Raw genomic sequence first — 144,179 nt, forward strand, 5'->3', positions numbered from 1 at the left:
AGGGTCACATCTAGCTAGCCATCAAACTGCAATGGAAAATAGTACTTCTAGGACAAAAGTGAAAAAGGAACTGAGAGAAAGTGTTTATAATACAATTATAGGTGAACATATTTAAAATACAAACTATAAAAAATTTATAGAAAAAAATTTTAAAAATACCTTCAACAAAAGAGTCATCAAAGTAAAAGAAGAAAACCATAGAAATTAAAATTCTGATAAGTGTATTTTAAAAATTCAAAAATATTAAAGTCAAAGTTGAAAAAATTTCCCCTCCCCTCCCCTGCAAAAAAAAAAAAAACACTGAAAAAGAATTTAGAAATGTTAGAAGTTAAATCACTAGTCTAAGTTCAACATCCAGTGAACACAAATCCTTGTAAAAGAGAACATAAAATAGAGAAAAGGAAGTTACCGAACACATAAGTAAAATTTTTCCAAGCTGAAAAATACGTGTTTTCCTCTTGAAAGCACTGGAATATTCAGTAAAATTATTTAAGAAGTAATAAGTCAAGTAATACTATTGATGAACTTCAGAATGCTATTGGAAAAGAGAAAAAGTATCTTTTATTTGTAGAAATAGAACTAGAATGGCAAAATGTAAACAAGAAAAAAATGTTTGGAATGAAATTTAATATCTCTAAATGAAATGGCAATAAAATATATAATAACTTATATGATCTCTAATATATCAATCAATGTCAGGTCAGATAGTTATACCTCAGGTTATTGAAAATATGTTCAGGTATAATTTAAAAAAAATTAAATAATTTTGAATTTCAGATATCCCAAGGGAACAAAGTCTGAGACTCTGAATTTTGCATATAGCAAGTTTGTAGAAGAATGCTCCAAGGAGCAACACCTGCAAGGAGTGAGGTAAGAAGGGTTGAATCTAAGGGAAAGTTGAACTATCATCATGAAGTTGTAACAGGAGCCTCAGACTCTTCACTGACATCAGTAATTGGAATGGCTCTTCAGTGCTGCTTCAATTGAAGCAAGGGTGTGAGGCCATCGCTAGTCTCCTCTCCCCAGAAAATCATCCTCCTCTATTACCTATTGAGACTGCTGACACCTGAGTTACCTGGTTTACCAACTAGGATTTATATACCTTCCTCCCTGGAGTGTCAGAACCCCTGTTATACTGTTCTCACACTGATATGGTTGTGACAGTCCATTTATTGCAAGACCAGGCAGAAGAATAAGAGACACCCCAGGAAGATGATTTGGGTTGCCCTTTGTTTACTTTTTTTTTCTTCTATGTTGTAACCACACCATACTACTGCTTCCAGCATGGTAACTCTGTATTGACTATCTGTGAGGGGTTAAGGCAACTTCTCCCAACTTATTTAGTGTGATAACCACAATAGGAAACAGAATAGAAATCAAGGAAACATGTGTTGTTTTACAAGCTAGAAAACTCTATGCCATCTTTGGACAGGCACAGTGAATTATATTCAGCACCAGAGGGTACAAATAAATAGGGAAGTTCAAAATTATTGCATACATCAATTTCAATATCTGCATCTCAATTTCAGGGTCCTACTATTTCCCATCCTTTTCTTATAGTAGATGGTTGATAATTGAATTTTCTCAGGAAATCTGAAACTTATATTAAGTTGTAGGCCTGACTCTCAGCGTGTTCTATCTCTGACTGCAGAAGATGGGAGCTTTTATACATTGCAAAGGAGAAATTGTTAGCTCCAATGCTTATTTTTAAATTGGTGATTTTCCTAATTTTTAGTACAATGCATCCATGTCCCAGCAAAATACAGTTAATTTCAATAATACTTTTAGTTATCAATTTCTCCACATATTATAGTTGCTAAGATAATGCCTAGAATTAGCACACTGTTACCAAGTCCAGAAAAAAAAAGGACTAGGAAAATAATATTTTCACTGGCTCAATACAGGTCTTGGGAACCATTTCATTTGTTAGAAATAAAAACAAAATAATAAATGGGGATGGAGGTAGTTGTTATGGATGTTATTTGTGTAATTGACAACACTAAACTTAGGAATTAAAAATAGCTTATTTAGTATACTGATAATTGACCTCTACTATTATAGAGATCAATCTGTTGGAATAGTTTTAAAAGTAAGACCTAATGTATTTCCCATAATAAACAATCATAAAGTAAAGTAAAAAATTAAAGGATACAAAGAAGTAAATTATCATTAGAAGAAGCTACCAGAGGGAGGAAAAATGAATTAAGTGCATAAAAACAAAAATTAAGAATAATTTGAAAGAAATTATGAAATATTTCAAATTATACTGCTCATAAATAATTAATAAAAATATGACTATTAGTATATTCAAAATTTCAAAACCATGAATAAGACATACATTCTATAAATAAAATATGATATTGAAATAAACAAACTTTGTAGATAGTAAAATATGAGGGGTACTTTATTCTGTTCCATTGGTCTCTGTGTGTTTTTATTCAACACTGCCGCAGTCTGGCTGGGCACAATTCAGGAGCCACTTGTCAAAAGAAACTAACTTTATTTTTAGAACCACACAATCCAAACAAAACAGCTCCTCAGGAAAAAACCCTCAGAGCCCAACTGCCACCACCAGCTTCCCACAAGCCACACTCCCCAACCCAGCCTCCTCCTCCCACAATCCTCCTGCTCTTGAGGCCGATTGGCTGGGTCGCATGGGCGGAGCCAAAAAAGTTCCCCAATGAGCAGCTCCGTGGTCTGAAAGGGCAAGGAAACAGCCCAATGAGCATCACCGCAGAGGAGCCAATCAGCTAGATGTTGCTGGGGCCGCTGTGAGCCAATCATCAGCTGGCAGTCTGAAAGTTTGCTGGGGCCCCTTCGGCTGTGGCTCTCAACACAACACCATACTCTTTCGATTACTATGGCTTTGTAGTATATTTTAAAGTCATGTGGTGTGTGGTGCCTTTAATTTATTTTTTTGCTCAAGATTCCTTTGGTTATTTCAGATATTTTGTGCTTCTATATGAATTTTCTGATTTTGTTTTCCAATTCTATAAACATAGGAAGTCATTCCATTTTGTGTGTGTATATCTCTGTTTGTGTATACATATGTACATGCATTCTTTCCATTTTTTTTCATCATAGTTTTGTTTTTGTATTTTTTATTGTATTGATCTTTGGTCTTTCACATTCTTGGTAAAATTTATTCCTAGATTTTTAATTTAATTTCACTTTATAGCTACTGCAAGTGGGATTTCTTTCATGATTTCTTCCTTAGTAATATCCTTATTGTGGTATAAACTACTTCAACTAATTCTCAGCAAAGGCTCCAAAACCACGTTGGAGAATGGATAGCCTCTTCAATAAGTGGTTCAGGGAAAACTGAATTTCCACACGCGGAAGATTGAAACTTGATCTCTACCTCTCTCCCTGTAAAAAAATCAACTCAAAATGGTTCAAGTCCTAAATATAAGACTGAAACATGAAGCTACTAATTAGGAAACATTAAACCAAAAAAAAAAAAAAAAAAAAAACTTTTGGGTAATAATGAGTTTTTTTGGATAAGACTCAATGGCATAGAGAAAAAAAGCAAGAATCAACAAATGACATATCAAATTAAAAAGCTTTACACAGCAAAGGAAACAATCTATGAAGTGAAGAAACAACCTACATAATGGGAAAAATATTTTCAAACTGTTCATCTGACAAAGGATAAATTTAGAGAATATATAAGAAACTTAAAAACTCAATTACAAAATGCTAAAAATCCAAATGAATAAAGGATATAAATAAACATTTCTCAAAAGAAGAAATTCAAATGGGCGGTAAATTAATAAAATTAATGCTTACTATCATTATCTGTCAGGGAAATGCAAATTAAAACCACAGTGAGATATCATCTCACCTAATCAGAATTGCTATTGTCTGAAAGACAAAAATAGAAAACACTGGTGAGGCTCCACAAAAAAGGTAAGTCTTCTATACTGTTGGTAGGAGTTACGTAAGTACAGACACTATGAAAAACAGTATGAAGGTTCCTCAGAGAATTAAAAATGTATTGTTACTACATACTATTATAGACCAATAGGATAATTACATAATAATAGTAGTTATTAAAATCACTGTCATACTTCATTCCCTGAACAATAAAATTGGATAGAAATGCAAAAGTGAAGAAATTATGATGGAAATAGGGTGAACTGAATCTAAATTGTACTGTATATAAAAACACATGGTATACAGCTAAAATGTACTTAGAGGAAAGTACACTTAACAGCCTTAAAATGAATGTACTAGCCTGCCAGAAACATATATATATATATAATTATGTTTTCAATTCAAAAATTTCAGAAAGAGAAAATAAAAAGTTAAATTTTAGAATTCAAAGAAAGGAAATAAGAGAAGTAAGACCAGAAGATAATGGGATTCATAGTGGAGAAATCAATAAAGAATAAAACAATTAAAGATGTTTCCTTGAGAAAACAAAGATTATTCCTTGAAATAAACAACCTAAGTAGAAAAAATATCTTTCAAAATTGATCAAGGAAAATAATAGGACATCAATAAAAATACTAGTGAGGAAATGTGGTCAAAAAATCATATGATAAAGATTAAAAGAGGAAAGATCCATCATAGCATGTGATCGTGTGAATATTAAGCTGTATTATATTAAAAATAAATGAAGAGAAACAATATCTCCACTGAGTTCTCAGTCATAAAATAATCTTTGGTATCATGTGAAGTTATGAATTCTGTATTTTAAAAGTTGTTCCAAAATTCTTCAGACTAAACTCGAACAACTGGTGAGAAATAGGGAAATTGCATTTAATAAGAGCCAAGGAAAAATGATAAAAGACTATTTAGAGAGTGTTTAAGCCTAAATATTTTAAGGATTATTATGTGAAAGATGGGGTTTTATGAATTTTAAATCCTAAAAGTTGAGTTAGTTAAAAAAAAATGAATGGGAATCTGAGGATGGCATATTTGAGCTCAATATTAGAAGGCATAGAGGTAAAAGGAATGGAGATCAGCAATTGTACACAGAATGAAACAGTCTGCTTTACTAAGAGTATTTACATCCCATCACTGAATATGTTAATTGCAGAAGCCCAGAGCCTGTTTGCAAAGCATTACTGTACTGGTAGGACACAAACGCAATCTGAATAGTATTTGAGGGTTTTTCCTAGCTGATGGTTCTATGATTTATTTAGCAGGACTGGATTATTCTCATTAAATCAACTTGAAAAACAAATTTTATTTTTCAAATCTCACATTATTGCTTTGAATGCAGGAAATCTGGGTAATCTACTTGCTTTCACAGCAGCATTTCTTAATTCCATTTCCAAACATTCCCACAATGTTGGCGGTTGGCATCTTTAAATCTAGAGAATTTCAGGTCTCAAAACAACTTTGGACCCCCATTCCTAAAAGCAAAACCAAATGCCAGACCAAAAGTTCAGGTACTAAACTGGTTGATTTAATATGGTATATGGAGCTACTTTAGTAAGACACCAAAGCTACCAATTTATCAAAATCTAATAAATCCAAGATTTGTAGATTAAATAGATGGATTAGAATGAAGACAGTTTTTCCAATTCAGGCCCTTGACTGAAACAAAGAGCCCATTTCTCTGGGTAGTGCAGGTACAGGTTGATGCTGCAGCCTGTCACTGATGATATCTTTGTTTGTGGCGGGTGACTGCTGCCTTCACATTTACCAGTGGGTGGTTAGAGAAAGATGTGCAAAATGCTCTTTGCTTCCCCACCATTTTAAAAACAATTATAGTGGGGGCGCCTGGGATGGAGTTTCCAGGACACCATTTCACGGATCGTTGCTCCAGTCCCACTTACTGGTACAAGAACAGTGTTCTTGTTTTCTATTCCTCCTCACTGTGGGAATCCAGTTTTTGTGCCAAATATGGACAATTCTTGCTCTGAGCACCAGGGATACCCAGAATGTTCTAATTTACTGTGGTTGCTGGCCTCCACAAGATAGTAAACCACACTTGAATTGTTAAGATCGTTGTACTAAGTTTCTTTTCTTTTTTCTTTATCCCCCACCCCATAAAAAAAAAAAAATGAGCCAGGAAGAAAAAGAAATAGAAGGCAAATAATTTAGTATGCTTTTCAAAACCAATAACTCTTTATCATACCTCTGTATTTCTATGAGAGCAAAATTCCTGTGAAAGAAATTTTGTGACTATTCAGTCCAACATGGTAGGCACTAATATGTGGGTACTGAGATTTTGAAATGTGACCACTGCAATTGAAGATCAAATTTTTAGTTGAAATGAGATGTGCTATAAGTGTAAAATATAAAGTAGATTGTGAAAACTTAGTAAGAAAAAAATGTAATATTTCTCATTATTATTAAATTTTGGATTGATTATGTGTTAAAATTTTAGATATATTAGGACAAAAATCTTATTATCAAAATAATTTTTTCTGTTCCTTTTTACTTTTTATTATAACTTCTAGAAAATTTAAAATTACATATGTGGTTCATTACTGTTGGAGAGTGCTGGTCTGTAAACTGCCACTCCCCCCCCCTCTATATATATACCCCCATTTTTATTACCTCTCTCCCCTCCCACCTTTGGAAAAACATTTTAAAGCACATGGTTATCATAAGCATATCAATACTATAATAATAGTATAATAAATTAGGAAAACAAAAAGCCAAAAGGGAAACAAAACAACCAAACAGCTAATATAACATAGTCACTGTAATGGCACATAAAGTTTAAGGATTGAAATTCTGAGCCACCACAGAACTTTGAGAAGTAGGAAGAACTATAAAACTCATTCATCGATTTAATCATTTGATATTAGTTATTGCACCATTACTAAATGTTAGGATGAGAAATTGCTGAATAAGTACTACATGACAGCTTGTATTCAACTCTTAAGGATCCCATTTAGTATAATTTTCTTCTTTGGCTGTAGTCTCCAGCTGCCTGCAGACCCTTCTATCAAGTCCTCCAACTTGCTTTTGTTAGTAAATAAATTTTGCTCCACAATTTCTTTCAATTTGACAATATTCTCTAATGGGAAGGTTCTGGAACTGGGGTGATTTGGGAGGTATGGATGGAAGTATGTTCCATGGCAGAAAGTGCCTTGTAGATAGCAGGTGCAATGATGCTTTATGTTCTGAGCTTGTGGATTTTGCCTTAAATCAGCAAGCCCCAGTGGTTCCCCTGCAAAGTCCCATGCCTACCAATAACTGTAACATGTTTTCAACAATTGAAAAAATTTGATTTAACCAATGACTGCATAATAACAATAGTTCTAGAGCACAGCATATGGATTTATACTGCTTTGATTTATATTTCACTTCTTCCTCCACCTCTGAAAACTTGGAAGACTTCTTTAGCCTGTGTGTACCTCAGTTTTTCACTCCTAAAGTAGGAATCATAAGAGAACCCATATTGCATGATTGTTGTAAGAACTGATGAGACAGTGCCTAATAAAGTGCTCAGAAAAATACCTGGCACTTGTAAGGTAGTCGATAAATAGTCACCATTACTATTGTTATTCTCTTGCCTGTTTATCGATTTCAGGAGCACTAAAAGTAGAAATGGAACCAACTGTTTAGTAGCAGTGGCACAAAGGGACCAAATCCCTAGGCCCACTTGGCATTGAGTTAAGTGCTACAAAAACAGCAATGAAAAAGACAGCCTCATTTCTGTCTCACAAGGCAGATGGCTACTGGGAGCTACATAGAAAGGGGTTAACAGAGGAGAGTCCTCTGAACTCAGGACTGATGAGCACAACTTAGTCAAGTTCAGTGCTGGCAGTGAAAAAGTGGCAGTGAGTGAGTGCTCTAGAGAAAATAAATAATTCCTTTGAAGAACCACAAGTGAGAACACAAGGTATATGAGAAACCAAAGAGAAGATGAATATAGAGGGGGCAATTGTGCTTTATCATGGAAAACAACAAAGCACAAAAAACACTGGGCAAACAGATCAGCAGTGTTTACCATGTTTGATGCCCAGCATCGACACATGATGTGAGAAATAGACAGTATCATATTCTGGTGGTAAACTGTTATAGAGTTTTTATGGAAAGGAATTTGTTAATATTTATCAAAATCTAAAACATATAATTAGATTCAAGAAGTTAACTCTTAGAAATTTGTGGTTAGAAGGAACTGATTTTGAGAGGATCTGGAAGAGACTCTGCCCAAAAAAAGGTCCATTAGGCTGCAGCAGAAGCCTGTTGAGAAGCTGGAGCAATCCTGGTGATGGTGCAGGTGTGTGGCAGGAAAGACCTTGTGGGAAGAGGAGAGAGGAGAGAGGGGCACATGGGAGCCAGCTGGGCATTTTCTTGTCAAGCTGAGGAACTTCCATTTTATTCCAAGTGGAACACGAATGCTAACACAAGATTTCAAACCGTGTAAAGATCATTTTGATTTTACCTTTTTTTAAAGATCACTTTGCACACATATAGGAAATCAATTGCGAGCAGTGGGATGGAACCAGGTAAGTGTAAATAAATAATTCTGGAATTCTTTTGTAAAAACCTAAATACAACAGAACTTGTTTAGTTGTAAGCAACAAAAATCCACTTAGATTAATGCAAAGGAAAAGTGATTTTTGAAAGGGCAAAGAAGATGCTCACAACCTGTCCAAAAAGGCCTTAGAGCCAGGAATTTAAATTCAAAATCAGTTCCTTCTAACTGCAAATTTCTAAGAGTGCACTTCTTAATACAAAAATGCCCAGCTGGCTCTGCCCCTCTCTCCTCTTCCTGTCACACACCTGCACCATCACCAAGGTTGCACCAGCTTCTCAACAGGCTCCATTGGCTCCTGCCGCAGCTAGCTACAGTGTCTTTTGCATTGTGTCTTCCAAAGTCGTGGGAACATCTCTCTGCATTGTTTTCTGGCATTTTGGAGGGTTGTCCCTGATTTTTTTTTTTTTTGCATCCTCTTCATTCTTCTCTTTTTTTATCTCTATTTGTTAGGTGCACGACAGGCTGAACTAAGTTGTCTGTAGAGCAGGCTGAATGAATGTTAGCTGCAGGGCAACCAACGCACTCAAACCCCCTCTGTCGGGTCCTTTATCACCTGTTGGCTTGAAATCTGAACACTCAACCCCACTCAAGGCTGAACACTCGACCCCCACCCGTCTGGTGCAAGGGAAACTCACATCTAGCCCCTGCCCCATCTGCCTAAAGGCGATGATGCCACTACTGTATGATCCGATCACTGTACACCAACAAGGCAGCTTGCAGACCCAGAGACCCCATTAGATTCGGGCTATAAAAAACTTCCTCTTGCCGGGCCCCTCTCTCTTGCTCTTGCTCTCTCTTTTTCTTCTCTTGTTTTCTCTCTCCCTCTCACTCTCTCCTTTCCTCCCCCCCCCCTCTCTCTCTCTCTCTCTCTCTCTCTCTCTCTCTCTCTCTCTCTCTCTCTCTCCTCTCCTCTCCTCTCCTCTCCTCTCCTCTCCTCTCCTTCCCTCTTTCTTCTCTCTTTCCCGGTTTTTCTTTCTCTCTCTTTTTCTCCTCTTTTGCACTGCTGCAATAAAGATCTCTTGGTCGCTCCAAGTGTTGTGGTCACTTACTTTTCACTATTCATCTATATTTATCTGTCTGTCTCTCTCCCCTTGATTGTCCTATAACTAATTCACTGAGTGGTCAGGAAGGTGGGAGACTAGGAACAATACCAGGCACATTATTTGCCAGGCCCATACAAGAGAAAAATGCAGAAATCCTTGCTCAAAAAAATTTAAAAAATTAACACAACTGTGGTAGAGCATTAACTCAAATTTGGGGCTTTTACAAATGCAGGATCCTGGGAGACTGCACAGACATAGAACTTGAGGTTGGAGCAGATGAGCAACTTCCCTTTTGTGAAATAGCTTGACAATCAGAATCACTGATTCTTATCTTATTCCACTGGGTCTTATTCCAGAGGCCTTCTACAAACAAAAAGAGGTTTGAAATGTTTAAATTAATTGTTGCTCTTTATCATCTCTCAGTTCTCAACCTGATCCACAAAAATCGCCTCTTACTGAAAATGAGTTTCATCTTAAATCATCAAACCACATAGTAAGAACAGAGACTTGAAACAAAGCTTCAAGGCAAACCAAAACCAAAACAAAACAAAACACTCCTAAGCGCTCGACAACATATGTGTTTTAAAATTGCAACTTTTTTTTTTAATTGCAACTTGTTTTGAAGTTATTTTTTAATTGATTATTTTAGTTGTTCATGAAGTGGAATCCATTTTGATAAAATTATACATGCATATTTATATCTTATTCTAATTAGGACCCCTATCTTGTGGATATACACAATGGTTGGATTCACTTAGGTTTTTTTTTATACATGTACATAAAAATATTATATCAGATTTATTCCACTGTCTTTCCTAATCTTATCCTGCCCCCTTGCCTTCATTTGTCTAATCCACTGACCTTCTCTTCTCCACCCCTCACCATTGTGGTTTGCTTCCACATATTAACAAAAACAATAGAAATTGAAACTTCTAAGTTTTATTTCATATATACTCTGATTAGAATACATCAGAAATTTGTCAGCTTTCCTGTAAGCATTTCTGAACAGCAGAACTTAAGCCAAGAAAACAACTAAAACAACATCTGTACAGGGTGCTGAATAAAAAGGTAATAATTATCTGTAATGGTAAAGAAGTTATTCATTTAACACAAATGGTAAAAGGGCTTGGATCCTGAAATCTGGCTGATGAGTTCATCTTGTGATTGTGCAAGCCCTTGGGTGGTTGTGTGTGACATCAAGTGTTGGAAGAAACATTGTTGCATAATTTTAGTAACAAGGAATCTCATTTAAGCTAATTATTAGCAATAAAACCTCTCAGTTTTCCCTTCATCTTGAACCTTTAAGGATTCTGTGAGTTAAAGAAAAAATAATTTTGTATGTTTCATAAGATTCATTTATTCATCCTAAGGCAAGTGTTGGTAAGCTGAGTTCTTATTGAATCACACTAAATACTAAATTGTAATATAAACTGGACAAAAGATAATATTTCAGAGTGTTGGAGATCAGAATATAGAAATATAGATTAGATTAGATTTCCAAATGGAAAATTTTGCATGAAATGACTAAAATATATGGAATAATTATTAAATGTGTGTACCAATTAAAAATGAACTTGATTAAGAAAGAATAAGGGCAGTTATCTTTTCCAGGAATCTTATACCTGATATTGCCAGATTAGAGTGAGCTCTTTGGACCTTGAAGTTACCACATATGAATATTTTCTTCAGCAAATATTTTTCTTTTGCCTAGCTGATTGCCAATAGAAACATCTGCCTGGAGGACTTACTTTAGCCAAATTTCTTCTTTCTTTTCTTTTTATTTTTTGAAAAATCTTGAAAAAAAAGAGTTTTGGCCTTCTTTCTCCTGATTAGTTTCCAAAATAACAGTGGGAAATGAAATTATAATCAGCTCTTATTCAGTTCCTGCTAAATCCATCAAGGAAAGACTATGTAGAGAAGGAACTGGATTCAATTGTTGGGTTTCCTTGAACCTTCCTAACTGTTTATTTCTAAAGGAAGTTTCTTGCTCTACAAAGTGAGTTTGCTAACTTGAATTTTGTTTTGCATCCATAATATTTCCCTTAATTCAATCTTGTGACACTGTATAACTAAATACATGTTTTAAACTAATTTTTTTAAACTTTTATTTTTTAGTTTTTTTAGGTGGACACAATATCTTTATTTTTTATTTTTATATGCTGTTGAGGATCGAACCCAGTGCCCTGCACATGACAGGCAAGCGCATTACCGCTTGAGCCACATCCCAGCCCAACAATACATTTTTTTTTTACATCAAATTCCATAAGGTAGACACACCGAAGTGTGTCTTTTTCTCCTCCACAGTGTCTCTTATGTAAACCTACATCCCAGGTGTTTATCTGACTGATCCCAATGTGTCAAGGCTCAATATCTTGGAATAGGGTTATTTAGTTTAGGGAAAGAACTATCTAACTTTTACATGACAACAAGGCAGCTCAAAATATGGAGGAAAAGCATTGGGTGATATTTTAAGTTTCCTTTGACTGCTAATAACTTTTAATAGCATCCTGTTGATAGCCTAAAAATTTCATTTGCTTTTCCTTTTTCCCCTATTTTCCTACAATGAGTAAAAATAACAAATGAAGTTTAACTCAAGAATAACTCACGTAGCTGGGTGCAGTGATGCATGCCAATAATCCCAGTGGCATGGGAGGTTGAGACAGGAGGATCATGAGTTCAAAGCCAGCCTCAGCAATGGCGAATCACTAAGCAACTCTGTGAGACCCTGTCTCTAAATAAAATACAGAATAGAACTGGAAATGTGGCTCAGTAGTCAAGTACGCTTGAGTTCAATCCCCAGTACCCCCCCAAAAAAAATAAAAATAAAAAAATAACTCACATATGATTACCATAGACTAATCAATGTTGCCTTATACCAAACCCACCAATATGGTAGAGATTTGCCTGGATTATTTTGAAATCCCAAACCAGGTCACAGGGATGTCAGGGATGGACAGCAATGCCTTTTATCAATCCCTGGAATCATCAATACATAGGTGTGATGCCAGCCCACAAGGTTTGGGCTAAACTAGAGGAAAGTCAAAGAAATAGATTTTTTCTTCATATTAGTTTCCCTGATTTCAAGCTCTGGAAACTTCAAAGAAAATGATGGAAAGCACAAAACCATGTAAAATGGAAGGATGAGAAACTGTATCCAGACTTCCACACTCTGAAATCAGCAAGTTATCACCTGGATGGAAACTTTCTTAAAAAGAGTACTGTTGTCCATTGTGTTTCTCCCTCTCCCCAAATTTTCCTGCTGGCTTCCAATAACAACTGTATTTCTAACACTTTTGAGAAGCTCAAAAAGCCTATAAGGAATTATTTCAAGACTCTTGTGGCTTTACATGATTCCTGTTAGAGTCATACACATAAACATTACAAGAATAAATGGGTCAGGGCTTCCAGGAAGTCTCCACAGAGAATTTAAGGATAAGTCAGGTTGTAGTAAAGGAGGAAGTGTTTTATTACAAAATGAAAATACACACTTGTGAGAGTCCAGTATAGGACTATTCAAAATCTTAGCAGCCCCACAGCTAGCAGATTTGTGGGTTACTTTGGTTAGGGCAGATGATATTCACAAGCAGGGGTTAATTATGGATGAGGGCCCCTGGAATTGGGAGGTCCCTTCATGGAACCCCAGCTCAGCTTCATTAGCATCTCATCATGTAGGTAAGAGGTATGTGAGTACATGTGGTTATTAGCCTCGATAAGCAAGAAGGTAAAATAGAGGTCAGACTGCTTCTCCATGCACCTGCACAAGAAACCAGTCAAGAGTTGGCTTGAAAGTGTGGTCATTCTGTGGCAGATAGATTATCATTTTGTCTCGTCAATGATTTGACTAGGCTCTGTGGTGGAACAAGAGGCTTGATCAAGCCTGATGCTAGCAGAATCCACACCCGCTTCTCCATAACTACAGCTGGGCAAAGGCATGATGCTAAAAAATTCCTGTGGTTAAGCAGCTGCCTGTCAAGTAAGACCAGCTCACACTGTCTACCAAGCAAGACTGTCTGCCCACATAGACTTCTCCTGCTCCCTGACTAAAAAGCATCAGTTAAAATCTCTTATATAAGCTTACTTGGCAAAAGTTGGCTTATATCAAAGACTTTGTGCTTGAAGCCTCAGTGTGGACTTCTCCTCATCCTTTCAGACCACCATACTTTCCACTCCTCAAATCTAAATCCTAAGAGGCAGGTCAGGTTTCAAAGTTCCAAGGCAAACGATGAATGATGTCAGTGAAGCAGAGATGAAAAAGAGAAAGAACTCATGAGGTTAATCCATGAAATCCATTTACTATATGGACTTAGAAAATAGAAATTATGTAAGACAGGGTAGGACTCAGACTTAGGTTCTTTGAGACACTTCAACATGTCCACCTGATTTGTGGCCCAACCACAGTCTGAACCATAACATGGAGCAACTTGTCCTTTCTAGGCTGTGTGGAAAAACTAGAAAAAGAGGCAAGCATATGAGCAACTAGATAGAAAGGGGCTACAGTGTTCATTCTTCAACATATACCACTATTAAAGATTGGTAAGGGATAGATATAGGGTTAATACTCTCTAAAAATTTATTTAACCATCAAGATGACAAATAAACTGAAAAAATATATATATTCTGACAAGCAAAATGTCTCGATGTGAAGTGTTTTGAGCTTTAATTATCTTTCACAGTATATTTGGAAGGGATCATTATGTCCAAAATGCCTTAATTAGCCATGAGACAGACTGGTTAAAAAAATGGACCCAATTTTCCAGTTCCCCTGTATCTACATATTTTGATATATTATTAGTAATCTTTTAAGAGATGGGAACTTCTTTACTCCCTCTTAAATCTGGGCTGGCTATGTGACATCCTTTGACAAATAGAGGTGTGAAAATTGTGGCACTCTAGTGCCAAGCTTAGGCATTGGCAGGACAATCAAGCGTCTACTCATTCTCTTAAACTCTGCCACCTTCATGGAAATGAACCTAAGCTAGCCTGCTTATGTATGAAGGACCAAACACACTGACAAGAGCTAAGTCATTCCAAGTGAAAACATGAGATCAGTTTATCACTGACCTACTGTTGACCAGTGATAAATGAATTCTGCTGAAATCAGTCAAGCCACGCCCAGATTAAATGGGTATCCTAGATGACCCATAGACTTGAGAGCAAAAAAATATATATATTTACAGTTATATGGCATGATTGTTGTAGTTATTATTCAGGTAGTGCTCTTGTGGCAAAATGTCTGATACAACCAGCCTGATTGTTGTCTACAAGACAAAGAAAAGCAGAATTGCATTTAATACACCTTAAACCAACAGTTCTGACTGGACCTTTGGAAAATGATCAAATTTGGAATGTTTTTGGGGCAGCCAACATATATACTGCTGTTTCACACATTTTTTTTTTAATTTTTGCACAATGAATCCCTGGACATAGGCAGGGGTACTATTCTTTTTGCTTGTAATACTTTTCTCATTTTTCTTTGCATAGTGGAAATCATTCCTTAAGATTCTGGGCAAGGTCAGCTATTCCAAGAAATTGATCCTGAACTAACAAGTTGAGTTAAATCTTCCCTTTCTAAGTTTCCTGGGCACTTCTCTCTCCTATGTCTTAAAAGCATGTAGTAAGTAGAATCACTGTGTCTACTTCTTTTTTCTCCCCTTCTTCTTCAGCCCACTTCAATCTGGATTCCACAATCAACACTCCTTGGAATTGATTCTTACAAGGATCTCTAATTATGAACGAGTCAACAATTTAAGGAACGTTTACGAGTTCTTAACTTACTTGACTGCTCTGCCTACTTAAAAACAACTGAAATATGTTAGCTTCTTGAAAAAGCTCCACACCCCTTTTTCCAGTGGTACTCATATCAATTGTAGCATGGATTTATTTCTATAAATTTTTATGAACCTCTCATTCACCATGGATCACTAAACTGTTAGAGTCAGTGAGAGCAGAGACCTTGTTCTTTTTTTTTTTTTTTTTTTTTTCTAATCAGTACATACACAAGGCTTAATGTAGTGAGGGTCTGGAGCAAAGTGTGTACTCAGGAAATATCTCTGCATGCATGAATACAGGCATTGCTTACTACATTATGAAAAACATGTTTTTCTACATTGATCTTACCTGCTTTCAGATAACAAGGGAGATGGATTATTTTGTACTTTGTTGGCCCAGCCTGGAGCTTGACTTCTAGTAAGAATAACAGCTAAATTTTATCATGTTTAGTATATTTTTGTATGATTTTAAGATTCTTCCATGCATGATGTAATTTCATTTTCTAACAACCTATGAAATATAGAATATTTTTTTCATTTTACAGATGAGGAAAATGAGGCACAAGAAACTTCACAAATATCTGTTAACAGGAACTGTATGCTCTAGCAGCAGACATAAAAATAAAGACAAATCAATAGCTACTAATATGAGCCTAGATATTTCTCAAAGAGATGACAAACACCACTCCTGCCCATCTCTAATTATATACTGGTATGTAGTCTCTTCTTTCAACTAATTCAGGTTTGTAGACCATCTGTGTTCTTGGACCTTCTACCTGGACTCACAAGAATGCTCGACTACCCTTTGCTTTCCCATCTGCTTCATCTTAGTCAAACTACCTGTTTGTCAAGCTAGTTTACTCTTCTGATTGATTTCTTCTGCTCTATCACTTTAAAATCTGTTCATTCAACATCTATACCCTAAACTACTGGTATAATTCACAGCATACAAAAATATTCATTAATGCATAAATCACTTCTTAATTACTTATAGAAGACTTTTATGAATATCAAAAATAAAAAGAAATTTTTCCTGTATATACATTATAGTTTACACTTTGCTACACGTGAATGTAAAAACAACAGTCCAAACAATACTATAAATGTTTAACTACATAATTGTCCTTCAGATTCCATGGGAATGGTACAAGGGTCCCTCAAGGATACCAAAATCCATAAATGTCAAATCTCTTATATTAAATAGTGTCATATGGTATAGATGTCGCTCAGTGGTAGAGCACTTGCCTGACATGTGTAAGAAACTGGGTTTGATCCACATACAATAGTGCCATATTTTCTTACAACTTATGCACATGCTTCCACATATTTTAAACCACCTCTAGATTACTAATAATAACTATTGCAATGTAAATATTATCTAAAGTATAGTTACTCTGTATTGTTAGGAATAATGAAAAAATTAGTTCTGTACATGTTCAGTACACGAGCAAGCTTTTTCCCAAATATTTTAATCTGTAGTGGCTTGAATCCACAGGTGAAGTATCCGAAGATATGGAGAGCTGACTGTATGTATAGTTTTGTCATGGTTTTAGTGTTTGCATGCATGAGATTTAATTTTGGGACTTAAAACTCCAGAAATGTGGTCAATCAACTTTGAACCATAGCCTATATTTTAAAATGAGTAAACAGAAATTCATTGACTACTTATTTGACCTGAATGATGATGATGATGATAAAATTATAACTTAGTAAATTGTCCTGCCCAGGGATTACCACAAGATAGAAGAGGGAGACTATCAAATGTGATATCATAAATTACAGAGTTGGAAACACACCAAGATCTTGTGGGAATAATCCTACTTCTATAGTATGTGCCGCTTTTAGAAAGCCTCTTGATCAATATGAGTTTTTGCTCTATTCTGTGTCTCCTGATTCAATATCAGAGTCTATTTAAAATTCCCTCCATCATGTTCACATCACGAAGGAAATTGCAGACCTCAGGAACCAATTAAAGCTTAACTCACCTCCTCCTGACCATCCCTCAGCAGCTGTTCCCAGAGAAAGCTGGAGAGAGCTCAAAGAAAAGCTGCCTTGGACCAGACTCACCTGGAACTCATGGACTCTGTCTAAGAGTCTGCACTGCCAGGGGCCCTGGCGTCTGTCTCTGAGTTGTGATTTCATTTAGCCTGAGTGCAGTGTTCTGTGCCGGGTGCTAAGGGGAATTTAAAGCATCGATTAGACATGGTTTGTACTCTCAGGAATCTCACAATTTAATGGAGGAAATAAGATAAACACACAGTCAATTAAGAGAAAGTAGATACACATGTACACATAAAAATATTGATTTAAGTTTAGGAAAGAAGAGGACAAGGATTTAGATGCTAATCAGGAAAGTCTTGCAGATCAGCCTGCGTGTGAGTCTAAGTGGAAGAAAAATTCTCTATGCCAAAAGGAAAGAGACATCCAGAGATGGTTTGTTTCTCCCTCTCTCCTTTCCTTCCTCTATTTTCTATTTGTCCATTCGTCCTTACCTCCCTTTCTATCTTCCTCCAGGTCCAGGAGAAAACATTCTCTTCTCAGAGACTGTAAATCACATCTGTAATGACTGACCACATGGGTCACTAGGTGAGGCCAAGGAGATTTATTTATTTATTTATTTATTTAATTTTTTGGCTTGGTGTTCTTATAATCTGGAATTAGACCATTAAGAATGTACTGTTCTCTTTGTCCTTAGCTCTTTACTTGTCAAGAGAGATTGTGCAAAATAGTTTTTATCTTTCATTAAAAACATCATGCTGGTATTTTGACAGAAATGTTTCCATTGTCTATTTCTCAGAAGGAATATATATATAATTCATCTAGGGAGAAATCAAACAGTATTTACTCTCCTGAAGCTTGTATTTTTCCAGAATTTATGGTTAGTACCAACCAGGTTAGGTTTGGGGTTTAGGATGATGTGTAGAAACTGGCCATCTAGGCTCTGTAGGACCACTGTAGTACCCTGAAGAAGGAATCCTGGGGAACACCACCCATAGAGGGCTGCCCAGTCCTCTGCTACATCCCTACACTTCTCTTCTCTTGTTGGAATAACATTATTCTATAGAACAACTACCACAATAAAAACCCATCCCTTTGATCAAACAATGCAATTGATGTCCTTGGGCATCTAACCAATGACTTTCTCTCTTAGTTTCCAACATTTCTGGAGTTAAATTTTTCTCCCTCTCTTTCATTTTTTTTTTTTTCAATCTAATCAAAGTCTTTTTTTTTTCTTTCCCCCCTTGGTGGGGAGAGCTGGGGGGAAAGACACAGATGGTATCGTTTGCAAAAGGAAAGCTGAGAAATTACACATATATCTTTCAGCTTTGTGGCAAATCTGATGCCAAGATTCTTGCTTGGAGTGTGTAGTGCGATGCAGGCACAGAGGCGTACCAGAAAGGGTGAGGCCAGCCGTGGAGGGCAGTGTAATAAATTTCTGTGGGCTGATCCAACGGCAGAACATGTGAGCTATTACACTTTGGCAGCTATTTTATTTTTCCCTTATGGAGTTTTAGACCTGTCTTGTACACTGAGATAGGTTTCATCTGGTTAGAACTTGTGTCGTATTTAAACTTCCTTTAGATCTATGGAGTTGGAGAAGGAAAAAAAAAAAATCAAAATAAACCTAGCATAGCCCATAACACACTGAAATGATGTTGGGGGTGGGAGAGGGGCAGTAATTGTGCCCAGATAATGTTGTCATACTTTGTAAAGCCTTTAATGCTGGAATTTATTTATTAATGATGCATGGGTTATTACCCACCATCTGTCTTGTGTTAGCAGTGGGCTGTTTCAGATTATGGTAATGTGTTTCTGATTTGAGTTGTGTTGAAAGCCAGAACAAGGCATCTCATGTGCAGTCCTCTTTGAGGCCTGCTGTTTTCAATTCCTCTTCACAGAAAGGGCTTTTATTTGATTTGTTATGGGGATTTTTTCTTCTGTTGCCAAAACAGCTGCAAGCCTGGAAGGGAATAAGACACAGAGCCACATCAAACTTGTTAGCTTGTAAAAAAAAAAAAAAAAAATGGAATGTTCCAGGAACCAGGAAAAAAAAAAAAAAAAGGATGTGGGAGTAGATGTAAAGTGGAAAGGGAGAGAGAGAGAGAAAGAGAAAGCTTTATGGCCTATTTGATTGACTTGATTGACTTTCATATGAAAAGAGCATGAAGATATAATGTGCTATTTATGTATTATAGATTAGATTACGATGCATTTAATTGATTATGCCCATTCACACCAAGTGGAGTGATTTTCTTTGGAAAAAAATTTATAGCCTTTATGCCAGTAGAAGCAATAAATAAAAGTCTCCAGTGAGGGGTTAGCACCCTCCTCCAGGCATCAAAGCAAACACCCCAATTTTTTAAGCTTGATTTTTTTTTTTAATGTAGTGAACAGATTTGGATCTACTTATAAATGAAAAAGGCAATAAAAGGAAGTAGGTAACTGGCAAGCATCCCTTGACTGCTGTGAATATTTACCCTAATCAGAGATCTTTGTCTCTGATTCTCACTCTCTGAGGACTATGGGTCACCAAACAACTTCTGGGCCACTGCTAACCCCATGCCGTGCTGATGGAAATGTTCTGTGACTCCCTGTTCAATATGGTGTCCACAAGCTGCATCCAGTCATTGGATACTTGACATGTGCCTATAGACTAAATACATTTTTAATTTTATTTAAATTTAAATTTAAATAGTCTCATGTGGTTAATGGTCACTGCTTTGGAGAGCGTAATTCTAGAATTGGCTAATAAAGTAAAGAAGCTGCTTCTTCTCTGTTATTATGTAAAACCTATGGGTACAGCTTACTGTTAACCTGAAAAATTTATTCAAAATATTTTTCTCTTATGTATTATTAAGAGTTAGTAGCACTAAGGCTTCCTCTCAAAAGGCTACTGACAAGTTATTTCTTAAATCGGGTTCACAAATGCTTCCTTCTATATCAAAATATGAATTTGTGAGAACACTTAGCATTTCTTGTGACAAATAACTATGAAAAAATGTAGCCAGAGATCTTAAATAATCAAAAATCTAACATAAATGATATTTAAGAACTTGTTTTAAATTTATTGACTGCAATTCTCTTAATTCATATTAAATGCAGGCCAATTGCTTTCAGAATAGGGTATGTTCCCAGAAATGCCAGACTATGTGAAACAGATTTTGTATACACAAAGACTACACTGTTCAAATTTTAATTAATCAAGTTTTTAGAAATTATATTTGTTAAGACCTATAATAATATTTTGGAGTATTGTTTTGTTGTCATAGGACTGCTTTTCCATAGCTTTTCTATTGGTAGAGAAGAGGCCATATGGAGATGATGAGATAGAGAGATGCAACAAGGACAAGATACATGGTCACCACTTCCTGACGTCTTTGCCACCTGAACACACATTTAGATCCCACTTTCCAGTCACCCTTGCAATTTATAGGACCACATAATTCAACTATAGCCAGTGGAATATCAGTGGAAATATTCCATATCCATACCTGACACTAGTTTATTTTCTGCATAATTACCCTCCTTCTTTTATCAGATGAAGAAAATTCAGCACAGAACAGGAGGCCACAGAAGATGATCATAAGTTGAAACGAGCTAGAACCCTGAATGATACAATGGAACAGAGCCATCTCTCCCAACTAAGAAAAATTAGACGAGTTGAAAGAAAAAAATGAACTTTTGTGCTTAAAGTCACTGAGATTTAGAGGACGATTTTATAAATTAACATCCTCCAAGATGACATCTTGGAAAAGGAATAGACAGAACCTGTCAAATTCTGCCTTGTACAATCTGTGTGTTGAATGCTCTGTCCTTAGCTTTGTGGTTTAGAACCTTACTTCCAACAGTACCTTTTATCTAGATTTGGAGAGAAGAACTTAGATTATCCAAGTAAATAAGATGTTATACACAAAATGCAGGGTCAATTTATTTTAATATGTTTAAATAAATACTTATTTTAATATTTTAACATCTTTTAAATAAAAATATAAAATTTCAATGCAGATTAAACTTTTAGCTAAGACTTCTTTTCATGTGGTAAGTCAAAGTGCCAACTCAAACATAGCATCCTCTCCTTTGACATAAAAATGGCCATAGTTTTGTTCCTGGAGCATTTGAAAACTTCTTTCTAGTTCTTTGTATTATCCTCCTCTTAAATACTTTCACTCATTGCAGTTCTGCCCTTAAACTCCCCTTCTCTCTGAATGTTCTTTCCTTTATTATTAACCATCCACTCATATTTAATTACTGACCAGATGATAGGATAGGCTTATTATTTTGAATGCTCCAAAACATCCTGCCCTATTTCTATATACTGAGGCTGTGGCCTTGTCCTGTCTTGTTTCTCACTGACATGAACTCCTGGTACATTGTACTCTCAGCTCAAATCTTGTGTCTATGATTCTTTCTTATCTAGAGTGATGACAGGGATTCAAACTAAACATCAGAAGGTTGCTGAGCAGACATTATGGACTGAATGTTTAATATCCTGATAAAATTAATATGTTGAAGTCCTACCCCCCAGTGTGATAGGATTGGCAGATGGCAACATTAGGATATTATTAGGCCTTCATGATGGAATTAGTGCCCTTATAAGAAGAGTCACCAGAGAACTTGCTATTGTGCTTTCTTCCCATGCCACACTGGCAAAGAGGTTATGTAAGGATATGGCTAGATGACAATCACCTCTAAGCTAGAAGAAGAAACCTCCCAATGGAACCTATCTTGCTGGTTCTTGATCTTGAACTTGTTGGCCTCCAAACTGCAACAAAATCTCTGGTTGTTAAGCTACTCAGTTTATGGTACTTTATCATGTCAGTCAGAATAAATTAATACAGCTGGTGATTAAAACAGGAAATGATTGTTTTAACATCTTACTGGTGATTATTTATAGGTTAAATATGTGCTGCATGCCACCCAGATTGATGAAGTTCTGTTGACCATCAGAGACTTCTCATTTTATAATACTGTAGACACATTAAATTTGGTTTGAGTATTTCCCTTTATTCTAGAAATTTCCTATAAATATTTTTAACTTTTACATATGTTGATACACTTTATTAAATTTCAGCTTGCACAACATACTTTTATCTTATTCTGATAGCACAGGTGAGATATTGATTTGAACTACAAATGTTTTAGTTGCTATTATCTCCAAGATAGTATGGGGAGATACTATCATCACATCCATAGGTTAATAAGATAGCCTTAATAGATATTTCAATTTGGAAGATTCTTCATTAAATCATAAAATAGATCTCAAGGTTATTTGGATTCCAAAAGTCAACTGTAATTGTTAAAATGTAAGGTGATATACCTGCATATAACTAAATCAATAAATCAAGCACATCTGAGAATGAGGCTCCAGACCCCATACAGAAGCACAGCATTATATTAACCAATGAAATGATCTGGAAAAATTTAGAGGGGAGCCATTTGTTATACTGATACATTCATGTTACCAAAATGTGTTATGATCACGAAAGAGCAGTTTGTTGGAATAAAAACTAAATTTAAAGATCAAACATTTAAAGTCTGGAAAGACCAACTAGTTAAAATTTTTTAAACTTATTTCTGTGTATCAAATGATAATACCCACTGAACAGATGGAGGCAGGAAACTTTAAGCATCTATGGAAAAGCAATATAGAGCAGGAGGCTGGAGTCAAGTTATCTCTAAAAGGATATTGGCATATCAGTAGCATAGAAGAATATATTCTGCTTCCAATTTAGTGACATTTTTACATTTACAGAATAAATTACTGAAAAGTACCTTCTATTACTTTGATGATCAAATTATTATGGAATACATATTTAGACAACACTTTTTATCATTTTAAAGCTTCTTTTTTTAATATTATCAAAATGCTAAAAAGCCTGCAAAATCCCATAATTAACTAAATATAGAAAGGAGACAGAAATAAGCTTCATGAATTTTAAGTTAGAAAAATGTCAAAATATAAACCCCAAAGGAAATGTTCCCATAAGGACAATTTTATCCACATCAGAATCATTTGTTTTACTTATTGAAATGATGAACATAGAGTTAAAGAAAGAATTCAGGCCGATTAATGTTTCACAGCACCAGAAGATATGGAAAAAGTATGGGCTCTGCGGCCTTGCCAGGTAGTGGTGAGCCATGCTGGCCGGTGCACTGTCTGCCCTTTCTTCCCCCTGGACTCCTTGTTTCATGGGGATGTTGATTCCTGCAGATTTTATCCTGGGTATACGTAGTGTTTGATTCCATCTGGATCCAACCAGTGGAGGACCTGGGGGGAAGGCTGGAAAGCATGAGCTGGGAGCCAGCTATCCTCTCTCCCTCACATTCTTCACCTTTCACAGCTCTGGTTGCAACCATGGCTTTCCCATAGTCTATCTCCCACATGCCAAAACCTGTCACAGTCTCATTTATCTCTGGAATTCTCCAGCCCTAGGTGGTCTCTAAATAATTTTCCTCTTTACCCCTATAACAAGGAGTAGGATCAACTTTTTCCTTGTTCAGGCTCTGGGTTTTTCCTCACTCCTTGTGTGTCTCCATAGAGAGTTCATCACTGAATTAAATTCCCTCTATTTTAAAACATGATTAAGCCTGATTGCACCTTGCCTGACGCATAAACTATATTTTATTAAAGATGTAGGAGTTTTGTCCTGCTTATTATCTACCCTAAAGAGACAGATAAATGACCTACAATGGATATGCAAGGAGGCATAATAAATCACCAAGTAATTTTTCAGTTTTTAAAGAGTTCACACACTCAATTCAATCAACTGAATCCTTAGATTACATATAGATGGTATTTACTATTCCTTAATATAATAAAATTCACTAGAAAATCCAACAGATCCATCATTAATTTCCTTCAAGACAATTCAAAACTTAAACATTTTAAAAGGATTTTGTTTTAATATTCTATACCCTGAAAACCATGTAGACAGTTTAGGCCATTGACAGGTATAAATTTTGTAATAAGAGGTATGTGTAATCCCCAATTGTATCCATCACAGGATACAATTGGAGATTAGTGAATCACTTCATTATTAAATATACCACTTCCAAAACAAGGTAAGTAAAAGAAAATACAATAAAAATGGGTTGACATTTGATACATAGATCATACATGAGGATTTTTTTTTTGTAATATCATAGTACCTTTAGTTTACATACATCCCCAGAGAGTGGCATTGTAGAATTAATGAAAGCAATTGATCAACATTAATGAAATATCTATCAATAATGCTTTCCTGTGAATATTTTGGTAAAAGCCAAGCACATATATTTCATATAAACACTTCTAATTTTATTACTATTACCATCTTCTTTGGTAGATATGTCAAGAAAACCAAGTATGTCTAATCCAGTTTTTACTGTTTGTAATATCACCTGTTTGCTTATTATCTGAAGTACTGTTAATACCAATGATTTTCTAAGGTATTTAAATTATTTTGCTAAAGACATAGCCAAATCATTCCCACAATTAATGCAATTTCTTGTCTTAAGGTCTTCAACAGTGGCTGCTGATCAGATGAAACATAAAATATCATCAACCCTGGAATGCCAAGCAACTCTCATTCATTGCTCATGGTAATATAAAATGGTGCAGCTACTTAAGAAGAGTTTGACAGTTTTGTACAAACCAAAACATACTCTTACTATAGGATCCAACAATTGAGCTTGCTCATGTTTACCAAAATTAGTTGAAAACTATTCCTCCATGAAAACCTGCATGCATGTAATAATAACAGCTTTATTCACAATTGCCAAAACTTGAAAGCAACCAAGATGTCCTTCAGTAGATGAATGAGTAAATAAACCGTGGTGCATTCAAACAATGGGATATTATTCAGAACTAAAAAGAAATCAGCTGAATAGACACACAGGAATTTTAAATGCATGCCACTAAATCAAAGAAGCCTGTCTAAAAGGCTACATACTGTATGATTCCAATTACACGACTTTCTGGAAAAGGCAAGACTATGCAAACAGTAAAATAAAGAGTGGTTGCCAGGGATTTGGGGGCAGGGAGAAATGAATAAGGAATGCCTTTTTGGAGCAGTGGAGCACAAGGAACCTTTAGGCAGAAAAATATATAATGCTTTGCTGGATACATATCATTATACACTTTTCTAATCCATACAATATACAACACTGGAGTGAACCCAAATGTAAATCATGCACTTGAAGTGACAATGATGTATCGATATTCATTCAGCAATTATAACAAATATACCAGTCCAGGACAAAACTTCAATTGACTATCTTACTCAGTTACCCAAAGCCCACTGATCTCTCTCACTGTTATCAAACTGGGTCATGTAGTAAGGAATCTAAAATCCTTAATTCTGATTTGGTCAACTCTATAAAATAACCTCTTAGAACTATAAATTTAATTAATATTAATGTCATGGGGATTTGCAAACCTACACCTGGGTGGTTCATAACTGCTGTCTGGATTTGCAATACACAAGCATTGCTGCTGGCCTGTGGGAATGAGGAATTCAACTAATGATCAAATACATCCTACAATTCCAAATTGCAGCTCAAAGCAGTTTTCATACTCTGCCATCGACTGGAATTACAGATTTGGTTATTTAGGACTGAATGTAGCCTTGGCTAAATTTGAAAGTATCTGACACATAGTAGGTGCTAATAAGTTTTTAAAGAATCAGTGACTTAGCTCTCTACCCACAATTTTCCTTCTCTCACAAATTTCTTACCCTTTTTTCATAATTTATTCTTGCACAATTTTTGCTTTACTATGTCACTGAATAATTATCTATATTTGTGTTTCCTAACAAACCAATATCCTTTTTCAAAAACTATTAATTGCTGTTCTTGAATTTTCCTTGAAATTTCACAACGAGTTAAACTTCATAAATCTAAAAAGTAAATAAATAAAATCAATGATATTTTAAAGACAAAAACTTAATTTGTATTTGGAAGCTAAAAACATTGGCTTTTTTTCTGTTTGGTTCACATGACATCAAAGTGAGCATTTGTTTTAATTATTTGCCACAAAAATTCCTTGCCTGGGTTGTGTATAGCATGGATCTAACTGGCTTGTAAACCAAACATGCTTTGCTTTTTTTCACAAGTCATAAATAGAGTAAAACCAAATATAACACATGCTATATAGCGGCATCTCAAAATCCTGTAGATCACAGAATACATTAACATGTTAAATACCTTTTTTTTTTTAAATTCTATGAGATTCTCCACCTTTGAATTCTGCTATGCCTCATCAAACCCATGGCAATTTCACAGCAAACTGAAGAGCAAGTCTTGGTGTCATGGTAACTAGTTGATAGTCCTGCACTGATATATGTTCAAAGGTTCCATCTTAATTTAATTATGAAAATTTCATATACTTCATTTCTAGTGATTGTTCCAGCTTCAAATAATAGCATGTAGATAAAGGTTCTATAATTAAAGAAAAAACATAGAAAATGACTTTTCTCTGATTTTGTTTAAAAAACAAATATGCAACCTCTAGTTGATGTTTTATTTTGCTTTCCAGAATTTTTCAATGAGTTGTTTTAAAAAGCTAAGACTTTTAAAAGAGACATTTTGGCTTCAATTGACTTTAAAATTAATACCAAGATTTTTCAGGAAAGTATTTTATAATTTGTTTGCTCAGCACAGACGTGGTTGGCTCTCTAAGAATGAAGCAGTTTCTCCCAAACACAAAACTGTTGTCCAGAAACCAACTCAAGGAAATGAGCAACTATGAGCACAGGAGCTGAGAGCATCCAGGAGACACTCACATGAGTGACCTTTATCATTCATGCCAGAGAGAGTATCTTTAGAGCCTACCTCTACTCATTTAATTTTACTTCTTCTGATTTAAAATAATTTGATAATCATATAGCATCTTCTAAGAATACTCTTTGTATTTTCCACTTAACACATTTTATTGAGTGTGTATTATGTACTTACCACTATTCTAGCAGATGGGCCAATGTAATCTGGGAGATGAACCAATCATCATTGGACCAATCAGAAAAATAATCCTATTAACATGTGGTATTCATATTAGAGATATAGTAAATAAAGATACTCTATTCATGTATATTTGTAATCTATATATGTATCTGTGTGAGTGTGTGTGTGTGTGTGTGTGTGTGTGTGTGTGTGTGTGTGATGTAAATAAATACAGAGGAGCATAATACAACCTGGTAGAGCAGATAAGGAGGGTTAAAGTAGGAGATTTGCTCTTTTAAAAGAGAAATTAGGACTTTAGTCTTCCTCATGAATGTTACATGTGAACTGAAACCTAAGAAAATGAGAGAGCAAATCTTGAGAACCTTGGGGGAAGTTCATGACTGCATCCCAAGTTGAGTGAACAGAAAGAGAAAATGCACTGAACTAAATGTGCTTGGAGTGTCTGAAGAGATTTAAGGAGGCCTGAGTGACAAGATAAGGCTGATTGAAGAAGAGAGAAATAGAAAGTTATGTCAGAGAGGCAGTGAAGGTTGAGTCTGTATAAGGTCTTGCAGGCCTGTGTTTTTGCTCTGCAGCCATTGGAGAAATTCAGCGGAAGAGAGACATGAACAGAGTGAGGTTTTTGTTTTTGTTTTCTATTAAATTATTTATTTATTCAAATTTGTTATGCATAATGGCAGAATGCAATTCATTTCATATTACACATAGAGCACAATTTTTCAAGTCACTGATTGTACACAAAGTATTTTCACACCATTTGTGTCTTCACACATGTACTTAGGGTAATGATGTCTAACTCATTCCACCATCATTTCAACCCCATACCCCCTCCCTTCCCCTCCCTCCCCTTTACTCTATCTAAAGTTCCTCCATGTCCCCCATTCCCCCATCCCAAAGCCATTATAAGTCAGCATCCTTATATCAAGGAAAACATTTGGCCTTTGGTTTTTGGGGATTGGCTTATTTCACTTAGCATTATATTCTTCAACTCCATCAATTTACCTGCAAATTCCATGATTTTATTCTCTTTTAATACTGAGTAATGTTCCATTGTGTATATATACCAAAGTTTCCCTATCCTTTCATCTATTGAAGGGCATCTGGGTTGGTTCCACAATTTAGCTATTGTGAATTGTGCTGCTATAAACATTGATATGGCTGTGTCACTGTAGTATGTTGATTTTAAGTCCTTTGGGTATAGACTGAGGAGTGGGATAGCTAGGTCAAATGGTGGTTCCATTCCCAGTTTTCCAAGGAATCTCCATATTGCCTTCAATATTGGTTGTACCAATTTGCAGTCCCACCAGCAATGTATGAGTGTACATTTTCCCCCACATCATCACCAACACTTATTGTTGTTTGTATTCTTATTAGCTCCTATTCTGACTGGAGTGAGATGAAATTTTAGAGTAGTTTTGATTTGCATTTCTCTAGTTGCTAGAGATGTTGAACATTTTTTCATATGTTTGTTGATTGATTATATATCCTCTTCTGAGAAGTGTCTGCTCAGTTCCTTGGCCCATTTATTGATTGGGTTATTATTATTATTATTTTGATGTTAACATTTTGAGTGCTTTGTATATCCTAGAGATTATGCTCTATCTGATGTGCTAGTGGTAAAGATTTGATCCCATTCTGTAGGCTCTCTATTTACCTCACTGATTGTTTCTTTCGCTGAGAAGAAGCTTTTTAGTTTGAATCCATCCCATTTATTGATTCTAAGTTTTAATTCTTGTGCTATAGGAGTCCTATTAAGGAAGTTGGGGCCTAATCCCACATGATGGAGATTTGGGCCTACTTTTTCTTCCATTAGGCACAAGGTCTCTGGTTTAATTCCTAGGTCCTTGATCTACTTTGAGGATTTCACATTTTCAAAGAACAATAAAGGAAAAGCCAACCAGAGTGAGGTTTTGAAGGAGTCAAACTGGCTGAAACATTGAGGACCAGCTGAAGAGAAGTAGCGGGAAGATCAAGTAGGAGGCTGCTGCAATCACCCAAGTGAGACACCTGTGGATTAGACCAAGGTACTTGAAGGAGAGATGGTGAGAAATGGCTGGACCCTAGAGTTAAAAATGTCAGAATTGGCTAATGGCCTCAATATGAGGAGAGGGAGAGGGAGAGGGAGAGGGAGAGGGAGAGGGAGAGGGAGAGGGAGAGGGAGAGGGAGAGGGAGAGGGAGAGAAGTAAGAATAATGCCAAGTTTTCTAGCAAGTTTTTAGTGCCAAGTGCTATTGGTTGGGGTGTAGATAGACCATTGGGTTTAGCAATGTGAGCTCCATTAAGAATACTGACAATATATATTTTGGAATGTAGGAAGAATACAAGCCTAATTTGAAGGGACTTCATAGATTTTATTTCATATATACATGACTGTGACTGCATATACATTCATGGATAAGTAAAGTATATGGGAGGCACATCAAATGTTCAGAAAGTTGATATTACTATTTGGCTAAACATTAAATAAAGGCTATGTGCTCTGTACTGAAGAGAAAAATCCTAAAAGACAATAATTTGGAAACTTTTTTGCTATAAAAATATTTATGTGAAAATGAATCACAATTCTCACAATTTTTATAAATAACTATTTGTATTTTTAGAAAAAATATTTACTTTTTTTGGTTATACATGACAGTAGAATGTATTTTGACATGATGTGGAATTACATTGGTAGTGTACTCATATATATGAACATAGGAAAGTTATGTCCTATTCATTCTACTGTTTTTCCTATTCCCATCCCCCTTCCCTCCAATCCCTATCTCCCCTTCTACTCCCCCCACCACCTGTTATGAATCAGCATCCACATTTCATAAAGAATATTCAGCCTTTGGGTTTTGGGGATTGGCATTTTTTTTCCTTAGTATGATAGATAGTCTGGAGTTCCATAATTTCATTCTTCTTTCAGGCTGAGTAATATTCCTTTGTCTGTATATTGTTGAGAGCCACGGCCAGGTCAAGATGGTGCCTGGCATTTTGCCAGAAGGAGAGGTCCTGCTGCCTCCGGTGCCCGCTATTTCTGAGCTCTCGCTGAGTTCCTAGAGAGTTCTCCTAGAGTTAGCATGGGTGGAGTTCTCGGGTTGAGTTCCAGGTGAGTGCCAATTCGGGTGCAGCTCTTGGGGAGTTCCTGGAGAGTTCGCGTGGGCGGTGTGCAGCGTGGGTTCTAAAAATAAAGTTCGGCCCTGCTTGAATCTCCAAGTGGCTCGCGATTTGTGCCCAGCCAGACTTCAGCAGTATATACCACATTTCCTTTTTCCATTCATCTGTTGAAGGGCATCGAGGTTAGTCACATGGATTAGTTATTGTGAATTGAGCTGCTATGAAAATTGATGTGGCTACATCACTGAACTATGCTGATTTTAAGTCCTTTGGGTATAAAATGAGGAAAGGGATAGCTGGGTCAAATGGTTGTTCCACTCCAAGTTTTCTAAGAAATTTCCATACTGCTTTCTAGATTGGCTGCACCAGTTTGGAGTCCCACCAACAATGTGTGAGTGTACCCTTTTCCCCACATCCTTGCCAACACTTATTGTTACTTGTTTTCTTGATAATTGCCATTCTAAATGGAGTGAGATGGAATATCAGTGTAGTTTTGATTTGCATTTCTCTAATTACAAGTGATGTTGAGCACTTTTTCATATATTTGTTGATTATTCATATTTCTTGTTCTCTGAAGTTTCTGATCATTTCCTCAGCCCACTTATTGATTGGGATATTTATTTGTGTGTGTATAAAGTTTTTTGAGTTCTTTATATATCCTTGAGATTAATGTTTTATCTGAGGCAGGTGGCAAAGATTTTCTCCAAATCTGTATGCTCTCTCTTCACATTCTTGATTGTTTCCTTTGCTGTGAAGAAGCTTTTTATTTTTATATCATTCTATTAATTGATTCTTGATTTTACTTCTTATGCTTTTGGAGTCTTATTGAGGAATTTGGTTCCTGAGCCAACATGATGAAAAGTTGTGCCTACTTTTTCTTCTAGTAAGTGCAGTGTCTCTGGTCTAATGCCTATGTCCTTGGTCCACTTTGAGTTTAGTTTTTTTTTTTTTTTTTTTTTGCAGGATGAGTGATAGGGATCTCCTTTCATTTTATTACATATGAATTTCCAATTTTTCCAGCATATCCTCTTGTTGAAGATGGTATCTTTCCTCCAATGTATGTTTATGGTATCTTTGCCTAGTATGAGAGAACTTTATTTATGTGGGTTTGTTTGTGTGTCTTCAATTGCTCACTATTTTTCTTCAGGTCTGTTTTGGTGCCAATGCCATGCCATTTTTGCTACTATAGCTCTGTAGTGTAATTTAAGGTCTGGTTTTATGATGCCTCCTGCTTCACTTTTCTTGCTGAGGATTGCTTTGGCTATTCTGGGCTGTCATTCTAACGTCAAAAAGAAAATTAAGTTAACCTCTGTGTTATTTTAATAAAAACTAATATTTCAGAAGTCAGTAAGTACAGAAGTTGACTAAGTACCTCTGTGGCACTGTTATAATTTGTTTAAAATGGCAACTTGATTTTTATTATATATTTAATGTATTATTGTAAGCTATTTTGTTTTTTCCTACTGCTAAAGAGTAAAGCAGAGAAGTACTTAATATTTCAGCTAAAAGTGAACTCCCAAGGTGAATAACTAATATTTTATAGTATGGAATAAACTATAATGAATTTATATTATAACATAGCTGTTCAAAACACAGAAATATAAATCACTGATATAGCAATAGCTCTTGAAACAACTCTCTCTCTATCTCTCTCTTTCACACACACACACACACACACACACACACACAATTATATTAACACAGTATGATGAAGACATACACTCTAAATCTGATTGTTGCATACCTCAGCATCACCAGTGTTTTCAATGAACTCTCGAGTTCCTTTACTGTAATGAGTGTTTTTCATCTTCTATTCTAGAAATAGATTATGGTCAAGGAGACACGCGCACACGCGCGCGCGCACACACACACACACACACACACACACATACACACACACACATATACAGGAGACCTAATGTTTGGATGATGGGACCACTATTTAGTTTTAAATATGTATGTCTTCATGCATTCAAATATTTGACATTTCACCTGGTACATCATAGCTTTTAGTGATCCTGTGTTTCCTTCCCATTTACTTCCAGCTAAAAGACACATGTATAAAACTTCCAGGTGCTCTTTTTGAAATTAGAGTTTATAGAACCATCTTTATAAGAATGAAAACATACACTCTGATGCTGCTGAAAGGACAAAAACAGGTAGAAAAAAATCACAAAATCACATGATTCATCTGAAGCAATATGGAATTTTAGAGAAAAAAGCGGGGAGGTAGTCAAGGCACCAAGAAGAACTGCTGGAGCTGAAAAGTGAAAAGGTCACTAGAGTTTGTATTTCACATCTCTAGCCTTTCAAGTAGATCAAAGGTGCTTGTCTGTGTGCGACTGATTCATGGGGCTGCCAGATGACCACATATGGCAGGCGGCCTCCGTTTTATGAGTCCGCCCTACCTGCTGTTCTCCTTAGGGGTTCTGACTTCCTATTTACCCTGCCTGTCTTACATGGCTGCTCAGGGCTGCATGGGGAGAAAAAGAAAACTTTGATTTTGGATTTTCAAGGGATGCTGCAAATTTTTAATGATCCAATTGGAAAATTGATGATTTTCTTTTGTTGTATTCACTAGGTTTACATAGTCATTTTAAGAAAATATTTTCTATAAAACCATTTGTAGGGTCTCAAGAAACCCTGAATTGGAAAGACCTTGGCCTGATACCCAGCCAGGCATCTCTATTGGTCTCAATCTTACTTTCTAACAGGGCAAACTATTAGTATAGTTTTAAATTGTTTTCAGTTTGGAGAGATTGAAGGAGGGAAAGGAAAGCAATACAGAATGAAAAGACTTGGAGAAAACGAAGAAACAGGAACGTCTGTAATGGTCTTGATGCATAGAATTTGAATTGCAAAGCATTTTTTACTCATCCGACCTTATGAAATTAGTTCACAATTTTAGCACCTCAAATTTTATGTCATTGAAAATAAATATACACTAGGCAATCAGCTTTGATGTTGCTTTACTACATTTTTTTTCAAAATGATACCATTCAATCTTTTTGTTTTTCAAGCAAATTATTTTCCATGTATCATATAGGATTTAAAACTATTTAAAAATCGTAATTTCATTAAATGTTTGATTTTTGGTGCTATATTTATTTTAAAGTAGTTTTAAATTTGTTGATGAAATATTTAATGTTAACACTTTTAATTAGAATATTTTGTTGTATCTTGAGACTTGAGTATTTTGTCTTAGCACTTCAAGGCATCCCAGAATGCTAAAACCCACTGTCTATTTGGCATTGTAACAAATACTGAAAATGAGCAACTCTTTGAGCATTTTTTTTCTTATTATAAGCCTTCTTGTAATTTTATTTAATTTCCTATGCATTTTTAAGTCTTTTGAATTAACTTGCATTTTATGATGCTGTTGTTGTAGAAAAGCTAATGACTGCTCTGTAGTTTAGGATCATAGCAATCATTAGACTTATCTCATGGAAATTCATCCTGTCTTCCACTATTCATTCCCAGTTATGACCAACCTACTTAAAAGCAGATTTACACCAAATGACTCTCCACCCAGACTCACAACATAGACTGCGATGAAGACTTACATGATGAGTGTGGTGGTAGGCTTCCATAGTTACTGGGCCACTTGTAAAATTGAGCAAGTTTTCTGTGAATAGAATGTACTAAAGAGTAATGTTGAACACATGTGCCATATCTCAAGAATACACAATACAGTGTCTTGACTCCTCATCATTAGAAATATGCATGATAAATAGACATTGAATGATTTAAGTCAATGGCATAGAAATAATCTTTAGGAAACCAAGTAAAATAAATTGAAAATGTTGACATCAGGGGATTAAAAAGAAAGTGAGGGAGTACAAAATACAGACAAGTAAGTGAATAAAACATAAAAGAATGCTAAAATGTAGCAGAAAAAAAAGAAATACTGTATCCTGGAAAATTCTGGTACAGAATAGAGAATATTAAGACTTGCTGAAATGATGATACTTTTAGGCTAATGATAACTCTTCTGGACAATAAGTAAAAATAAATACAGATTTTAAACTGAGGAGGGGAAGAGTTTTTTTTAACCTGGGTGGTCTCTAATTGCTCTATGGTAATATTCAAGGACAAAATATTATTTTACAATATGGCTATAACATTTTGAAAAAAGATAGTTTGATCTAATAGTCTTAAACTGAACCAAATTCTTTAAGACAAGAGACATATTGGGAAATAAAATACTTAGAATAATTTTTATAAAAATCCTTTTCACAAAATCTAGATAATTAAGTGGTAAAGAGTTCAGAAATAATGAAAATTTAGTAGATTAGGGTAAAGTCAAAAATAGTTATAATTACAAAATAAAATGCAATATTTTAAGCTTTAAAACAGTTAAGAAACACAACATAACTAACAACAATTTGGAGTTGGTGAATATGGTGAGGATCCTGGAAAAATATTGATGGTTCATTTGCATCTCCATTAATAAATACAAGTTTGTACTGTATTACAGGTTGACTACCAGTGCACACCTGTAATCCAAGTGACTCAAGAGACTCAGGTAAGAGGATGAGGATCATAAAATCAAAGCCAACATCAGGATAAGTTGAGGAGTTTCCTTGCAAGTCTTGATCTCAAAATTTTAAAAAATAATAATAAAATGGATGGGGTTGTAGCTCAATAGTAAAGTACCCCTTGGTTAAATCCTCTGGATGGGTACAGGGGGATGAGTAAATAAATGCATATATAAAAGTTTGGGACTGGGAATGTAGCTCAATGGTAGGGTGTTAACTTGCATGCCTCTGGCTCTGTGTTTGATCCTCAGCACCTCAATGAAAATGTTTTCAATGGTATAAAGACATATGTTAGAATCTATCCCCTAAAACAAGGGCTAAAACTTTTCTGGAGCTCATGGTTCAAAACAAAATACCATTTAGTAGTCCATAAGACAAGCCTCATTGAATTTCAAAAACTTCTAGTTTTCATCAGTTATTTCAGGACAGTTAGTATTTTATCATAGACCAATAAACTAGACATAAACAACAAAAACGGGGCACACACACACACACATACGTACACAAACACAAAGCAAATTAAACTATTTGGACAATCCATAATTTTATTAAATCATTGTTGAGTGAAAAATGATAACCTAAATCTTTGAATGTCAGAATACCTAGAAATTAGGATCACTGGAACTGCCAGAACTATGAGATATGTTTGATGCAGTGCTTGGAGAAAAACTTGTAAGTATAGATACAAGAGAAAGAATTTAAGTAATAAAACCAAGTTAAAAAGTTAAGAGTGGAACAACTAAATACAACTTGGAAAGTAAATAGGAGAATTTAATGAAGACAGAATGAATTAATGCAATGAATAGCAGAAAAAAAATATGGAATTAACAAACTCCATAAGCTGGTCACATAGAGGAATGGTAAAATGCATAAACTATTTGTAGCCAGGCAAGTATATAAATGGAATAAAGTACAAATGTATAAATACAAAATGTTAATTGAGAAGTAATATAAATAAAAGGAATTTAGGGTAAGGAAAAGAAAATCATTTGCTTTGAGTTTATAAACATTAACTTAAAAACCTAAATGAGTAAGTTTTTTATAAAAATGTTTTTACTTAAATGGACCCCAGAGAAAATAGAAAACACTAACTAACAAAAATTACCCTGAGAGAACTTAAAATAATATCCAGGAGCTGTATCCAAAACAATAGAACAAAGCCCATATGGGCAACTCTTTCCACTGAAACTTAATAAGAACAGCAAGAGTCGATGGAATTTGGTCCACAACCTGCCTCTTCCTCCTTTATTCTCTAAATCATCATGATGAGAACTCCACTGGAGGTTGTCACAACCAAGATGACATGACTTCCTTTCCCCTTGGCTCCCAATCAAGGATCACAGTATCACCCTGAGAGGGATAGGCCATCAGCATTTCTCATTCTATCCACCTACATGTTGCAAAAGCTAAATTGCACACGAGTGAGGCTGAGGTTTGGACCTCCCTTCTTTCTACTTATAGGTTACGGGTTCTATTCCAGGATATCAAAATAGTGAGACCCAGATCATTCTTGTCCCAGTTTGCTCTTAGAATGGAGATACTATGCAAAGGCTATTTGACAAGACCAGAGGTTATCAATCCCTTCCTGTACCTGGCAAAGCAATGTGTCACTCCAAGAAAAAATAGACCACTGTCCCTGACCTTAGCTCTGAAGATGCAGCCCTGAGATTTTGCCTAGGGAGAGGAAGACCATAAGAATAAAACTGTGAAATATTCCCAGAGGAACTGACATTATCTGCATCAAAGCATGAGAAAGTTTAAATCAGTAGACATTTTGGTCGGGAGAAATTAAAAGGAGGTTAATGACTCCCTGAAAGCCACAACATGATAAGGGGCATTTCTAAAAACAAACAAACAAAAACCAGTGTTAACATCAGACTGCATTGCACCTAAGATCTCAAACTGCTCTCACATCATTTCTATTCAACATTGCCCTGGAGATTCTGGCCAGGACAATTAAGGTAAAAATAAAATAAAAATCATCCAGAGAGAAAAGGAAGTAGTAAAACTATGTCTATTTGCTGATGATATGATCATGTATGTACAAATTATTTAGAAATCATTAGAAATAATATATGAGTTCATAAGATTATAGTATACAAAATCAGTAGGTACAATCAATAGTTTCTAAGTGCTAATAACAAAAATAAGAAAAAGAAACTAAGAAAAATCACTTTATAATAGCATCAAAAGCACAAAATACTGGTATACATTGAACAAAAATAATATAGTATCTACATTATGAAAACTACATAATATCATTGGAAGAAATTAAATACTTAAATATGAAAAGCTATCCAATGTTCATGGATCAAATATATTAAAGTGACAATAATCTCAAATTGACCTACATTTTCAAGACTATCTATCAAAATCTCAGTGGGCTTCTACATAGACATTGTCAAGCTGATCCTAAAATCTCTTTAGAAATTCAAGGGTCCCAGAATAGGTAAACAATCTAGAACAGATTAAAAAGAGCAAATGTGCCAGACATATACTTCCTAGTTTCAAACTTTACTACAAAGCTGAAGCAATAAAGACATTTTAGAACTGGCTTGAGGACAGACATATAATCCACAGAACAGAATTGAGAATCCTTATGCAAACTTATACATCTATGATCAAGCAATGTTTTGAAAAGGGAGCCAAAGTTATTTAATGAAAAAAAAGTAGTCTTTTCAACAAATGGTACTGGGAAAACTATATTTCCACATGCAAAACAAATTAAATTGGCCCTACTTACAACATGTGTGAAAGTTTAATCAAAATAGATCAAAAACTTTTTTTATGAAAGATAAAATCTACACAATTTTAGGAAAAAAACCCTACAGAAATATACCACTGTAACTTAGATAACACCATAGGCACTAGGAAAAAAAAGAAGAAAAGATAAATTAACTAGACTTTAGAATGATAGATTAGAAAAGATAGATTAACTGGTCAAAGCTAAAATTCTTATTTCTAATAGCACTTTCAAGAAAGTAAATTGACAATTCATAAGAATATAAGAAAATACTTGTAAATTACATAAGAGGGGAACTTATATACTAAGGGACTTAAAAATTTCTTACATCTTAATAAAAAGATGTACAACCCAATTTACAAATGGAAAAAGCATCTGAATAGAAATTTCTCCACTGAAGATATACGAATGACCAATCAGTTCACGAAAAAATGCTTAATAGTGTGAACCATTAAGAAACTTCAAAACAAAACCACAATGAAGTATTTAACATCCACCAAGGTGATTACACTCAAAGAGGCAGGTAATAACTAGAGTTGACAAGAATACAGAGAAATCAGAAGCCTCATGATCTGTTGATATGAATGTAAAATGATGCTGCTGCTTTTTTAGAAGTTCTAAAAGTTTTTCAAATGCTTAAACATAAAGTATCATATGATCCAGAAATTACACTCCTGGATATAAACTCATGAGCAATCTAAACAAAAATTCATACCAAAAATGTGTACAAGAATACTCATAAATGTTTTATTCATGAAACCCAGTGAATAAAATGAATCAACCCAAATGTTCATAGACTAAAGAGTGGGTAAATAAAATGTAGTATATCCATATAATGAAATGTTCAATAATAAAAAGAAATGGACTACTGATCCTTGCTACAACATGGATGAACCTTGAACACACTGTTTTTACTGAAACAAGGCAGTAGAAAGATTATATATCATATAAGCCCTACTACATAAAAGATCCAGAATAGAAAAATTTGGAAGAACAGAAAGTGAATTAGAGGTTTCCTAGGACTGGAGTTATTGGGGAAAATGTGGATAAGTGCTATTTAGTTGGGGTGAGGAAAATGTTTTGAAATTTACTGTGGCAAACACACTAAGAACCGCCATATAAGTGGGTGAATTTTTCCGTATGTGATTTAAGTTAATAAAACATTCACACACACAAAAAAAAAGTTACAGAGATTTGGAAGATCTTTTTGGATCGCCCTCTCCAAAGTGCATGTGAATAAAAACTTTTTTGTACTTCCTGGTCTCCTCAAAAAAAAAAAAAAAAATCACAGATTGCATGTTCAAGGTAAAATGGTACCTTTTTGTACTGTTTTAACTTTTTAAAATTTTTTATGGTCATTTAAATCAATAAAAATAACTGTTATAAAAGGAAGACAGGGGAAAAGCCTATTGATGTTAGCAAGATCTGATGTTGACAAAGCTTCATGGGGACACAGCATAAAAGTAGGTACAGACCATCAACTCAAAGAACAGTATGAAACTCTAACCTCTGCTGTCAAATTAACAAGTGGGGTGAACCCCCTCACGATTTGGGAGAACCTAATTTTTTTTCTCATTTATAATCAGTAGGAGTAGTTCCACAACTACAATAATATGCTCATTTCTACTTTTGTGTGGTGGCACCTTGATTGGAGGTCAGAAAAAGTAAATTCTAGGCCTAACAGAAAATAATGTGTAGTGTGATAGCTTATTTTTATTAGACTCCTTGATGCTAATTTTTTTCCATGTTCAATTTGTGTCACCTACCATTTTATAAAGAAAAAATGCTTCCCTTTCTAAGAATCAAAACCAAATTATTTTTAGGAATTACTTTCATACAGAGAAAAAAAAACTTGAGAAGATGTCAAACATTTCCCCTGATCACCTGTGTGACCTTTAACATGTCATTTAACCATTCTGGTGTGTGTATTGTTTATTTCTATGAAGAATGATGACAGGTAAGATGTCCTCCAAAGTTCCATTCAGAGAGACATTGCTCTGCTATTGAGATTGTGTCCTCTTATTTAAAGAATACCTGCTGGTTCCTAATCAAATAGCATAACATTTGATCCCATCTGCTTGAGTTGTAAGCACATGGCTTGCAACATCACTGCTGTTCACGTTGCAAATCTACAAACTAATTACTTCTGTTTCTCAAATCAGTCCTTCAACTTTCCTCAGTTGACTCTTTTCCTCTTTAGAAAATTCAGATGTGTTGAAATATAGTTTACATATGGTAAAAATTCATTTGTTCTTTTCAAATCTACAGTTCTATGAGTTTTTAATAAATGTAGTCAGTCATGTACCCATCACCACAATTGAGCTACATATAGAACATACCCACGACCTCTAACAGTTCCCTCCTGCTCTTTGAGGGCAAAACACTCCCCTAACCCCACCAAGGCATGGCAGCAAACTCCTGTAATCCCAGACACTCAGGAGGCCAAGGCAGAAGAATACCAAGTTCAAGACAAGTGTCAGGAACTTAATGAGACCTGTTCTCAAAATTCTAAACAAATAAAAAAGACTGGGACACTGCCATATCAATGTTAACTGCAGCACAATTCACAATAGCTAAATTCTGGAACCAACCTAGATGCCCTTCAGTAGATGAGTGGATAGGGAAACTTTGGTACATATAAACAATGGAACATTATTCAGCATTAAAAGAGAATAAAATCATGGCATTTGCTGGTAAATGGATGGAGCTGAAGAATATAATGCTAAGTGAAGTAAGTCAATCCCCCCAAAACAAAGGCCAAATGTTCTGTTTGATATGAGGATGCTGACTCATAATGGGTATGGGGGGTGGGGAGCATGGGAGGACTGGAGGAACTTTAGGTAGGGCCAAGAGTAGGGAGTGGAAGGGAGGAGTCAATGGGACAGGAATGATAGTGGAATGAGTTAGACATCATTTCCTTAGGGTACATGTATGAAGGCAAAGGGTGTGAAAATACTTTGTGTACAATCAGTGACTTGAAAACTTGTGCTCTATATGTGTAATATGATATGAATTGCATTCTGCCATCGTGTATAACAAATTAGAATAAATAAATAATTTAATTTAGAAAAAGGGACTGGGAATGTAACTCAGTAGTAGAACGTAGCTCAGCACCCCTGGGTTCAATCTACAGTAAATAAACAAACAAATAAATCGCGCTCCACTCAGTTCCCTGGCAACTACTGATCTGATTTCTATTCCTACGATTTTGTCTTCTCCAGAATGCCCCCAAAGTGGAATTGTATCCTACGTAGGCCTTTGTTGTCTAGCAACTTCTACAAAGCCCAGTGCTTTTGAGGTACATCCACACTGCCCCCCATTTCAGCAGTTCAGTCCTACTTATACTGAGTGGTGGTTAGTGGTTATTTGGGTGTTTCCAGTTTGCGGTATTACAATCAAAGCTGCTCTAACATCTGTGTATTTGTGTGTTTGTCTTGGGAATGTATGGTTTTATTCCTTTTATACAGGAGTGGGACTGCTGAGCTGTATAGTGATGTATGTTTAAGTTTACATGAAATTGTCAGATGTTTTCTAAAATATGTGTCTCATTTTTTCCATTCTCACCAGATATGCATAAGAGTTGTAATGATTCCCCATCCACACTGCTCTGTGGGCTTGTCTACCCCAGCCTGGTCACTGGAGGAGATCTGCAGTGATTCACTCTGGTTTCAAGTTGCATTTTCCTAAAGACATTAAACACATATTTATGTATTAGTTATTCATCCATAAATCTTCATGGTGAAACATTCATTCAGGTCTTTTTTCCATTTATTTTATTGAGTTTCTTATTATTGAGTTACCAGTTCTTCATATATGCTGATAGAAATCTTTTATAAGTGGAAGTGAATATTTTACTAAATATTTTCTCACAGTTTATGAACTATACCTTTACCCTTAAAGGTAGCAGTTATAAATTTAATGAATTCCAATTTCTGCTCTGCAGTTTTTTGGGGTTTTTTGTTTGTTTGTTTGTTGTTTGTTTGTTTGTTTTTTAGCTTTTACCTTTGGCCCATTTTGAGTTGATTTGTGAATAATGGTATTTTATAGGTTAAGGTTCTTTATTTACATTGGGATGTTTCATTTTTACAGCAGAACATGATGAAACAGCTATGCTTTCTATATTTAATTACTTTAACAGATTTATAAAAAATTAATTCACCATATTTATGTAGCTTTCCTACTAGACTGTTTGATTTACTCCACTGATCTAAACATTTTTCCCAACAAATGCCATTTATCTTGATCAGTACAGCTTTTGTTAAAATCTTGAGATTAGATAGTGTAAGTCATTCAGAAGAGGTCATTTGCTCTATCTTTTTCTTCTTCATATAAATTTAGTCATATCTTGTTAATTTCCACTAAAAAGCCTGCTTGGTTGGAATTACATTGATCAGTTAGGAGGAAATTTATTACATAATGAAGACTTTCAATTAATTATCACAATATATTGCCCAGTTTCTTAGTTTCACTTTAATTTCCCATATCAATGTTTTCCACTTTTGCATACAGATATGTTTGTGTATATAAATCTAATGCTTTAATGCATGCAATGTCAATTTGATGACATTTTATAGGTAAATTTCATGTGAATTTCCAATGGTTCATTTCTACTATCTAGAAATACATTTGAATCTTGTACTGTATGATGTTGCTAAACATTCTATTTAGTTCTTGTAATTAATTGTAGATTTGGGGGATTATCTCTACAGAGGATTGTATTATGTAAACAAATACTTTTTATTCTTCTTTCAATATTGATGCCATTTTTTTTTTCTTACCTGATTACATTGGTTAAGAACTCTAAGACATGGTAGGCCCACCAGCTGAAACCCAGAGGAGAGCTGATGTTACAGCTTGGTCTACAAACATTATGGAGTGCAATCTGCTTCATTCAAAGTCTACTGACTTATATATTAATTTCATCTAAAACATACATTTTGTGTAATATGGCATAGTCAAGTTGACACATAAAATTAACCTTCACACAACATCTAATATATGATCATATGCAGTCTTACTTTCTATTTCAGCCCCTGTAAGATGATGACATTCATCAATTACTGAATGTTGAACCAACATGGTATTCCTAGAATAAACTATACTTGGTCAGTATATAGTAGCTTTCTTTTACATCTCTAAATTTTATGTGCTATCATTTTAAAAGACTTTATATCTGTGTTTTGCATTCATTTCCTCTAGCTGTTGCAATAAGTTTCCACAAACTTGGTAGTTTACAACATTTTTATCTTGTGGTTTGAAGGTCAGAAGTCCAAAATAGGTCTCACTGGGCTAAAATGAATGTATTATCAGGGCTGTGTTCATTCCAGAGGCACCAAGGGAGGTTCTGATTCCATGTTCTTCCCACATATGTGCATGTTCTCCATCTTTTTAACAAGATATTACTCTCTGATCATTCTAACATGGGTTATTTTCAGTTCTCATTCTATTGACTTTCTTGCTTGACTATGGGTTTTTTTCTTGCTATTTTTTGTGCTTTAAAGTTTTTAAAAACCTGAATTATGGAAATTGTACCTTGAGGAAAAAAATAGACTCTGAGATGAATAATGTTTATTCCTGTTAGTGGATATGGCTGTTCTGTCAGACGACTAATGTGAAGGAGTTATGAGACTCTAGTAGTTGAGCTAGGTAAGGTAGGCATGGTTTTTGTGTGGCCACCATTACACTTGGTGAACTTCCAATTCTTTCAGGGTTTGCTCCATATCCTAGTACTTCATGTGGGACCTGGTCTCCACCTGGGTTTTTCACAGACTTCTGGCTGGCTCGATCCATATTTTCAGGTACTTTTATACAACTATGTAGCAGAGTAATCTCTTTCCACGTTCTTCTATAAATGTTAGCAAACTTCTGTACAATGGAAATAATTTGGCTTTTTTTTTTTTTTGGCTATATATGGTCTCTGTTCCATAATCTTCTTTGTTTTTTTATTTTATAATCCTTTAAAAATATAAAAGACATTTGCAAACCATGACATTGCAAAAACAATCTTCTGGGTGGAACAGGCCCACATGCTGTTGTCTGCTCACCTCTTCTCTTATTCTATCCCCATGAGTGGACCTGTTTACTGCCTGTAATCAGTAGTTGGCCCACAATATAGCTACATGGGTTCTCTGCTTTAGCTAAAAAATCAGGCAGATTCTTGAGCCTTAATACCCAAGGAAAGAAAATTTTATCTTATTTATTTCTGAAGATTCTGGAGAAGAATGAGTTGTCATTCCTTCTCTTGGCATCAGAAGAAAGCTTTGTATTATTTCAGTACTATTGGCCCAAATAAGCTTCCATTTCCTCTTTTGGAAGCAGAAGATCTTTTGATTTCTGAGGGTGAGAAGTAGGCTTTCTACTCCTCCCTGAGTGCAGACATGTTTTGTTTCTTCTCTTCCCATAATGGTTCTGGGATCCGAGTATTTAACCCTTTCCTCAGAAGCACAAAGTCTTATAAGATGACATGTCTAAGACACATATAAGATGACAATTCTGGAAGATACCTCTAATCCCACACAGACAATCCCTTTCTAGACACTGAAATCACAGAGGGGTTTCTGATCAGTCTCTGCCTCTGCCTCTAATACTTCTTGAAAGCACTTGGTAGAAGCCCTTGAAGTAGAGAGTTTGGAGCACTAGCCCACATTTGGTCTTTAAAAGGTCATAAACATTGTACGTGATTTCTTCTCACCTGATTCTACAACATCCACCTCCTCCTCCTCCACTGTTCTTCCAAAGGTGAAGCATGTCATGCTTCTCACCCTCCTAAGAAGAATGTATCCCTCTTTGGAATTCAGCTGTCTTTGCTGTGTTATTACCTCAGGTCTCTGAAGGGTTCAAAAACAGTTATGACTGCTTAGACCATGTGGCATTCTCTCACTCTTAGGGTAGGAAGATTACTCCTGCAGCTTTCTACATGCCAGCAGGAGCATTCACACTACTTATTCCCTTCCCCTGGGAAGATTGACTCAATAAATATTTAGTGATGCATTTGTAATTCAAACACTCGGAGTGTGTCCTATTCTTTTAAAATACTCTGTTTCATTTTCTATTGTTCTACTGTATATGGACTTTAGGCACCTTGACTATGGTTTTTTAAATACCCATTATCACATACATCCAGGGAGAACAACAAATAACTAAATTTGAATATTTTTAAAAATGCCTTAATTCTATTTGTTTTATGACTAAACAGCTACTGTGGGAAAACATATGACCTGGTAAACTTGTTAAATACAGGTGCAAATATTTTGTTAATTTTATACATACAGATCAGAGCAGAACTATTATTGAATATTCCAGTATGTTAATTAATAGTTTATTATAATTATTAATATTATTAATTTTAAAGATTGAGTATCCTTAATCCAAAAACTTTAAATTCATGCTGATCCAAAATTTTAAAATTTTCAAACTCTTTTTTCACTTGACACCACAAATAAAAAATTCCATACCTGACCTCATGTGACAGGTCACAATCAAAACATGGGCAGATTAAAAATATTATGTAGAATTTCTTCAGGTTGTGTGCATAAGGTGTAATGAAACATAAACAAACATCATACTTTGACTTAGGTCCTGCCCCCAAGATACATTATGTACATGCAATTGTTCTAAAAACCCCCAAATCCCCAATCCAAAATCCTTCTGACCTCAAGCAGTACAGACAAGGAAAGGAATACCCAATGTATATTTCTCAGTCCTTGCATGAACATGTGTTTATTTTCTATTACATGTGCTGCTCCATACTCTAAAGGAGGAATTGAAATTTTCAGTCCACGGGTCAGATCTGGTCCACAACTCATTTTTATGTTTTCCCAGCCAAGAATGCTTTTCACATTTTTAAATGGTTGTGAAAAGTAGAATTTTGAGACAAAGACTACATGTGCTTCCCCCAGGGGAAAAAAAAAAGAACAGAAACAAAAAATTATTATCAGAGCCTTTACAGACAATGTTTCCTGCTCCCCATGTTTATAGGATAAAACAGAGGTAACACATTTCTGTGCACAGGCCCTTTCACTGTGTTTATTTTTTTATTTTTTTTTTCACTTTACTTTTTATTTTTATTTTATTTATATACAACAGCAGAATGCATTACAATTCTTATTACATATATAGAGCACAATTTTTCATATTTCTAGTTGTACACAAAGTATATTCACACCAATTCATGTCTTCATACATATACTTTGGATAATAATGATCACGTTCCACCACCAAAGGTTTCCATATGAGATTATCATTAGAAAGTTTCTTGGTCTGTTTGTCTATATTCTTTTTTGTTTGTTTGTTTGTTTGTTTTTTCTTTTTTTATTGGTTGTTCAAAACATTACAAAGCTCTTGACATATTTCATACATTAGATTCAAGTGGGTTTTACCCCAAATGCCATACACAGAAACAAGTAAAACATGAATTATAAAATAACATGCCATGTAAAAATACCAAATTACATTTTATAAAAGAAAAAAAAAAGGAGGAAATAACTATTTTCAGTCAAGGCATCCAAGAAGCCTCTGGTGGAGATGGTGTTTTAATAGGACAATATTAATAGAATTAATATATGTAGGAAACTATATAAATCAAATAAGTTCAAAAACAAGAAAATTGGCTTTATAACTTATGGACTGGAAAAATCATGTGATCTATTTATCTTTCAAATCTCAGTCATTAGCCTTGCCCCAAAAGGATTCATTTCCAAATAAGATTTATTTATTTTCAATATTTTTAGAATTTGACTTGGTAAATAACCTCTCAGACATCTGTACTTTTGCTCAGGAAACTGACTAAAAAATAGCTGAAATTTAGCCTGTAGGCATTCTCCATGGATGGTACCAATGGGCATGGCACTGAAGGACCATTCTTGCTTTGGGGGATGTGGAACTTGGATGGTGGACTCTCACTTACCTAATACATAAAAGAAGCGTGATGTACAAACCCACAGCATTAATTTTACTGTTAAACTGGGGAAGTGTCATTTTTGGTCATGCTGCTCTGTTATTGATGTCTTTGCAAGTTTTGTTGTATATATGCACAAGAACAAGCAGAATGTACATACCATGTCAGCTATCTTTTGCTTTCTCATGAGAGTCCAAAGTGTGCTGAATGAAAAAACTAGCATTTCTGAGATAATTAGAAACTCAGCATGCCATTTACATCATGAACAGGGAATGCTGCTGTGACAAGACCAGACTTTGCTCATGTCATTGGCCCTCAAGGCTAATTCTTTTCTGTCCAAGTAAGTTACAAGATGGAAAACAACATAATTCTCATTGTCAACTCATTTAAGCTTTTCTTTTCTTTTATAGATTAGTGTATTGGCCCATAAAACACTGTTTTTGCTTTGAATACACACTCACTGGTTCTTCCTGACACAACTAAATACTTGATAAAATGTTTTATGTACTGAGGATGACTTTCACGACCTTAAAAGTTCCTAGCATGCACTTTAGCTGTTATTTATATTCATCTCTGTTTCTTTAAAGACCCTCATCCTCTATTTTCAAGGGTTTTAGAAATTATCTCCACGCTAAAAAACAGAAGTGTTGAAGTTCAGGACAAATTGATCTGGGCTCAGCAAAGCTTTGGAGTAAGTAAGCTGCCCTCTGCTGGATCATTAATGTGATGCTAGCAGCTACATAGAAAACAGATGACTTCCTCAAAGTATGTCAGATGACCCACGGGAATTTTTGAACCTTATACACAGCTTCACGGAACTGAGCATTGCTGAGTCTCCCAATGTTCACACCATTCCCTGAGGGCTGAACCTCTCCCAGTTTTGACATCTCATATTTATCTTCAGTCTAGTCACAACTAGGTTGTGTACAAGTAGAAATCCTTGGATCTTACTCTTTTTCTTATTCCAATGACATGGATTGGATGGGACACTTGCTCCCATCATTTCTACTCTTTTTGATTATAGAATCCTGCTCTGGAAGTAAAAAAAAAAAAAAAAAAAAAAAACAATTCTTAGAGGTCTTTTGAATGTCACCATTAAAAATACCTTGCTTCTCCAGGTGACGTGGATACCCCTTATTAACTAGGAAAGTTCACAACAATCAGGAAGGACATAAATATTTCAATCCATGATACAAATAGATTTGCATGAACACAATAACCTGTAGCTATAATTTTCACCACAGTAAGGGCCGTAATATCACAAAAATACCAAAAATGTTAATTTTATAACATCATCCTTGGTTTATTTTTTCAATCATACTTTGAGATGAACAGATGAAATATTATCTTAAATCATAAAGAACTAATTAGAGACTTTGAAACCTGTGAATATATATAAGATTATAAATTAAAAAATGAAAAATCTGAAGAAATTGAGAGTTGTCCCAGAAAATATATTCCAGAGAGTCACAGTATGACATTTGATAAAATTAAAACACTGCCATATGAATAGCATCAGCAAAATACAGTATATTTTGATCCTTATTTAAAATATGGGTCTTTGCTATGAAGAAAATAACAGACATAAAAACCTAACATATACTTCACTAGAAAATCTTGAGACAAAATAGTCTCTTTTTGTACCAGCATTTAAAACCTAATTAGTACAGTTTGAAGAATAATTATTAGAATTTTTCCAAAGAAAGATAAGTAAAAGGCTTTGCTGGAAGAAATTCAATAAAAATACAAATAGGCAAATAAAATATCTTTCAAAGTAAACTTGAAGGTCATTTTCAAAAATAGTTTAAAAGATAAAGCTCATGTAACATGAAAATAGTTGATAGAGCCCATGCTATAGGCATGGTTAAATCTATTTTGGATCAAAAAAACTCAGCCAAGCTGAAAAATAAAAAAATAAAAAGGTGCCCATATCAAATTTTGGGAGTGGTAACCTGCATCAAGGACATTGCTCATTTTGAATGACCCAGCAGCCTCTGCATCATTTACCAGGAATACTCGCCTCAAACAATATGCCTCCTGGTTTTTTCAATGTGCTCAATGGGGTGGCAAAAATGGAAAATTTTACTTTAAAAAGTCTAGTTATTTGAATAACTTTCTTTTAACAATAAGAAGTGACTTTGAAAACCTACTGCACAGATGAATTCTAGTTCAATATGGAACTCTGCGACCCAGATGTGCAGTGGAACACCACAGCGCTGTAACTCTGCTTCCGTGATTATTTTCTCTGAGAAGATGATAATTCAGATATCTAACAAGGAGTCAGTCTTTGGATGAGTTCATACCTTTTTGCCCTGATTGATAAAGGAATGCTTAATAAAATTGGCTTAGTCAGTATATACTTTTTAGAGGCTAAATAATGTCAATCAATAATTGCAAAAAAGAAACTCTTAAGGTTGTCACTGCATATGACAAGACCTTTGCAATTAAAATGAATGCTGAGAGTTGAAATTGAGGAATTGCTTTGGGGGGATGATGAGATATTTGAGTATTTTCAACTCAATTAAAAGTAATGATGTTTACAATGTCTTTGTTAAAGATAATAACAGCATCATTCACCATTTTCATCGTTCACTGAAAAGAGGTCTTTGATGAGTATATGCTAGTGACAGTAAAAAAAAGGAAAGTGTCCTGTTGATCAGCTGTATCACATGACTCAAAACCAAAAATAATTTGTAAAATTTCCAAACAAAAATGTATGTGTATACACTATTTTGAACTTTCTCTTTGCTGAAATTCTTGGCATTTTTATTCAGTAATTATTATAACAGAATTCATAAATAACTGAGAAGAATAGTCAGAACTGGTTTCCTGTCCCTCTTGCTTAATATATAATATATATATTATATATTATATATATGGATATATGTGTAAATATCTGTCTATACACAGACATATACGTGTGTGTGTTTGTGTGTGTGTGTGTGTATTGGCAGAATGAATTTTTTAGGCATAGAAACTTCCTTATTTCTGTTCATTTTATTTTTAAAATTCATAAACGTGGTGCAATAGTATCTTATCCAACATCAAAGAAGTACAGAAAACAATTTCTCCAACGTGTAAGCAATGGCATTTAAACATATAAATAATTTATGCTAAACCAAGCACAAATATATTATTAAGCAGAACACAAAATTTGAAAGAATCATTAAGATAAAATATGAGGGCTATTATCTTCAGTGAGTCATCCAGAACACTGAGGACATATTTCCCTTATTTTAAGGCTATGTCACAGAAAAACCTGAGGAGTTTGGCATTATTTAGCCATCTGTGAAATGTGTGTTTTCCATGGATTTCCGCTGAGCTAACCACAGAAGTGACCAATACACTCTGAGTCAGTCTCCCCTGTGATCCGTGGTTTTCAAATGAGATGTTGACGTTTAGAAAAATCAATATTAGTTTTAAATGAAAGTTAGAAGTCAAAAGTTAATGAATAAAAAAAACAACATTGTGAATGTAGCCCAGTTTTGCTCAAAGCCTAAATGTCAGATACAGTTTTGGCAGGAAATGATAATTCAGTGATTACTAAATGAATGAGTTGGCCAAGTTGCTTAACCTGTCTGTGCATCTACTTCCTCAATCTTAGATAGGGATGATGTAATCGCCAGGCTATGATTGATTAAGTGTCCCCCAAAGGCGCATGTATTAAAGGCTTTGTCCCTACCCCATGGCACTATTGGGAGGTGGGAGCACCTTAAAGTGGGACCTGAGAGAAAGTCTTTAGGATATTAGGGATATGCCCTCAAAGGTGATTGTGAACCCTGGTCTCTTTCTCTTTTGTTTCTAAACAGGAGATGAACAGGTTACCTCTGCCATGTGCTTCTGCCATGATGGACTAACTAACCACAGAACCAAAAGGAATGGCACTAACCAACCAAGTACCAAAACCTCCAAAACTGAGAGCCAAAATAAACCTTTGCACTTTTTAAATTGATTATCTCAGGCATTTTTTTTTACAGTGATAGAACGTTTACTAACACATACCTATTGAAGGTTTTGGGGGGGATTAAATTAGGTCATGAATGTAAACTATTTAGTATAATGATTGTTCAATAAAAGATGTATTTTAAAAATGTCACTTGGGAAAAAAAACCCAACATTTTAGGATGAAATAATACAGATCTAAGGATTCAAATTAGTCAATTTGTCACTTGTCTATACCAAGATGCCCTTTATAGGCAGCTGTGTTCATGGATGTAAAGCCTGGAGGTGAGAAAGTAGCACACTATTGATTGACTAGGAATGCCAATAAGGATAGTAGGAGGAAGTGCTTCCCATATTTGAGTCCTCTCAACTGAGGTGAGCTTAAAAAATCGGGGGCTAATAGGAAATCTGAGATTAGTAAAGAAAAATGAGATTCAAAGGTCACATTAAATTATGAAGAGCCTTGAGCTTGAGGCTAAAGAGGTAACCAAAACATGAAGTGTGTAATAAACATTAAATTAGGAATTATCAGGAAAATGTATCTACAAAAATGACTGTCTATGGAAAGTTCAGAATCACCAGAAGCAGGGGCTGCCACCACTCAGAGGCTTTTCACATCTTTCCGCCATGTGACAGAAGGACAGTTTGGGCCAATATAAATGATCAGCAATAGACCAGACCATGGGAAATATTGCTTGAAGGATCTTGAGAAAAGTCTACAAGGCACAAAATTCATGATTGGAGTAGTGTGAAATATGTCCTGTCAGAACTAGTTAAAAGCATGAGGACTCTTTATTCCTGATAAATGGGGAATTGTTACTTTAAGGACTTCATTGTATGTATTAGGGATTTGACAACCACTCAAAGGAGGTAATATATTTAAATAAATTTAGAGACATTACTGTCAATAAGAAGAGAATATTTTGATAAAAACCTTATAATGATCTACAAAAAATAGATTCCAGGATTTTTTTCTCTGGCATCAATACAATGGGCAGCCATCTTCCGGAGATGGTGTATTAGTTAGTTAGGGTGGCCCTAACAAAATCCCAGAGTCTGGATAACTGAAAAAACAGAAATGCATTTTCTCACATTTCTGGAGGCCAAGTCCAAGGTCAAGCATCAGCATGTTTGGTTTCTTCTGAGGCCTCTGTGATTGGTAGATGTCTTGTCTCCCAACTGTGTGTCACATGACATTTTTTTCTCGGCAAGCATTCCAGAGAATGCTTTGTGTGTCCAAATTTCTTCTTCTCATGAGGGTACCAGATGAATGGGATTAAGGTCCACCCTCATGGCCTCATTTTAACTTATCACCTCTTTATCGGCCCTATTTCCAAATATAGTCCCATCCTGAGGTACTATAAAATCAAGTCTTCAACATATAACTTTTGTGGGCACACAATTTAGCTCATAACTTTACCACTGGTAATCATTGGTCACCAAAGCTGTCTTGTGTTATTTCTGCCCTGTCGCCAACACACAAGCACATAGCCCACATTTTCAAAATCATCTTCCCAGACCATCTAATTGCTTCATTTTACGGATTTCAAATTTAGATGGCTATAACTACACTTTAGTTTCTTAACATAATTTCTTTTTTAAAAAGTGTTTGTGGTAAGTAGATACAAATTTGTACCCGTATAAGAAATGTGACATTCCAATTCTGAAAGCAAAAGCATAATTTTGGTTAGGTTTCAAAATTACTGAATGGGTCCCATTTCTACTTTGGAGGGACTAAGTTGGGACCCATTGCTTTAGTTATCCTTTCTAAAAGGGAATGTCTAGTGAAGCTCTTTCCCACTGGCCATTGACAGCACTTTGAGTTGGCCTTTGGAACATAGCTGGTCCGCCCAGCAGAAGGTTGACAGACAATGTTGTGGACAAGTTTGGCTATGCAAGGGCTTATTCTTCCTCTTTTTTATACAAACACTGTAGTCTTTGATGGATAATTTTCCCCCTAGAGCTAGCAGTTCAATGGAATTATATACCAAGATATTCTTTCTTCCTTCTGAAGAGGTAAGTACTTCAACAAAACTGAGCTTATAAGATATATTCTCTCTCTCTCTCTCTCTCTCTCTCTCTCTCTCTCTCTCTCTCATTTGCATCTTAATCAAAGTTAAGTAAATATTGACAACATTCTAACTCTTTCACCCAAAAACTTATTGCCAGAAACCAAGAACCTAGGCTGTTTTGATGCTAGCTTTTCTCAAGCTTGGTTTTGTAATCCTTTCACTCAGATCTGAGAGCACCACCAGGACCTAACAGGAAAGTCCTTTTTTATTCAAGGTATCCAGAGTTAAAGTTTGTTACTTTTGTGTGTGGCAGGGAATCCTGTTAACGCCACCATATTGGTAGGACTTCAGACAATGATCATCTCTCTGTGGGATTCTTATATTACTGCCTCTATCAATAACCTCACCATCAATATGCCAACTGAGAATGGAAATCCCACTACTAACCTGAAAAAAATTTGAGAATGAGACGTTAAGAGAAAAGAGAGATTTTAACTAAATGCCATTCTGCAAGTGAGAATCAGCTGACCATTTTATAACTGCCGTCTTCAGATGTGAGGACATACCTAATTTATGAGAAAAATCTACTTCATCCATGTTTGTATGTAGATGTACTTTTAATCTGTTTGGAGCTGTTTGGCTCTTATGTTAGTCAGCTTTTCATCACTGTGACCAAATACCTGAGCAGAGCAACTCAGAGGAAGAAAAGTGGATTTGGGCACACAATTCCAAAAGTTGACTATGATGGTGCAACTTCAATGCTCTGGACCCAAGCTGAGGCAGCACATCCTTGCAGAAGGACATGGTGGAGGACTACTGCTACATTCATGGCAGCCAGGAACCTGAGAAAGGGAAATGGGGAAGGGACCCCAGGAAGGTTAACCCTTCCACGAAATGCCCCAACCCATCACTCTGCTCAAACTAGGACAGACTGATCAAGTTTCAGCTTTAACAACCCATTCATTTCACCTCTGAAAAGTCCTGCATTAGGCGGGCTAATGTAGACACCCCAGACCCAAACCATAACAGTCCTCATAGAAAGTTCTAGGTCAACAGTTCTCAAAGTGGTCGTTCCAAGATCTGCAGCATCAACATTCCTTGGGAACTTGTTTAAAAAACAAAATTTGGGGTCCTACTGCCAGACCTACTCTCTCCAGAAAATCTCAGATGGGTCAGAAATCTGTTTTCATAAGCATTCTGGATCCTTCTGAGGCTCACTGAAGTTTAACTGCCTTTGGGCTGGGTAAAGACATGGGCTGGAATGGAATCTTTCATCTCAGTAGCTATCTTGACTATTATTTTTTTTTAATAATATACGAAATCCTCAAGGGCATACTTCAGGGGTCCTGTCCTATTTGGTACAAAACCTTCCCTCTCTTTCTATCCCTGGTCCTTCTTTATCAGTTACCATAAAAGAAAGAGAAATGGTCATTAAAGAAATGCAGGAGGTCTGAAAATCAAGTGGTCTGCAACCTCATTTCTGACAATTTGATTGTTTTACTTGCCCCAGAGGCACAACTTCTCACACATTTGGCTCTTCTCTTTAAAAGGTACCCCAACTAATCATTTTCTTGTGCTTCAATACACTGCTCTCCCAAGTATTCTTTTTAGATTGAGTGAAAATTAAACCTAATGCGCATAGTTCCATAATGACATTTCTTTTAATGAGACCCATCTTCTAATGGAAAGGACTGTCCTACTAAATTAAAAGTGGGGAAATATATAAGAAATATAATCCAGTGCATGAAACCAAAAAATCTAATTTATTCATTCATTTCACTAGACAATGTGATGAAGCATAACAGGAACATGATAAAATGAAGTTGCGTTCCTCCTCCTCCTGCCATTTCTCCTTTCCTACTTAGAAAAGGTCAGCGTGAGAAAAACATGACCTTAAAATCTACTTCCCAGTAAAGCAAAACCAGCGAAAGCAAATATTTTCCATGTCCCAGTAATCTGAAAATCTAATTGTGATTTTTTAAACCCTCTTCATTATATGAAATCTTTTTTGTATTTCCAATGTCTTTAACATTTAAAAAAATTATTTTTAGCAAGTCTGGGATGAATTCCAAATAACTTTAAAATTGCTATCAGAATAGTACTTTGGTTATAGGTTAAAAAAACCAACTCCATAATCTGCAGTGTTTTATGAGGTTATTAATTTGAATTATGGAATTCTAATTGCCTAGGAGCTTGTCCATAAACCACTGCTCTCCTCCAGCGGCATGGAAAAGAACACAAAGTATTCCCACCAGGAAGCTTGGAAGCTTGTCAGAACCTACAAATGTTTCTCAAACTTCATGGTTTCTTTCAGAGCTTTGGCTATTTTGCAAAACCTCTGATCAAAAGGTAACCATGACCTCAGACATAGGAGAGAGAGAGAGAGAGAGAGTGTGTGTGTATTTGTGCCTTTGTGCGTTTAGCTTTTTCTTGGCACACTTTCGCATATTGAAATTCTGGCATTGTAAGAGGCCAGAACCACGTCAACTCCTCCAAAACCTGAGATGTATTTGTTTTATGAAGATAACTAAATAATTGGAGATTATTCAATATGTGTGTTTGTGTGTGTGTGTGTTTATTTGTATGTCTGTAAGGGTATAGGTACATACAAGTATGTATTTTGTATGTGTATGAATATTCTTTAAAAAATTAATTCCAGCCATACAAAGATGAAAATCAGACCAAATTCATTTCAGACCTTGGTAATTAATACGCTGAGGTTACAAATCCTGTTTTTAACAAAAGTATATATTTCTCTATATATTTCTATATAGGACATCAGCTTAAAATTTTTTTTTATCTTTTTATATTTTTCTAAACATCTGTTTTCTTGAGATGTCAAGATCCAGATAAAAGCTCTTCCTTCCACTCATTTCATCATGAGATCTACCTAGATGTAATTTGGGCTATGTACCTACAATCTGTAGGTTAATTTTGTTTTTGTTTTAGTGGTGCTAGGGATCAAACGCAGGGGTCTTTATGTCTGCTAGGCAAACACTCTGCCTCTGAACTATACTGCCAGCCCAGAAAAAATCATTTTGATATTTTTCCCAATAAACAACTTGAAGTACAACTTACAAGTCACCCAAAATAAATATGTTAGTGAGGTAATACTATAAAATATTAATGATAGGTTTGAAATGCCTGTAGGGACAGAGGAAACTTGTCCATAGCTAAAGCCAAAATTTTTTTTTAAAAGATGGAGAAAGAAAACAATTTGAAATGAAACAGTTTTTAAAAACCACTTGCATGGACACCCTTCCTTCAGTAGTTTATAACCAGAATCTATTTCCTGGTGACATCTTTGTAGTACATTGTAAATAATAATTAACACATCTATACTACACTTCCTGGGTGGTTAAAATGAAACAGATATAGGGATCCAGGTGGCTCATGAAATTTCAAGGATGGGCACTTGAACCACATGATAAATTAGACCAATGATGTGTTGTAAAGAAAGGTATCTTTATTCAGGCCTCACACCAGTTCTACTACTCTAACCCACAGCTTCTAGATGTTGAGACCAGTCATTCAGCTGTAGTGTTTCTTAATTGACTTTATTTGTTTTTGGTGTTGCAGTAGGTTTCCTCCAATGAGTAGGTGGCTCAGTGAGAATCCCAAAAGAAAACAGCTTCTAAAAGAGCTTTTGGTACTTAGAGGTTTTGGAAAAATGATGAGAAGAAGCATTTTCCTGGAGTAAATATTATTCCTTGGAACAAATCAAGATATTGACTCTAATAACAAGTAAAAAGTTAACAAAAATTCTGTTCTGCAGCAACTGGGATAACTTCTGAGAAATTACTTTCTAGTGACATTGAAACAGTAAATATTCAACCTGATTTATAGCTGTTTTTTCTTTTGACTGAAAATGTGCAATGTATGTGGCTTGAATACATGTTCTTGTCTCAAATGTTCTACCACACACATTTCCACCAACTGTGAAGGCAAACACATTTTGACTAATGTTATTGCTTATGAAAATTTTCCCTCTGACTTGAAATCCTAACTCTGTGTTTTCTTTTGAACACTCACATTTATAAATGGGCAGTTGTTAAATCACTTGCTATTTCTCTTAAAGTTACCATAATAAGGGGGATAAAGTCAGAAATCTGGCTTTTTGGATACCACAAATTTTCCATTTTCTATTTGAGAACAGCACTTAGAAAGAAAAGAATCCTTGAGAGTGGGAAATTTTTAAGAATGATTCTTACTTGCCAAGACCTCTCATTAACATTTCTCCAATGAGGGTGTTTCAAGTTGTCTGCTCTTATATTTTAAAACCCTTGGCAAATTGCATGTTCTTTTAGCTGGGTGTGGGAATTCGCACAAGCAGAATAAAAGTACACCAGCCTATGCTTCTGGTGTTATAGTTGTAATCTGTCTAGAACACTTCCTTAGAAGTAAGATATCATTCTCAAGAATCATTTTTATATATGGTATTTAGGACCATTTTATATGGAATGTGAAGTGTTATTGTGAAAAACTCCCACTCCAGATGTGGAAGATGAATCCCAGAGGAGGTGAGCAAATCTGTCTTTGACCCAGGCTTAGAGCCCATGTTAAACTGGTCTCTGTTCCAAGTGTAGTTTCAAAAAGCTTTGTAGACACCAGTGTCAGAAGGTAGGTATCCAGACACTTCTGGTGTCTCAGCTGATGGTGCTGGATGCCCTCATGGGGGGCCTGGGATTGGCTCCAGGAGCCCTGTAACAATAGCATTTTAACGAGACATTTCCCCCAAACAACAAGGCAAACTGTTATAAGGGAACAAAGCATAAGAGGGGTGGGCTGTGTGAGGCAACCTGCAGTTTCAATTCTGACTGGGTCACATATCGATTATATGACCCTTGGAGTGTTTCTAAGTATCACACATTTTATGAGTAGAATACTTGTGCTGGTTAATATGCTATGTCTCTCAGCTTTAATTCAACCCTCTACATTCTGCTTTGTATGGCTGGAGCTGGGACTCGGCCAATTACATTTCTCCAGTGCCAGCTGGCTTCTTGTTAGGTTATTCAAAAGGGGTTGGGGGAGGGTTAGGCTTCCTTCTTGCATTTTGCATGCAATTCTCATTGACTCTTCCCAGCCCTGACTCTTCTTCCAGAAGCAACAGTTGGGCTCAATTTTTAGCTCCTGTTGGTACTCACAGAGAGAGGCTTTCATGGTCCCTGCAGAGGTAGCAGCAGCAGACAGTCAGGGACTCTTGCTGAGAAGTCTAATTCCCACCTTCCCAGCACCCATCCTTTGAGCTTCGATGTTCTGATATTTATAACAGCTTTCCTTTATTTCTTCAGCCTTAGGCAGAGCAGCTGTTTCCTGAATCAATTCCATGTTCTCTCTCTCTCTCTCTCTCTCTCTCTCTCTTATTTTCTCTCATTCATCAAGCCAACACCTGTGTACCAATAGCCTGTACTAAATTCTTTCTGCGGCATTACCGAGGGTGGCTTCTGTTTCCCCTGATTCTTGACTGATACAATGGAAGATAGAACCACTAACTTGTATAAATGAGACATTGCATGCCAAATACCTGTTACAAGGTACTGTGGTTTGAATATATTCCCAAGAATTTATGTGATGGAAAATTAGTCTTCAAAGCAGCAGTATTGAAAGGTAGTGGGACCTTTAAGAGGGCACTGCCTTCATGAATGCAGTAATGACAATCTAAATGACATTCTAATGGGACTTGATTAATTAGCAAGACAGAGAAGAGGGGGAGAAAGAGATTATAAAGCAAGGCTGCCCCTCTTATTTTTTTCTTCCACATGCACTTACTTGCAGTTCTACTTTTCTGCAGTGTTTTGACATGGCATGGAACAGCTGCCTGATTTTGGACTTCCTACTCCAGATCCATGAACTAAATATGCTTTTTTAATATAAATTATTCAGTCTCAAGTATTATGTTATAGTAACAGAAAATGGACTAAGAAGTGAAGCTTGCCACATATTATAAATTAAATATATCTCTCCTGCCTTCATTCCTACAAACTTTCTCATTGGCAAAACTCCACCTTCCACCAATATAATACATTGTATACTTTTTGGGTTTAAATATAAGGTATCTGAATTGAGAGGAATTCAACTCAAACTCTCGGTTAGTTTCTATAAGGTATGGAGTGATACAGGAAATATGTGACTACAAGCTCTCTGCTCCTTTTGGGGGGGAGAATTTGTGAAATTTCACAGATAGAGTCATTTTTGCAATCAGAACAGTTTCTATTCCTTGTCTCTCAATTTTAGTGGCCACACTGATAGTACCATGAAATATCATCAAAATACTATGCAATTTTTTTCTTTCATAATCTATTTTCAATAAACATTGGTAAACTCTTCTAATCCATAACAAATGAACTCTGTCCTTGTTATCAAAGTCAAAATTCTTTATTCTTTCATCCCCCTTTAATATAATTTCATACTACTCAAAATTATTATCATGCCCATATCATTATTCATACCATATCTACCTTTTATCTCACACTTTTGTTCTTGCTCTTTTCTAAATCTACCAAGACATCTGAGATGACAGTTTCCTAGCCCACCAAGATATTTCTCATTAATTCTTAGTATGTTTATTGTAACTTCTTGCAATGCACAAGTTAATTGTTCTTTGACTAGAAATTTTACCAGCTCATTTAAGTAAAAAAAAAAATATGGCATAGACCATATAATTTATATCATGACTTATGAGTGCCCTTAGGGTATGAAATAAGTGCTTGAAATAAATATTTGCTAACTGACCAACTAAGATAAACTATTTCTCAATGTTAAGGGCCATAAAGGTTTTAGAATGTTTTCTAATTGAAAATTCTGTAGGGGTAATTAATGTTTTACACAATACTGAATCAATACATCATATTTTTCTTTTTTGCATCTTTGATAACTAACTGTCCCCTCCATTTAAAATATTTAAAACATTTGTGAAATAACCATAATCCTAATGAAAAGAGCTCAATTTTTGAATGGAAAAATTGAAATGCTTGATCTTGTACTGTTTTATTTATGAAATGGATAGTGTAGTACAAGCCTGCACAATTCCCCCTACTCAGAAACTAAATTTATGAAATGAAGAGTCAATCTCTTTGTTTTTTATTTCTCAGTCATTGTGATGATAGGCTGAGTGGATAACATAAGTTATTGCCTGAAAGCAACTAGTGAATCTACATATGGTTACTCACTTTGAAATATGTGCAGCTAAGAGTAGCTGTGAGTAGGAACCACCTGACCAGAAATGAACCAACGCCAAATTTAAAAAGACCTTAATTGACCCATGAATTCTCTTAAACAGTTATTTTATATTATTATCTTTCCCTTTCCAATGACCCTCTAAGTGTCTGAACAACATGAAAGTAAAAAAATAAATAAATAAAGGAATAAATGAAAACATAAGTCTGCATTCAGTTTGGCTTTGAAGGCAGCTGGAATGTGGTAAAGATTTTTAAATTCTGGGTTGTCCATCCCTAGAGTATGTAGTCATGGTCCATTATTCCTAATCCTTGTGTGGTTTATAAAATCAGAGAATTATAATGGTGGAGACTTGAAAGACAAATATTTGTTGTAAGCCAGAAGGAAAAAATGAGATTCAAACAGTAGCAGTACTTTCTGAAGAGACACATTCCCCCCCCCAACAATGTAATTTTAGACCACTTTTCTTAGAATCAAGTTTCCTATCAATTCTTTTAATTTCTTCTCCACAACATGTGTACAAAACTTTCAAAGAAAAGACATCCCTTACAAAGTGATGAAGAGTCCAGTAGGTAAAAATATACATAGGCAAACAACAAACAATCCAGAGAGAATACTTGCTATAGTCATCATTGTAACCAAGTATCAGCAAGAATGTTTCTAAAGTCAACAAAAATGAAGCAGGCAGATGCAGGATGAACTTTCTAGGTTGAGAACTTAAAATATATATATATATATATATATATATATATATGTATATGTATGTATTGAAAGGTACTGGGACCTTTAAGAGGGCACTGCCTTCATGAATGCAGTAAGTAATGTGATGTATTATATATACTATATACATATTTTTACATATATATATATATATATATATATATATATACATATATATATATATATATATATATATATATATATATATTACTATAGTTTATTTCCAAAGACTTTTCATTGATCAACAATGATTTATTTAAAAGCTGGAAAACATCAGTTTGTGAAATTGTATGTGAAAGATTTGGTCAATCTTCTGAGCTGTAAATCACATGTATGACAAACAACTGCGTTGAAATTTCAAGATATTTGGGTGCTATTAGAAATTTATAATATTATAAATGTAAATTACTTTCAAAATTTGTCTAGTATGAGTCCTCTGATTCTTTGAAAATTAGAAAAAAAAAAAAAGTAAAGCATCCTGATAGCACTCTCATTTTTAGAGTTCTTTCTCACTGAAGAGATGGTTCACTTTCAAGTAAGGATAATTTTATTGCTCCCCATCATCATGTAAACCAAATCTAACCATTCTAATTACTCTGTCTCATATGAATTAGTTTTCTATTATAATGTGTTCCACAAGTGAAGTGGATTAAAGTAACATCAATTTCTGGTCTTATGGTTCTGAAGTTCAGAAGTCAAAATGGTTCTGGGAAACTGTCAAGATGTCAGCAGGAAAGGGCTCCCTCTGGAGGCTCTGGAAAATATTCAGTTTCCTTGCTTTTTCTAGCTTCTGGAGGTTTCCCACTGTCTTTGGCTCATGCAATCCCTTCTACCATCTTTGAAGAAAGGTTGAGTCTGATACCACTTTAGCTGAAATCTTCCAGGTGTATTTCCTTTTGATTCTTGCACATCCTTCTTCCACTTCCTGAGATACTGTGCTTACAATAGGTACACCTCAGGAATCCAGGATAATGTCCCCACCTCAGGTCTACAAAATCCCTTTCTTAGGTTGTGTGACATATTCACAGGTTCCAGGGATTATATTTTACTCTTAACTTCTTGGAGAATTTCTGGGGATATATTCATTTAATCCAGCATCAGATACAGAAGCACACAATTTGTCTAATCCAAATGCTTGAACATATTCTCAGTTTCCTAACACTTTTAAAGCTAACTTCATGTTGCTTTCCATAGTAAAAGAGACTTCACATGTGTGAGCAAGATGGGAGTATTATCCAGGTGGACAAGTGTAAGTATATTGCAAATAAAGAGGGAGGGGCAAAATAGGGAGAAGGAGATGTGATGGCAGAAGCAAAGGTCAGAGCTGTAGGACTTCTTGTTTTGAAGTTGGTAGGGGACCATGAGCCTAGAAATGTAGAAAGCCTCTAGTAGAAAGCCAGAAAGAGCATGGAACTGGGCTCTCCTTTAGAATCTTCAGAAATAAATGCAACCCTTACAATACCTTAATTTTAGTTCCATAAGGCTCATTTCAGACTTTGAATTCCAGAACTGTAAAATAATGTTATTGTTGTTTTATGTTCACTAAGGTCATAGAAATTGTTCCAGTAGAATTGGAAGCCAATATAATGAGTGAACTGTACTTTTAATAAATTGCATTTTAACATAGTTCTGACACTTTCCCATTGTTATTATACTGAAAGGCTTGCTCTTCTATTTCTTCATCCACCAAGCTGCCATATTTTTCCTGAAATGAGATTTAAAAAAATAAGAAAGAAAGAAAGAAAGAAAGAAAGGAAGAAAAAGGAATAGAACATCAATATAGAGTGCTTACAGAAACCATGGATATAACTAGTTTGAAAACATTGTTCCTTTCCTATTAGTGATAACAAGATGCAGGCTATAGCCAGGACTTCTATCACTCCTCAAGAATTGTCCAAACCAATAATCTTTTTAGCCATGAAAACCATCTGCTGAATTTCACTGGGTACAGTAGAAAAATCAATGATTTTTTGTTTGTTTGTTTGTTTGTTGTTGTTTTTTTGCAAAAAGGTACAGCAGCACATGGTAGGAAACTCACATAACTAAGATTGCATTAATTCCACCAAAAAAAAAACTAATCACATGATATCATTGCATGAAACATGGTAGTTACTAAGATTACATACACTTTTCAGAACAAATCAAATAGCTACATTTCATGATAAAGGATATTTAATTTGAAGCCAAGATCTTAGTACAACTTCTATCATGATAACTGCTGGATGAAGTTGCAGAACTTCCACACTGTTAAGTGTTAAAGGAGAAAATCAGAAGTCACTAAGGACAAAATGTTATTTAAATCTGCAAGGGGCCTAAAATAATTCATAGCTCTGTATCTTACCTATCAACTATCTCTAAGAGTATTGGTCCTTTATATATTCACGTACATTTTATCTTCTTTTTACAGTTAAGGAGGTCCAGCTAATTCAATAGATTTTTCCTAGATAAGAGAGATATAAGGAAGAGCTATTATGTGAATATTTAACTATGTGTGTGTGTGTGTATGTATGTGTGTATACACATATATATATAAAATACACACACACACACACACATATATGTGCATATAAATATGCATATAAATATGTACACATTTTGAGTATCCCTAACTTTCTCATGGCATCACAAACTATGAGTTGATGTTTAGGATCCAACCATTTGACTGTTATTCCACAGTGTTCTTCCCAACATATATATTTATCAGTTTGACATATATTTTGAATTATATTTCTCTTTTCTTTAACAGTCAACATATTTCTAATCTATGTTAAGAATCTCCCAAAGTCATGAAATGATACATCCAATGATACATCCAATTATCCACCCATTTTATTTTGCTAACATATATGGCAGGAACAATTTTTATCTCTACCTTTGGAATTCTTCCAAAGCTAAAGTTCATGCTTGCGTAAGTTGTACCCTGCATAGAACCAGGATACTGTTTTCCTCACAGACATCATATATTGGTATACTATTTCTTGTCACAATGTTCAGATGATAATTCAGTGTTTTAAAGAATGGAGAAGTCTTATGTGGCAGAGGAGGCACATTGGACAGTGGGTTCTACTTAAAATTCGATATGAAAAATTTAGAGCAGCCAAAGTTATGCCCTCAAATCTGATGGAATAACCAAGGCCAAACTTATTTTTCTGAGCAAACACTATAAGGCTGGTATAAATATATGTACCAATTTGTTTCAGGCATTAAAAGAAAGAACAAAACAATGAGCCCTGATGTAAAGGAAACAAGCTGGTCACATGGTCATCCCAGTTTTCGCCTTAGTTTCTGAATAATAAACATGGGAAGAAGGAGCCCAACTAGAGCCTCAAAGCCTTTCTGAGTTGAGGATAAAGAAACCAGAGATTGAAAAGGCTGAGGCTGCACATCAGAGTTCCAGAAAGAGGGGAGGCATGAAGAGAGAAAGCTCTAAAAATATGGCAATTTTCGGCAATTTTGTTGAGAACTAGTCAGTGCCTGCCTCGAGGCTGGCAGAAGATGACTAAGGATTTTCAACCTGAACAGTTCTCAACATTGCCAAAGTTGAAAGATGCATGAGTCATATCACAGAGAGTCCCTGGTGACAATTCATGGGACTGAGTGAAGCCTCTTCTAGGCCAAGCACAACAGAGCTTAAAATGAGGCCTTCAGGAGATCAAACTGATGTGCAAGTAACTCAAATTGCCTGCTAGAGGAAAGTACTGCACTTTTTAAAAGAAAACAATGCAACCACTCATAATTCCATTAAAAAATAAATAAATTAAATAAAATAAAATAAACATGCCAAGAAAAAATAAGTGAAGCACAATTAGTAGTAAGTCAGTCAATAGAACCAAAATTGAAAGTGAGAGAGATCATGAAATAACAACACACCAATTTTGTTAGAGTTTATGAAACTATGTTGAACTATTTAAAAGTGAATATATAAACTATGAAGTGATAAAAGCAAGAGCAAAACTCCAAAAGAATATCTATAGCAAACTATGCTTCATGTATGAAAGAATAAGATTTACACACGATCTTAAAAGAAATTTAGAAAAAATGATCTAGAAATGACATTTTTTATTTATAGAAGAAGTACATGAGAATGAGCTAAAAAGAACAGGAGAGTGGGAACATGATAGTAAAGGGAAGACTGCGCTTCCCTGGGTCTGTTTTGAGATCACAAACACTTAGATCTGTTATAATGTTTAGCATAACTCCCCAACAAAGACATATTAAAATCAACAAGAATGTGGGGATAGAAAATGGAATACAAGGAGTAACAAATGAATTTAAGTGTATCTTAAGTGATAATTGCAACCACACTGATAGAATCATGGCAGAAAAGAGATAAATACTGTAACTTAAAAACAAACTCTGAGACTGGTGTTGTGGCTCAGAGGTACAGCACTCAACTAGCATGGGTGAGGAACTGGGTTCAATTCTCAGCACCACATAAAATAAAGATATTGTGTCCATCTATAACAAAAAAATAAATATTAAAAAAACTGTAGCAGAATAAAAAGAAAAAACTACAAATATTATGATATAGTTTTTAAGTGTGCTTTCAAAAAGATATGAATTTCCAAATATGAAATTACCTTTTAGTAAGTATTTCATAATACTTGAGATAATGAGAATTAGCTTTTTTTTAAGAGAGAGAGAAGAGAGAGAATTTTTAATATTTCTTTTTCAGTTTTTGGTGTACACAACATCTTTATTTTACTTTTATGTGGTGCTGAGGATCGAATTCAGCACCCCGCGCATGCCAGGAGACTGTGTTACCACTTGAGCCACATTCCCAGCCCATGAAAATCAGCTTTATTTACAGGAAAAGAACATGGAGTTACAAACAAGAGAAAGGTAAATATAGAAGATATAGTATGTCTTGCAGTATTGCATTGGAATCAAAGGCATTAGTATGGAATCTTTGTTCTTAGAATATATACAAATGGACAAATGTAGAAATATAGCTGCGTATAAGCATGTGTGTTTTAGTCAGTTTTTTCACTGCTGCAACTGAAACATCCGACCAGCACAACTATAGAGGAGGAAAGGTTAATTTCAGAAGGCTGGCTCCATTCCTCAGGGCTCAAGGTGAGGCAGGACATCATGGTGGAAGAGTGTGGCAGAGGAAAGCAGCTTACATGGTTATCAGGAAGCAGAAAAAGAAGCTTCACTCTCCAGATACAAAATATATACCCCATAGCCACGCCTCCAATGAACCACTTCCTCCAGCCACACCCCACCTGCCTCCAGTTACCACTAAGTCAAACTTATCAGGAATTAATTCACTGATTATGTTAAGATTCTCACAACCCAATCATTTCTCCTCTGAAACTTCTTGCATTGTCTCACACGTGAGCTTTTGGGGGACATCTCATATCCAAACAGTATATGTGTGTGTGTGTGTGTGTGTGTGTGTGTGTGTGTGTTTGTGTGTGTGTGTGTGTGTGTGTGTGTATTTTCTACTTCTTCTAGCAATAATGCTTAAAATAATGATACCACAGTAATCATGAGAACACCATTTGAAGAAACCCAGACTCTGGAGAAATGTTGGACATCAAGATGGGACAGGAAAAATACAAGATGAGTTTGGAATATTTTGTTTTGACAGAAAGCAAGGAAATGCCCACAAAATAATGAAGATATCTGGAAAGAACAAGGAACCCAACTTGAAGAAACTCCTATAGCCAAATTTGGGGAAATTAGAGCAATAGAATAAATATTAACAGTGAGAGATTATAATCTACTTAAGATAATAAATATTCATAAATTCATATTGATAAAACAAATAATTGAAAATAATAAACCAAAGGGGGAGAAAGAGCAGATCTTTCTTACAATAAAATTTATCAAATATGGAAAACATGAAGAAACAATGAAACTTATCATTTTGCAAACAACACCTAATAATCTTTGCAAAGAAGAGCCTTTGAGAGATGCTAAAATTGAAGTGAAGGTATATTGGGAAACAAAATGTTTATATAGTGTCAAAGTATCTCCCCATAAGATAATTATAAAATACTAACTTTGTAGCAAAGATGACCTTAACCAAGTTATCAAAGTTAACATCATTAGTAGTAAGATAATCAACATCAAGTAACTTCTATAATGCATGGAGTAGGGGATAATATCATTTCTGTGGTATTCTGAGTCCAAATAGGTAACTTCAACCTAATTATGAAAAAACATCAGATTAGCAAATTGTGGTAGGGTATTACAAAAAATAACTGGCAGAATTCTTCAAACATATTTGAGGAAATCTAAGAACACAAGGAGATATGTAACTGAATTTAATGAAAAATCTGGATTCTATTATGGATCAGAGATGTATATCAGAATGTGTGAAATATCCAAATAATTTCATCATAAAATATTTCAGAATACCTTATGTGTCAGAAAAACATTAAACAACTAAGGAAATAATCTAAAGAAAGAGAAAATTTTAAAACTTTTTCATTAAAAATTTAATAAAATATGTAGGATGCAGGCTAAGCTCTTCTTAAAGGTAAATTTATAGATTATGGAGATAATCAATAGATTATACATAACTGTAAACCATCAACAGAGTCACAAATCAATACTTTTAAAACCATTAATGAATTTGAAAATGTCCAGTTAAAATTATCATGAGAAGATAGGGAAGCTGTAAATTTCAGATTTTATTGATTAAATATAAAATATTGTCGTGAGCCATCCCTAGGCTGTGTGTGGTCTGTCACACATCTCAGCCTGATTCAATAGGGAAAGCTGGTGGTGTCTGGGAACTTCCAGTGGACATTCCCTCTGTAGAAGACTGCCCAGACACAGTGTGAGCCCTACTCAAGCTCTGCCAGGTCCCACATGGCACAGGAGATGGGGTGACCTTCTGCAGCAGCACAGCCCTACTGCGATGGGTGTGACCTGCAAAGGTGCCAATCAACTTGCTGACTGCAAAACATCACAAAGCAAGACTCTGATCTTGAAACCTTATCCCTGCCTTTGATATACCCCCTTAAATAAACCACGGGAGCTGTTTTCCAATTGTCTAGCTCCAGCTTCTTTGTGGACTGGACCTATCAGGGGCTCCATCTTTAAAACTATCTCTTCTGACTCTTTGTCTTTTGTTTTTCACTAATTATTCTAAACTTTAAATTTTGGGGAGGCTTATACCTCTGAGCAGGCAAGAATTCCCTGGCAAGGTGTTGGCCACCCCATGATAAAATATAACTAGAGAACTATAAGATTTTAATATGATCATGAAAACATTAGACCAATATATTTGGTAAATTAGGTGGCGTGCCAAATTCTTAGTAAAATTCTTATTACTCAAACTGACTCCAAAGGAAATAGAAAATAAAATCCTATGTCTATTAAAGAAATTAAAATATTATTTAAAAAAAACTTCCTACAAAAATTCCAGGCCATATGATTTCTTTGATGAATTTTATCATACATATACGTAAATAATAATATAAATCTTGATCAAATTCTTTAAGGAAAATAGAAGTTAAAAGAACCTTTTCAGTCTAATTTTTATGAGTAATGTCTTGATTCCAAACTGTGACAAAGAAAGACATTATAAGTAACAAAACTACAGACCATTTCTTCATATATTTGTTGACTGATTGTATATCTTCTTCTGAGAAGTGTCTGTTTAGTTCCTTAGCCCATTTACTGATTGGGTTATTTATTTTTTGGTGTTAAGTTTTTTGAGTTCTTTATATATCCTGGAAATTAGTGCTTTATCTGATGTGTGTATAATAAAGATGCTCTCCTACTTTATGAGTTCCTTTTTAACATTATTGATTGTTTCCTTTGCTGAAAAGCTTTTTAGTTTTTTAGTTTATTCTTGATTTTAATTCTTGTACTATAGGGTCTGGTTGAGAAGTCAGGTCCTAATCTGACATGATGAAGATTTGGGCCTACATTTTCTTCCATTAGGCGCAGGGTCTCTGGTCTAATTCCTAGGCTCTTGATCCACTTTGAGTTGATTTTTGTGCAGGGTGAGAGATGGTGCTTTAATTTCATTTTGCTGCATATGAATTTCCAGTTTTCCTAGGACCATTTGTTGAAGAGGCTCTCTTTTTCCCAATGTATGTTTTCTAAATCTTTGTCTAGAGAGATTACTGTATTTATGTGGGTTTGTCTGTGTCTTCTATTCAGTGCCATTGGGCTACATGTCTGTTTGGGTGCCAATACCATGCCATTTTTGTTACTATATACATGAAAAATTGTTCAATTTCTCTAGTAATTAGAGAAATGCAAATCAAAGTGATCAAAAATTTTATCTCACTCCAGTCAGAAATGTCAATTATCAAGAATACAAGGGATAATAAGTTTTGGTGAAAATGTAGGGGGGAAACGTATACCCACAAATTGCAGGTGGCACTGAAAATTGGTGAAACCACTCTGGAAGGGAGTATGGAGATTCCTTGGAAAACTTGGAATGGAACCACCATTTGACCCAACTATCCCACTTTTTTGTTTATACCCAAAGGACTTAAAATAAGCATACTGTAGTGATGCAGCCATATCAATGTATATAGCAGCTGAATTCGCAATAGCTATAGTATGGAACCAAACTAGATGCCTTTCAATAGAAGAATAGATAAAGAAACTGTAGTATATATCCACAATGGACTATTACTCAACATTAAAAAAGAATAAAATTATGGCATTTGCAGGTAAATGGATGGAGTTAGAGAATATCATGTTAAGCAAAGAAAGCCAATCCCCAAAAACAAAGGCCAAATGTTCTCTCTCTGTTAAGTGGATGTTGATCCATAATTGGGGGGGGGGGAGTCATGGGAAGTATGGAGTAACTTTGATAGGAAAAGAGGGAGGGGAGGGAAAGAGGGAGCATGAGGGCAGGAAAGATGATGGAATGAGATGGACATGATTACCCTAGGTACACGTGTGACTGCTCATATGGTATGACTCTACATCATGTACAACCAGAGAAATGAAAAGTTGTACTACAATTGTGTACAATGAATCAAAATGCATTCTGCTAATTATGATAAATACATAAATGTTAAAAACATTAAAAAAAACTACAGACCAATATGCCTCATAAACATAGACTCAATTTGCCTTAAAATACAGTAACAAATTGAACCAAACAATTCAGAGAATGGATAATAAACCAAGAACAAGTCAAATTTTCAACCATATTGCAACATTGATTTATCATTTGAAAAATCAATTAAGTTAATTAATTGATTTTATTTGTGTGGGTGGATATATCTGGCAAAACTCATCAAACTGTGAACTTAAACAGAACCATTTGTTTCATTTAAATTACTGTTCCACAAAATTGAGCCATGTAACTGAACAATTAAAAAGAAAAGAAAAGAAAACAAAACAAAAAGCAAGTGTTTTCTAGAGAAAATGTCAGTGCTTGGGCTATAACTACGGGGAGCCTGTTGGTTCCACCAACCTTGCTTTCAAACAGGCCTGGTCGTTCTGAAAGATTTTTTACCTCCACATGTGCAATGAATGCTTGGGCCCCAATCACTTCTGCCATTTGAGTGGTGGAAGTGGGTAGAACATACAACATAAAATAAAGGTGTACAGAGTTTCAGACGTACTTTCTTTTCCTGATGAATGCCCAGAGTCCAGCAGAAACAAATACACAAACAAGCAAACAAAATTTAAATGAGCCCCAAGCAGGTTCCTGTATGATTTTGTCATTAACTAAATGGGATATTTGACCAGTGAAATTTATTTTGTCTATGTCTTCCCCTAATAGGATAAACTTTTAGATTGTGGGATAGGACTGATCTTATTTGTTTTCCCTATTTATTCCAGATGTTGTTTGAAATACATTAGGAAAATTCTAATTAGGCCATAGAGCTTCCAAAAGGAGTTCCTTGGCAGCCTCACTCTCATCTCTGTGTGGTACCTGTGGTTGGCACTGTTTTCTCATTAGCACTTTCTAGCTTGATTAATTAATGTATGAAGGAAAAATCTGATCTTTCTTTACAGTGGATTTCTACCAAGTTATTTTGTGGGAAATATAACTATGTAAAGAAGGTATGGATTGCTAAAGTTCATACAACTTTAATAATCTAAAATTATGTTTCATTTCCCAATTTTTCCCCAGAGCAATAGTGCACTGAGAATACATTACTAGTAGTATTTGAAGTTATCAATTTGCATATCTGAGGAACAGATTCATTACTGATTGTTATATTTTGATCTCAAAGAGCTCCTGAGTGAGAAGGGGTCCAGGGAAGTTTCCTGAGATGCTCAAAATATAAAAGTGTACAATGATACCAGGTTCAATATAGTCTTGTTTAGAATCTAAATTTAAAAATTGGTAATAACATTATTTTGATTATAACATGTATCTGCTTAGAATCTTTGAAAAATGCCTAGGAGTATTTGCTTTTTTAAAGGAGACAAAAGGGTTGTAGCTCAGTGGTAGAAGCCATGCTTAGCATCACAAGGACCTGAGCTCAGAACCAAAAATAAAGCAATTTTTTTAATAAAAAAAAAGAAAATATACAGTAAATGTGTTAAACCATCCAAAGGTAGACTGGTGTATCCTTTCAGCCTTAAAAGCAAATATTAATATATTAAAAAATGAACACTATTTGTCATATCATTACATAAATGTTTGTAGATATAAATGTCAATGAAGTTTCACCTCTTGCTTTTCCAACCAATATTCAATGTGGTCATTTTCCTATGTTAATAAAGAATATCTGAAAATATACTTCTAGTCATTGCATGATAGAGTCTCTGATCATAAAATTTTTCATGTTCTTTTAAGTAATGATTTTAGGTATGTAATTTTTTCTGATATTTTGCTGCTATATACTAATTAATGTGTTATGAATCTACTAGTAGTTAAGTTTGTATCTATTCATCTAATAGTTTTCCCACAACAAAGTTTAAGAGTTGATTACACATTTTTCATACCACTCACATGGACTGCAGAAGCAAGCAGGGATGTCCATACTCATATCAAATAAAACAGACTTCAAGCCAAAGTTAATCAAAAGGGATAAAGATGGACATTGTATACTGCTCAAGGAAACCATACGCCAACAAGACATAACAATCATTAATATATATGCCCCAAACAATGGTACAGCTATGTTCATCAAACAAACTCATCTCAAGTTCAAGAGTCAAATTGACCACAACACAATAATCTTGGGTGACTTTAACACACCTCTCTCACTACTGAATAGATCTTCCAAACAAAAGCTGAATAAAGAAAATATAGAGCTCAGTAACACAATTAATAACTTAGACTTAATGGACATATATAGAATATTTCAACCAGCATCAAGTGGATACACTTTCTTCTCAGCGGCACATGGATCCTTCTCTAAAATAGACCATATACTATGCCACAAAGCAACTCTTAACAAATACAAAAAAAGTAGAAATACTACCATGCATCTTATCAGCTCATAATGGAATTAAATGGAAATCAATGACAAAATAAAAAATAAAATTTTCTGCATCACATGGAGACTGAACAATATACTACTGGATGAACAATGAGTTACAGAAGACATCAAGGAGGAGATTGAAAAATTCTTAGAGGTAAATGAGAACACAGACACAACATATCAAAATCTCTGGGACACTATGAAAGCAGTACTAAGAGGAAAATTCAAGGCATGGAGTTCATTCCTAAAAAAAAAAAAAAAAAAAAAAAAAAAAAAAAGCCAACAAATAAATGACCTCACACTACATCTCAAAGCTCTAGAAAAAGAAGAACAAATCAGCAGCAAAAGCAGTAGAAGGCAAGAAATAATTAAAATTAAAGCTGAAATCAATGAAATAGAAACAATTGAAAAAATTGACAAAACTAAAAGTTGGTTCCTTGAAAAACTAAGTAAAATTGACAGACCCTTAGCTCTAATGAAGAGAAGGAGAGAGAGAACTCAAATTACCACCATACGTGATGAAAAAGGCAACATCACAACAGACACTACAGAAATATAGAAGATAATTAGAAATTACTTTGAAACCTTATACTCCAATAAAATAGAAGAGATTAAAGGCATCAATAAATTCCAAAAGTCATATAATCTGCCCAGATTGAGTCAGGAAATATACACAACTTAAACAGACCAGTATCAAGTGAGGAAATAGAAGAAGCCATCAAAAGATTACCAACCAAGAAAAGCCCAGGACCAAATGGATACACAGCCATGTTCTACAAGACCTTTAAAGAAGAACTAATACCAATACTCTTCAATTTATTTCAGGAAATAGAAAAAGAAGGAGCACTTCCAAACTCATTCTATGAGGCCAATATCACCCTGATTCCAAAACCAAAGACACTTCAAAGAAAGAAAACTTCAGACCAATATCTCTAATGAACTTAATTGCAATAATTCTCAATAAAATTCTGGCAAATCAAATGCAAAAACATATCAAAAAGATTGTGCACCATGATCAAATGGGATTCATCCCATGGGTGTAATGTTTGTTCAACATACAAAAATCAATAAATGTAATTTATCACATCAGTAGACATAAAGATAAGAATCATATGTGCTGGGAGCCATTAGCCAAGCAGATATGACAATTTCCTTGCCAGCGTGCCCCATGTTGCTTAGTGGAAGGACTCATGGAAATAGGACATTTTGCAGTGACATTGCATGTAAGGTGACCTTGCTCAAGGACCGGGGTGGATCTGGGTTTAGGGCTTTCCTGGCTTAGGACAATCTGGGTTTAGGGCGTTCCCGGATTAGGAAGGTTATTCCTGCTGGGAATAGGGCGTATCCTGCTACCTGAGTTCCTCTTGAGTTCTCACGGGATTCAGACAGTATTTTGGGGAGACAGAAGCCCAGTGGAGGTGTGGATTTGGGCAGAGAACGTGGATTTCCCCAGAACGTGTTTGTAGAGGGCCGGTGTGAGATCGGGAATAAAGAATTGCTGTTTGAATCTACAAAGCTGTGAGTGGCTCATGATTTTGTGCCCAGCCAGACTGCGGCATCTGGTGGCTTATACACGAAATGCCTGAAGCTTGGGGGTAAGTGAAATTTCTCGCCCCTGAGGGAAGGCGAGAGAATGGGTGACCATTTCAAAAAAAAATGTGTTCTTCTTTTGATTTATTTTGTTTTTGTTTCAAGCTGCCTATCCCTAGAAATTTCTCAGGCAAACTGGAAAAAATGGTTGACTAAAGGTTTGAAGTTTGTCGGCCCTGAGGAAGAGAAAATTGATACAACGATTTTTTATTCCGTTTTTGTTTCATTCAGTTTCGGTTTTGTTTTGTGTTATCTTATTGGGTTGCATTATCCTTATAGTAGATTAGAAATTAGTAAAAAACAAACCGAAAAGATGTTAAGTAAACTGTTAGAGGTTCAGACCATGGAGAAAGACATTTTAGATCAAGCAAAAGAGAAGGTCTCTCGAGCTACTCAGACAGAGGAAGAAAATTTAAAGGAAAAGGGGTTGTTAGGAAAAAGGCCACAACACGAGGCTGTTACTAACTCCGTTTTATCACAAGAGGGCGTAATTCAACCAACAGCCCCACCGATAGAGACAGCTGAGTGGCCCTCAAACCCCGTAGTTGATAAATGGGATCCTGAGACAGGACCTCAAAGATTAGCATGCCCTGTACTTGAACAGCTAGGAGGGTAGCTAATTCACCATGCTTTAGATTTCAAAACAGTGAAGCAGTTAAAGGAGGCTGTAACAACCTATGGTCCCCAAGCTCCCTTCACGGTAAGCATGGTAGAGTTCATTACTAACTTGGACATGACGCCAGCAGATTGGGCTAGCATGTGTAAATCTGTGCTAAATGGAGGACAATATTTGTTATGGAAGGTTGCCAATGAGGAATTTTGCGCGGAGACATCTGCGCCTCTGCAAGAGCAGTACTAACTCCAGAGATGGGAGTTCAAATCATTCCCACAGGCGAAATGCAGCAGCCGGTTACCCTCAAAGAAATCTAGAAATGTTGTTGGGAAAAGGACCTTATGAGGGTCAGTGGCAACAAATTGAATATGATCCTGCTATATATGCACAAATTGCTGCAGACGCAGTTAGGGCATGGAAGACTTTACAAGGACATGGAGATTTACAAGGTCAGCTATTTAAGGTAATACAAAGAGCTAATGAACCTTACGCTGATTTTGTAGATAGGCTAATTCAAACGGCTGCCAAAATTTGGGGGAATACAGAACAAGCAATGCCATTAATAAAACAACTGGCTTATGACCAAGCAAATCGTTGCTCCAGAGAGGTTATTAGACCTTGGAGACATGAAGATTTAAACACATATATTAAATTATGTAGAGATATTAATGAACAAGGGCAAGTCTTGGCAGCTACAGTACAACAGGCTTTAGAGGCCAGGCCAAAAACATGCTACAATTGTGAACAAACAGGACATTTTAAAAAGAGTTGCTGCATAGGAGGAGGGTTTAACAAAACTAGGTATCAAAGAAATAGAATACCGGGTATTTGCCCACGATGCCATAGAGGGAGACATTGGGCTAATGAATGCTGTTCTCAAACCACCATAGACGGTACTCCCTTATCAAAAAATGGACAAGGACCAGGTATTTATCCACGATATTGTGGAGAAAGGCATCAGGCTCCATTGCCAAAAAACGGAAAGGGGGCCCAATGCTCCGGGGCCCACAACCACAAATATACGGGGCAGTGGAGGAACCCAGCAACACCATCAGAGTAGTGCCCAGGACACATTGTCCATTAAATCCCTCATCAGACAAACCCGAGGGAGTGCAGAGTTGGACATCTGCGCCTCTGCAAGAGCAGTACTAACTCCAGAGATGGGAATTCAAATCATTCCCACAGGAGTAAAAGGACCTCTTCCCCAAGGAACAGTAGGCTTATTATTGGGACATAGTTCATCTACATTAAAAGGACTTATGATAAGTCCAGGGGTAATTGATCCCGATTATGTAGGTGAAATAAAAATTATAGCTAGTCCTAGATCAATTAGGTTTGACGCTAACAAATAACATCAATCCTAATGCGCCCACTACTAGGGCTAGACAAGGTTTTAGGAAAGAAAAAAGATTAGGAAAACAAGGACAAGGTATAGCAGTACCAATTCAAATAGATCAAGGAACAGACAGACATGGGTTGGACAAGTAGCCCATGATCTGGTCAAACAACAATTAGCGGAAGGACATATACAACCTTCCATATCTCCCATAATACTCCCATTTTTGTCATCAAAAAGAAATCTGGGAAATGGAGATTATTGCAAGATTTAAGCGCCATTAATAATGAGATGGTTATTATGGGACCTGCTCAATCAGGGATTCCTCAATTGTCTGCTTTGCCAAAAACCTGGCATGTTTTAGCTATAGATATTAAAGATTTTTTTTTTTTCAATTCCAATCCATCCCGAGGATAGTCCACATTTTGCATTTACTATCCCTGCATTAAATCATGAAGGTCCTGATCAGAGATATGAATGGAAAGTACTCCCTCAAGGGATGGCTAACAGTCCAACTATGTGTCAAATATATGTTAACAAAGCAATCCAGCCACTTAGAAATCAAAATCCTGAACTACAAATATTTCACTATATGGATGATGTATTATTGGCACATAAAGATAAAAACATATTGCTGGAATGTTATGCCACACTTACAAACTTATTAAAAAATTATAATCTAGAGATAGCAATAGATAAAGTAGAATTAAATTTTCCAATTATCCTCAACCATGTTCCGTCCACCAAAAATTCAAATATGAGTAGATCAACTCAAATCACTTAACGACTTTCAAAAGTTATTGGGAGACATAAATTGGATAAGGTCTTATCTAGGTATATCAACAGGAGAGTTGGGACCTTTATTTGATATTCTAAAAGGTCCATCAGATCCAAATTCACCCCGCATGTTAACTCCTAAAGCAAGAAAGGCATTAAAAATTATTGAAACATATATGGAAAATATACATTTGGATAGAATTGATATAAGTTTGCCTTTATTATTTATTGTACTACCAACAAAAAATATTCCTACAGGAGTATTTTGGCAAGAAGGTCCATTATTGTGGATACATTTATCTTATTCTCCTAACACTATTCTTACTAGGTATCCTGAGGCTGTAGGACAATTAATACTCAAAGGAATAAAAGTAGCGAAGGGAGTGTTTGGAATTTCTCCCAATAAAATTATTACTCCATATACTATGGATCAAATTGATGAGTTAGCTAATGAGTTAAATACTTGGGCAATAATCATGTGTAAATCAAATGTACATTTGATACATTTATAATGTTACATTTGATAATCACTTACCATCTAATCCTTTGCTGTCTTTTTGGTCTAAGCATCCTGTAGTTTTTCCAAAAATGACAAGAAAAACCCCTATCATGAATGCTCCAAATATATTCACTGATGGGTCAAATAATGGAACAGCAGCAGTAGTTACCCCTGATCAAACTTTTACATTTTTAGTACCCAAACAATCAGCTCAAAAGGTAGAGCTTAATGCAGTTTTTCAAGCGTTTTTGATGTTTAAAGATTCTGTATTTAATTTATTTTCTGATAGTCAGCATGTAGTTAATGCTATAGTATCTCTTGAAGATGCTGGTAGGATTTCCCCTTCTTCTACTGTTTTCTCTTTGTTTTCCACTATACAAAGTCTAATCTGGGACAGAAAAGATCCATTCTTTATAGGACATATTAGGGCACATACAGGATTGCCTGGAGCCCTTAGTTTGGGCAATGATTTAGATAAAACTACACATGACATACATATTTTCTCTACACTAGAAGAAGCTACGAATTTTCATAAAAGATTCCATGTTAATGCTAATACTTTACAAAAGCATTTTAAAATAACTAAGGAACAAGCCAGACATATAATAAAACAATGTCAAAATTGTGTGACCTTTTTACCACAAGTTAATCTTGGAGTCAATCCTAGAGGACTGATACCTAACCATATTTGGCAGATGGACGTCACACACTTGCCAGAATTTGGAAAATAAAATATTTACATGTTACAGTTGATACTTCTTCTGGATTTTTGATGGGCTCCCTTCATGCCAGAGAAAAAACTAAAGATGTTATAGCTCCTTGCTTACAAAATTTTGCCACTGTGGGCATTCCTAAACAGTTAAAAACTGATAACTGTCCTGGCTATACCTCTACCTCTTTTAAACAATTTTGCTCATCATTTGGTATTACTCATATAACAGGAATCCCATACAATCCACAGGGACAAGGCATAGTTGAAAGAGCTCATCAAACTATTAAAACGTACTTATTAAAGCAAAAAGAGGGAATTGGAAGGGGGTATCTATCCCCCAAAGATAAACTTAAAATAATGCTTTTTACTCTAAATTTTTTAAATTTGGATTCATCAGGACTTAGTGATGTGGAAAGGCATATGTATCCAAAAAATGTACATAAGCCTAAAGTACTTTGGAAAGATATTCTAACAGGACAATGGAAAGGTCCTGACCCAGTGATTGTCTGGAGTCGGGGCTCTGTTTGTGTGTTTCCACAGGGAGAACAGCAGCCGATTTGGATTCCAGAGAGATTAACTAAAGCAAAAAAAGAAGATGATTTGACTCAAATCCATAACAGCTGATATCCAGAGCTCCAGCTTGGCTATTCTTACATCTGCGACAGTGATTAACCAGGGTGCTTTTTTCAATATCTATTTTATTATTGCATTTTTCCACATCATAAGGTTCTATTTTTATTTTTGAGCTCATACAAACCTAGGTTAATGTTTTTCTGATCAGTTTTATTTTTTGACTGGAGTTTTTAAACATTGCAATAGAGATTTCACCTAGGTAAAGCTACAAGGCAAGGCCTTTATTATTGTCTTATGTGTTGTACGTTTGTGTGCACATTTGTGTTTTGTGTTGTATGTCTGTGTGTGCATATGTCCATATATCATATATGAAGAGCACTCATGAAAAAATGGATCTGAATTATTTTTTTTTCTATTCACGTGATTTAAATGGCTTAATTTAAATCAGGTAAGCAGCTGTTAAGGATTGTTTTTTAAGGAGGTTAACAGATCTGTTTGTTTACTTTCACCTTTCCTTTTCATTATATTTAAGAATTCTTTTCAGGATAATGTCTCTTTAGCATCATTGCCAGAATTCCTATCTTCATCTCAGTGCCGGTGAAGACAAACATAAAACCAAACTACAGCTTCTATGATAGCTATCACAGTAAACTGTATAAACTGATGCATCAATGAATATAACTCAACAAGTAATGCTCAATCAAGGAGTCAACTTACTTTGGGAGGAAACGGACTTTGGGAGGAGACAGACATATTGATAGATTCCTCCGCTTTGAACTGCTTGCAGAACTTGCCTGGACTATGTAACTATCATTTGGTGCAGCGAATTGTGGTAATGCTGGCATATCTTTGCTGATGGTGTCACCAGTGATGCAATTTTTCCAAAGGAGCCGTCAATTGGCTTGGTGTCGTGGCATTTCTGTATCCTCCTCCCTTCTGCTAGTGATGGTCTAAAATTTGGGGGCCAATGGCTATATGCTGGACGTGTAGTCAGTGATGGGTATGATCCAGTTGCAGTGGTATCAACCTAAGACAGGAGGCTGACGCCTAGAGGTCAGTTTATCCGATGACGGGTAAGAACCATATGTTGAATTGGACAACCTACCAGGCACGGTCCTTAAGCCACATTACTTGTTGTTTAATTAATCAAAAGGGGGGAGATGCTGGGAGCCATTAGCCAAGTAGGTATGACAATTTACTTGCCTGCGTACCCATGTTGCTTAGTGGAAGGACTCGTGGAAATAGGACATTTTGCAGTGACATTGCATGTAAGGTGACCTTGCTCAAGGACCTGGGTAGATCCGGGTTTAGGGCTTTCCCGGTTTAGGAAGGTTATTCCTGCTGGGAATAGAGCGTATCCTGGTGCCTGAGTTCCTCTTGAGTTCTCACGGGATTCAGACAGTATTTTTGGGAGACAGAAGCCCAGTGGAGGTGTGGATTTGGGCAGAGAACGTGGATTTCCCCAGAACGTGTTTGTAGAGGGCCGGTGTGAGATCGGGAATAAAGAATTGCTGTTTGAATCTACAAAGCTGTGAGTGGCTCGTGATTTTGTGCCCAGCCAGACTGTGGCAATATGATCATCTCAATAGACACAGAAAAAGAATTTGACAAAATACAGCACCACTTTATGTTCAAACACGAGAAAAACTAGAGATAAAAGGAACATATCTCAACATTGTAAAGGCTATCTATGCTAAGCCTCAGGCCAACATCATTCTAAATGGGGTAAAATTGAAGGCATTCCCTCTAAAATCTGGAACAAGACAGGGATGCCCTCTTTCACCACTTCTATTCAACATAGTTCTTTTTTTTTTTTTAAAGAAAGAGTGAGAGAGAGGAGAGAGAGAATTTTAATATTTATTTTTTAGTATTTGGCGGACACAACATCTTTGTCTGTAGGTGGTGCTGAGGATCGAACCCGGGCCGCACGCATGCCGGGCGAGCGCGCTACCACTTGAGCCACATCCCCAGCCCTCAACATAGTTCTTGAAACACTGGCCAGAGAAATTAGACAGATGAAATAAACTAAAGGGATATGTATAGGAAAAGAAGAACTTAAATTAGGTCTACTTGCTGGCGATATGATTCTATACCTAGAAGATCCAAAAAAGTCCACCAGAAAACTTCTAGAACTAGTAAATTAATTCAGCAAAGTAGCAGGATATAAAATAAACACCCATAAACCAAAGGCTTTTCTGTATATCAATGACAAATCCTCTGAGAAGAAAATGAAGAACACTACCCAATCACAATATCCTCAAAAATAAATAAATAAATAACATACTATGGAATCAAATTAACAAAAGAGGTGAAAGATCTATACAATGAAAAGTACAGAACCCTAAAAGGAGAAAACAAAAAAGACCTTAGAAGATGGAAGGATATACCTTGCTCTTGTATAGACAGAATTAATATTATCAAAATGACCATATACTAGCAAAAGCACTATACAGGTTTAGTGCAATTCCAATCAAAATCCCAATGTCATTCCTCATAGAAATAAAAAAAAAAAAACAATCATGAAATTCATCTGGAAAAATAAGAGACCCAGAATAGCTAAAGCAATCTTAAGCAGGAAGAGTAAAGCAGGTGGTATCACTATACCAGTCCTTAAACTATACTACAGAGCAATAATAATAAAAACAGCATAAATAAAACCAAAAACAGGCTGGTAGACTAATGGTACAGAATAGAGGACACAGAGACTAACCCACAAAATTACAATTATCTTATATTAGACAAAGGTGTCAAAAACATGCACTGGAGAAAAGATAGCATTTTCAACAAATGGTGCTGGGAAAACTGGAGATTCATATGCAACAAAATGAAATTAAACCCCTATCTCTCACCATGCACAAAACTTAACTCAAAATGGTTCAAGGATCTAGGAATTAAACCAGAGACTCTCTGTCTAATAGAAGAAAAAGTAGGCCTTAATCTTCATCATGTGGGATTAGGTATCAATTTCCTTAATAATACTCCTATAGCAAAAGAATTAAAACCAAGAATCAATAAACGGGATGGAATCAAATTAAAAAGTTTCTTCTCAGCAAAAGAAACAATCTGTGAGGTGAATAGAGAACATACATCCTGGGAGCAAATTTTTACCCCTCACACATCAGATAGAGCACTAATCTCTAGGGTATATAAAGAACTCAAAAAGCTAAACACTGAAAAAACAAATAACCCAATCAACAAATGGACCAAGGACCTGAACACTTTTCATAAGAGGATACACAATCAATCAACAAGTATATGCAAAAATGCTCATCATCTCTAGCAATCAGAAAAATGCAAATTAAAACTACACTAAGATATCATCTTATTCCAGTCAGAATGGCAGCTATTATGAAGATAAACAACAATAAGTGTCGGCAATTATGTGTAACAATAAGTTGAAAAAGTTACACTCATACACTGCTGGTGGGACTGCAAATTGGTGCAGCCAATTTGGAAAGTAGTATGGAGATTCCTTGGAAAACTGGGAATGGAACCACAATTTGACCCAGCTATTTCTCTCTTTGGACTATACCCAAAGGACTTAAAAAACGTCATACTACAGAGACACAGCCACATCAATGTTTATAGCAGCACAATTCACAATAGCTAAACTGTGGAGCCAACCTAAATGTCCTTCAGGGAATGAATGAATAAAAAAAATGTGACATATATACACAATGGAATTTTACTCAGCATTAAAAAAGAACAAAATCATAGCATTTGCAGGTAAATGGATGGCGTTGAAGAAGATAATGCAAAGCAAAGTCAGCCAATCCCCCAAAGCAAATGCCAAATGTTTTCTCTGATATAAGGAGGTTGACTCATAGTGGGGTAGGGAAGGAGAGCATGGGAGGAATAGATGAATTATAGACAGGGAAGAAGGGTGGGAGGGAAAAAAAGGGGGTAGAGTATTAGCAAGGATGGTGGAATGTGATGGACATTATAAAGTATGTGTATGAAGACTTGAATTGGGTGTCAACATACTTTATATACAAACAGAGATATGGAAAATTGTGGTATATATGTGTATTAAGAATTGTAATGCAAAAAAGTACATGTATAAAGGCATAAATTGGCATGAATATACTTTATATACAGAAATATGAAAAATCGTGCCCTATATGTGTAATAAGAATGGTAATGATTTCCACTGCTGTTGTGTAGTTAAAAAATAAAAAATAAAAAAAGAGTTGATTACACATTTTATTGAATATCATAGCATATTGCCAAGTGACTTCTAAAATATTGTACTTCTACACTTCAAACGCTTGTTTATAAGTAAGATCATCTCATTGCATCAACAGTGTTTGCAAAATTTAGCTCCCTGAAGCATATATTTTACACATGTACCTAATGTGTAACGGTCAGATGAGGGTAATTGGATTATCCACCTCCTTAAAATTTACCTTCTCTGTTCAGCCCACACAATATCCCTTGTACTACTTTTACTTATACAACTAAATTGTGGCAATCTTAATTACCATACTGTGCTATAGAACACTGGACGTTTTGCCTTCTAATTGTTCCCATTAACCATCCTGTCCCCACCACTTCCCACCTTCAAAGTCTCTGGTCAAATGAAGTGTATATGAGGTGAGAATTTCTTCCTATGCTTATAGGTTATTTGTTTTTCTTCATGTGCTTTTATAAATATTGCTCAATTTTTTTCCCTTTCTCATATTAGTTTTACCACCCAAGTGGTTAATATTTTCATAGATTAATAATATTAATGATTCATCTACTAGAGTTTGTGAATATCTTTTCCCAATTTGTCATTCTAACTTCTACTCTTTTGTTTTTCTGTATGCATTTTTCAGTTAAGTATTGTTCAAGTATGGCAATGGAAGTAGCTGTGCCCTCTTTTCTGCTCAGTAAGAAGGATAGAAGCAATGTCCTAATTCTACAATATTCCTGACACTTTGGTTTCTTCTACATCTTTCAAACATCACCCTGTAAATGAGTGAAGTAAAAGTTGAAGCACATTTCCATTTCTAATTATATCAAACATCTTAAATAAGGAAAGTAAGATACTCAGTGGAGGAAGAAGGGGAAATCATCAGAATGTTAGTCAGAAAAGACAGAAGGAGAAAAGAAATTTATTAAAAGTAAGAACACCATTTGGGGCGCACAATTATGTTTGAAAATATACAAGGGAGCTAGAACCTAATTTGTGCTTGGATGTTAATAATGCTAAATTAAATAATCTGATCCAATTAAGTCTGGTTTGTATTGTATTGTCTCTTTTCTGATGTTTATAATGCCTGTTATTTAACATTTGAATGAAGAGAGATTGAGAACTAAGTGCTACCACCAGTATTTGTTAATGAACCTTTAAATTGGCCATTACAGTTATAGCTTGTTTATATTGGCTTGGCTGTGGTAGCTTTTTTTTTTATTATTAAAATAGACAATACAGTTTACTTCCATCCTTAACATGTTTGGCTGTGTCTCCTTAAAATGACTGTCAAAAATAATACTAGATTCTGGACTAGGAATAGAATTTACAAAAAAAAAATTCCAACCAGGAAACCCAATTCTCAAGAGGGAAAGGAGAAAGAAGTATCTAAAGTAGGGGATATTTTATCTTTGAACTATTGAAAATGGACAGAATTCATAGTATTATAACTTCACATAGTAAGAGAAAAATAATTTGGGTTACAAGAAAACTGTCAATGTTAGACCAACATAGATCACCTACACCATTATGCCAACCTTTGTCCTTAGGGTTTGATGTTGCTTTTGAGAAATATATTTTATGTGTATTTATTTTTTTGCTTACTAAATTTCATGCAAGACTGATCATTGTTCAATAACCATCTTTTTCCATTTTTTTTTTACCATACAAAATGCTCATTGAGCATTGCAACCATCAGGTATATCCCATACTGCAATAGTTAAAAACAAACACTCCAGCTAGATGGGAAGACTCAAAGCAGTTATATTTTTAATTCCTAAAAGATTTTTAATTTAAAGAGTAATTTTAATTTTATTTTCAAAAATACTTTCCATTCAGTCATTGAGTTTTTGTCTTTTTTGCCATTGACTTTTAAATAAGATGGAGAGGCAAAGATTAGTTTTGACTTAGTTTACAATGAGACTTAATAAAATGTTACATTGTGCTATTCTGTTTGCCATTATTGTGTTTGCTTTAAAAAACAAAATAAACATAACAGTTTTTTACAAACAACTGCAGCAAAAGAAAGTAAATCAAATTTCTGAAATTTTACATAATAGAGATAGTCTTATCTTTTGATATTCAACGCAAACAATGAGAAACAAAATTTTTAGACATGAATTTTCTATTTTCATTTTTATTTTTCCATATTCTTGTATTATTGTATTGAATTATTTTATCTTTCCTCCTCTTTGAAGCTTATTTCTTTTTAAGTTTTGAGAAAATGACGGGTACATAAAACAAGGACAAAAATTGAAAAGTTAGCAAAATTATAGCATGACAAGGAAATTATAATGGTATGAATACGGTCCACTTTTAATTGCTCAGTGATAATGTAGCTTGAACAAAAGAAAGTTGGAGACAATTTAATGGCCATTCCTGCTTGGAAATTGTAAGGCAATTTTATTTGTAAAGCAAATGAAGGTGGTAATACAATTGAAAATTAAGATAAAATATTAGTGTACCACTGATTAAGAAATTATGAAATTTTATATTTATTATATATATTGCATATTGAGTAGAAAAAGTTTTGTTGGGGACAAAAATAATAACATTATGTCTTGAGAGATTTTCTGGAGATTCATGACGCCTGTTCCTCCCTCTTAAGCATGTTCAGTGCTAGCAAATATTAAATACTTTAGAGATCAGCTTGGGTATTTTTAGATGAGACTTTTATTTTTAAGAAATCGTATAAGAGATTCATGTTCATTATAGAAGAATTAGAAAATGCAGATAAGCCAGTAAAACTATAAATTTTACATTTCCTATATTCTCAGCATACAAATATATTCTCTTAATGTATCAGTGTATATTTTGTATATGCTTATATTGACTCATTTATTAAATACCTACCAGCAATGAAATAATATATCAGAGAAGGAAACCAACAAAAAAAACCCTGAATCTATAAAGCTTAGTAAGATATGCCAAACAAATAATAGAGTACATTAAATAGTTATACACACTACAGAGTTAAATAAAGATGGCATGGGAGATAGGAAATGCTGGGGACTCGATTTGAAGTAGAGTTGCCAGAGAAAGTTTTATTGAAGTGAACATTGAGCAGAACTCTAAAGAAAGCAGGGCATCATTACTATATGATGTCTACTGGAGGAATGTTCTAGGCAGAGGGTAAAGTCAGTGCAAAGACCACAGGCTGAGAGCATTCCCGGTGAGTGGGAGCTGGAGAAAGAGAAGGGGAGCCAATGATAAAATACACTTTGTTGGGTGTGATGGTGCAACTTGTAATCCCAGTGGCTTGGGAGGCTGAGGCAGAAGGATCACAAGTTCAAATCCCATCTCAGCAACTTAGTGAGGCCCTAAGCAACCAAGTGAGACTTGTCTCAAAAGTAAAAAAAAAAAAAAATTAACAAAGGGCTGGGGATGTAGCTCCCTGGGGATGTAAGCACCCCTGGGTTCAATCCCTGGTAACAATAAATAAATAAATATGCATCTGATTTCCTGATGTTTCTTCTCTTCTCAATGGATTGGAGTGGTTGTGTTTATTTTCCAAGCATTCGGTACTTTCTTAAACATCTATTGTTATTCATTTCCAAATTGATTTTATTGTGGTTATATGCCATAAGAGACAATATCTTCACTTAAAAGAGACATAAATTTTTTTATATTTGTGTGGCATAATTTCATTCCTCTTAAATTATTAAGACTTATCTTATGGCCCAGGACATGATATATCTTGGTATACTGCATACGCTTGGAAGATTATGTTCTTGCTGTTAAATATAGTGGTCAAAGAAGCTGACAGTTTTAGATCATCTGTATCTTTCCTGATTTTTAAATTTTAGTTTCTCTATTTTTGTCTTGAAGAATCTAAAGTCTTTTTTCATTAAATTCTAATTTTGGCTACTGTTTAATTCTGTCAATTTTGATTTCATCTGTTTTGGAGGGTTTTTTTTTAAAACACATACATAGTTATACTTATGTCTTCTGACTGCAATAACTTTTTATTTTGAAAAATCTATCATTAGTAATATTCTTTCTTTTGAAGGATTTTTAAAATCTATTAATAACATAGCCACTCCAGTCCTCTTTTTGCTGAACTCTTGCATGGCATATATTTTTCATCTTCATCTATTTATTTTGAATTTGTGCCATTGGACTTAAAGTAAATATCTTAATGATAACATATAGTTAGTTCATGGATCTTTGCTTCAAACCTCTAAATGTTTTTATTTCTTTGTACTTAAAATGCATCTCTGATAGAAAATCCATATCCGGTTCTTGCTTCAGTCCATTTGAGCTAAATTTTTAAATGGAATGCTTGGTTCTTCCTTAAGGTAATTAGTGATAACATTAAATTTAGGCTGTTATTTTATTGTATATTTTCCATTTGTCCCCTTCCTTGTCTTTTGTTCCTCCGATCCTCCCTTCCTTACTTTTCTGAATTATTTAAATATTTTTATTCATTTACTTATGTATTCACTTATTTTTTTTTTAAGAGACAGGATCTCAATATGGTCTCACAGTCCTGGGTTCAAATGATCCTGTGCTTCAACCTCCCAAATAGCTAGGACTGCAGATGCACAACACCATGCTGGGATCCACTTTTTAAATTAAATTTAATTTTATCTATTATTTCATTAGACATAGATTTCTGAATATCTTATTAGTCTAAGTATTTCAATGCAAATACTTAGCTTTTAATAAACAATATAGAATTAATATTGTACTACTTTACATAAATCACAGACACAAGGCACCTGATTAGTCCCGCTTACCAAGACCCCATCATTTGCACTAAAGTTTTCATATGTATTTTATTTATACAAGTTATAATTCAATAAGATAAATTTTAAGTTTTGGTTTATATATAGAGAGAAGTAGTGTTTTGTATTTATCCAGATATTTGTTATTTTTGGCATTCTTCTTCTTCCTGGGAGTACAATTTGTAGACATTATTATTTCTCTTCAGTTTAAAGAAACTGACTTAGTGCTTCTAAAGAAGCCATTCTGCTGTTAACTTTTATTCATGTATATTGAATTTCTTGTATTAGTTACATTTAGAATTATTACAACTTTTTGAGGAACTGACCTTATTATTATTATAAAATATCTCTTGGAATTCTTCATTTTTGCTTTGTCTGACTTAATATGACTAATTTTTTTGAGTAGTGTTTTTGTGGTTTAACTTTTTCTATTCTTTTATTTTTAACTAATGTCTTTGTACTTAAAGTGGGTTTCTGAAGACAGTATATCTAACAATCCAGTTTCATCCCATCTAACAATCTTTACTCTTATTGAAGTGTCCAGAATGTGAGTAAAATGTGAACCACTAATATGTACATATGAAATTTTAAAAATTGTAGTAGTCAACAAAAATTTCAAGAAATAGTATTTTAATACATTGTTTTATTTTTCCCCAAATTCCTAAAATGTTATCATTTAATATACAGTTAATGAAAATACTTATGTTAATAAAATGTTTAACAATATTTTAACTCATAGTCACTCTTTGAAATTCCTTACTCTCAATTTTACCCTTATCACATTGTTCAGTTCATATGCTGTCCCACAAGAATCTTGTCACTTCAGCCTTCCAGAGCTCTGATCTCTGTCTTCTTTGCTTTGTGAGAGCATCTGGTTCTGTCTGAGTTTATATCCTAGTACTGAGTCTCTAACCAGTAAGCCAGCATGATGCTGCTTGACACTCTGCTGTTTGGCAGGATAGGGTAATCATATCACGTTTCTATTTCCCTAAGCATTCCCTAAGCCATTGCATTAGTTTTCTTCTCTCAAGGACCATGATGTCATGCTGATAGAAAGCCAGTCTGAATACTCCATGGTACATATGTTTCTGGTTTCTAGTTTTCTCATTTCTACAGCAGTTATTCTTGAGCCTGTAAAGATATCACAGCAAACATCTAAATATGTGAGTCCCTTATCAATTCAGGAAAATGTTATTTGAAAACTGGAGTTGCCTGCTAATTGTCAATAATCAATAAAATTCACTCCTAATTCCAAACGATTTGCATATTTGTCCAAATATCAATAATGTTTTCTGTATTCATGAAATTATCAAAATAATTATTCAATGTTACTATGTTTCTATATAGTTTATACAGAGTAGACGAACCTTAGATACTAACCAGCAATGAGAACATTTCCACTTGTTTTTCTTATGGACTAAAAAAATCTTAGAAATATATTTGACCTTATTTCTTTTTAAAATATGAATTTATCTACTGTCAATTTGATGTTATGTTTCATTTAAAATAGTCTATAGAATAGTTAGAATATTACCAAATCTTCTCTTTTCATTGAAAAATAAATTGAAAGTGATGTTAATTTCTTATGCCTCATTATCCAATACTATGAGGAAAACATTCTTAAAAAGGCATCTATATTATTCTGTTTTCCATCTGTTATTCCAAACATCACAACTATAAAATTTAAGTTGGATTTTATAATAATTTCTTACTCCAAGATAGAAAATATGTGTATACCTATAAGTTTCTGACACTTTTTCCTATTACCTAGTACATGAAAAAGATTTTTAAAAAACTATCATTAAATCACCACATCTCATATTTCTAATACAGTTACTACACGTGTCAAAGTGCACATAATTCAAAATGAAGTTTACTACATAGTAAACTACTTAAAAGTAATAGGTGACATCAACATTGTTAATTCAGTGGTGAGAGCCAGTTGTTTTAATGATTAATATAAGTTATGGCAGTGGGGATGCGCAAATTTGCACCAGGAGCACAAAAAACTTTACAGAATGGAAAGATGAATATACAAATCCAGTTTACCTAGGATGCTTTTACAGGGACATGATAGTCCATGCTCAAAATCCAGCACCATGGAAAAGAAATAAGGGTAGTGAAAGAAAGCTAGTGAAAGGCTAGTGAAAGAAAGGTGAAAAGACAGATTATCAAAGCCTCAATTATAATGAAAGCATACTGGATAAAGCAGTGATTTGGCACTTATGGTGCCGGGGACTGAAACTTATCCCAATCTATTCCTCTTTAGTAGAATTCCAAAGAGCTATGACATTACATGTAAGAACCATGGACAGATTTAATATTTCTCTCTCAACTTTGTGGTCACTGTGTTTTGGTACTGGGAGAAGGGGTAAGACAAATAACTATCCTTTCATTGTAAAAATCCATTGTATATCTATACAAGGCAAAATATCTATGAAGGATAATAAGACATTCAATCCCAGGTAAGAGTCCATTAAAACCTGAAATAAACATTCTTCTGTGTTAGATTCTTTGGAACTTTCAATGTCTAATCTAGTTTTTTTTTTTTCCATTCTTAGCTTTTGCATACTAGTTCCACAGAAAATAAGGTAACCACAATCAAAGCCACTTACCAGTTGCCATGCGCTAATGTTGCCTGTTTGGCAGAGTAGGGTAACCATATCACGTTTCTATTTCCCTAAGCATTCAATCCTTACCATGAGCAGTATCTTCGTTACTCATATCTATTCATTTCTTGTCTCAAGCATCAAATCAGCAAATTGACATTTGTAATATAATGAAAAAAAATATACACAAGAAATCTGAGCAATTTACCATTCATAGCTACCAAACACTATATGCCTATTTTGTTTATTCACATATTTGTACTATTTCTTTAGCATATATGAAGCAAAGACATGAGGATGAAAGACAATGTACAAATTAATTAACAAACATAGGGCAAAGTAGACTTAGGACCCATTAAGACTGCCTTTTCCTTCCTCCCTTCTTAGTAGATGGTGTTCCTACATAGAGGGCATATTTTTCTTAATCTTATCCCAAATTTTGAATTCTTTATCTCATGAGAAAGATAGATTTGGCACTGAGAGTAATAAAAACATTTTCTCTAACATCAAATATCATTTCTCATCAATTATCTTATTTAAATTTGCTCTGCAACCTTATTTCCTTTATTTACTAAATATCTCTGGCAATATGTAGGATAATTCCCGGACTTTTGTTCGAAGTTTAACAGAAATCCACTCATGAAAACTTCTTGTCTATAATGTATAACATGTGGGTTTCTTGGCTTATGAAGAGACCTTTAAAAAACATGATTCTTTAATAATATGCCATAGAGAAAACATTTCTTAAAGTATGCTTTAAGATAAAATAATCTAATTTTTAGAGTTCTGGATAGAGAAAGAACACTCTGTGGTTAGCTTGGATCTAACTACAGTAATATGATTTTCATGGAATGGCATGGCTTACCAATTGAGACCACAACTATTAGATCACTTATCATAGGTGGGCTTTTTGTGAGATTTTAATTATGAACAGCCAATGGTTGCATTAAATACCAATTATGCTTGAAATTAAACATGGCTGTGCTTCCTATAATACATGCAATTTAGAGAAAGATCACATTTGATATTTATGTAAACCTATGGAAAAAATCCTAAATGTACTTGACGTATTTTTCCCCATTGGGTAAAGAGAGGCTGGGGATGAACATACTTTGCCAAGGCGAGAAGCTATTCAATAACATGGGTTTGAAGACTTGATCCCAATCCAACCAATACTTCATTTTTTATATTATTTACACTTAGAAGCGCACAATTTCCAGCTTGCATAAAAAAATGCAGACTTAATCAGAAAAATGAGAAATGATACCCCATTTGATTCAAATGTATGAAATGTCAGATCATTGTACTGTCATGTGTAACTAATAATGAAAAAAATGCAGACTTAGAACACTCTGTAAACAAATAGACAAACACATAAACATTCAAAAGAATTGTGGGTTCAAAAAAATAACAAGCCCTATAAATCTCTTGTTGTTGCATGAAGTACTGAATATGTAACTTTGAAATTTAAGGTTTTAGTTTCCCTTAATATAAGGCTAAATTTAAAGACCACAGGAAAAATGTATTGGAAAAATGAGTTTGAGGTTTTATTTTAACCATATTATTTATAAAATAATTCATGAAGACTGATGACTTCAAACCATATCTGTGTCATCTTTTTCCAATTTATGTAAATTAAATGGCAATGCTTTAAATATGTGTCTGTCTTTCATAATATTATGCATGTTTTTCCTCCCCATAAAAACCTCAATCCATGTATAACAGTATTTTTAACAAATAAAATTGCAGTCATCCAAAGAAATTTAGAAAAGTATAAACTAACTGAATGGATAATTTTTTTCATTTGACATTGTTTCAAAATTAAGATTAGCAAAATATAGCCCAGGACTATTTTCTCTACTCTTAGACTGTTCCAACCATTGTTTATTAGAAATGATAAATGAATGGAGAATTTGTTCTCTCTTGAATTGGTCATATAAGGCCATTTTGAAAATGATCGATCTTTTTAATGAAAAACAATGTCTTTGCATGTTTTTTTTTCTTTTTGGAATGTTTATACTAGTGCATATATTTAGACATGAGACCTACTCTGGGTACAGAATCATTTTAGAATTCTTTTTGAAATACAAAAATTATCACAAAAGAATTTCATATGAAAATTAATAGATGATGGATAAAAGAGCATGTGGTGTATAATCTAAAAATTTGTAAAAAAGTGATTTTCCTTGATTCATACTTCAGAATGATCATCATAGACAATTTGTAGTTTTTTTCTCACCTTTGACCTGGTAAAATGCTTGATTGAAATAATCACAATATAAATGTTTCCTATAAGGAAATTGTAGAGAATTGTTCAACAACATAATTAGATTTTCTTTTCTTTTTTTTTCAAAATACCAATGGAAAAATTGTATTCTCAAAAAAGTAAGATTTTTAATAATAATAATAATAATAATACCATATATCTAATGTTAACCTCAACAGTAGTATTCATGGTAAATAACCCTTCTTTTGTTCTATATTCCAATAAATAGAAACCATTGCAATTTCACTTTACTTAATAGTTTTCTATAGTTCATTTCCAGAAGATTATATAGTTATTTTGCCCATTGATCAAAAAGAATAGTTGTATTTTTTCCACTGCTACTTTTAACTTACTTTGTAGAATTTCTCTCAAAGTAGTGTATCTGATAATAGTCTAATAAAATCTGAGTACTTTGAAAGTTGAGAGACAATTAAAATAAGATTCTGTGAATTTCCTGGATATTGGAGAAAAACAAGGTGAAGAATTACCATTTCAAATTTATATCAAAATGCCAATGAAAACCAGTAGGTCTTTTCAAAATATACCACCACCCTCTCCAAGATCAAGGTAAGATAGTTGACCTGTTAGTTCAGCTCTGCTTTCAGTTTTAACAATACTTTAATTGGAAAATTGCAAAACAATGTTGTCATGCAAGACTTCCAAGAGTACATCTGTTTCTAATGTACGGTGCATAATTTAATGAGGAGACACTTCAGTGGTCTACACACTGCAAATCTCAGTTGTTAAATATGTCTGGAGCAAGATGTCTTTAAATAGTAGGCACTTTTTTGCTACATTAATTTCCTCACACTCAGAAGCAGAAAATGTAATTCTAAGCTGTCACTTTGTGTAAAGCTCTGTTTACTTTAAAATGCTATTTACAGCCTAAATATCTTGTTCAAACTGATTAACTGTAGTGGGATTTAAAACTTTTATAAAACCTATTTATTATGGTTAATGTTTTCAGAATTTTTTCTTTCCCTTCAGACCATGGTTTAGGAAATCTATCTAATTGGCATTAAAATGCAGGGCTTTCAAGGCTAATCTTGAAAAAGATAAACCAACAGTATTTCAGAAAAGATTGAAATTTAAAATGTAAACCACTACTTGGTATAGAGCTTGTAATCATAGGATACAAACTATTTTTTCTCCAAGAGATTAGAATGGGAGCTGAAGCCAAAACAACCATCCCCATAACACAATGCCAAAGCAATTACCAAACATCATCTTCATTTATGATTCAGCTTGACTAACCACATGCTAACTAGGTTGATATCCAACCAATCTTTCAGTGAGTAACATCTAATTATATGAGGTTAAATGTGGTTGTTCCATTTAGAGCTGGTTTTAAACAGTGTTCCAAAGAGATACAATGCTGAATGACAATTTCATATTTTACCAGGAGGGGAAGGTAAAAAAATATATATATATCCCATTAAAAAACCCACAAGTAGAAAAATTTTTTATTAACACTGTTAAAATGCAATTTTCAACCACTGTTTCATTATGGAAAGATAGTACCTTGAACCAATCAACTTTCCTCCTCATTTAGAATATCAAATAACTCCTGTATTTATGTTTAATACTGTTCTATTTAGAGTTTAAAAAAAATTCCCCAGTGAGATTTTGCTCTTTTTGCATTAGGTAATTGTGGGATAAATAGGACTCTCCAGCATAATGCAAAGGATTTGAAGAGAGCTTTAAAATTTAATAACTTCATATAATTGTGACATAATCTTATGAGAAATGTGTTAGAACTTCTAATCCTGAGTCACTGAAGGACCATTGCAATCAGCAGTTTCTTGAGAAGAATCATGGAGATGACGAGGGAAGTTATTTTGTCATTACTTCTCTGATTCAAGTCTCTCTTTTGTTTTGAAGGGCATCACAAAAATGTCTTCCATATATTCTTGCTTCTCAAATACCTGCAACAAGTACTTTTTTCTGTAGTCAGATCTCCCCCAGGAATTTAATATTCTCCTGATCTACCTACGACCATGTACACAGGCAACACAAGAAAATTTTTATCAAAGAGTAAATTCTTTCCCTAGAAATTAATTTTGCTAGAAAAATGTTTAACAAGTTGTTTCAGGAATTTTAGATTATTTTTAATATTTCTGTGGATGATTTCTTATACACATGTCTACATGATCAGGGACACAACTATTGACTTTTGGTTAAATATTTTACTGAAACATTAAAATTCAATTCAACAGACAATTGTTTATTACATACAATATGTTGACATTTTTTCAAAAGTACTTAAAGAGACAAAAAGTAATTTGGGGCCATATTCTTTTGGGAAGACATAAAATCAACACGCATGATAAGAAAACTATGGACTTGGCAAGAAAATGAGAAGTGCTACTTACAAAAAGAGAAAGACAGTGAATGGGAGATAAAGACTAGGTGTTTGGAAAAGCAGGACACAGTTTAACATATGAAATAGAGTAGGCAGGCAAGTTGAGAAAGTGAAACTTTAGCAAAGAGATTTTGGAGTTATCTAAATTACTACATTCTGGAAAATAAGTTTTCCAATAGAAAAAAGAGCTAAAAATATAGAAGAAAGAAATGACAAGGAAGTCAGGTGCCTTAGTGAATGAAAGGCAAGTAGAAGAGGTCAGAGAGCATATGCTGTGGTGTATAGTACACATCTTGTAGAGCAATTAAGTAAATTGGAGGACTCTGGCTTTTGCTCTGAGTAACATGGGAAGCATTTCAGGGTTGAGAGTAGATTGTGCTATAATATGACTCACATTTTCAAAGGAACACTTGGGTTATCGTATTGAGAAGAGTCTGCAGAGGGACAAGCCATAGAACCATAAAGTCTAGCTGAGGGGCACTGCAATAATTCAGGTAAAAAATAATAGTGGATCAAACCAGAGTGATAGACAAGTAGGTGGTGAGAATTGGTCAGCTTTGGAATATACTTTTTTTTTTCTTTTTGGTGGTGATGGTACTGGGGATTGAACCCAGGGCTTTGTGCATTCAAGGCAAGCACTGTATCATCTGAGTTATATCCCCAGTCCTGGGATATATTTTAAAGGTATACCAAACAGAATTTCCTAATGGATTAGCTGTAGGGGGTGTGAGATGACAGCAGGGGATTTTGAAGTGGATAATAAGAGTGTGGCTGCCATCAACTGAGTTGGAGAGGAGATGCACAGTTCAGTTTGGAGGGTACAGATAAGACCATCAGTTTAAGGTAGAGTGATCAGCTCTGTCAAATGGTCAAGTAATATGAAACCAAAACGTTACCAGTAGTCTAGCAAAAGTATCCTTGGAAATATCATTTATTGTGTGTGAAGTAGTGGAGGTGGGGAGCCCTAATAGAATAGACTTTACAGAAAATAAGAAAATGAAAATTGCAGATGGTACATGTAGACATCTCTTCCAGAGACTTTTATTGTAAAGGGGAGCAAAGAAATGTGATGGTAGCTGTTAGGTGAAATGTGAATAATTTTTTTTGTTTGTTTAAGATGGTAGAAATAATAACATGATATAATATAGATGGCAGGGGAACACAGGAGAGAAAGGGGACAGTTTGTGGATATGTGTCTCTGAGTAGATGTAAGATGATTGGTAACTAGTGCACAAGATGAGCAACACTATTTAGGGAGGAGCATGAAGGACAGGCACCCTGGTGCAAAGCAGCACATCCAGTGGGAGAAGCCTGTGGACATCTGCATATACATATATATTATACCCCATATATCATTTTATCTATTTAATCTGAAAACTTTTCCAAAGGTACTTGTAGACCATAGGTACTTGTTTTTATAGATAATGCAACAACAATAATTTTTTACTGTTCTTATTTCACTAGCTTTTTCTTTTCTTTTCTTTTCTTTTTTTTTTTTTTTTTTTTTTTGCTTTAATTTGGATCCAACTTTGCAGGTGGATTAATTTTTAAATATCTTTAATTCTATAATTTTTCATCCATTTCATTATATTTATTTGGTTTTCTTTTTATTATTATTTTTGAAGAAACTAAATTGTTCATCTTATATTATTTATCACATTCTGAATTTTACTAATTGTACACTCATGGTGAATTTGATGTGCTTCCTTTATTTTGTAATGCATTTACAGTTAGGTCTAGTGGTTTAGGTTTAGGTTTGATTAGGGAATTTTGTCATAATGTTGTTCTATAAACAAGTAGGAGTTTCAATATATCAATAGTCTTTCTCTTTGTTTTGTTTTAGCCATTTATAAATTTAGATCTATTTATTAATATGAGTTATAAAATCTTGGCATTCTGTTCTTTCTTTTTCATGTATCAGCTGAAATAATCCTGGAGAGCAAAATGTCACCATACAAACTAGTTTCTCATGCAGAAATAAAGTTCATAAAAAAAATAGAAAGAGAAATTTAAACTTGTTTTTCTTTACACTGAAATTTTCAAAATAATGGGTTGCTTTCCTACCATCCTCATAGATTACCTGCCAATGCTTACCTTGCTGTTATTATAAACTTATGGATATAAAAAATAATGCATTTTAAGCCATTGTATTATTTCTAATAATTCTCAGATTTCCCCTCGTGGACTAGTATAATATTCAAATTTGCTTCTAAGTACTTTTGACTTATGTCCTTTCTGAATAAGATTATAATTTTCAAACATTCAGAAAAGAATATCTCGAATTTTTTTCTATTTTCTATGCAATGATTATAATTATGGGATAATTAACTTTTTTCTATTGCTGTCTGTTAGAAGAGAGATAAGAAAACTATGACCAGTAGGCTGACCTCTTGGTTCTGAAAATTCATTCAGTTTTATTGGAATATAGCCACTCCTACTCATTGGTGTGGCTATGATTGCTTTCATACAGGAGAGAAAAGACCAGCCATACAGTCAGCAAGGCTGAAATATTTACTATTTGGACATTCACAGTAGAAGTTTGTTAATCTATGCTCTAGACAATCAACCAAGTAAATAAAAGTATAATAGTAAACTATACTTTTTTATACCAATTCCTTTGATGTAAACACTTGCATTATATCAATTTCAAGCCACCAACATATCTCAAGGCAGAGTTGAGAAGAGTTGGGTGTTAACACATCATTGTTTATTATTTTCACTTTATAGATACAAACGTCACAATCCTGTGAGCACAGATAAGAGTAAAATAATTAGGAGTTGAAGAATTTTGATAATATCTTCTTTTTATTTTGAAGACTATTTAATTGGTTACAAGTTTACATAATTGAATGTTTAATGATGGCTGTGTTTAACCACACTCTCACAAGGAAACTGAGAATTGAACAATCAGCTCTCACAAGCTGGTACAAGTCAATTCTAGTGCACCATTTCTTATATCCTAATAGCCATCTCTATAGGTGAAACCTATGAATTTTTATTTTGAGCACAAAGTAAAAACACAAGCTGTTGGTAGAATGTTTCATTCGCTGGCAAGTTAGCTATGAATTAGTAGTCTCAAATATCAATCCTGACATAGAAAGACTTTAAAACACAATTCCTCAGTATGCTTACTTTTAAATGTTATAAATATAATCATGAATTCTCCTCTTGTAGAAAAGCAACTTGGCTAAATCTAGGGGGACTTTGAGAATTGAGAACACATTTGAAAAAGAGGTGAATTTAAGAAAAACCAACACATATCTGACCCTTGAAATGTTGTTTTCACAGCTTGTTTCCATATGCACTTTGTCATAGTTTCAATCACAAGTGGCTTCCCAGGTTCACAGCAGAAGCTATGGTATGTGAGGTGGATATCCAACCTTCTGCCCAAATGACAAGCAATTTTGGTTTATCAAAGAATGTAGTCCTCCCGACATTGGCCTCGACCTCATTGTCATTCTCAACCTGGAGCTGCAAGTCATTCACAACTGGTTATAACTGAGTATGAGAATAAGCCCTCAATCCATCTCTGGTCTAATAGCTCAGACTTTTATGTATATATTTTCTTTCTGGCTTTCAATATGCTTCCGATTTTCTAAAGAATTTTGCATATTTCCTGCTGTAGTTTGGGTCTGGAATGTTCCCCAAAGGCTTGTGTGTTAAAGGCTTGGTTCCCAGCTTGGTGCTATTGGGAAAGTGATGGAAACTCTGAGAGATGGGGCTATTTGAAGTCTTCAGGTCATTGGCAGTGTGCCCTTAAAGTGGAAAGCAGGAAACTCCACCCCTTCCTCTTGTTCTCTTTTGCTTCCATGAGGTGAGCAGCTTTGCTTCACCACATGTTCCCTGTTTGATGGGTTACCTCACCACAGAACCAGAAACACCAGGGCCAACTGACCATGGGTGAAGACTCCTGAAACCATAAGTCAAAATAAACTTTCTCAACTTATCAATCAATTATCTCAAGCATTGTGTTATAGTAATGAAAAGCTGATGCATATACTTCCAGAATCACATTTCAAGTATCTTAAAGTTTACTTGCTGTAATTAGAATAATACTCAGAGTTTCTGAATTTAAATATTAGGCAGGCATAAATCATCAGAACAAATAAATGGTGTCTTTAATATTATAGAAATGCAAAACATAATCAGAGCTTGCAGAGGGAAATATACTTCAAATTTATTATAGACTTGATTTATTTCAGGTTTCCTCAGTCTACCCAAATATTCTACTACTTGTTAAGCTGCATTTAAAGATTTTGGTTGAAAGAATTAAAGAGCTCCTTCTCTGGCTAAATTCTTAGTAATATTCATCCTACAAAATGTGACAAACCTTTCCTCATCATGACTTGTGATCCAGGAAAATCCAGAGGCAGCACCTTCTCTCTGAAGACCCGATGAAGTAAGTCTCCTTTGATCAAAAAAAGTGAGTCAGACAATAAAAAAAGGTCATGGAAGAACTTAAGGCAGGGAGATGCTCAAATCCTCCCAGATTTGAGTCTGGCATTCAGTCCAGCACCTGAAAAGAAATTATTCAAATACAAAGGAATTACCATGTGAATGGTGTTTCCGCACAATTTCTGCATATGCTGCCTTGCATTTTTATCAAGAGGACAAACATAAACCAGCGTGAGAAAGCAGGTGCCTTTTTCCCCCATATCTTTTGAACATCAGTATTTCCCAGCAGTTAACTGCATGTAATAAGGGCCAGGGCACAGAATCATTTTGATTTGGATCCAAACTCTTCACCCAGAAGCAGCTTTTTGTTGTATATTTTAAGCTTGAAGCTTTTGATCCAGATTCATTATATGGGCAGATCATTTAAATAAGAAGGCAAAGAGGCTGATTGAGGGGGAAACTTCATAAGATGTTGGAGTCTCAAAGAATATTATAGCTCAGAGGGATTTCTTTTTTTGGAGCCAAATTCAAATCCCACCTACAGAGTTAAAGCCATTAATTATTAAGCACAGTATTACATATTAAAATTACAAGATATCAGGTTGACAGCACATTGCAATGAGCTTTCAAATTGTGATTTCCCATCCTAATGATGATGATAAGATAGGGCTGAATGGCAAATTGTTATTGCTTTCAGTTGAAAATTTGAAAGAGCTGTGCCCTGATCCCTTGTTACAGAGAACTGCTATTCATTCAACAGCACTCCTAGCAGAAATAAACCCAGGGTCTGGTGTGGTGGCAGCCAGAGATGTTAATTCACAAGACAGCAAGCAGAGGGAAGCTGCTAAGTGGCACAGTGGGTTAATGACGCACTACAGTGCTTCACCATGGGAGACATATGGGTTGAATTCTGGCATTGTTCACAAGTGAAAATTGGTTTACCAATCTTAGCTTGGTCCCTGGTGGACAGTTGTCCTTGTCCTAGACCTCCTCAGATGTTGTCCTAATTTTCTGCACAGGAGAGGCTCAAGTCTGTAAGAGCAGGAAGGTTACTTATAAGAAAGAAATTGGCTTAGCAGAGTTCGGGGAGGAAATGGGCCCAATATCCTCCTTTTCTTTTAATCCTGGTTGCTGCCAGTATCTCATTTTCACAAGCATGAAAATCCACTCAGGGCAGCAAAAGAAAGGCAATAAACAAGCCCAATTTCCTTTCTGCTAAAACTGTATCCCCAAAGAGCTAAGCAGGCTTAGCATTAATTTATTAAAAAGGGGACACTTGTGTGCAACAGGCCTTACCCTCCCTCAGTGAAGGATCATGAATCCAAAAGCTTAGGAGTGACATAGCTTAGTCAAAATTGCATACATTTCTTAGAATAGTTGTATTAGACAAAATTCTATGTGTAACTCTTCTGATTATAATATTCATGCTTTTAATTATATAATGTATTATATATTTTAGGAGACAATTTATCTTAAATAACAGCCTTTCATTTAGGATAAATTCATTTAATTTACTCCACCTCATGAAAAACAATCACCAGAGGAAAAAAACACTGAAAAAATAGCATAAAATGGTGAGAACATAACACACAGTGGCCTCAAACGGCCAGTAAGAGGATATGACAGAAGTGGATGACACTATATTTTTTTCTAATTCAGAAAAATAACAAAACCTATACGGTAACAGAAACTAAATCATTGAGAGATAAATAAAATGAGTGATTTAAAAAAGTGGAGAGAAACATCTACTATAAAAAAAGCTTTCTTTTTTTTTTTTAAAAAAGAAGTTTTAATATTTAATGAAAATTAAAGGCAAAGTCTATAAAATTTTTAAATAATAAAGAATGAAAACTAAAGTGCTGAGGTAATAAGTCTGTGAATTTCAAGCTATTCCGATATTTTCAACTTCTATAACCATTGCTTTCTGGAATTATTTAATGCATTCTCTCATTAATTCTGCCTTCAATAAAACATTCCTCCTCCACTACCATTGTTTTTAAACTTTTAACAGGTACAGGGAGTGGTCCATATTCTTACTAAAGATAAATATTCAGTCATCAAACACTTAACCAGAAGAATCAAACAGAAGATGAGAAATTTATAAACATCACATTAGAGAATGGGAGAGGACTTAAAGATGAAAATTTATTAGTTTGAACAAATAATTTACTTTTCCCCCAAAGCCATGATTCCTAAGGATGGTAGATTCATTGAGTCTACATTTTCCTACTTTCAGAAGTTGATCTCATTTTTTCCCAAAGAGTCAGTTAGGCGAAGCTAAAACATCCATTATTCACTTCCAGCAAGACTTATTCTTTCATGTACTCTTGTTCCTTTAATTCTCACTCCCACTCCTGTACCTGCAGCATGTTTCCAGATGAATTTTCAAAATCCTGTTCTTAAATTGGTCACATTCCCTTTTCAGATTGCCTCCACTCTCGGGGCCTATTCAAATTTACTCCATCTTTATTTTCTTTCTGTAAAGATTTCATGACACCATTGGGCCACAGCAATCACTTCTTCCCCTTATAGTTAATGACTCTTCCTCACTACAAATTAAAGAGAAGGAATTATCGGTGTAGCTCAGTGGTAGAGAGTTTGCCTAGTACGCATAAGGCCATGGGTTGAATCCCTGCCTTGGAGTTCCCTACTGAATTTTACATGGTTGTGAATTCCTTATGTATCTTTGTCTTATCTCCCCAAATAGATTTTATGATTAAAAAAAAGAACTTGAATGCACAAAGTAATTTCTTAATAAGCATTTTGAGATTACACACACACACACACACAATCAATATGTATTCATAGCTGTTTCTTTCCTGACTGTGTATGTATTTTGATATTCAGAATACCTAGCATATCACCATCCCAGAGTAGTAGCTTAATAAATACGTCTGAATGTTCACCATACAACAATGACACTTTCTTTTTCTCTCTTAACAGATTATCCTTCCCAATTCTAATCCCATATTTAAAATGTTCCTAAAATTTTAAATGGAATATAAAGCAGAATCATTTAATTCTCTATTATTAAGCTGATAATGACAGATTTTGAAAGTAGTGAGACTGCATTTTGATTTTAAAATACCTCATTTAGTACTCTGAAATAATGATATGATTCAACTTCAATTCTGGATTCATTTAAAATAAAATTGAAAATTTTGAATTTTTTAAAAAACTCTTTAAGAACTTTCCTACATGAAGCATAAGAGCAGTTTTTATTTAAGGCAAAAAAAGTAAGTCCAATTAGAAGTATTTTTACATCCAATGTAGTTGGACTGACAATGTGGCTTAAATATATCCAACATTTAAATTATCTTCTACATTGAGACTTTCAGAAGCTACCACTCTATTCTTTAGGACTTTGGTTTATCTGCTTTTTTTTTGTGCAAGTGATTTTGAATGGAAGGCAGTCTTAAATAGGGCAACTATCAACAGACAGTTAATTTTGCTGGAGTAAATGAATGTCAAATATGGTAGAAGGAAAAGATTCCAGAGGAAATGGATATATAGTAATACAGTCTAAAAGATGAATCCCTAAGCATGGCACTGTAGCAGGAGGTAAAAGAGAATAGACAATATCTAATTCTATAGAAAGCATATTATCTAGATGGACAGCTTTATTCAAGGATCTGTTGTCATAGACAAACAAAAGCCAAAAGGAACACAACAATGAAGTGGGCTATACAATTTCTGCAAAACAAAGCACATACATAGTATCCAAAATGATTTTTTAGGGCCAAGGTTACCAACTGGTATACTATGTCATAAGCAGCTGCCACCAATAGGCTACAGGTGGCTGAAAATTAATCTTCTCAGTTCTCAGATTCACTAGTCAAAGCCTGAGGTAGCTGGAATACATGTAGCAGTCCAATCAGTCTGCCCTGCAACACCTTCAAATGTTACTTTTTCCTACAGGTGTGAAGAATGCGTTAGAAAAAAAAAAAGTTTGAGAAAATTATTTTTCATCCTCAGCACTATCCAAGTGCACATTACTTCTATTAAAAAAAAAGAAGCAGAAACTTACTAATTTGTAAGATATCTGAAATATTTTAAAATATCTAAAAATACTTTAAAATGTCTAAAAAATATTTTAAAATATCTAAAATACCTTTTTTGTTTAAATCACCTGAATACAAACATGTCATTTCTGGATCAAGGAATATTATTATCACACACTATAAGATTCTCATCAGTTCCCCTCACTCTAATCTTTCGCCCACAGAGATGATGCTGTGGGAGCAATAGGGACACACTGACAGGTATCACAACATGGGAGAGCCCTGACATAAGAATCTGGGAATTAATACACATGTTGCCTTCTCCCTCCCAAGAGAAAAGATGAGCAGCTCTTCCTAATGTAAGAAAGCCCTCCATTGTGTAGGAAAGGGGAGGAGTTGACAGGAGAATGAAAAGGAAACAGTAAAATAATTAAAAATATTTTCTAAAGGGGAAGAAAAATAGCAATTTTTCACCTGAGTGGTTTTGTTCTATACATTGTGAAATGAATATGTGTTTATCACAAGTCAGTAAACATAAGAGAAAAAAAATACTAGAACAAAAAATGAGAGTGAAATGTTTGTATTCAGTTACTTCATATAGCCCATGACCTAGAAACTAAATAGTCCCTGCACTTAAAATTATCCATATTTTGGATCATGTAAAAAATTGATGTCAGGTTGTTAGAATTTATATCATCAGTGACTTCCAAACTAAAAAGATGAGAACATAGGATAATAATATAAAAATAATGCAGGATACTGAGAAGAGTACATCATATTTCTGAAAGGCCAAACATGTTACACAATTATCTATACCCATTCACCAAATACAAAACTAAGATTTGATATGGAAAAGGAAATTGCTGAATGGCACAAAATTCATATTTAAAGAAGAAATTCCATAAGAAATTTATTGCATTTGTGTGGCAAAGTGATCCCAACTATTCATAACATTCCTTTTTTGTGGAATTCTAAATGACCAACATGATAAGCTTAAATATGTCACCTAAGATAAACACTCTCTATTCGGTTAAGTTCTACAATATCTGCTGTTCTTTGCTTCCTCCCAGAAATGAATCTAGTATAAGAAAGCTAATATGTAGCTCAAAAGTTAAGTGTTTTCTAATTTATGACCATCCATATAATACTAGCTCTTTCCAATGAGTCAGAATAATGTAGACTACATATTTGCTTGTCTTCATTTCATCACAGAATCATCAGTTCTTTGCACTATGTATTAGAAAATACAGAGTGCAGATTCAAGATTATGCCAATTTGAGTCCTACATAATGAGACCAGAAACATCTAGCGTTGTTGATGACTTTATAGCAAAATTATGTATATTGTTTTTAAAAGATTTGGGGAATGATGCCTCTCTACATACTGCAATATTTTGTAATAGTTTTCATACATAGCCTATATCCCATAGTTTTCTGTATAATGACAAAAATCAACAAAGGTATATTTCAATTTTTTTAATCTAAAAACTTTTCTCAAAATCTTGGCAATATATTTTGGAAGCCATCCTTTAAGCAAAAAAAAAAAAAAAAAAAAAAACTTTGTTCTCAAAAGCTTCCATTTCCCTTTGCAAAATGAAGCATGAAAGGTTTTGGTAAGATATTTTGGAGTTGATATAAAAAATACAGCTATAGGTAGACCAGTCCATCTAGGGGATGATGTCAGCTAAATATACAAGAAGTTCTCCAAAGAATGGGAGCTTATATGGATCTAGCCACTGCCTCATTTTCCTGTGGGAAACACATATTTTATTCTAAAATCAAAAAGGAAATATAAATAAGTTCAGAAAATATTTATACAATTTTACCTTGAATCAATTGTAATACTAAGAGGGATTAAAGGATTTTATAAAAATTGTTGTAATATGTAAATATGAGTAAGGAATGAATAAACACTATATTCACTTACATAAATTACATGGAGTCAGGTAGTGCCTTTAATGACTAAAAGAATGATTTTCTTCTTTTAAATATTTTCCTTGGCCACAATAAAAAATCAAGTGAGATAAATATATCTCAACATTACATCAATAATCATATTTAGTGCTTAAAATCTATCAACTCCTTGGTGTTCCCATGGAGAAAACGTGTTTCCAAAAGTTGACCTAAATCACACTTATCAACAGGAGATTGACCATAATAACACTTTGGAGTCCAAGACAATCATAATTCATCCTAAAATTTGTTTCTTGGAGGCTTTTATTTTATAATAGACATTTACAAGGATAATTTTAGATGTATTATTAATGAAACGAAAAGGGAATAAATTTGTTAGAAGTTATTTTACACAGAGAGATTAAATTAATTTGTGAGTAAACTCTCTAAAATATTTTGACATTTTACTTCATTACTATTTGCATCACACACATAGCATTTGTGAACAATATGTCTAAATTTACCTTTATTTACTTTAGGAAGTTTGTAAGATACACATCTTCTACCCCATAACCCTCATTAAGGACAAGCTGAAAAACAGAGTGCCCTAGATTAATAATGTTCTGAATATGATAATCTCAACATAAGGATCATCCAGATTTCTCCAAAATTAAACCCTCTACTATATTAATCAAGTCCTGCCCTTAACCATACTATCTAGATTTACTGGAAAAAAAATTCAGCCAAATAAAATATTTATACTTGTAGCTTATCCCACCTTATTTTGCTACTTGCTTATGTACTATATCACACACTGTAATATCATATTTTTGTCTCTGAGGGATATCCTTGCAAACAAAAATCTATATTTAATTTTGCTAATCATATCTCAGATGTTATACACAAAGGCCAAAGAAGATAGGTGATAGAATAACTTCAGGCTCATGGTCAGGGAAGAGGCCCTTCCAGGTGCTATAACAACTACAGAATATTTAGATACACTTGTATGGAGCCAACCTGTGATATTTCAATAATACATCAGGGTATTCATCTGAATGTCATGATAATAAATTTCTTTCATGTCCAGTACAGCTGGTGGTACAAGATTGCTGGCTACCCTTATAGTCAGCAAAGTTTAAAAACACCTGTGAAATGGTATATAATTATTGATTAATAAGACTATGTTTGCTAGGAAAGAGGGCTTTTTTATGTATATATCAAGGGAGTTTCACATTTTTATTCATGTGTTTACCTTTTAACCATAACTGAGGATACTGGCAAGATTTATTTTGTTTTGAAACAAATATTTCTTTAGAAATCTTCCTCTCTCCTTCCTTTGTATTTCCACATAATTTTATACATATGGTGTCTTGTGCAAAATTCATATACATATATTTGTGTATATTTATACATATATGTACGTTATATGTAAAAAACTTATATAAGTGAAAGCTAATTTGTAGTAAAAATGTTACTTCCTGTGGAAAGAATACTAAAAAGTAAATATTAAGTATATGAAAATCAAACTCCACATATCTCAAAGCTACAGATTAATAACAATTATAATGATACATGACTAGATAGAGTCAATAAACTAATTCTAAACCACAGTATATCTGGTCACCTTTGTATTTTTTTCCTCAAAACATTGCTAGCTGTACTGTCATTGTTCAATAATTGCTTTCTTAGAACAGATTGATTATGGACATTTCAAGTCAAGCTACGTAGAAAGTTGAGAATTTGAACCAATTGTTTTATCATCCCACTTTGTATTTTAATAAAAGGTGGATATGTGAAGAATTCTGAATTATTGTAGGCAATGACTTATCAGGAGGGTTCTTCCCTCTAAGAGGTAATTAGATCAAAACCAGGGTCACACTGTAGCATAGACATGATTCCTGAAGGGAAAGTTCGGAATAAGGGTAGACAGCTTGCAAAAATGGAGCTCATGAACATTCCCACTAATATTCTGAGGCAATGCCATTTTATATTTTGAATCAAGACCTCTGGAATCTCTTTTGAGCTCCACTTCAATGATAAGAGAATACATCAAGGATGAGAAAGAATATCCCTGGGTTCCAAATATTCTCTTTCCACGATTTCAGAGAAGACAGAAAGCTTAAAGTATATATGATTATGATTGTTCTGCTATGGTTTAGATATGAGGAGTCCCCCAAAACTCATGTCTGAGACAAAGCAAGGAAGTTCAAAAGTGAAATGATTAGATTATGAAAGGTGCAACCTAATTGGTGGATTAGCCCACTGATAGAGATTAACTGGTGGTAATTGTAGGCAGATAGGGTGTGGTTGGAATTAGTAGGTCACTGAGGGTACGCCTTTGGAGTTTGTATTGTGTCCTTGGGGAGCAGAGCTCTTCTGCTTCCTGGTTGCCATGTCCTGAGCTGCTTTTCTCTACCATGAATTTCTGCCATGATGTTCTGCCTCATCCCAGGCCCAGGGCTATGGAGTCAGCTGACTATAACCTGAACCTCTAAAACTGTGCACCAAAATACACTTTTCCCCCTGTACATTTTTCTTGTCAGGATTTTTGGTTGCAGAAATGAAGAGCTAACGAAAACAGCCCTTAACTCAAATTTAGGAAAAGAGTAAACCATTCAAAGAGTGGAATAATTTGTGTATATAATTTGCATTGGCTACACAGAATGTCAGATATAGAGCATTATTTTAGATTATAACCTCATGTTAATTTTAACACAAAAAGTTGGGATCACTGTTGACAAAATTGACAAAGGACATGAGATGTTCTTATGCAATTTGAAGCTTACACTGACATTTTAAAAGAAATTTCTTTGTTGAAAGAGATATTGGACCTTCAGAAATCAGGCTAAAATATACTTAAAGAGGAAAGATGTACCCGCTTATAGGTATGATTTTGCTATACTGTTCTGATTATGTTCTTTGATGAAAGATTTGCAATTTCATATACCAGCAGAGTTTTAAATGCATTTATTTACCACCAAAGACCACAGTTCTCTGTTCCTTTTACAGATAAATGTCACAGATCAATTTTGTTGGATGAACCTCTTTGTTATACTCTCAGAAAAGTTTTTTAAAAAATAATGTCATAGTCATCTAAAAAGGGAAAAAGAAACATAACATTACTGATTCAACAGTGATAGCTATTTCTAAGGCAGAATTAAAATAGCATAATTTCAGCAATTTTCTTTTTTACACTAATACCATACTTCATTATTTTATACATTGAGGCACTTTAGAAAATCTCATATGCTTTTAATCTATCACTTACTAGTTGGCAATTACTACTTCATCTTCAGTCTTTATGCTCTTAAGAATTCGAACTCATAAAACAACATTGTTCTTATAATTGTGTGAAAGCCACAGGAACAGAAAAATTCCCTGTCTTTATCAGGCCCACTTGTGAACATTTTTACATTCATTATACTTATTATACTGTTATATGTTTTAAAATTAAGGTGTATTTGCATGGTCTCTTTGCAGAAATGGGACAAATCAGGAAATAGTTCTCAATGGACAAAGTGGGAAAAGTACATTAAAAGGGTTTCAACAAAATCGATGTAACTGCCCATGTTGCAAAATTAAGTCTAAAAAGTACCTGAACTAAATAAAGTTAATGACAACTGAGGTCCATGCCTGGGACACCTGAGGGGACCATCATGTGAGAAGAATCCATAGGAGTAACAAAGACCCAGAGGAACCTTTATAAACCAACTCAGTGTTATGACAGAAAGGAGGAAAAATCCAAGTAACACAAGACAATACCCAGGAAAATAGATCTTGACGTAGGAAAATCATAATAAAGTCTACTGAAACATGAGAGTATTGAAGCCACAGTCTTTTCAAAAACAAGATGGGTGTCAGTAAAAGTGGGGTTTTGTTTGTTTGTTTGTTTTTGTTTATGATACCAGGGATTGAGTCCAGAGGTATTTAACCACTGAGCCACATTACCAACCCCCGTTTTTATTATATTTTATTTGAGAAAGTATCTTGCTAAGTTTCTGAGACTGGCCTGGAACTTGCAATCTTCCTGCCTCAGCTTTCTGAGCCACCAAGCCCAGCCCACACTAGAGTTTTTACATGATACTTCATAGGAATCTAATTTTCTGCAAAGGCCTTTATAATGGGTCATTTATATATTTCTCTCCAGATCAGGGAAGGGAAGCTTCACTAGGAAAATCTCAGATAGTGTTCACCCTAATATCATGGTAAATGTGCTAGTTTGGTGACTATAAATAACAAATTTTATAATATAATTTTTAAATCACCCCATTTTGATATCTAATTGATATATAGACTTCTTAAAAAGGCAATATTTATTCTTAGTACTATGGAATTTTGTCTTACATGTGGAAAAAGACCATTTATCCAATTAATAGTCAGCAAACATTTATTGATTTCTTCTTCAGTGAATACTGAGTTAATTTCTAGAAAATATATGGATAAAATGGACATTGCCATGTTTTCGTTTACCTTACTAATAAGTGAGAAGAGCAGATACTAAACAAATGATAAAACAGTTAACTGTGACAAAGATAACTAATGTTAATGGAAGAAACACAGCTTACTTCAGCTGACAGAATCAAGAGCATGTTGCACATTTATATAGGACTATATGCTCATTCTCATATTTTGGATTTTTAACCAAAATAATTTCTTTAATAAATCTTGTGACTTTAAATATTGATATTATTTGATAAGTGCCAGATTCTTTTTTTTCCCTTAAAGATGTTGTTTCATAAAGTAAAATAGTTCAAAGTTGGGAAAGCTTCTAAAAATCAGGGAAAAAAATAAATTACAAGAGAATATTCTTTTGCCTTTGTTTTCCTCAATTTAAAAAAAAAGCATAATGCTTTTAATACACTTTGATGCAGTAATATCAAGGGAAAGCATATGTTGGCAGTTTTTCACTCAGAGGAAGTTTATAGAATATAGTCTTTACTTTGTGGTTTATTATCCTTATTTGAAATGAAATATAGAAAGGTCCAACAATAATCAGGCAGCTTGCCATTGAGCCTGTAGCATTTCAAGAACCACAAAGGAAGAATGAATCATTCCCATCCACCCTTAAACCACAGTTTCATATTTACCAATGATTTTTATAGGACTTGGGATTGTTAATAGCTTATTAAAATGATTTTAGCATTCAAATCTCCCATTTACAATTGGTGATACTTCATTACCCCAAAATGGCCAGTTAGTCTAGCCAAATCTTCATTCTAGTCCTACCACAAAGGATCCTGTTTTCCGCTAACTTTTGTTGGTTTGTGTTATTCTCAGTGATTGATTGTTGCATTAGCAGGTTCAATTTTCATCTTTACTTTCCCTGATTTAAGTCAATAAAGATATTTAGCTGAGGTGGTGAACTTGGCAAGAGAGCCGTATTCTAGGATCTGGACAATGAAAAAAGATTTCGGGAATGTGTTAGATCACAAAGACCACGAAGAGCCATGGCCACCCTCTGACTGAGATTCAGACAGATAAGAAAATTGAGACCAAATGCAGTAGAGCTGCATATCAAATGAAATGACTCCAAGCCATGCTAATGTCTGGCATCAATTTGAAATTCCTTAAATACAACCATATGATTTCAGTTTTAAATGAGGTCTATCACTTTTAATGAGCCAAAAGAAACCTTTGATTAAAGTTCCACAGGGCAATTTAGTGAAAGTCTTTGAGTGTTATTTTCCCCCTAAAACCAAGAATTAGGAAATGGTTAAGGATAATCAAGTGTGGATGCTATTAATCAACTATATATATCAATAAGATATCAAAATAGGATGTTTTTAAAAATTCAGTAGTCATAGGAAGATTTCAGTAAGAACAGAAACTCCCAAAATTGGTTTGAGTCTTTCCTCCCAACAAAGAAAAAATAAAATGAATATATAGAGTGATAGATGAAATTGGCATTATTTATCGTACACAGTATCCAGGCCATACATTAACTTCAAAACTATCTTGAATTTATGCGGTGATGTGCCTACAGAAAGCAAAAATATTCTTTGTATTAAGAAATAAACGATTACTCTTATTAGTAACCATGTTTATAGATTAAAAACTATAATGCATTAAAAATACATAATTTACCTAAGGTCACAAGTTCATAGGCATTAAAGTCAGATACAAATCTAAATTTGCTGACTTAAAATCAAATATTCTCTTCATTTGATTAAGAGTTGAATCTGGATCCAAGACTTTCAAGGACCTTTGAACATCTTAAAATTAAATAGGATATGCCATCTATATGTGTTTTTCTCCTTGGGGAGAGTATCAAATTATCCAAAGGATTCGCAACACAAAATATATTAAGTACTGTTTTTTTAAACTTAGTCTTAGATTTCTGTAAAAAGTGATCATATTCATTCTGAAAATAAATTTTTAAAAAGTTCAGCTAAAGTTTTTGAAAGTCATGTTAGTACTTGGACTAAATTTTTTTAAAGAAAGAGAGAGGAGAGAGGAGAGAGAGAGAGAGAGAGAGAGAGAGAGAGAGAGAGAGAGAGAGAGAGAGAGAATTTTAATATTTATTTTTTTTTAGTTTTCGGCAGACACAACATCTTTATTTGTGTGGTGCTGAGGATCGAACCCAGGCTGCACGCATGCCAGGCGAGCGCGCTACGGCTTGAGCCACATCCCCAGCCCTTGGACTAAATTAATGTATCTTAATAAATAACTTCACCAAGAATAACTTAAGTAATGAGGAACTTGAATTCTTATTTAACTTTCACACATCTTGACATTTAGTCTTAATACATTTTTTACACATTCACATAAGCAAGTGCTATAGTTAAATATATCTAACTTGTCATTCCTGACCCATAACTTTTGGCAAATATTGAAAGCATCATCATTTGCATTAAAATTGCTTACAGCAATAGGCAACATTTTTCCCCACAAATGTATAACACCAAATCAGTTGTTGATTACTTATAAGAACACAATTAAATTTACTTTTCCATTTTTTCTTTTAGAATTTTCCACACACAGAAAGTATTCTGATTCAAAACATAAAATATTAAATTCATTTTATCTTTTTTCAGAATGTGAATGTCATAATTCATATATCTTTAGTGTTAAAAGTAAAAGATAAAAGTTAAATATTGATTTTCATGTGCAATTATAGGCAGTTTGGAGTTGGCCCTAAGTTGAATATGTTTACCATTGCTGCAATAAAAATAAAAAGAGAGAAAAAAATGGAGCTTTCATGAAAATAGAAGGGAGATCAGTAGGGTAGAAAAAAGAAGACAGGGATCGCAGGAGGGAGGAGGGAAGGTACTGGAAAATGAAATTAATGAAGTCATGAATGATTCATATATATGAGTATATCTCAATGAATCCCACTATTATGTATAATTTTTATGCAACAATAAAGATTTTATAAATAAAATTTAAAAGTGCAGCTCTTATTTGAAATCCTCATACCCTTTCAAATGGGGTTATATCAAAACAGAGCATTCAAACAGTTTTGACTGCATTACTCAGCTCTCCATCACCAAAGTGAAAGATGTAAGAAAATTAAAACAGAAAAGGCCTTATTCATGATTGATTGGCCCCATTTCTTTGGGCCTGTGGCAAGGCAGCACTTCATAGTAGAAACGTGCAGAGCATGTAGCAGAGCAAAATCGCTCATGTTATCCAGAGAACAAAAGGAGTGAGGAGGAGGCCAGGCTCCCCACCATCTTCTTCAAGGCCACCGCCAGTGACCTAAAGACCTCTCACTAGGCCCCACATCTTAAGGTTTCCATCATATCCCTGTAGTGTTACCCTGAGACTACAACTTTTAACATAGAGGCCTTTGGGGGACATTCAGCATTCAACTGTAACAGACTGAATCATTTGATTCATTTAATAAAGGTGCCTGTTTGATTATATCTACAGACTTAATCAAATCTTTTATATTTATGTTGAGTATTGAGAGTCTTCCCAAGGGATTCAAAGCAAGAAAATGACGAACACCCTATTGTACTTGGTGTGGCCTATGCACCACATTTAAAGTGTTGCCAGAACTTCTAAACCAATTGATTTATGAGTCAACAACCAGGAATCTATAGAGTGTCCATAATAGTTTATGTGTAAGGAATCTCTGTTGTGTTTCATCTTGAGACATAGAAAATATTTCAGTGAATACAATCATGAGATTCATCCATATTCTTAGGGAGAAGAGTGGAGTAGATTTCTACCTACAGTTATTCAGCATATCCATTAAAACACATCAAAGATGTTAGTCAGAAGGTTCTTGACAGTTTGCTTCCTAGTAGTTAGCTGAGGGGTGAAGGTTTGCTTCTGGACCCAGCTCACAACTAAGGTAAAATTTATTAGAGGCGTATATCTCCTGTACTGTCATTCAGTTGACAGAGAAGTAGGTTATTCCCCTTTCACCCAAAACTGCATGGGTCATTTTTGTCCACTTGAAGATTTCAAGTGATGGGCTTAGTTATCAGCTTAAATAAAATTTAAATATCAAATAAATCTTTAAGTTTAAAGGTGATCAAATTGGGCTTCTACCTTGAGTCTTATGAACCATGTTAGTTGTGCTCCAAAATTTTCACTTCTTTAAGAAAGGAGAAAACTACGGAGCCTATTGTCCAGTTCTAAGAATATTCCCATCCTAGTTGCTGTTAAATCTGTTACCGACTGAGCAACACACAAGACAAGTTTTATTGACTGTAAGATCAGTAGCTGGACCATAGACCTCACTAGATAGAATAAAGGTCACTGATGTCTACAGCCAATGTCTGAGTTAGGGAAGGAATAAAAATAGCAGCTAGAAACCAGAGGCATGCCTACCATTTGATCAAAGGATTCCTCACACAAAACAAGAAACAGAGAAAGCCTGAAATGGAGGCCAGGAAATTGTTTATCAAAGAAGAAAACTTAAAGGAGGCTTCAGAAATAGAAGGTGGACTTTTGGTACATTCTTAAACATGGGGCTTTCTCTGTAACACCTTTATTTCAGAGATGAAGAAATGGGTTTCTCGGTGTAAAGACAGTGTTCCCGGAAGTAACTAAAAAGACACAGTGTTCCTGGTTTTGTGCAGGTGGTTGCAAAATAGGCAAACTCTCCTTCACTTTGGGAGTATTCATTTAAAGCAAGCAGTACTGGAAAGACCAAGTGCTGTTAAACCCAGCAATGGGCAGGGATGGGTCTCTTGCTGTACCTGACATCACTAAGACACCTCGTGTATTCATGGAAGCAAGAATAAGTTATGTCAGGTGTGTTTGAGCAACTGAAGTCAGATTGCTCAATTGAATATTTAAAGAAATATTTAAGCTACTTCTGAGTTACAATAGGCTCATCCTTGAAAGGCAATATATTTTTCATTCCAAATCGTGGTCATAATCTTTATTAAATTGTGTACATTTAACTTTGTAAAATCACCAGTTCGTTAAAAATGTAAATTTGTTGTCTTATGATGATAACTGAGGAGTCTATAATGTATTGTTCACTTAATTCTTTTTTTAATTAATTTTAAATTTTCTTTAATTAGTTATACATGACAGTAGAATGCATTTATGCACTTTGATATGTCATACATACATGGGATATAATTTTTCATTTTCTGAGTGTACATGTTGCATAATCACATTGGTCATGTAGTCACATATACATACACACAGTAATAATGTCTGTTTCATTCTACTATCTTTCCTAGCCCCACATTCCCTACCTTGCCCTCTCATCACTTCTCTCTACTTAAACTAAGGTAATGCTATTCTTCTCTAGTGCCCCCTGCCTTATTGTGAATTAACATCAGCATATTACAGAAAACATTCAGCCTTTGGTTTTGTGGGATTGGCTTATTTCACTTAGCATAGTATTTTTCAACTTCATTCATTTACTGGTGAATGCCATAATTCACTCTTCTTTAAAGCTGAGTAATATTCCTTTTAGTATATATACCACAGTTTTTTTTTTATCCACTCATCTATTGAGGGACACCTAGGTTGGTTTCATAGTTTAGCTATTATAAATTGAGCTGCTATAAAAATTGACGTGGCTGCATTACTGTATTATGCTGCTTTTAAGTCCTTTGGGTATAAACCAAGGAGTGGGATAGCTGGGTCAAATGGTGGTTCCATTCCCAGTTTTCTGAGGAATCTCCATACTGCTTTCCACAGTGGTTGCACCAATTTGCAGTCCCACCGACAACGTATGAGTGTGCCTTTCCCCCACATCATTGCCAACATTGATTGTTTCCTGTATTATTGATGATTGCCATCCTGACAGGAGTGAGATGAAATTTTCCTGTAGTTTTGACTTGCATTTCTCTAATTGCTAGAGATGTTGAATGCGTTTTCATAGATTTGTTAATAGATTATATTTCTTCTGTGAAGTATTTGTTCAGCTCCTAAGTCCATTTGTTGAGTGGGTTGTTTATTTTTTTAGTGTTAAGTTTTTAAAGTTATTTATATATCCTGGAGATTAGTGCTATATCTAACGTGCATGAAGCAAACATTTGCTCCCAAAATGTAGGCTCTCTCTTCACCTCATTGATTGTTTCTTTTGCTGAGAAGAAGCTTTTTAATTTGAATCCTTCCCGTTCATTGACTCTTAATTATACTTTTTGTACTTCAAGAACCTTGTTAAGGAAGTCAGATCCTAGGCAGACATGGTGAAGATTTGGGCCTATTTTTTCTTTTATAGGTGAAGGATCTTGTTCTAGTACCTAAATCTTTGATATAGTTTGAGTTCATTTTTTTTTTGTGCAGGGTGAGAGATAGAGGTTTAATTTCATTTTGCTACATATGGATTTCCAGTTTTGCCAGCACCATTTGTTAAATAAGCTATCTTTTCTCTAGTGAATGTTTTTGGCATCTTTGTCTAGTATGACATAACCATATATGTGGGTTTTTCTCCATGTCCTCTATTCTGTACCATTGGTCTACAAGTCTATGTTGGTGCCAATATCATGCCAATTTTGTTACTATAGCTCTGAAGTACAGTTTAAGGTCTGATATTGTGATGCCTCCTGCTTCACTTTTCTTGCTAAGAATCGCTTTAGCTATTCTGGGTCTTTTATTTTTTTCAAGTAAATTTTATTTATTTATTTGATTGGGGTTTTTTTCTATTTCTATGAAGAATGTGATTGGGATTTTAATAGAAATTGTATTAATCTGTATAATGCTTTGGGTAGTATGGCCATTTTGACAATATTAATTCTACCTATCCACGAGCATGGGAGATCTTTCCATCTTCTGAGGTTTTCCTCAATATCATTCTTTAGTGTTTCGTAGTTATTATTGTATAGGTCTTTCACCTTTTTTGTTGGATTGATTCACAGTTTTTTTTTTTGAGGCTATTGTGAAGGGGTAGTTTTCCTAATTTATCTTTCAGTGGATTCATCACCGATGTATATGAATTCATTTGATTTATTGGTGTTGATTTTATATCCTGCTAATTTGCTGAATTATTAGTTCTAGAAGTTCTCTAGTGGAATTTTTTGAATCTTCTAGATATAGAATCATGTCATCAGCAAATAGTGATAGTATGAGTTCTCCTTTACCTATTTATATGCCTTTAATCTCTTTCTTTTGTCTAATTGTTTTGGCTAGAGTTTCAAAGATGATGTTGAATAGAAGGGATAAAACAGAACATCCTTGTCTTGTTCCACTTTTTAGAAGGAATACTTTCAATTTTTCTCCATTTAGAATGATGCTGGCCTTGGATTTAGCATATATAGCTTTTATAATGTTGAGGTATGTTTCTACTATACCTAGTTTTTCTGGTGCTTTGAACATAAAACTGTGTTGTATTTTGTCAGATGCTTTTTATGCATCTATTGAGATGATAATATGATTCTTTTTTAAGTCTAATAATATGATAAATTGTGATTATTGATTTCCATATGTTGAACCAACCTTGCATCCCTAGGATGAACCCTGCTTGATTGTGGTGCATTATCTTCTTAATATGTTTTTGTATGAAATTTGCCAGAATTTTATTGAGAATTTTTACATCTATGTTCATCAGGGATATTTGTCTGAAGTTTTATTTCCTTGCTATGTCTTTGGTTTTGTTATCAGGGTGATATTAGCTTTATAGGATGAGTTTGGAAGGGTTATCTCCTTTCCTATTTCATGGAATACTTTGAGGAGTATTGGTGTAAATTCTTCTTTGAGAGTCTTGTAGAACTCAGCTGAGACTCCATCTGTCCTGAGCTTTTCTTTGTTGTAGGCTTTTGATGGTGTTCTCTATTTCATTACTTGAAATTGATATGATTAAATAATGTATGACCTCCTCATTCAGTTTGAGTAGGTCATATATCTCTAGAAATTTGTTTATGTCTTTGATATTTTCTATAATATTTTATAATATTTTGATATTTTATTGGAGTATAAATTTTCAAAATAGTTTCTAATTGTCTTCTGTATTTCAGGCATGTGTGTTGTGATATTTCCTTCTTCATCTTGTATTTTAGTAATTTCAGTTTTCTCTCTTTTTCTCTTTGTTAGCATGGCCAGGTGTCTATCTATTTTATTTTTTCAAAGAACTAACTTTTTGTTTTGTCAATTTTTTCAATTGTTTCTTTTGTTTTTATTTCAATGATTACGGCTCTGGTTTTGATTATTTCCTCTCTTCTGCTGCGTTTGGTGTTGATTTGTTCTTATTTTTCTAGGGCTTTGAGATGTAGTGTGAGATCATTTATTTGTTTACCTTTTATTCTTTTAATGAGTACAGTCAATGCAATAAACTTTTCTCTTAATACTGCCTTTATAGTGTTCCAGAGATTTTGATATGTTGTATCAGTGTTCTCATTTATCTCTAAGAACTTTGAAATTTCATCCTTGATTTTTTCTACTATTCATTCCTCATTCAATAGTGTATTATTAGTCTCAGTTTGTCACAGTAGCTTGTATTTTTTATTTAATCATTGATTTCCAATTTCATTCCATTGTGGTCTGTTAGAATGCAGGGTATTCTGGGTTTTTATGTATTTACTAAGAGTTGCTTTGTGGCATAGGATATGGTCTATTTTAGAGAAGGAGCCATGTGCTGCTGAGAAGAAAGTATATTTGCTTGTTGATGGATGAAATATTATAGTCTAAATTATTGATTGTATTATTTAGTTCTATATTTACCTTATTTCATTTTTGTTTGGAAGATCTGCCCAGTAGTGAGAGAGGTGTGTTAAAGTCACCCAGTATTATTGTATTCTGGTCTATTTGACTCTTGAAATTGAGAAGGGTTTGTTTGATGTACATAGATGCTCCATTGTCTGGGGCATAAATATTTATAATTGTTATGTCCTGCTTATAGATACTTCCCTTAAGAAGTATGAAATGTCCTTACTTGTCTCTTCTGATTAACTTTGGTTTGAAGTCTACTTAGTGTGAGATGAGAATAGAAACCCCTGCTTGTTTACAAAATTCATATGAGTGATAAATATTTTCCCATTCATTTCACCTTCAGCCTGTGGCTGTCTTTGCCCGTGAAGTGAGTCTTTTGAAGACTGCATATTATTGGGCCTTGCTTTTTAATCCAATCTGCCAATCTATATATTTTGATTGATGAGTTTAGGCAGTTAACATTCAAAGTTATTATTGAGACATGGTTTATATTCCCTGTCATTTTTATTTAATTCTGGTTTTTGATTTGCCTTAATTTCTCATTTGGTTGAATGTCCCTTTAGTGTAGATCCTTCCTTTGCTGGTTTTCATTTTTTTTCCCCGCCACTTCATCCTCATGAAATATTTTGTTGAGAATTCTTGGTAGTATAGGCTTTCTAGTTGTAAATTCTTTAATTTTTGTTTATTATGGAAAGTTTTAATTTTATATTCAAATCTGAAACTTAATTTTGCTGGATATAAAATTCTTGGTTGGCATTCATATTCTTTCAGAGCTTGAAATATATTATTCCAGGACCTCATAGCTTTGAAAGTCAGGGTTGAGAAATCAGTTGAGATCCAAATTGGTTTCCCCCTATATGTAATTTGATTTTTTTTTTTCCTCTCACAGCCTTTAAGATTTTATCTTTATTCTGTGTGTTAGTCATTCTCATATCATGTGTCTTGGTTTGGGTCTGCTGTAATTTTGCACATTTGGGATTTTGTAAGTCTCTTGTATTTGATTTTTGGTTCCATTCTTTAGTTTTGTCAAGTTTTCTGCTATTATATCATTGGAAAAAAAATGTGCATTCCTTTGGTTTGTATCTCTGCTCCTTCATCTATTCTGTTAACTCTTAAATTTGGTCTTTTCATGTTATCCCATAATTCTTGGATGTTCTGTTCATGGTTTCTTACCATATTCTCTACATGGTCAACTCTACTTTAAAGATTATATATTTTGTCTTCATTATCTGAGGTACTGTCTTCCAAGTGGTCTAGTCTGTTGGTGATGCTTTCTATTGAATTTATAATTTGGTTTACTGATTCCTTCATTTTGAGGATTTCTGCTTGTTTTTTCCTTCCTTAATCTCTAACTCTTTATTGAAGTGGTCTTTCACTTTGGTATTTTTCCTTTGATTTCACTCCTTATACTATCCTTTACTTCACATATCAATTTAACTACGTACAATCTGAACTCCTTCTTGGACATTTCTTCTACTGTGTTATTAATGGCTTCTGTTGTTGAAGCATCTTGGTATGTTTGGGGACACTTAATTTCCTGTTTTTTCATGTTGTTAGTGTGTTTTCCCATCTGGAAGTATGGATCTCAGGCAGCATAAATTCTACCCTGTAGATCTATAGTGTCCCTGAAGGTTTCCAGTGCTTTGCCTTTAATGGTGAGACTAATATCAATATCACCCAGTGTACACAATATATAGCCTTAAACCTAATTGCTCCCAGTAAGGCATCTACTGCTTTCTCATATTAAACCAAAATGATGAGTTCAATAACTATCTATAGTACAAACAAAAATTTGCTTAAACGGTTTACAATTTCAAATGGTGGATGAGAAAACAGAGGTAGTGTAGTATGCAATATTTTTGAGGAAGGAAGAGAGAACCTAGAAGTAAATATTCACAGGAAGAGTGGGAGAGGAGCCAACAGAGATTGGCTGTTGGTTGGAGAAAAGTTGGAAAGAAAATAGACAAGAAAGAGGAAGAATACAACAAAAATGAAAAACACCATTCATATATCATTGTCTTTCACACACTGATGCATAAAAAAATCCTGTTCCAAATATGGAAGAGAGATTAGCAAATCAAAAAATAAATTAAGTCTTGCTGGAAAGTCGAACTGTCTCTGTAAGTGTTCAACAGTTTCTTAGCCCTGTCTCTGACATCTCTCGGGATCATTGAACACAGGTCAGCCCTCGCAAACCCAGTATCTATCCCACTGATCTGAGCTTCAGATACCTCAGGCTTGGCCACACTGCAGTCCCAAGATCTCAATGCTGCTCCTACTTGTGAAGTGGTACCCCCTTTCTCCACAGAAAGGTCTTAACTCGGCTTCTCCAGAAATTTTACCATGGCTGATTTTAGGACTGTCAGCAAAAGAGTCTCTGCAAAAGAGTTCAATGTAGATAAACTTCCTATTTTCATGTCGCCCTGTTTTACTTGGCCACTGGCCAGGAAGATACCAGAACTTCAGGTGCTGGACACTCCCTTTCTGGTTTTTCACAAACATATCCAATATAGTAGTTTGTAGAAATGTGCAAACAATGCCTCTGGCCTTGAGCTGGGCTTCACAGAGATGTCTACATTTTTTAAGGTAAGTTACCAATTGGGCTCCATGGTAACAGCTGGCAGGGGGAGGAAAGAAAGGGGAGAAGAAGCTCCCCCCTTCTCAGGTGTTGTCCTTGAAGGGTTAACTTGTCCAGAACAGTGAAAGAAAAAGCTGCTTTTATGTGAACTTCTGCAGACTGTGAACTCCTGAGCCCCTCCCCTTACATGCTAAGTATAAAACTCTGAAACTTCATGAACATGGGGTTCAGGGAATTGATTGTTTACAGCAAAAGTTGTGCCCTTTGAACCTGGCTGCAGCCAAATAAAACTCTTTCCTGCTATCTTCAGTGCCTTGTCTCATTTGTCCCTACAACACTTGCAGAGAGACCACTAGTGATACATTCATGCAAACCTGAGATGCAGCAGCAAGAAAAGGGCCATGAACACTCTCAGCAGGAAGACCCCAGGCTTCTCTAAACCCCAGACACCCCCCCACACTGGACCTGCAGGTTCTGGCTAGAGTCCCCAGAAAAGGCTCTTGTGGTGGTAAACCTGCTGGCACCCCGGACTCAGGTCCTGGCTGGTGTTCCAAATTGGGTGCAGCCACGTGCAACTGAACCTGGAGTCTCCCACAAAACATTCCTCTAGGCTGTGGTAGCAGCAGTAGTGGTGGTGGTGGTTGCCAGAAGGTAGCGGGTCAGCAGCAGCACCTGTGTGGTGGGTAGGCAGCTGCAACTGCAGACAGCTCAGGGGGCAGCATCCCCAGGCTATCTCCAGGGCCAGAGCAGTGTCAGCTTCAGTTGCATTTGGGGCAGCAGTGTCTTCTGTGGCAGCAGCACCCAGCAAGAAGACCTCTAGGCGACCTCAGGCTGGCAGCAGCAGAATCAGAGGCAGCAGCAATGGAGGTAGCGGTGCAGGCAGCAGTAGATTGACAGATTTCCCCTTCACCGGCAGAGACCTGGGTGGTAGCATCAGAAATAGCTTCTGAGGTGACCAAGGCAACGGAGGCCTTGACCAGAGTAGAGACCTCAGGCCCAGCAGTGCCTGCTCACTTTATTCTTTATTCATGTTACGTCCTTCTCCATTTCTATGTTGATTTCAGCCCTTCAGATGCTTATTCTCAGGGAAGCCTTCCCAAAAAAGCTTCAACTCTCTTTGATTTCTTCTTTCATCTACTATTCTTTATGTCAGATTTATGCATTTGGTATTTATATACATCCTACTTTGCTACAAATTGGTTAACTCCTCTGGCATTGTAATGGGGAAGGTTCTATATGGTAATTAGATTATTGTGTTTCTATTCTTTAATTTGCCATTTCACGTTTTTATGCTATTGAGAAAGTCATATAACATTTCCAACCTTTCTTCTGCTTCTTGGCAAAGTGAACACTAAAAATACTTTCCTAGAGAACTGGTAGAAGTAACAAACTAAGCTACTAACAAACGGAATTTGTCATCAACATCAACAACAATGCTTTTGTGATGTTTTAATTACTTTTTCATCTGTATTACTTAGCACTTTGGGAATAACATTCTGAAGCAAATAGTCAACCTCTACGAATCCTCCACACCTTTCCCAGACTTTCCTTTCACTTATGACAATTAAAGATACTTTTATATATTTATTTCACCAAACTAAATGCTCCCAAAGCTGACCTCACATGTGTATTTACCCCTGAATCCCCAGCACTTTGTATCTGCCAGTATCACCAGCACTCAATACCTTAGAACCTATGTTCCCAACACTAGGTAATCTGAACCAAATGTGTGTGTGTGTATTTTTTTTTTCAACCCACGATGCAATGCTTTGCATATAATAATGATAAGTTCCATTTTGTTGACTGATAAAATTAGAAATAGATAATAAAATTATTTTTTAAAAAGGCTGGGGCTGTAGCTCAGTGGTAGAGCACTTGCCCGGCATGTATGAGGTACTGGGTTTGATCCTCAGCACCCCATAAATAAATGAATAAAGTAAAGTTATTTAAAAATAGTTTGTTTTGCCCAGTGCATCTTAGAACTCTTACTCTGGATCAGATTGGTGACATATATGTGGTATGTGCAAAGGTGACTCTTTTGCCACTTTGAAAACAATGAGAAACCCTTTGCCTAAATAAGTAAATAGCACAAAATTATAAAACAGTAATAAAATGTCTCATGGTATATGCAAATCATCTACATACATATATAAATGAAAACGATGCTTAGCAGTTGTTTGGACACATGGGTTATATTTAAGTTATAAAAATGTCACTGTTCTGTTCTGGTCCCTCTGCTGAGAACTTTCATCTGCATAAAGAGACATACAACCACAAGAAAACTCGACACAGGACAAGCTCATTGCCCCCCAAAATTTCTTATGCCTCTTTATAACTCATTCCACTTACTCCAGCCTCTGGCAACCACTGACCTATTTCTGATTCAAAATTTCCCCTTTTTTGATTTTAATAAATGGAATCATATAGTTTGAAGACTTTTGAGTGTAGTTTCTTTCTTAGAGTATGCATTTGAGAGTCCTCTCTGCAGTGTACATTAGTAGACTGATATATTGCAAGGATATATCACAGTTTGTAAAACTGTTGACCAATTGAAGAGCATTTGGGTTGCTTCCAGTTTGGGGTGATTATGAAGAAAGCCAGTCCTAAACAACACATATAGATTTTTGTGTGAACTTTTTTTTTCTTGATTGCTCTTGGGAAAAATATCTAGGAATAGAATTGTTAGGTAGTATTGTAAGTGCATATTTAACTCTATGAAAAGACAGTTATTTTTTTCTTTACAAAATGGCTACACTAGTCTGCATTCTCATAAGCAATGTATGTGAGTTCTAGTTCCTTCAGATTCATATCAACACTTGGCATTGTCAATTTGTGGTGGTTATTATTATTATTTCAACTACTGTGATAAATACATAGTGGCATAACACTGTGGCTTAATTTATATTTCACTAATTCATAATAATGCTGATCATCTCTTTATGTGCTAATTTCTGTCCACAAATTTTCTATCCATACATATTTGTTCAAGTGTTTTGTTCATTTTTAGTTGGGTTCTATATTTTTTAAATATTGAATTTTCAGTGTTCTTTACAATCTGGAGATAAGTCTTGTATTAATTTTATGTTTACAACAATTTCTTTCCAGACCTTGTCTTTTATTTCTTATTTCCTTAATAGTTAGGTAAAAACCAAAAATCCAGAAATTTATAATTTTAAGAAAGTCTGATTTATCATTTTTTCTTTTATCAGTCACATTTAATATTTAATAGATAATTGCCTGCAAGATCACAAAGATTTTGTCCAGTGTTTTCTTTTAGAATTATGATAGTTTTAAAGTTTATATCAAGTCGGTAATTCTATGATTCATTTTGAGAGATCTTATTATTTTAACCACTGAAGTATGAAGTATGGCTTGAAGTTTTGTTTTTGTTTTGAGTATGGATAACGAATTTTTCCATTACATTTCTTGAAAAGACTATCTTTGTACCAGAGAATTTTCTTTACACATATGTGAGGAATCAATTGCCCACATGTGTCAGGGTCTATTTCTGGGCAGTCTATTCTATTTGTTCATCATTAACACAATGTCTAGCTTATGATTGTTTTATAATAAATCTTGAAATCATTTACACTGTCTGAGTTCTCCAACTTTATTATTTTTTAAATTGGTTTGGCTAGTCTAGTTCCTTTGCCTGGATTAGGAATTGTGCTGTATCAGTCAATCTGGCATCTTAACACTTCATAGTTTTCAAATTCAAGAACACAGTATCTCTCTCCACTTACACAGGTCTCCCTTTCTTCTTTTCATCGATGCTTTAAAGTTTTTACTATATAATCATGCACATATTTTGCTAACTTTATGTTTAAATATATTGTCTTTTTAATTCTATTATTAAGGCTACTTTTAATTCATTTCAAAATATTTATTTCTACTACATACAAAGGGATATAATTTTATGTATAATAATCTTGTATCCTGCAAATTTAATAAAGTCACATATCTGATTCTAATACCTTTTTTGTAGTTTTTTTTTTTTTGTAGATTTATTATGTAGGCAGTCATATTATGACTGAAAAGAAATGCATTTATTTCCTCCTTTCTCTTCCACTTTGTTCTTGTTTGTTGTGCTGGATAAAATTTCATTTTGAACAAATACAATGAGAGCATCTGTCCTTTCCTTAACTTTTTACCAAATTCAGGAAGAAAACATTCCATTTCAACCAGTTAGTGCAATGTTTATTGTGAATATTTTATACAGGTCTTTTATCAGAGTTTACTTTTATTGTTAGTTGCTAAGAAATTTTATGATTAATTGATGTTGCACTTTGGAAAACATTTTTCTTCATCTATGAAGAGAAACACATGCATTTATTCTGTCTTGATATAATAAATTGCACTGATTGATTTTCAAGCATTGAAATAGTTTTGCATTCCCAGGGAAATTCTCTTGGACATGATCTATATCTTTTAATAATTATAGTTTCAGTTTACTAACATTTACTTGATGAATTTTATTATATATTTTCCAGGTGATGTAGGTTTTTCTTTTTTATTACAATGCCTTCATCTTAGGTGTGATAGCAGAGTAACACTGGCCTCATAAAAGTGTTTCCTCCTCTTTAATTTCTGCACGAATCTACAAAATCACTCCTCTTTTTTCTCTATGTGCCTGATAGAATTAATCGGTGAAGGCTTCAGGACACAACTTTTGTTTTCAAGGATTTTTACAAATTCAACTTCTTTAATAGATTAGGAATCATTCACGACTCAGCTTTAGTAGCTTGTGTCTTTCAAGAAATTTGTCAGTGTTATATAAATACATGAATTTATTGGCACAAAGTTTTCATAATATGCCTTTGTTATCTATTTTTCCCCATCTCTGTAGGTTCCTTTGTTATATCCTCATTTTCATTTCTAGGTAAATTTTATCTTCTCTTCTTTAATTGGTAAACTCAGTGAGAATTTTATGAATTTGTTGATATTTTTAAAGAAACAGCTTTTGTTTTATTGCTGTTTTTATTATTATATCAATGACTGCTCTTCTTTTCTGTCATTTATTTCTACTTCCTTTGGGTTTAACTTACTCTTATTTTTTCAGTTTATTATGTGAAAGCTTCACTTATTAATTTTATGTTTATTTGTTCTTCCTACTTAAATAATTTCCCTCTAATCATTGCTATAGATGTACCCATATGTGAACGTCTAGTGCGTTCGGGTCCCTGGGTAAGGGTCACGAAATAACCGGGACACAGGGGATGCAGAGCAAAGGCAGCAATTGCAACTGCATGCTGAGGTTTATTTGTAAGTTCCTTTTATATTCTTCTTCTAACAAAGCAAGCAATTCTTCAATAACACTTTGCCCACATTGCCCAGATAACATGCCTCAGCGGATACACAGAGCTAACTTCAGATCATTCCTGCTTATTTGATAAGTACCCTCCTAAAGTTCTTTGCAGACATTATCTACTCCCCTGAGGATGCATTTGTTTCTTTAGAATGTACTGTTCCTAGGACAAGTATGCAGGAAGCTTCTTCCTCTTGGCCAAACCATGCAGAACTTGTGACTTGCGATAAGGGGAAGAGAACATTTCCTCCTCCTAACTGAGGTTTGCCTCAGCTGACCTAAATCACAGCCACAGCTCTTGCAAAGTGTCAGGCCTGAGGGAGCTAAACTCTGCACACTTGAACCCCAACACCCATAGATTTTGATACATGTATTTTATTTTAATTCAATTCAAAATATGTTCAAAATTTCTTTGTAACTTTCTTTTTCACCAATAAGTTATTTAGGAAAGTGATAATGTGCACATCTTTGTGAATTTGCCAAATATCATTCTGTTATTGAATTTTAGTTCAAATATCTTAAGTATGACTTTAATTTATGTAAATTTAATGTGGAATATGGTCTACATTGTTGAATGCTCCATATACATATCAAGTGAATATACACGTGGTGGTGTTTTAGAGTGTTACTGAAATGTTAATTAGGTCAAGTTGTTTAACAGTCTGCTAAGGTTAACGGTTAAGTTGAGGTCTTTTATAGTCTCACTGAGATTTTTTATTACTAATTCCACTAATTATTGAAAGACAAATTTCAAATTCCCTAAGTATGAATTTCTTAGTTTGACTAGTTTTTATTTTGTGAAGAAAACAAACAATAAAACGTAAGTTTACTTTTGTTACATTTTCTTTGTTATTTTACTCTAGTTTTTAGTATTTAGTATGCTTTTATTTTTTGTCCTAAATTATAATTTGTAATATGTTATTATAACCAATCCAGTTTTCTTTTTATATATTTTACATAATATTTTATTATAATTTCCTTTTAACATGTCCATATATTTATATAAAAGTGTTTTTCTTTTAGACATCTATAGTTGTGTTGCAGTTATCCAATTTCACAAGCTTTGCCTTTTAGCTGTATGGCTGGAAAATTTGCATTTAGTATAATTATTTATACAGTTCCTATGTTCCTTTTGTTCCTCTTTTCTTCCTGATATTTATAATTATATTTTAATCATCTCAAGTATCTCTACTATTTGATCATTATTTACACCTATTATTATTATTATTATTATTATTATTATTATTCTAGAGATCAAACCCCAGGGCCTTACACATACTATGAAAATACCTCAGTGGGCCATACCTCAAACCCTCTACCTCTTTAAAACATTTTTGCTATGTTGTTTGCAATATGGATCATTTACAATCTTTCTTCATGACTAATAAAATATTTAAAAATCTCTATTTATTTTGACCATTTTTTGAACTAATGTTTTCATACTTTCATATTTTTCTTCTCACTTTGTCACTCTTGTGTAGAATCATTTTCCTCTATTATATCCTAGTAAGTAGAAGAAACAATGATAATTAAGATAATAAAATTTAGCAATTATTGAATACCTACCATGTGCCAGGTACTTTGCTAATTTATAGGAAATATAATACTTCCTACCTAGAACTTTATAAAATAAGTACTATTTTTATCTTCATTTATTACCTTAAGGAATTGAAGCATAGAAAATAAAAAGTGACTGCTGTGGTTTGGAGGTATCTCCTGGAAATTCATATGTGAGAAAATGTAGCAATGTTCAGAGGTAAATGATTAGATTGGGAGAGCTGTAAGCTAATCAGGGAATTAGTCTCATTCATGGATTCATGATTTGAAATGACAACTATACTGCATGGTAACCACAAGCAGGAGGGGAGAGGCTGCAGGAACTAGGTCATTGAGGGCTGCCTTTGGGGATTATGTCTTGACCCTCTGGCATTTCTCTCTTTCTCTTCTTCCTAGTGGCCATGAACTGAGCAGCTTTCTCCTACCACACTCTTCCACTATGATGGTCTAACTCACCACAGGCTCAGAGCAATGAAGTTAGCTGACAATGGATTGAATTTCTGGTGCTGAGTCCAAAATAAACTTTTTCTCCTATAAGTGGTTTTTGTCAGGTATTTGGTCATAGTAACAAAAGCTATCATGGCAGCTTATCCAAAGATACACATCTCTGTCATATTTTAATTCAGCCAGCTTAACTCTAGAATGCAAACTCAATCAATAGAACACTGGCACATCATAAATTTATTAAGTTATAAAAATTTCTGGTGCTTTAGTATTTTTTTAACATATCAACATTTTTTTTTAAAAAAAAAACATATCAAGTGAATTTAATTCTCTATGGAACAAAAAGTAATTATGATTGCAGATGGAAATTTGTTAATCTCTTTTATTTACTAACTACCTTATATTCTATTTCATATCTTATTGAATTTTCCAGCCCCTCCAGAAAAAAATGGTAAAAATAAGCATATGTATGCATTCTGCTGTCATGTATAACAAATCAAAATAAATAAATAAATTCTAAAAAATAAGCATATGCCTTATTCTTGATTTTATATGGACTGTTTCCATATAACTTCAGTTTATTAAGATCTTTTAATAGAAACAAATAAGCATATTTTTGCAAGGTTTAATTATTTTTCCAGTTGTTCCATTTATTTGTTTTAAAAACTATAATCATATATCACATATTATGGAAACCAACAAAAATTTCTAAAATGAAGAAAAATATAGGGGCAACTAAAACCAAAATTTTTTAACTCACTGGAAAAAATCACATGTACCTATGAATATTATGATTGATAATTGGAACTTTTTTTTTAAGTAGGAAATTCCACAAACTACCTATGATGGACCAGAAGATTTACAAAGCACATAATTACGTTTATTGTCCATATGTCAAGTCTCAAAAAGAATTTTAACCAACAGTCAATCTGTTGCTACAATCTATTCTAAAACCCAATCAAAAAGTTGATTTTACCATGATAGAAATTTTTTAAAAAAAGCTACTGTAACACTTGGAGACTAATTAATATGCTATTGATGGCTAGCAAAAAAATAAGGGGTGAAATAAAAGATTTATAGAAGTTAAGTGAGGATAGCAACACAACATATCAAAATCTCTGGGACACTATGAAGGTAGTTGTCTTAGGAAAGTCCATTGCATTGAGCTCATTCATTAAAAGAATAAAAGAAGTCACCAAATAAATCACCTAACATTACATCTCAGAGCCCTAGTAAAAGAAAAACAAATCAACATTCAAAGCAGAAAATAGGAAATAATTAAAATCAGAACTAAAACCAATGAAATTGAAACAAAATAAACAATGCAAAAAATTGACAAAACAAAAAGTTGGTTCTATGAAAAAATAAATGAAATTTTTAGCCACACTATTGAAGATAAAAAGAGAGAAAATTCAAATTATTAAAATTTGTGAGAAAAAGGAAATATTACAGCAGACACTACTGAAATATGGAAATTAATCAGGAACTATTTTGAAAATTTAACTTGAATAAAATATAAATCTTCAAGATAGCCACCAATTTCTAGAGACATATGATCTAACCAAACTGAATCAGGAGGATTTATACGATTTTTTTTTAAAGAGGGCATGTGCCATTTTAACAAATCAATTTCAAGCAATGAAATAGAATGTTCCATCAAAAGCCCACCAATCAGGAAAAGCCCAGGACCAGATGGATTCTCAGCCAAGTTCTACAAGAACTTCAAAGAAGAATCAACACCAGTAGTTCTCAAATTATTTCATGAAATAGAAGAGGAAGGAATCTTTCCAAACCCATTCTATGAAGCTAGTATTACTCTGATACCAAAATCAAAGACACATCAAGGAAAGAAAACTTTAGGCCCACATTCCTGATGAACATAGATGCAAAAATTTTCAGTAAAATTCTGGAAAATCAAATACAAAAACATATTAAACAGGTGGTGTACCATCATCAAGTGAGTTTCATCCCAGGGATGCAAGGTTGGTTCAACATACAGGAATCAACAAGGTGATTCATCACATCAATAGAATTAAAGACAAGAATAATAATTATCTCAATAAATTCATAAAAAGCATTTGACAAAATATAACACCTCTTCATGTTTAAAACCCTAGAAAGACTAGGGACAGTAGAAACATACCTCACATTGTAAAAGCTATCTAAGCTAAGCCCCAGGCCAACATCATTCTAAATGGAGAAAAATTGAAAGCATTCCCTCTAAAAACTGGAACAAGACAGGATGCCCTCTTTTATCACTTCTATTTAACATAGTTCTTGAAACTCTAGCCAGAGCAATTAGACAGATAAAAGAAAATAAAAGGATATAGATAGGAAAAGAACAACTCAAACTATGCCTATTTTCTGAAGATATGATTCTATATTTGGAAGAACCAAAAAAGTCCACCAGAAATCTTCTAAAACTCATAAATAAATTCAGCTAAGTAGCAGGATATAAAATTAACACCCATAAATCAATTGTGTTTCTGTACATCAGTGATGTATCTACTGAAGGACAAATTAGGAAAACTACCCCATTTACAATAGCCTAAAAACATTGAATATATTTGAGATTAAATCTAACAAAAAAAGAGGGGGTGAAAGACATCTACAATGAAAACTACAGACCACTAAAGAAAAAATCTGAAGAAGACCTTAGAAGATGAAAAGATCTCCCATGCTCTTGGATAGGCAGAATCAATATTTTCAAAGTGGCCATAATATCAAAAGTGCTATATAGATTTAATGCAATTCCCAATTGCATTCTTCATAGATATAGGAAAAGCAGTCCTTAAGTCCATTTGGAAAAATAAGAGACCCAGAATAGACAAAGCAATTCTTAGCAAGAAAAGTAAAGCAGGAGACATCAAAATACCAGCCCTTAAAATATATTACAGAGCTATAGAAACAAAAATGGCCTGGTACTAGCACCAAAAACAGACACACACACAAAAAAAAAAATGGTAAACATAAAAGACACAGATATAAACCTGCATAAATAAAGTTGTCTCATACTAGACAAAGGCAACAAAAACATACATTGGAGAAAAGATAGCCTCTTCAACCAATGGTTCTGGAAAAACTGTAAACCTATGTGTAGCAAAATAAATTTAAACCCCCATCTCTTACTCTGCACAAAACTTAACTCAAAGTAGATCAAGGACTTAGGCATTAGACCAGAGATCCTACACCTACTAGAAGAAAAAGCAGGCACAAATCTACATCAGGTCAGCTTAGGAACTGACTTCCTTAACAAGACTCTTAAAATGCAAGAAGGAAAATCAAGAATCAATAAATGGGATGGTATCAAACTAAAAGCTTCTTCACAGAAAAGGATATAATCAAGAATGTGAATAGAGAGCCTGCAGAAAAGGAGAAAATCTTTGCCACTTACAGTTCAGATAGAGTATTAATCTCCAGGATATTACAAGAACCCAAAAAACTTAATACCAAAAAAAAAAAAGAAAAAAATAATAAACCAATTTATAAATGGGAAAAGGAACTGAAAGGTACTTTGCAGAAGAAACATGATTGGTCAACTAATAAACAAAAAAAAATGTTCAACGTCTCTAGCAGTTAGAGAAATGCAACTTAAAACTATACTGATATTTCATCTCACTCCAGTCAGAATGGCAATTATGAAGAATACAAGTAACAGCAAATGCTGGTGAGAATGTGGGGAAAAAGGAATACTCATACATTGCTGGTGGAACTGTAAATTTGTGCAGCCACTCTGGAAAGCAGTATGGAGTTTCCTCAAAACTCTTGGATTGAAACCACCATTTGACCCATTTATCTCACTTCTTGATTTATACCAAAAGGACTTAAAAACAACATATTACAGTAACACACCAACATGAATGTTTATAGCAATTCAATTTACAATAATTAACTATGGAAACAACCTAGGTGCCCTTCAATAGATGATGGATAAAGAAAATGTGGTGTATATATTTACTGAAATATTACTCAGCCATGAAGAAGAATGAAATTATGGCATTTGCCAGTAAATGGATTGAACTAGAAAATAACAAGCTAAGTGAAATGAGCCAGTCCCAAAGAATCAAAGGCCAAATGTTTTGGGGTTCTTTTCTGATATGTGAATGCCAAATCACAATAAAGGAAGGGGTGTTAGGAAAGAATAAAAAATACTTTGGATTAGACAAAAGGGAATGAAGGGAAAGGTGGGGGTAATGGGAATAGGAAAGATAGTAGCATGAACCACACACGACTATCCTATATGCATATGTGATTTCAAGACCATGTAATTCTACATCATGTACAACCAGAAGAATGAGAAGCCATACTCCATACATGTATAATGTGTCAAAATACATTCTACTATCATGTATAACTAATAAAAACAAATTTAAAAATTAACAAAAGTTGATTTTATAATTTTAGTGATATACAGTGCTTAGCACAGAATATTATATCACCAATACAGCTTGATTTTTTCTTTACTGAGGTATAATTGAGAAGTAAAAATTATATATATTTATAATATGCATTTGTATGATATTATAATATACAAGTACATTTGGATAGTTTACCACAATTAAGTTAATCAACATATCCCTCACTTCACATTGTCATCTCTTTTTCTTGTGGCTAGAATATTTAAGATCTAGTCTTTTAGCAATATTCAAGTACACAAATTCATTATTATTAACTGAACTATTGTCAACGTGCTATACAATAGGTTTCCAGAACTGCTTCATTTTAATTAAAGCCTTGTATCTTTTCACCAAATTTTCCCTGTTCACCTTGACTACCAATTCCTAACAACCATGTTCTATTCTTTGCTTCTGAGTTCAGCTTTACATATGATATCTCATGATAATGCCTTTCTGTACCTGGCTTATTTCATTGTGCATAATTTTCTCTAAATTCTTGTTTTTAATGCAACAGAATTATCACCGTATGCCATATAATGCATCAAAAAGTTTAAATGGAAGATTTTAAAAATACAATTATATCTGTAGGACACCAGAGGCTTTGTGGTTTAGGGAAGCTCAGGTGAAATATCTCACATAGTAAAGGAGTTTCCATGGTCTTATCTTCTAAAGAGCCACCCACTTATGAGCACATTTTATACATGAATTTTCGTTCTCATCTCTCCATCATTATTGACAGATCTTAAAATGGCAATTAATTGCACATTCAGGGCTATGTAACCCAAATAATAAATTTCTAGAGCAATTTTCTAATTGTCTTTCAAGGCTGCACTATTCAATATTATAGCTACTAGCCTTAAATGGCTATTTAAATTATACTTAAATTAATTAAAATTAAATAAAATTTAAAATTCATTTCTTTTTTTACCCTAGCCATATTTCAAGTGCTCAAGAGCACATATGGCTGGTGGCTACCATCCGAAACAGCCCAGATACAGACTACTTCCATCAACACAGACAGTTCTATTGGACAACACTCCTCTAAAGAACACAGATGGTCTTTCCTCATCACTCAGGAAGAAGAAATTCTACAAACATGCTGCAAACTCACATTTTTCTTCACACACTTCTGACCGTGAAGACTCCTGCCTTACTAAATATAGAAGGTTGAAGCTATAGGACATTGGGTTCTTTTGCAATATCAAATGAAAATTGGTAGCACAAAATGCCACTGATCCGCTTCTGAATGATGACTGCCAAGGTGATGTTTAATGACACCACGGTGACAATTTCACAGTGCTGAAAAGGTGGAGGATCAATTGTTTTTCTTGCACTTCAAATAATCAGACACTCTTTCTATGAAAGAGTTTCAAAACAAATATTCACAGAGCAAAGGGAATATATATTGAGCCTAGTTTCCCAAAGAAACCAAGAACTAAAACATCACTCAACTAAGCAGAGATTATTGCAAAGAAACAGGTCATGCATCAAGATAAATCAATTCAGATTTATTACTTGAAAACAAGACTTTTAGCAAATACATAAGCAGTACATTCATGCGTATTTTCAGGCAGTTAACAATTAAGCCAAAAATGAGTTACAGTGTCATACATTTATACACATGATTTAGCAATACAGCCCTAAAGAAAGAAGTTATCATAAAAAGCAGATGATGTATCTTGGAACAAAAACTATATAAGACACAGTATAAAAGTCCAACAGTTCTCTCAAACTATGCAGTTTCAGGTTTGTTACCTAGTTCTTCATAGGCAAAGTTAACAAGTTGATATTAAAAAGAAACATATATTTAATATTATTTATATGGAAATCTGATATCTGTAAAATTCCTCTTTGTGAATTGAGTTTCGACATTGTGAAAAGAAAGTCCCCTTATTTTCATATTCATATACTCCTTAAAGTATATCGACTTATTATTTTAAAAGAATAGATTCAGTGGAACCTAGATTTTTGCAAGAGACAAAATTCTTGTTTCTAGAGTAGGAAAAAAAACCCCACAGTTCTTCCTTCCTGTAGAGAATTCTGTCGAGGCTTATTTCTGTGTGTGTGTCTGTGGGTATGCACGCATGCTTGTGTTTGTGAGTGTGTGTGCATGCATGTATGTATGCAGGCCCATATGTTTATTGTCAATGTGTTATACGAAAACACCCACCTCTGCTGATTGAACTGGAAAACAGATAAAACTTTCAGGAAGAGACCACAAGTCTACTGAAATCATTCTTGGGGGATCCAACATGGCGGCGGGCAGAGAGGCAGCGCTTTCAATACACCCCCAGTGATGGGGTCATAAAGTCGCATGGATAACGCTTGGATTCTACCAATGGAGAATCTCCTAGCAAAATTCCACTGAAGAGAGACCGGCCGGGAGCTATTAGGATTTTTTGAAGCATCTGTGTGACCCAAACAAACAAAACCCTGTCACGAGATGCGGAGACCCAGATCCACCAGCCACAGTCCGCGAGCCGCGGGCACAGCGGCGGATCCGTCCGCCCGCCCGTAGCCAAAGTGACTGGGACCTGCTAACCTCCGAGACACAGCTTGGCAGGAAGAAGTCTTTAGCCAAGCCTTCACGAGCCAGGAGCTGAGGCCAACCAGGACGGACCAGTCCCACCCCTCCCTTCGGACACCCCGGACACCGGCAAGGAGCCTGGGGCCCGCCATAGCAGAGAGGTGACGTCATCGGAGTTCGGCCAGAGGAATTCCTTCCCAGCAGAATCCACTTTAGCAGGTGTGTGACTCCCCATTCTGATACAAGCAGCCAGGAAACTTCATTGACCTCTCAGGGGTCGTGTCCGTAGGGAAGCAGAGGGGATCCCCGACCCCCAGCCCCCCATATCACCAGTGGTGACTCCCAAGGTCTTAGCCGCCAGTTTACCACAGCACTGGGGCTTAAAAGGGACATGCGGTGGGACTGCAAGTGTAACTAGATCTCTGGGGAATCACTTCTGGGGAACAGAACCTGGCTGGCTGTCTGACAGGAGGAAGGGGGTTAAGGGCTAGAGAAGTGAAACGGCTATGGACTGACAAGTCTGAGAGACTCCAAGGAGACGCCTTACAGAGATAGCTATTGGCAGGTAGAGAGCAGAAGCTCCGCTCAGAGGGCACAGCTCCACCTACTGGAAGAGAAGAAGGTGGATCACATGGCCCTCAGAAGCAAGCAGGTGTGGCCATACTCATATCGAATAAAGTCAACTTCAAACCTAAGGTAATCAAAAGGGATAAAGAAGGACACTATATACTGTTAAAAGGAACCATCCACCAATAAGACATAACAATTATCAATTTGTATGCACCAAACAATGGTGCTGCTACGTTCATAAAACAAACTCTCCTCAAGTTCAAGAGTCAAATAGACCACAACACAATAATTATGGGTGACTTCAACACACTGCTCTCGCCATTGGACAGATCCTCTAGACAAAAGCTGAACAAAGAAACTATAAAACTCAATAACGCAATCAATAACCTAGACTTAACCGACATATATAGAATATATCAACCATCATCAAGTGGATACACATTCTTTTCAGCAGCACATGGATCCTACTCAAAGATAGACCATATATTATGCCATAGGGCGACTCTCAGTAAATATAAATGTGTGGAGATAATACCATGCACCATATCTGACCATAATGGAATGAAACTGGAAATCAATGATAAAAGAAGGAAGGAAAAATTCTGCATCACCTGGAAAATGAACAATATGTTACTGAATGATCATTGGGTTACAGAAGATATAAAGGAGGAAATCAAAAAATTCCTAGAGATAAATGACAATACAGACACAACATACCGGAATCTATGGGACACAATGAAAGCAGTTTTAAGAGGGAAATTCATTTCCTGGAGTTCATTCCTCAAAAAAAGAAAAAAAACAACAAATAAATGAACTCACACTACACCTTAAAACCCTAGAAAAGGAAGAGCAAAACAACAGCAAATGTAGCAGAAGACAAGAAATAATTAAAATCAGAGCGGAAATCCATGAAATTGAAACAACAACAAAAAAACCATTGAAAAAATTGATAAAACTAAAAGTTGGTTCTTTGAAAAAATAAATAAGATCAACAGACCCTTAGCCATGCTAACGAAGAGAAGAAGAGAGAGAACTCAAATTACTAACATACGGGATGAAAAAGGCAATATCACAACAGACACTACAGAAATACAGAAGATAATTAAAAAGTATTTCGAAACCCTATATTCCAATAAAATAGAAGATAGTGAAGATATTGATAAATTTCTTAAGTCATATGATCTGCCCATATTGAGTCAGGAAGACACACACAATTTAAACAGACCAATAACAGAGGAAGAAATTGAAGAGGCCATCAAAAGACTACCAACCAAAAAGAGCCCTGGACCGGATGGGTATACAACAGAGTTTTACAAAACCTTCAAAGAAGAATTAATACTAATACTTTTCAAGCTATTTCAAGAAATAGAAAAAGAAGGAGCTCTTCCAAATTCATTCTTTGAGGCCAACATAACCCTGATCCCAAAACCAGACAAAGACACTTCAAAGAAAGAAAACTACAGACCAATATCTCTAATGAACTTAGATGCAAAAATTCTCAATAAAATCCGGGTGAATCGAATACAAAAGCATATCAAAAAAATTGTGCACCATGATCAAGTAGGATTCATCCCTGGGATGCAAGCCTGGTTCAATATACAGAAATCAATAAATGTTATTCACCACATCAATAGACTTAAAGATAAGAACCATATGATCATCTCAATAGATGCAGAAAAAGCATTTGACAAAGTACAGCATCCCTTTATGTTCAAAACACTAGAAAAACTAGGGATAACAGGAACTTACCTCAACATTGTAAAAGCTATATATGCTAAGCCTCAGGCTAGCATCATTCTAAATGGAGAAAAACTGAAGGCATTCCCTCTAAAATCTGGAACTAGACAGGGATGCCGTCTCTCACCACTTCTATTCAATTTAGTTCTTGAAATACTAGCCAGAGCAATTAGACAGACAAAAGAAATTAAAGGCATAAAAATAGGAAAAGAAGAACTTAAATTATCGCTATTTGCGGATGACATGATAATATACTTAACAGACTCAAAAGGGTCTACAAAGAAACTGCTAGAGTTAATAAATGAATTCAGCAAAGTGGCAGGATATAAAATCAACACGCATAAATCAAAGGCATTCCTGTATATCAGCAACAAAACTTCTGAAATGGAAATGAGGAAACCACTCCATTCACAATATCCTCAAAAAAAAAAAAATAAAATACTTGGGAATCAAACTAACAAAAGAGGTGAAAGATTTATACAATGAAAACTACAGAACCCTAAAGAGAGAGATAGAAGAAGATCTTAGAAGATGGAAAAATGTACCCTGTTCATGGATAGGCAGAACTAACATCATCAAAATGGCGATATTCCCAAAAGTTCTCTACAGGTTTAATGCGATGCCAATCAAAATCCCAAAGACATTTCTTGTAGAAATAGATAAAGCAATCATGAAATTCATATGGAATAACAAAAGACCCAGAATAGCAAAAGCAATTCTAAGCAGGAAGTGTGAATCTGTGTATAGCGATACCAGAGTTCAAACTGTACTACAAAGCAATAGTAACAAAAACAGCTTGGTACTGGTACCAAAACAGGCAGGTGGATCAATGGTACAGAATAGAGGACACAGAAACCAATCCACAAAATTACAACTTTCTTATATTTGATAAAGGGGCTAAAAACATGCAATGGAGGAAGGATAGCATCTTCAACAAATGGTGCTGGGAAAATTGGAAATCCATATGCAACAAAATGAAACTGAATCCCTTTCTCTCACCATGCACAAAAGTTAACTCAAAATGGATCAAAGAGCTTGATATCAAATCAGAGACCCTGCACCTGATAGAAGAAAAAGTTGGCTCCAATCTACATATTGTGGAGTCAGGCTCCAAATTCCTTAATATGACGCCCATAGCCCAAGAGTCAATAACAAGAATAAACAAATGGGACTTACTTAAACTAAAAAGTTTTTTCTCAGCAAGAGAAACAATAACAGAAGTAAATAGGGAGCCTACATCCTGGGAACAAATCTTTACTCCTCACACTTCAGATAGAGCCCTAATTTCCAGAATATACAAAGAACTAAAAAAATTAAACAATAAGATAACAAGTAACCCAATCAACAAATGGGCCAAGGACCTGAACAGACCCTTCTCAGAAGAGGACATACAATCAATCAATAAGTACATGAAAAAATGCTCACCATCTCTAGCAGTCAGAGAAATGCAAATCAAAACCACCCTAAGATACCATCTCACTCCAGTAAGATTGGCAGACATTAGGAAGTCAAACAACAATAAGTGCTGGCGAGGATGTGGGGAAAAGGGTACACTTGTACATTGCTGGTGGGACTGCAAATTGGTGCGCCCAATATGGAAAGCAGTATGGAGATTCCTGGGAAAGCTGGGAATGGAACCACCATTTAACCCAGCTATCGCCCTCCTCAGACTATTCCCTGAGGACCTTAAAAGACCATACTATAGGGATACTGCCACATCAATGATCATAGCAGCACAATTCACAATAGCTAGACTGTGGAACCAACCTAGATGCCCTTCAATAGATGAATGAATAAAAAAAAATGTGGCATCTATACACAATGGAGTAATATGTGGCACTAAAAAATGACAAAATCATTGAATTTGCAGGAAAATGGATGGCATTAGAGCAGATTATGCTAAGTGAAGCTAGCCAATCCTTAAAAAACAAATGCCAAATGTCCTCTTTGATTTAAGGAGAGCAACTAAGAACTGAGCAGGGTGAAAGAGCATGAGGAAAAGATTAACAGTAAACTGAGACGAGTGGTGGGAGGGAAAGGGAGAGAGAAGGGAAATTGCATGGAAACGGAAGGAAACCCTCATGGTTATCCGAAATCACATATATGAGGTTGTGAGGGGAAAGGGGGGGGGGGAGGGAAAGAACTGAACAGCAACAGATGAGGTAGAGAGGGAAGATGGGAGGGGAGGGGAGGGGGGATAGTAGGGGATAGGAAAGGCAGCAGAATACAACAGTCACTAATATGGAATTATGTAAACATTGTGAATGTGTAACTGATGTGATTCTGCAATTTGTATTTGAGGTAAAAATGGAAGTGCATAACTCACTTGAATCAAATGTATGAAAGATGAAAAAAATAAAATAAAAAAAAGAAATCATTCTTTAGCAATGATGAAAATTATCATTATATATCTGTGTGTATATATATATATATATATATATATATATATATATATATATATACATATATACATATATAAATATAGAAGGTTGAATGAATATATATATTCATTCTTTATCAAGATATGAATCATTTAAAAATATGTCAGAGGATATTATTATGCTCAAGAATATTTGGAGCCCCCTGGTTTGTTTCTTGCATGTGGCTATAACACAGTAGAATATAGCATTTGAAAGGACAACAAAAATATTCAAAGAAGACATGCCAAATCCTCTTCTATTAGTTGAAAAAAATCACTCAAAGCAGCTATTTATAATCTGATATGATTATTATATTTTATGGTATTACATAATAAAATTATGGTAGGAATTCCAATTTCAATACAACAATAACTTCAAAATATTAGTAGAGTAAGAACTCAAATGCTAGATGGATGCACACATTTGTAAAGCATTTTATGCCCATTTGACTTTTGGGCAGTTAATAAATAAATTTGAGAATGGGGTACAGTCATTCAATGCCTTTTCAGGTACATAAGATTTAATATCAGTGCAAATTTTATTCCTTCTTATTTGTTATCCTCTACAAATGAAATCCTGACACTAACCCATTCCTCCATCTAAATCAGATAATTTGATTTTGAGCATGTCTCCCTCATCATTTCCCCCAGTAATTAGTCAGCCTTATTAGAGAAAGTTGTTTGCCAAGAAGTATTTTAATTGGGCACTAGGTTCTATAACTATCTAAAAGTGATAGCCCAAAGTTTGGTGCTGAAATGCACAGATGACCCAATATCGGTGGACCTAGGTCTGGCTGGAAATTTTAGTAATTCTAATGACTTTGAGTTAACTTGATTCTTCATATTATTTATTATGTTAGAGTCATTAAGGTCAATATTCAGTGCCCAGGCAAACCTCTCAGTCATTATAAAAACCTCTTTCTATTGTTTTAAATTTTTTTGTTCTTTTTAGTCCTACATAACAATAGAATCTATTTTGACATATTTTACAAGCATGAAATATGCCTTCTTTTAATTGGGATCCCAGTCTTGTAGGTATGATGTCTAGGCTCTTTTTAGATTAGGATTTTACTGGATATCATTACCAGCTGTGCCAATTTGGGGTTTTTGGTGGTGGTGGTGGTGGTGTTTGTTTTCAACACCAAAGTTTAATTCACCAAAAGCTTACAAAGGTGAACTAGCCTTTATGTGAATTAGAACAATTTATTAATAGTAGCAACAACATCAGGGAATCGTTTATCTGTGTACATAGTATTAAATGCTATACTCTTAGGTTATCTGATATGTGTTCATTACAATGTAAAAACTCTAGTAAGTTGCAAATCTAAGAAAATATACCCTAGGTGCTACTAATTGAGAAGATAACATTTTTATTTGTCTGCTACCAGTTATACTCCAATATGGCACTCAGAATCATGATTCCCTCTTAGAAGCCTTTCTGCACTTAAGACTTCTGAAGACAAGCACTGACTTTGGAGCTTAATAGAACTAGGTTTCAAATAAGCATTCACTCAGTGGTTCTGTGGCATTGAGGATTGAGGGAGTTTTTTAACCATGCTGAGCCCTTTCCTAATCTGGAAAATATAGATTATAAAATCCTATCTCACATAGTTTATAAGAAGAAAGTAGGCAATACATGTGTCATGAGTAAAATAGATCATGATCTCTTGTGAAGAGTCAATAAATGGTTACCCTTGTTGATCTTAAAACTCCCAACACACACACACACACACACACACACACACTCACACACACACTCACACACACATTCTATTTCAAAAGTTCTTCCTAACCATGCCTCAAACTCTTCCAGAAGCACAGGAACATTTTGCTAAATATGGAGCCATTCCCCTCCCCGACGACATTCCTTTTTTTGTTTGTTTTATTTTTCTTCAGGTGAGAAACATAGCCTTCAAAAAAATTCTAGCGGTTATCTTCTTCAATCCCATGTTTTTATGCCATCATTTTATGTAAACAGTAGGAACCATAGTATATAATGACATATTCTTTTAACATGACCTTATCATGACTACCTAAATCTATTAGATCCATTAGTTTGTAAAAGATACAAGATATACATGCAAACATTCATGAACACACATATCGCTGGATCAAACTTCCCAACAATGTTATCTTTATTTTATGGTGAAGATTTTTCTCTATTTTTCTCATTTCCTATTATATACAAAAGAGGACTTGTGTTACAGGCCTATCTTACTCTTTTAAATGCACTGAAATTACCATTTATATTTCATGAGCATTTTTTTTACATTAGACAAATCCTCCCACATCAGAAGTTAGAACAAGGGAATCCTGCTATATAGCATTTGAAATAGTGTCACTTCACAGAATGAATTCAACCTAAGCACAAAGCTAATTTTTAATCTGAACCAGCTCCTTTGCAAGGAAAATGGGACTATAGAATGAGATAAGGAATGTTAGTTCTTTATCGCTCATGTAACAAATCTCTTAATAATATGAAATGGCACGTTAGTTATTTCTACTGACAATATTAGGATGGTAATGAGAAAAGAATAGTATTACATATTCATTCTCCTGACAGGTATTACAATAAGATTGGGACAGACAAAAAAAATTAATCAATTATACTTGGCCAAAAGGAAGTAGAAATGGTAAAAACAGTTCTGAAAATGGGAACAAAAAAAAAAAAAAAAAAACACCACTGTGATAGAACAAGTTCAATTCTCATCCACTTTTGGAGACTCTTACCAAGCTCCTGTCAGAATCTACTTAAATTCTTGTCTCTTGCTCTTAGATTCTTTTATTGATTGCCACCTCATTGAAAAGTCTCTCTACCTATTAATCTTTCCCAACTGCTTCTGTAAAACGGCCATCAGGTATAGGTCCCTCCATTTCCAGGACCAGCACTTACATCAAGAGCCCCAGAATTAAAACAAAGATGGTCTGTGTAGCAAGGGAAGGATTCCTTGTTATGGCACAAAAGCCTGAAGAACTTAATGATTTTTGTTTCAGGAAATTAATTGTGAGGTGCTCCTAATTACAACAGGGAGAACATATTTTGGTGAATTACTTTTAGTGAAGAGTAGTTTTTTTTTTTGTTTGTTTTTGTTTTTTTTTTTTTTTTTTTTGGTGTGTGTGTGTTTAGGTTGTAAGGAGTGTGTGTGATCCTGTGATTATAAGAGAAGGCAAAATTGGACTTTCAGGTTTATGTTTACTTTTAAGTTTAAAAATGTGAACAAGTGGTTAGTTTATGGTTAGGAATCCTAAGAGTATCATGTAACTGGACCAAAGTAAAGTCTTTCTGTGTGCATTTTCAGAATGGTATTTTGAGTTTTATGACTCTTAACATATGTTCTCAATATTTTTTATGATACATTTTATGTCTTTGTCCTTTTTAACTTGCCTTTGTAAATTAGGTGACAGTAAAAGAATGAAATGATAATAAAAAAATAATTCTGTGAAAATAGTCCAGGGCTCTGAGAAACTAAATTTTCTGTGAAAAGAAAAAGAATTAGCAAGGTCACAAGAAAAAGAAAAGAAGAAGAAGAAAGAAAAATGCTTTATGACAGGGTTCAACCTGAGAAAATCAAGTCTCTCTTTGGCCCAATGGGAGAACTGTATCAAAAACTTGATGTGTGGGTTCTGTTTTTCATCATCGTCCACTAAGGGTTGCTTTTGTAATACCAAAGGACTTCAAGCTTCTCAGAACACACAGAGGTGGTGGTATTGGTGGAATTTCTTTCTCTTTCTACACAGGAAGTGTTGAGTTCAGAAGCTGTAGAGGACCATAGGAGCCAGTGGTTATCAGAGTGGGACATCAACACTCCATGGAACTTGACAGATATGCTACTGAATTTGAAGCTCAGTGGAGGCAGGAACCCACCAGCCAGTTTTAACAAGTCCCCCAGATGATTCTGGTGTCTACAAAGTTTGACAAACACCATTTTAAACCTTTCTAAGACATTTGGGACAAAGTTCCAGAAAAGATCACCAGGTCATGCCATGTATGCTGTGCTGTGGGTTCTTATCTAAGGTCCCACTGACAGTACTGATTTGGGGTATTTGGAAGAAAGCTGAGTTTATCCAAGGGGAAATTGTTTCAAAATTTGATAATTCACTAATGATAATTTACATATTGGATGTGAAAATACATGTTAGTGGGAGGGTGCTATATATTAAAAATACACACGACTTATTTTTTATTTTTTAAATTTTTTTTAAAAAGCTGATGAATTGGAATTCTTTTACCATCAAATATACAATGATATAATTACTAGAAACAATAAGAACTCAATGCCCTGGATGATCTTTTTTGTAATTTAGATGTTTTAGAAACTAATAATCTTTGTGACAAAAAAGTGTAGTTATTCCTTTAGTTTATATGTTTCTTTTTTGTTGAAATCAACTAACATTAAAATTAGTGTCTTATTGTAAAACAGCATTTATTACATTATCAGATTTTTATAAAACTATTATTTCTATATAACTTTCTTTTATTATAATGCATAAAAGAAATCCCAAATCATAATGACTTAATGTTACCACAATGGATATTTCTGGGTGGTACAATTTGGAATTTCTTTTTCTGTACAGTTTTAATCCTTTGTAATATATTTATAATGTGTTGTATAAAGACAGTAACATCATTATTCTGAAAAAAATAAAAATTGGAATACACAAGAAATTATAGCTATGATAAAGACAAAATTTGCCCGAAAATAAAAAAGTGACACAGTTGAGTTAGAATTTGTTTTAAAATACCCCTATGACATAGCTATGATCCTGAGGTGTAATGAAAATCATATAAACTCTATTGTCACATCATAGATAATCCTCAAGGAACCGATGAACTGAGCAGTACACTTGGCATATTCTTTGAAGGGAAAGCAAGGATCAAGGGACAGGTAAATAAGAAATGAAAGATGGAGACCAGGCAGAGATACACATGGGAGTTTTTTCTGTCAGAGATGACAAATAAAGGCCATCTCTCTATAGGAGAGAAAGGCCCCAGGATGTTCAGGTGTTTAGCTTTTGTGGGATGGGGGTTTGCAGTTGTCGTTGTGGCACTATGGGATAGGTTAGGGGTGCCTGCCTCAGAGCGAGGAAGGTGGGGAATAGCATGGGACTGGCTTAGGTGGATGGCACTATGGTTGTGTCCTTCTGGGATTGGCTTAGTTTTATGGTACCATGGGGTAGGTCACTAATGGGGGTGAGAGGAGTTCGAGAAAGTAGAGGAAAGCGAAATTTATCTCATAAGATGGCGGTTACCATTTAAGATGGCTGCTCAGATGTTAAATCAATACCCTATATTCTTCCAGGTGAAGGAGCTGCTACATTTAGTGATAACTGGAACCATACCTTGGAGCTGAAAAAA

This window comes from Callospermophilus lateralis, chromosome 2 (assembly GCF_048772815.1).
Source record: "Callospermophilus lateralis isolate mCalLat2 chromosome 2, mCalLat2.hap1, whole genome shotgun sequence".
NCBI classification, from domain to species: domain Eukaryota; kingdom Metazoa; phylum Chordata; class Mammalia; order Rodentia; family Sciuridae; genus Callospermophilus; species Callospermophilus lateralis.